The sequence below is a fragment of the Amblyomma americanum genome, chromosome 1 (assembly GCF_052857255.1).
Source record: "Amblyomma americanum isolate KBUSLIRL-KWMA chromosome 1, ASM5285725v1, whole genome shotgun sequence".
NCBI classification, from domain to species: domain Eukaryota; kingdom Metazoa; phylum Arthropoda; class Arachnida; order Ixodida; family Ixodidae; genus Amblyomma; species Amblyomma americanum.
In genome coordinates this window covers 143,664,180-143,776,438 of record NC_135497.1, presented here as the reverse complement: position 1 = coordinate 143,776,438, position 112,259 = coordinate 143,664,180, and the positions used below count along the sequence as shown (strand labels likewise).

General features: G+C 45.9%; 2 protein-coding genes across 2 annotated transcripts; one reads left to right on the top strand and one right to left on the bottom strand.

The window, feature by feature from the left end:
- Nucleotides 1-52,041: 52,041 nt before the first annotated feature.
- On the bottom strand, nucleotides 52,042-56,121 carry Cyt-b5 (Cytochrome b5). The gene is made up of 6 exons (XM_077647132.1): nucleotides 55,863-56,121; nucleotides 54,763-54,799; nucleotides 54,562-54,653; nucleotides 54,453-54,482; nucleotides 54,322-54,359; nucleotides 52,042-52,329 (listed from the first exon to the last, which is right to left on the bottom strand). The coding sequence occupies exons 1-6, from the start codon at nucleotides 55,977-55,979 to the stop codon at nucleotides 52,239-52,241; spliced, it is 405 nt and encodes a 134-aa protein (XP_077503258.1). The 5' UTR covers nucleotides 55,980-56,121; the 3' UTR covers nucleotides 52,042-52,238.
- Nucleotides 56,122-56,372: 251 nt separating this feature from the next.
- On the top strand, nucleotides 56,373-104,885 carry LOC144113796 (uncharacterized). The gene is made up of 11 exons (XM_077647131.1): nucleotides 56,373-56,974; nucleotides 65,264-65,417; nucleotides 74,586-74,719; nucleotides 74,828-74,888; nucleotides 76,599-76,656; nucleotides 80,787-81,044; nucleotides 85,320-85,572; nucleotides 87,231-87,319; nucleotides 92,069-92,268; nucleotides 97,555-98,157; nucleotides 98,220-104,885. Exons 1-11 carry the CDS (start codon nucleotides 56,501-56,503, stop codon nucleotides 98,273-98,275), a joined length of 2,340 nt encoding a protein of 779 aa, XP_077503257.1. The 5' UTR covers nucleotides 56,373-56,500; the 3' UTR covers nucleotides 98,276-104,885.
- The last annotated feature ends 7,374 nt before the right edge of the window (nucleotides 104,886-112,259 follow it).

The window sequence follows — 112,259 nt, the reverse complement described above, 5'->3', positions numbered from 1 at the left end:
AAGCGAGGGTCAGACGTACCGACCGACCCGACAGGGAAACGCGTACAGCGGAAAAAAAAGCAACTGTAGTCGAGCTGCACGCGCTGCGCTAAGCTTTTAAAGCGAGCCTGGAGACATTCGTCCTGTCGAAACGGAACGCGACGGTCTTTTTGTTTTACCCAACCTTCGTCGGTTGCGGAACGAAAGCAGACTCCCCGGTTTCAGAAAAAGACAGAAAAAAAAATGCGCCGCAGCTCTTCGTATTCGCAGCATTTTCCCGTGGCCGTGCGCACAAAGTCGAAAGTGCGGCGCTTACCTGTCGGCATCGCGGTTTCCTCGTTCCGTCACTTCTCCTTTGGAGCAAAAGCAGCAATCGCAGTGACCGAGGCTACGATTTCCCCGCCACGTTAGAACGGTACCGAGCTCGCCCCCGTCGGCGCTCCCTACCCCCGTTGGTGCTATACTACGCAGGCAGCTATAAGAACAGATATATATATACATTATTGGCATCTCTTTTGAATCAGCGTGGTGGCGATGCCACCTTTCCTAGTAAAATAAAGTGGCTCTGTTATTTGTTTCGTAATTTTTGTTTGTTTTTATTTCGGACTTTTTTTTCTATATGACGCTCAGCTACGGCGCCCTATGGGGTCCCCCATGCGAGGCCACACCATCGCGCTCCAGGCCGCTGCGCCGTCCTGGACATGGAGGCAAACGCCCCTCTCTGTTAACTCAGCAACAAGGTAGCGGTACAAGAGGGAAAAGGCAAAACGCCGGGCATACGCATACGCGGGCATACGCGGTTGTTAGCAATTCGCTGAAACTGGCTACGCTGTTGGGAAACTTTCAAGCGAACGCCTAAACGAGCCGGTGGCCTCGCAATGAGGAAAACGCAGAGAGGAAGAATTCTCCTTGTCTCATGGCGAAAAAAAAATTAAATTCGCGACTTACGCGATTTTCCTACCGTGACAGCAGCGCGTAAAGGCGAGAGACGTTGATCTCTAATGTTTCGGTAATGAAGCATCAAGTAAATCACCTGCGTCATCGTGCTGGTTAGGCCTCCCCTGAACTTTTTTTCTCCTGCCCAGTTAAAGCGTGCTTCTAGAAGCTCCGTTACAGACATATCAGCGAGGATAATGCACGTACCCTGGAGGCCACGTGAACGGAACGCAGGCCGCGTTAATGAAACGCTGTGGAGGGACAATAATAAAAGAATGGCACATCAGCAAAACGCACCATAAATATCGCAGCATTTCTTCCTCTGTGCCCCTCCTACTTATCATTTCCTTTTTTTTCATAGCTTTCAGCAACGCGGGATGTTTCGCACGAGTGGCATCTAAGCTCCTCCGCATCCCTGAACATCCATTTTTCGATGGATCCAAGTAGTCCGAAGGACTTCGATGACAGCGAGATGAGTAAAAAAAAAAGCGCAAAAAACTGCTGAGCCCGGCGGCAGGTGTTCGCTCCCAAAATATCAGGTGCTAAGCTGGCCCGCGCGGGCGTCATTTCTGCACAAATCGAGACGGCTGGCTATCACGCAGAGCAGGACGGCAAGCTGCTGCACCAGCATACCCCCTTGCCGGTCACAACCCAAGTACAAATCTGCACAGTACAAACGAGAACTTATTTTTTTAGCTTTTGGGTACTGTTTGTTTTCTTCACGCCACGCAAGAAGCCTGCCGAGTGCGCGAACCAGCCTCCGCCGCAGGCGCAGTGCCCCTACGTATGAGCATATACGGGAACACTACTCGGGCGGGGACACGGGCGCTGCCACGCGGATGCATGAGCAATGCCCGCCGCAGACCACGAACGCAACACTCCGCGTAGCTTCAGCCAAACGACAGAGAAGGCGGCAGCACACATGCTAGGATAAATCGAGGGCGTTCCCTTGCGGTCATTCGGCAGGCTGAGCAAGGAAATCATTTCTAACGCACTGTTTAAACCGTCAACGAGTTAAGTCTTTGAGCATTTAGCCATAAGAGAGGAGCGCAAATTCACTTCTAAATTATTACGAAGGCAAAAGCAACCCAAATTCTGAAGACGTATATTATAGCTCGGAAGGCTTTTTCGCACGTTCTTAGCAATCCCTGCGCAATACTACATAGGGACTGCAGACGCACTAAAAAGCCCAGCCGACCACGATTTAATAACCTTGCTACTTCCAGAGAAAAAAAAATGCGTAAAAAAATAAAGGTGCGGTCAAGCACGTATATGGGAGTGAACGCGGCCAAAGTTGGCTCTTGGTTGATGACGGCGATATCACCTGTTTGAATGTCGCTATCTCTCACCCCTCAGAGAAAACTCGCGCATACTTCGAGCTCCGCGGCGCGTAGAGCAACCGCCTCGCGATCTTTTCTGTGTCCTGGCCGCTGTCGTGTTTTATCCCGGTACATGCTGCCACGAAGAAACCCTTCGAGACTTCCATGCAGAGAGGAGGAACAGGACGTGCAGACGCCTCATTAGGAATTGAGTTGTCGAGACACACGGTACCGGAAGCCCCTTTCCGGCAGAGGCACGGGGCAGCCTGAATGAGCCAAGCGCGAAACAACCCTGGTCAAAACGGATAATGCAAATGTTCTATTTCAACCTTACTCCCTTCTCATGTTGCTCGCCCTTCGACAATGGCTGAAGTGCGACGCCAAGCGCCCGCTTTAGCTAGAACCGTGCACTGCCTTGAATCGCGGCGCGTGCAGGAATTGCGATTCGGTTTCGCGCATATCTTCGTCAAGCACTCGTCATATCAATGCTGCAGGGATCGTGAGGGGCTCACTGCGACTAACCCGTGGCGGTGCCTCTCCACTATCGCGCGTCGGACGGTGTTACGCTTCTCAGCTGCATCGCGTTCTGCAACTCACCGAGGCATGCGGCGGCCAAGCCCTCAGAAAAGCCTAGTACACTTTTACAGTGCTAGAAGGTCGCGAACGACAGTGTCATTCTGGCGGGCCCTTGGGGCGGCGAAAGCGGCGCGGCCATTGATCACGGGGGAGTTGACTAGAGTCACTCTGGAGTTGACGCCCTTCTGTTTGCCCGACTTTTGTACGACGAAAACCTTGCGCACAACGGGTTTTTGCAAGGTAACGGGTTTATGAGTGCGCTAGCGGGGAGAGGGAGTGAAATGTGTAGCCTCTACTAGCCTGCTCGATGGGGGCACAGACAAGCTCAGAGCACGCCGCAGTGTGTGCAAGGTTATGTGTGCGCAGGGGAATTGTATCGGAAAGTATACGGCAAAGCGTCAAGACGCAGAGTGCGTCTTCGACAGTGAGCATCCATGAAACCCCCTCGAGACAGGAGCGCGCAGACACGAGGCATAAATGGCGTCGGAGGAGGAAGAACCATGCCGTAGGGTAAGAACTAACTTGCGGTGCTAACCTGGGTTGCTCATGTAACAACTGTGTCGATTAGTTGGCAACGTGGCGCCGACCATACCAGGACGGCTTGGAGCGTTGGAGCTGGTAAGCTCGCGGAAATCATCAGTATCCCCACATTTTTACGAGCCTTGAGCACAGACTGTTGAAAATGTTGATCGATATCTCTCGCCGCTCGCACAGCGTTAAATCGGTGGCGCGCGGGCCGCACGTTCGTCGTCGCCCCGCTCTCGGCTCCTGGAATCCACGGCCGCACGGCGACGAGAGCAGCGAAGGGAGATGTGCTATGCTTCTGAACGCGCTCAATTCCTTCCATCCTGCAAGCATTCCCTTTCGTTGCGAATACGGCGAGACTGCGCGGATGAGAGGACGGTCGAGCCCGCATATAAAGAAAGAAGCGTGAATACTCGTTTGATGAATCCAGTAGGTCGACGCAAGTACCATGGAGGGACAAAAAAAAAACGATCATAAAAGTCCCAGCCAGTCGAACCCGCGCATGACAAACTGCCGCCGACAGTTCATTACAGACATGTTCTCCTTTACCATGAGCGCGAACGGAACCAGTCTGCCGGTCAGAATAACACGAAGCCATGCTGTATGCTACGAAAGGAAGAAACGCGTGCACTCGCGAATCGGCCCTCAGATGACGGCAAACGTAGACGGCGTAGTGAAGTATTTTTTTACATAATGTTATGTGAGGAATTACTTGCATGAAGAGTAATGAAGATAAAAATATTTCAGGGTGGTCAGAGTCTGGCATAGTCCAAAATAAATGCTACGAACTTATCGCAGCCTCCAGCGATGAGGTCCCTCCGTCATTGCCGGGTGGTGGGCGTGTGCATGCCTCAGGCCCTGCTATGCTAGGCGCGGTGTTGGTGCAGACAGAAGTGCGCGCGCATGCTGTCAACGACGTGTCCATAAAGATGCACCGGGCTCAAGAAACCAGGTCAACACTCCCCGAATGAACTCCGACTCCGCAAAGCACTCCGACACGATTCGGGGGATTCCCCCTTTACCGCCTATTAATGAACGCATCAACAGAGGCATTGAGATGCGTGCATTAATGTCGTTTCAAACCATATCAAACCACTTTGTATGCATTGCGTGGCAGCCAAACGCGGGGTGGAACGAAAGAAGCCGCGTTTTGGGGGTAACAATGTGCGCTCAATGTTCTATCTACGCAATGTCCAGTTCGGCGCAGACGTGTTTTAGATTGTTGACGCTCGTACAGTGGGAAACGTTCGATACAGGGCATGATTTGTTGCAAGCAAAGTTTTTATTGCCAGGTTACGCTGTCGCACGATGGCGGACAAATGTGGCGACTTTTGCTCGCAGGGCGGCGGGAAACTCCGCTGTTCGCGCTGTCACGAGCCAACTCGTTCGCCTTGGTGCTGCGTGCGCAAGCACGCGGAATGAGGCGATGACGGCATCTCGCTCGGACCTTATTTTAGCAAGCTCTCTGTTTTTGTTTTTTTGTTCTCATATCAGTGGCTTATGAGCGTGGCCTTCTGGCGCCGCCACCATACGTGTTTTTTTTTTTAACTGCCCCTTTCCTCGACCGCCCCACGTATGTGCCATATTTCATTCCTCTCGCAACAGCCCTTAACTCCGTCGCATACTTTTCCAATCACTGCACGTTACTGCCCCCTGCGCACATTTGCATGCTGGCAAGAAAGCCACGCAGCTCTGGATGCTGTTACGCACTATGCCGGCTCTCACCGCACTTTGTATAAAAACGTGCGGCGTGTGGCCCGAAACCTGTCTCAAGATGCCCGACAAAATAAAAAGTGCCCGTCTATGGCTGCGAGTCAATCTATTCTTCTCTGCCAACGTATTCTCGATCATAATTCTGGCGTTGATCTGTATTGTTTCTTTCTTCGTCTGTCTCTACTTTGCCTCCGGGACTGCCCATAATATAGCGCGGTCCCTAAACGCGGTAACGCCACGTACACCCACACCAGTGCCGACTCATGTCATTGCTGTGCCCTGGACATTGTTCGCGTCACTGCACAGACTCGCTTTGTTTTCAGTGCGCTCACGTCTTGCTCTTTGTGATGTTGTACTAGAGCGAAGCCTATGGCGCCATTTCAGCCTGATGAGAATAAAATCTTTTCCGCTAATGAAAGAGGCTCTGTCTTCCTTGAGCGCGTTTCGGCGCTGGCTTGTGCGCGCAGCCCCGAAGGAGAAGTGACGGTAAGTGTACTCGCAGTAGAGGATTTACGGACAGCGCCAGTAGGGGGGTCATCCTCTGCTGCGCGCAATGGCGGTGGCTCAATGGTTACGCGCACAGCTGCTGAGGACGGGGACGCCGGGTTGTGCCCCGGTCGGGGCGGTAAATTTGAAAAAAAAATGGTTTCTGAGGAATGGAAATGACGCGGTGTCTGACTCACATTACGGTGGACTCACATTACGGTGGACACCCTAACCGCGCCGTAAGGGAAGAGATAAAGGAGGGATAATTCCGACCACCTGGGGATCTTTAACGTGCGCTGACATCGCACAGCACACGGGCGCCTTTTGCGGCGGACGTATTTCGTTTTCGGCGAAGTGCAGAAAATGTCCACGTGTTTTGCGATGTCAGTGCACGTTCATGAACTCCATTTGGTCGAAACTGATCCAGAGACCTCCGCTGCGGCAACTCTCTCCCTTCCCTTCTTCACCCTTACTCACACGGCACGGTTCAGGCGTCCACCTTGAGTTAGTCATTGTGCCGTTCCTTTTGTTACACCAGTTACGGCGTTAACAGGTGCTACCGCTTGCACTGCCCCCCCCCCCCCCCCCCCCTTATTGGTATGTGTGTTGGAGCGGGCAGCCCAACGTCACTGGGCCCGCGTTCTTCCACATCGGGAACCGTGTGCGACGTCAGCGGGCCGGAGTTCGCCTTGTGCGCCATATCCTTAAGCTGATAAGTTAGTTCAACGGGAAACCATTCATGGCAGGACAAGGGACGAAAACAGTAAACCCTGCGGGGTTCCCCTGAAATGGTGAAAAGAGGAGGGGACAATACATGCTTCGACGACGTAACATGCCTCAGTAAGCTGGCTCCCAAAAACAAGCGCTTATTTTTCTCTGCCGTACACGTCTATCTACGTCGGTGGAGCCAGCCGTTACAAGCCATGCGTGATGGCGCACCATGAAAGGTGCGCCATCAAAAAGCACCCTCGTCCAACGGTGCAGGCGTGTTGCGTCGGAACTGCAACAGATAACGCGAGGTATAGACGCGCGTAAGCGTTGCTGAGACATTGAATGCGTCAGAAGCGCGTTCGAACGAAGGGCTCGCAGTGCTGCGTATACTATCGTGCCAAATTCAAACGCGAACATGCATATGCCGTATTTTTACGCACCAGCATAAGATCCCCGATCTGCAGAAAATCCGGCGTCGTAGTCGTAGTCGGCAGCGGCGTGAGCGAAAACTTCGGATTGGTTGAAAAGGTAGCTACGCCACCCTTGGAGCGGCTGATCTGAAAAGTGCTTAAAACATCACAAGACTGGAGCTTGCAAGGTCGCAACAAGACTCAAACATCATTAAGTCACGCAAGTATATAAAATAAACGAATTGCGCTGAAAAAAAAAAAGGGGGGGGGATGATTGGGTAGAGAGCCAGGCACACCGCTAGGCCACGCAGGCATTTTTTTTTTCTCCTTTATTGCATAGAAACATTACCGAAAAGGAAAACCTGAGTATATGCTCATGCCACAAAACAACAGGCTGCGTAATACGAGCCCCCATACAACCGCACGTCCCCACCTTCTCAAACATCAAAAGTCTGAGAGGCACAGACATGCATCTAGATAGGGGTGCCAGCTAGGCGGCTCTTCCAGGGCAGCATATACTTCCAACACCAAAACGCACTGCTCACGGAACAATGACTTCGATGACCGTGGTGATTCGGCGTGGCGGTCGATCATAAGGCTCTTCCAGAGACTAAATAGTCCCATTAACATAAATAAATCACATCGCACAACCAAGTTTTTCTCAACAGGCAAAAAGCGGACACTGTAGGGTGTGATTTCGGTATAATATGTCTCAGAATAACATACATGTTCTTGTGGGACATATTTTAACATCATTGCACAGAATAAAACAATGGTCATTGGTTTCTGGCCTATTGCACAGGCGGCAATTCACCGCCCATAGCACAAACATCTCCTTAGCGTAAAGCCATGCCTTGACAGACAGCGTCGATGTGCGCAGTTTAAAGAAGAACGTTATTGCAGCAAATGAAAGGCACATTCGCTTGACACGTTTTAATATACTGGTGTCAAGATACTCCAGAAAGGTTTGGTTTGGTTTATGAGGGTTTAACGTCCCAAAGCGACTCAGGCTATGAGGGACGCCGTAGTGAAGGGCTCCGGAAATTTCGATCACCTGGGGTTCTTTAACGTGCACTGACATCGCACAGTACACGGGCCTCTAGAATTTCGCCTCCATCGAAATTCGACCAACGCGGCCGGGATCGAACCCGCGTCTTTCGGGCCAGCAGCCGAGCGCCATTACCACTCAGCCACCGCGGCGGCAGATACTCCAGAAAGGGTTTGCGATACAACGGCATAGACCTTTTCTGAAAGAGGTCAATGGGCGCCGCTATATTGGGCCCTGGGCTATGCTCGTAGTACAGGAAAGAGTTGAGCATTGAGCCCCCCCTCCCCCCCGTTCTCTCCACAGCCCAGAAAACCGGTTTTCCCGAGGGTCGTGAAAAAGTCTATAGAAATCAAACACTCAGTTACTACCTGAGCCATCTGCCTTCTGGAGAGGCTATACAGGTAATCTAAAGAAAAAACGCAAAGTGAGGAAATTGAAGTTGTCAGCAACTTCCTTAACGAATCCCCATAAGGGCCCATTCCAGTCGGTGCGAATAGGAAAGGCAAATGAGCACTGAGACGCCTGATAAGCACCGCTACAAAAAAAAAGTGGTTTGCTGATTTGAAAAAGAAAAAAACGCGAAACAAGCTGATGCACGAACAAGTCAACAATACCTATTCCACCAGACTCTAGGGAAAGAAATAGGTTGTAACGACGCATGAATTCCCATTGGGAGCGGCATACGAATGTAGCGAATATTCTGTGCATCACCTGCACTTTCTTCCTCGCACAGTGGAGAACCTGCAGCACATAGGCAAGTTTCGCAAATAAAAAAAAATGTTGCAGACTTTAGCCCGAGCAAACACTGACAGGTCCCTATCCATCCAAGCCTGTGTTTGTCGCCTCATGGAGATTATATGTGAATTCCAGTAGGCTGCACTGTTGCGAATTTGGTGAAGAGGAACTCCTAGGTAATGAAAGGCGCTGTAGTCCCGGCTTACGCTGCCAAAATGATTTAGCCTTGCACCCCAATGACCCAACCAAAATCTCTTGGTTTTATCTAAATTAAGAGCCGTACCTGATACCACACAAAATTGTTTAGTCAAATGTAATGCCTCAAATACTCTTTTTCCCAGAACAAAAGATGGCGACATCATCAGCATAGGCTAAAATCTTAATTTCACACTGCGCCAGGGAAAGACCACAGATAGTTGAGCTGTTAATAATACTGAGGCAAACGGATTCAACATCAAGATATAGGGCAAACAACAAAGGCGATAATGGACAGCCTTGTCGAACAGATGATTTCAGTGGTATAGGTTTGGTTAGCTCTTGGTTTACAGTTAGCCTTGTATAGGACTCCTTATAGCACAGACTTATGCCCTTGAGCGAAACGTCTCCAATGTTTGCATGCTCCAAGACCGCAAACAAGAAATCGTGACGAGCTTTGTGAAATGCCTTTGCAAGGTCAATCTGAATGAGAGCTGCTTGGCCAGTCTCATCTGATAGTGTCTGCAATACAGAACGTACAATATGAATATAGGCAAACAAGAAATCGTGACGAGCTTTGTGAAATGCCTTTGCAAGGTCAATCTGACTGAGAGCTGCTTGGCCAGTCTCATCTGACACTGTCTACAATACCGAACGTACAATATCAATATAGGCCAACCCGCCGTGGTGGCTCAGTGGTTAAGGCGCACGTCTACTGAGCCGGAGTACCCGGGTTCGAACCCGACCGCGGTGGCCGCGTTTCTATGGAGGCGAAACGCAAAAGGCGCCCGTGTGCTGTGCGATGTCAATGCACATTAAAGATCCCCAGGTGGTCGACATTATTCCGGACACCTCCACTACGGCACCTCTTCCTTACTTTCTTCTTTCGCTCCCTCTTTCCTCCCTTGCCTTACGGCGCGTTTTGGGTGTCCGCCGAAATGTGAGACAGTTACTGCGCCATTTCCTTTAGGCAAAAACTAATTTTAAATTTTCAAGATGGGCCACGCAGGCGCATTCGTACGGCTCGGTTAAAGCTGGTCTTTGTACGTATGCCGTGTGGTCTTGCATATAATGGTAGTGATTGTGAAAGAGGAAACAGTGTTCGTGTGGGCAAAAGGAACTGCTGACGGGACCAATTAACGCTGTACCTTTATAAGTGTTCCCCGAATTTTCTATTGTGAAATGAAATTTTTTGGGACCGGCTTATAAAAATTGTAAATATGTTTATTCGGAGAGCAGGTTGGTAGTCGATCGAAGAGCGTCACAGCCGCCGCGGCGGCAGCTGAGTAGTTATGGCACCCGGCTGCTCGCCCGAAAGACGCGGGTCCGATCCTGGCCGCGGCGGTCGAATTTCGATGGAGGGGAAATTCTAGAGGCCCGTGTACTGTGCAATGTCAGTGCACGTTAAGGAACCCCAGGTGGTCGAAATTTCCGGAGCCCTTCACTACGGCGTCCCTCATAGCCTGAGTCGCTTTGGGACGTTAAACCCCCATAAACCAAACCAAGAGCGTCACGGTGGGCACACTTCCAGGAGTCACTCAGGGTCCTCAACTACACTTAGTCGACCTCTTCGTCCCACTGCTTGAACTGCTGCCGGTCGGTCCCACTACAATATACACTTCGCTTGACGCTTTACAAAGGAATATCAATAACGATATTTGTATACTGCGGCTGAAAATAGAAAGGAAAAACATTCGTTTTGTACGTACTGTTCGCGTTTCGTTCCGGTCTGACAGTACGTTCATCCCCCTTATCTTCGCGGCCGTTTCTGCCGCCTCAACATTCAGCCCATTCATGGTGTGGTCACCTGCACGACCGGCTGAACCATCACGTAAGCGATGTTTGTTGCTGACTCATGAGCCCCAAGGATAGCCACTGTGAGCCTGGAATCACTGTGAACAAGTGCGTATGAAGCGCAGTCATCGCCAAATGCACCAAGGTCGCTGCGTGCGCGAACTGAAGCAGTCGTCGGCCCATGCGGTGGAGCTCGTTGTGTTACGCTGGCGCCCCAGAGTTATCGAGCGCGAGCCCCAACGCATCTGCAGACAGCCTTGCCTTGGGATCACTTCCTTGCGAACACTGGAAAGAGCGCTTTGCAATGTTCGCAAAGCAGTCAGTATTATCCCCGAAAGAAGAGGCGCACTTCAGATAACCTACCACCAGCGCCTGGTACAAGCGAAGTAAAGCTCGCTCAGACGGACGGCGGGATTTTCCACCTATAAACCATATAATTCTTGCAAAAATGTAGTTTTTTTAAGCAAAAAGACGTGCTTCGTCCAGGACAGGTCGCGGTCTATAGAGACACCTAAGAATTTGTAGTGTGTCACGTATGGAATGGCTTGACCCTAGTTGTGACAGGGTACCACGCCATCACGTTTCGTGTAAATGCTAACATGACGCTTTTAGTTGGCGATAGCTCAAGCCCCTGACGACGCAAGTACGCAGACACATGGACACTGAACGTTGCAATCTCGCCTGCACTTGGAGACGCATCACACTTGATGCCCATATGCAGATGTCGTCTGCGTACGCGGGTACCGAAACAGTGTTTGCTAGTTCTCTGAATAGGTCGATCAGTACGAGATTGAATAATGTTGGACTTAGCACTCCTCCCTAAGGGACACCACGCGTCACAGGATGATCATCTGTCGTGTCACGTTCATCGGTCACCCTGTAGACTGCGCTCTTTCTCAGGGCACGGCGGACGAAACATAGGCATGTGGCCTAACATGCGCTTCTTCTGCCTCACGCAGGTTGTTTTGGTTAGCCTTGCCGGAGCGACATCGCTGCAAGATGGATCAAGGATTGACACATGCTTGGCGGCTTCATCTGTATCAGCTGCGCCTTGTTGTTCCTATCCCGTGCATCGCGACATCAGTTTAGCGCTGTCTACCAGCGACGTTACGTCATAAAACGTTTCTATAAAAGAGCCCCTGCAAACCTTCGAGTTCAGTGGGCACGGTGGACCAAGCATAGGCATGTGGCCTAACATGCGTTTTTTGTGCCTCACGCAAGTCAGTGATTATTACAGCCCAATTAAGAGTGATTCCCGCTGCCTCTTGATTCTGCCGTGCCCACGGCAATACATTTGTATTGCTTACGAAGTGCTTAGCGTGTGTAAGCTCATGATCTGCGGGGATGTTGAGACAAATCCCGGTCCGGGGGACCCCAGTACAAAAGAGCTACTAAAACAATTACTAGCTGGTCAGAATAAACTTACCGAAGAAGTTGCAGCTCTTCGAGTACAACAGACAAACATGGAAAAAATATTGTCTGGCCTCGCCTCCAAGTTTGCTGACTTGAAAAACCGCGTAGCGAAAATTGAGGGCATTGAAGAAACGCTAAGCAAACTTCAGGCGAAAATCACCGATTTGGAGGACCGAAGTAGGCGTTCGAACTTGATGGTTTTGGGGTAGCTGAAAAGCCCGATGAAACTGTCAGAACTAAAACAAAAAAATTGTCGGTACATTTATCGAAAAGCTTGGCATCAACTGCCAGTCGACTGGGAGAGTTCATTAGATCGGCAGACCTGGAACGCAAAGACCGGTGAAAATACTCTTCCGGGACTACAAAGAAAAAGAGAAAATTATGAAAAGTGCTCACAAGCATGAAGGAACAAACATGTTCAAAACGACTATTCGCGCAAAACGCTCCGCAAGAGAAAGCTTCTCTGGGCGAGCGCTAAACAGGAAAAAAAAAAGAAGGAAGGAAAGTAACACTGATAAACGATAAATTGAAAGTGGACAGTGCAATTTACGTTTGGGACGACGTCGCATGTGCAAGGGTCGAACTGCCCAGTAGTGAGTCCAGACGTCAGTCCAGCTCAGACAGTGAGTGACGTCAGCCTTCCAACAATAGAGAGCTACGACTACTAAACCTTAATGCCCGTAGCATAGTAAATAAAAGTGATCAACTTGAAGCTTTAATATTAGATTATAATCCGCATATTGTAGCAATAGCCGAAACGTGGCTCAAAGAAGAAATAGATGATGAAGACGTTTTTCCTCCGCCGTATAACGTGTTCCGCTGCGACAGGCAATCAAAAGGTGGTGGTGTTGCTGTCTTGGTGAAGTAGGGTATCCAAGCTTTTGTTCTACCTTGTCTTAATGATGATGAGAGCGTCCCTTTAAAACTGTGCTGCTGGGGCCGGTCTTTACGGTTGTTTGCGGTTTACCGACCACCTGATTCGCCAAAAATCTTTTTTTTTCAAACTTGGCTGATCACATGAGTAAGTTCATTCACGATAAAATGATTCTTGTTGGCGATTTCAACCTGCCTGGGATAGATTGGAAGTGTCCTCTTTCTGGTTCTGACCCTGGCACGCATCACATTTTTGATATTATGTTGCAACATAACCTTCAACAGGTGGTTACAAAACCAACGCGTGTCCAGGGCACTTGTTCTTCAATACTTGACATGGTGTTTATCAGCCGATCGATTGAAAATTTTTGCGCCTCGGTGGAAAACGGCATCTCCGATCGCAAGATGGTGTATTTTTCAGCATTGAAAAACCCAACACCTCTCACCTGTGAAGTCTGTCTGTGTAAAAGATCTTGCGCGTGCCAGGGAAGAAAGCGTGTTTAATTGCCTAGACCTATGCCTAAACGATTTTAAAGGAAATGATGTGTCCCTACTCTGGGATAAATTTAAAGAAATCTGCTCCTGCTGTCTAAAAAATTTCTTCCTAATCGAATAAAGAAAATGAACAAAATAAACCCCTGGATCACGCGCAAGGTCTTGCATTTAAAGCGAAAACTAAAGCGATTAAAACCAGCACGTGTCTGCCGAAACGCTATATCAGTTGCACAACTTGCACTGCGTCAGGCTGTGAGCCATTCAAAACGGCATTACTTTGAGCACACGCTGCCGAGCTGTATTCGAAATGCTCCGCAGAAGTTTTGGAAACATTTGTCCAAGAAAAACAAACCTGTCGACCATGTTCTGCACAATGGCGTTCGTCTCACCGATAAAGCAACCATTTCCGAACATTTTAATACACATTTCTACAGTGTATTTTCGAAATCAAACTCCCCACTACGTCACCCTGCTGTATCATGTTCTCCAGAATTAAGCATTGTATCTTCTGCTAGCGTGTTTTCAATCTTGTTAAATCTGAAAACAAAAGTGTGTCCTGATCCTGACGGGATTCCAAATATGTTCTTGCACCGTTATAGTGAAATGGTATCCACATTCCTGGCTATAATTTTTCGTACAAGCCTATCAACTAGCAGTGTTCCTTTGGATTGGAGAGTTGCGCGGATTGTGCCAATACTTAAAAAAGGTACCGCATTATCTGTTAAAAAATTTTCGCCCCATATCACTGACATCTTGTTCTTGTAAACTTATTGAGCCTATTGTAGCCACTTATATAACTGCCTTTCTAAACGACAGAGATATTCTCTCTACCTTTCAACATGGATTTAGAAAAGGACTTTCAACCGTCACTCAACTGACATCTTAAATTCATAGTTTTGCTGATACTTTAAACAGGTCAGGGCAAATTGACGTTATTTTCCTGGATTTTAAGAAACAGTTTGACCTTGTTCAACATGAAAAACTAATATGCAAGCTTGCGTTTACTGAGCTTCCTTCTTTCATAATTAACTGAGTGTCTGCTTACCTTTCTAACTGCGCACAGTCTGTCAGATTGCGTCTGGGTATAGGCTGCATTTTTCCAGAAAGCATTCGAGGTGTGTTAGTATCACGCGTTCCATTGTTTTGCTAATGCAACTTGCGAGAGCTACAGATCTGTAGGATGTCATGTCACGTGGCGATTTTCCTTGTTAGAGCAGAGACACAATGCGGCTTCTTTTCAATTGATGTGGAACACTGGCAGTGACCCGAGCGCGGTTAAACCAGTTTAAAAGGGCTTCTTCTGCTTTTGGCCCCAGGTGACGAAGCGCACTATAGGTAACTCCATCGGGTCCTGGGGAAGAATGTTTACATGCAGAAAGCGCTGCTTTGAGTTCGTGCAGAGTGAATGGAAGGCCTAGACGATGATCCACCGTAGGAGGATCACACCGGTGCTGCCGGACCACAGATGTGCATCCAGCAACTCGCACACAGAAATCCTCCGCAACTTCAAGAGCTTCCCGGCGCTGGGAAAGTGCCAATGCGCGGAAAGGGTGCTGCTGCTGGGGAAGGGACGGCAATGCTCGGATGACGTGCCAGATTCTTGAGAGTGGTTTTCGGGGATCAAGTGTACGTGCTGCAAAATGACCGCCACCGCTGCCTACCCAGTTTTTCCAAATAAGGCTGGACTTGCCTTTGTGCACGCCGAGAAGCCCGGAGATCCGAGACATCTTTCGTCCTGCGGTATTTTATTTCCGCACGTCGCCAAATCGTCGCACGTAGCTGTGCATCGAGCACATCTACTGGTGTAATGAGATTTAGTGCCAAGATGCTACGCGATGACTCTTGCGTAGCCGTAATCATGCACTGTTCCCCATCTGCTGGGGTAGTGAGGCACCCACAGCTAGTTTCTAAAACGCTTCGGAAAGAATTCAGTCATGGCAGCGAGCCATGGCACGTGGAAGACGGTCAAACCAGCTAAGCTGTACACATGTTGGTTTGTGGTCACTGCCGTAAGTTTCGACATGAGCACACCAAGTTGCGGATGTTGAGAGAGGCGTTGATACCAATGCCAGGACCAGGCAGCTGCTGAGGCAGTTCCGCGGAAAAAGTTCGGCGTCCCGTTATTGAGAACACGGCCTGCATTATCCAAGAATGTCAAGAATAAGTCCGTCACTTCACCGCAGAAGGCGCAAGTACGGATCGTACAAATTTGGAAACATATAGCTGTATTTGACAGGATTTATATAAGTATTCGATTGCTCCCTGTACAAATTATTGTGCGGTTCGGAGTATACTTTCCTCGTTAATCTCAAATGTTGGAGTAAATCCCTGTAGCTTAATAGTGGTTCAGAATAGTTATGTTCCTGCGAATGTTGGGGGACCCGGGGTAATAGCGCGCGGGCAGCGGCATGAGCGCCTTCGTTACCAACATCCCCAGACTGTCCTGGAATCCCTATGACTATGGGTTTAAAGTATGTGTCTCCTTTAGTTCTGAGTATTCTGTTTGTATGTTTGCCAATCTTTCTTCTTGTATAGTTACGACATGCAGTCTGTGAGTCCGTAATTACACACGAGACCTTTCTGGAAACCATCGGCAAAGCTGTAGCCGCTTCCTCAGCCTGGGCTATTCTCTTCCGTCACGCCCCACGCTCTCCTGATGGCATTCGCCCTATAGCCGTCCTTCTTTTCTTATGATGATTCGGGATGCATATTTCTCGGAATGAGCTGCACCTCTATCGTTTATTTATTTATTTATTTATTTATTTATTTATTTATTTATTTATTTATTTATTTATTTATTTATTTATTTATTTATTTATTTATTTATTTATTTATTTATTTATTTATTTCCACAATGCTGCAGACCGTCATTTGAGTCCAGGCAGGGAGGGCAGAAAAATACATTCGCTTGCAATACAAGAGTAGCTGCATCGTAAAACACAGAATAATAAAATTGTGAAATGTAGTACATATATCTGAAATAGCTCACAGAGTGCCTTGTCAAAATCAACACCTGATATCAACCGTAAAGGCAGGGCGTTCCATTCGCCAATCGTTCGCGGGAAAAAAAAAGAAAATTTAAAAGCGGTAGTATGCGCAAAGTATGGTGCTAAAGTGTGATTATGATGACGACGAGTTCTACGCGTTTTTGAAAACTGCACATAGGGGGCTGGAGAAATGCCTAGTTTTCCATGAATTAGTTGGTGAAGGAAGGATAGGCGGGCTATCTTGCGTCTGACGTGGAGTAGTTTAATATCACTTGCTGCCATTAACGAAGATGGCGAATCTGTTCGATTGTACTCATCAAATATAAAACGTATTGCGCGTCTCTGTATTTTTTCTAATTCTCTTAGGTCTTTTTTTGCATGGGGATCCCAAACGATGGCAGAATATTCGAGTTTTTGTCTTATAAGCGTATTGTAGGCTAATAGCTTGCAGCTGCTAGGTGGGCCCCTAAGTTTATGGCGAAGAAAACCAAGTTTACGTAAAGCTGAGGATTTAATGTGGTGTATATGGTCATTCCATTTTAGTTGCGAGTTTATTACAATACCAAGATACTTATACCTTGGCACTTCTTTAACTGAAACGCCATTAATGCAATAGTTAAAAGAATACAGATTTTTCTTGTTATCCGCAAGAGCACAGTCTTCTGAGTATTTATTGCCATGCCCTATTTTTCACTCCAGGAAACGACACTAAGCAGAGCATTATCTAAATGTTCCTGGTCAGAAACGGAAGATACCGGAGCATATATCATGCAATCATCGGCAAACAAAGCAATCTTAACAGCTGGTTTGATACCGGAAACTAAATCCTTTGCATAAATTAAAAAAGGTAGGGGACTAAGCACACTTCCCTGAGGGACCCCAGAGGTCACAGGGAGTGGGGAAGAACAACTACCGCCAATCTCCACAAACTGCGTTCTATGTTGTAGATAAGCTGCAATCCAAGCAATGAGCGGAGGCAGTACACCATTGGGTTTCAATTTTAAAAGAAGCTTATTATGTGGCACCTTGTCAAAGGCTTTGGCGAAATCTAGAAATAAAACATCAATATGGCCTGACTTGTCTAAAGCTGCACTGAAATTATGAGTGGCTTTTATCAGTTAGGTAGTGGTAGAGGATTCCTTCCTAAAGCCGTGCTGAGCAGGGTTTAAGGCACCATTACTGCTTACTATTGCAAGTATAAGTTTGGCAATAATATGTTCCATAAGCTTACAACAGGATGTCGTTAGAGAGATCGGGCGGTAGTTGTTTACACAGAGTCGATCATCATTTTTATAAACAGGAAAAACCTCCCCTGTGAGCCAATCAGCCGGCAAGGAGCAAGAAGATAAGCGAGCACGAAATATTTTGGACAAAAAAATGAGACAATGATTCAGCATCGCGCCGCAAAAAAAAAGCATTAGCGATGCCATCTGGGCCGGGAGAACGCTTCGTATCTAATCGGAGTAGCATTTCAATGACACCTTCATCAGATACAATGTCTAAATGTTCGAAGGAATCACAAACAAAGCCCTCAATATTTTCATCTCCATCAGCTGAGAATACGGAGTGGAAATAATTATTAAAAGCTGTGGCAATGCCCATTTGGCACGTAACAACGCGTCCATTCGTGACAATTTGTTCGATCGGCTTATGAGACTCTCTGATATGATTCCAAAACTTAGCAGGATTACTTTTTCTGAATTCCGGGAGACATTCTGTGAAGTACGGTTTCGTGGCAAATCTAATATTCAAGGAAGTTCAGCTGCAAGTTCTGCTAAAAGATCTATGTTTGCCCGTTTAGAGCGCTTCAGGGGTTTGTCTTTACGTTTTAGCTTAATAATGTGTCTATTAATCCACAGATTCTTTCTCTTTACGGCTATCTTTTTGTCTGGAATAAAATTCAGCAGACAATATTCGCAGTGCTTCCTGAAAGTATCCCACAAAACCGAGACATCTTCACCCAAAAATCTGTCAAAAGCAATGTCTAAATAATCAAGTACTGATTCATCATTTGCACGTGAAAATTATTTTATATCTTTAAGAAAATTTATCCCTCCAATACAGATGACATGTGCACAGAAAACAAGCGGCTGACAAATACTAAGTCTAAAACGGAACTGCGCATTCCTCGCACCCTTGTTGGCTCAGTTACAACTGTACAAGGTCATGTACAATCATTAGGTCCGAAATTATGTCTGCATTCTCAGAACGTTCAAAAGATCCAGTACACCAATTCATATTTGGAATATTAAACTCTCCAGAAATGATGATTTTACTGTTCCTAAATGAATAGATGTGATCCTGCAATTTGTTCATATAGTCAGGACCAGAATCTGCAGGCATATACAGCGCGCCCAGAATGAAGGTGTCGCCAACGTAATTAGGAATAAACTTTCATGGTTGCCTATTTGCTGTAAAATCTCACTTTTAATATCATGTTTTATTAGGATAGCGATGCCGCCGCCGCGGAAACCCCTATCACGCCTGAAGACATGGTAAGAGGGAGGGAAAACGCAGTCGTCACTAACGCCAGAGTGAACCCAAGTTTCAGTTATCACAACTATGTGGGCACTATGAGTGATCAGTAAGACTTCAAGCGATTCTGCTTTATTAATTAAGCTCTGAGCATTGAGGTTAAGAATAGTAAGGTGTCGATAGCTCGAAGGAGTGGGAGCGGGTAGTCAGTAGGAGTTCCGTGCAGGGTCCCAGGCGATTTTAGTACGGCTATTCGATGTGTCGTTCCAGAAAAACGTTTCATTGCCAACAATCAGTCTATCGTGTACCAATCTCACTTTATGGCCGTCATCATTTTCTTTTCGAGCTGACTGCCAGAGTAACTTGCGCTTTCGTAATGTTTCCTGAGAGTAGTCGTTCTGAATGTAAATGTCAGTGTCTTTTAGTTTCCCTAAGTTTTTAAACACGGCGTTCTTTTCATCAAGATCTTGCAAATGAACTATTATTGGCATCTTTTTATTGGTTGATTTCACAAGTCCATAGAAACGGTATATTGATGAAGCAGAGACATCAAGCTGCTTGTGAAATAATTCGTTAAGAACGGTTTGCTTTAAATCTTCAGTTTCTTCCTCTTTCTCTGATACTCTAAAAAAGACTGTTTGCGCGCCTGTTACGATCTTCCAAACCAACCAATTTTCGGTTTTGCATGTGAAGAGACTGACGAACAGAATTTAAGTGCTGCTGGACAGCTTTATCTACTTGAATTATTCGGTCAGACAGGGAAATGATAGCCGTATTCATCTTCTCATGCAGAATTTTCACATCAAACACGTACTGCTGTATGCACTTCTAAGCTGCTTGCTGCTTGCTTACTGCTAAGCTGATCTCCCAAGCCCTCTCTGTCCTCCGTAGACCAAATACAAGGGAGCCCTAGCTTATCGAGTACGTCCCTTCCTGTCCTGCTTCATGACAGCCGTATCCTCTGCGATATCGAGAGGCCGTCAGTAATTTCGTCTGCAGTATTGTGAATGCCCGTCTGTAGTTATCTTTCTGTTCCTGCGTTGACCGCGAGACCTGGTGCTCTTCTATATACTTTGCGCATTATAACGTCCAGCTGGTTCTTCTCTCTTTTCTTCCATTTCAGTTAAGGTGCTGTGTAAGCTATCCTGTTCGCAATAAAAGCCTATATTAACTTTATAGTCTCTTTTTCATTAAACCCATGCTTGTAGTTTTATATCCTACAGATCATCCCTGCCACTTACTCGGTTGTTGCCTGCAATCGCCTAATCACTTCCGCGCTGTGGCCCTTGGCGTCTATTAACAAACCTAAGATTTTCGCAAGTGCCATCACTTGAATTTGCGCACCCCAACCCCGCCCCCCATATACTAAAAATGGGTCAGAGTCTACTTTCTTCCTAAATATTAGTCACTCTGATTTGTTGGGTGTGCATTAGAGTCGGCAGCTATTAGCGTTTTCTAGCACTGTATCCGCCGCACGTTGTACTCTTTCCTGCATGCTCCCAATTGACCTTCCGGAGGTCCAAATCGTAATGCCGTCAGCATACAGCGCGTGCCTGACACCATGAGCTGTGCTGTGCTGTGGTGAAGAAAAAACGGTGATGGCGCAGTGCTCTACTTAAAGTGGTCGGCGAAGCTGATCTGTTCGCGCCGCGCGAATGGCAGCTGATGAAGACGGCGATACTCAAACCCAGGGCTCGAGACTCGCAGTTTAGCGCGCGGGGTGCTGTGCTGTGGTGATGAAGAAAAAAAACGGTGATGGCACAGCGCTCTAATTAAAGTGGTAGGTGAAGCTGATCTGTTTGCGCCGCGCGAGTGGCAGCTGAGGAAGACGGCGATGAAACCCAGGGCTCGAGACTGGCAGTTTAGCGCGCGGGATGCTGTGCTCTGGTGATGAAGAAAAAAAACGGTGATGGCGCAGCGCTCTAATTAAAGTGGTCGGTGAAGCTGATCTGTTCGCGCCGCGCGAGTGGCAGCTGATGAAGACGGCGATGCCCAAACCCAGGGCTCGAGACTGGCAATTTAGCGACCGGGGTGCTATACTGCGGTGATGAAGAAAAAAGCGGTGGTGGAGCAGAGCTTTAAGTGGTCGGCGATGCTGATCTGTTCGCGCCGCGCGAATGGCAGGTCATGAAGACGGCGATACCTAAACCCAGGACTCGAGACTGGCAGTTTAGCGCGCAGGGTGCTGTGCTGTGGTGATGAAGAAAACGGTGATGGCGCAGTGCTCAAATTTAAGTTGCCGGCTAAGCTGATCTATTCGCGCCGCGCGAATGGCAGGTGAAGAAGACGGCGATGCCCAAACCCAGGGCTCGAGACTGGCAGTTTAGCGCGCGGGGTGCTGTGCTGTGGTGATGAAGAAAAAAAACGGTGATGGCGCAGTGCTCTAATTAAAGTGGTAGGTGAAGCTGATCTGTTCGCGCCGCGCGAGTGGCAGGTCATGAAGACGGCGATACCTAATCCCAGGGCTCGAGACTGGCAGTTTAGCGCGCAGGGTGCTGTGCTGTGGTGACGAAAAGAACAGTGATGGCGCAGTGCTCTAATTGAAGTTGCCAGCGAAGCTGATCTGTTCGCGCCGCGCGAATGGCAGCTGATGAAGACGGCGATACCCAAACCCAGGGCTCGAGACTGGCAGTTTAGCGCGCGGGGTGCTGTGCTGTTGTGACGAAGAGAACGGTGATGGCGCAGTGCTCTAATTTAAGCGGACGGCAAAGCTGATCTGTTCGCGCCGCGCGAATGGCAGCTGATGAAGACGGCGATACGCAAACCCAGGGCTCGAGACTGGCAGTTTAGCGCGCGGGGTGCTGTGCTGTGGTGACGAAGAGAACGGTGATGGCGCAGTGCTCTAATTTAAGCGGACGGCAAAGCTGATCTGTTCGCGCCGCGCGAATGGCAGCTGATGAAGACGGCGATACGCAAACCCAGGGCTCGAGACTGGCAGTTTAGCGCGCGGGGTGCTGTGCTGTGGTGACGAAGAGAACGGTGATGGCGCAGTGCTCTAATTTAAGCGGACGGCAAAGCTGATCTGTTCGCGCCGCGCGAATGGCAGCTGATGAAGACGGCGATACCCAAATCCAGGGCTCGAGAATGGCAGTTTAGCGCGCGGGGTGCAGTGCTGTGGTGATGAAAAAAAAACGGTGATGGCACAGTGCTCTAATTTAAGCGGACGGCAAAGCTGATCTGTTCGCGCCACGCGAATGGTAGCTGATGAAGACGGCGATACCCGAACCCAGGGATCGAGACTGGCAGTTTAGCGCGCGGGGTGCTGTGCTGTGGTGATGAAGAAAAAAATGGTGATGGCGCAGTGCTCTAATTTAAGTGGTCGGCGAAGCTGATCTGTTCGCGCCGCGCAAATGGCAGCTGATGAAGACGGCGATACCCGAACCCAGGGATCGAGACTGGCAGTTTAGCGCGCGGGGTGCTGTGCTGTGGTGATGAAGAAAAAAACGGTGATGGCGCAGTGCTCTAATTTAAGTGGTCGGCGAAGCTGATCTGTTCACGCCGCGCAAATGGCAGCTGACGAAGACGGCGATACCCGAACCCAGGGCTCGAGACTGGCAGTTTAGCGCGCGGGGTGCTGTGCTGTGGTGATGAAGAAAAAAACGGTGATGGCACAGTGCTCTAATTTAAGTGGTCGGCGAAGCTGATCTGTTCGCGCCGCGCGAATGGCAGCTGATGAAGATGGCGATACCCAAACCCAGGGCTCGAGACTGGCAGTTTAGCGCGCGGGGTGCTGTGCTGTGGTGATGAAGAAAACGGTGATGGCGCAGTGCTCTAATTTAAGTTGCCGGCTAAGCTGATCTATTCGCGCCGCGCGAATGGCAGCTGATGAAGACGGCGATACCTAAACCCAGGGCTCGAGACTGGCAGTTTAGCGCGCAGGGTGCTGTGCTGTGGTGATGAAGAAAACGGTGATGGCGCAGTGCTCTAATTTAAGTTGCCGGCTAAGCTGATCTATTCGCGCCGCGGGAATGGCAGGTGAAGAAGACGGCGATGCCCAAACCCAGGGCTCGAGACTGGCAGTTTTATCGCGCGGGGTGCTGTGCTGTGGTGATGAAAAAAACGGTGATGGCGCAGTGCTCTAATTTAAGTGGTCGGCGAAGCTGATCTGTTCGCGCCGCGCGAGTGGCAGCTGATGAAGACGGCGATGCCCAAACCCAGGGCTCGAGACTGGCAGTTTAGCGCGCGGGGTGCTGTGCTGTGGTGATGAAGAAAACGGTGATGGCGCAGTGCTCTAATTTAAGTGGTCGGCGATGCTGATCTGTTCGCGCCGCGCGAATGGCAGGTGATGAAGACGGCGATACCTAAACCCAGGGCTCGAGACTGGCAGTTTAGCGCGCGGGGTGCTGTGCTGTGGTGATGAAGAAAACGGTGATGGCGCAGTGCTCTAATTCAAGTGGTCGGCGATGCTGATCTGTTCGCGCCGCGCGAATGGCAGGTGATGAAGACGGTGAAACCTAAACCCAGGGCTCGAGACTGGCAGTTTAGCGCGCGGGGTACTGTGCTGTGATGATGAAGAAAAAAACGGTGATGGCGCAGTGCTCTAATTTAAGTGATCGGCGAAGCTGATCTGTTCGCGCCGCGCGAATGGCAGGTGATGAAGACGGCGATACCTAAACCCAGGGCTCGAGACTGGCAGTTTAGCGCGCGGGGTGATGTGCTGTGGTGATGAAGAAAAAAACGGTGATGGCGCAGTGCTCTAATTAAAGTGGCCACTCCCCCGTAGTGGGTATGTGCCAGCAACGTCTGAGGCCTTCCTTCCTTCCTGATCTGTTCGCGCCACTCGAGTGGCAGCTGATGAAGACGGCGATACCTAAACCCAGGGCTCGAGACTGGCAGTTTAGCGCGCAGGGTGCTGTGCTGTGGTGATGAAGAAAACGGTGATGGCGCAGTGCTCTAATTTAAGTTGCCGGCTAAGCTCATCTATTCGCGCCGCTCGAATGGCAGGTGAAGAAGACGGCGATGCCCAAACCCAGGGCTCGGACTGGCAGTTTAGCGCGCGGGGTGCTGTGCTGTGGTGATGAAGAAAACGGTGATGGCGCAGTGCTCTAATTTAAGTTGCCGGCTAAGCTGATCTATTCGCGCCGCGCGAATGGCAGGTGAAGAAGACGGCGATGCCCAAACCCAGGGCTCGAGACTGGCAGTTTAGCGCGCGGGGTCCTGCTCTGTGGTGAAGAAAAAAACGGTGATGGCGCAGTGCTCTAATTTAAGTGGTCGGCGAAGCTGATCTGTTCGCGCCGCGCGAGTGGCAGTTGATGAGGACGGCGATGCCCAAACCCAAGGCTCGAGACTGGCAGTTTAGCGCGCGGGGTGCTGTGCTGATGAAGAAAACGGTGATGGCGCAGTGCTCTAATTTAAGTGGTCGGCGATGCTGATCTGTTCGCGCCGCGCGAATGGCAGGTGATGAAGACGGCGAAACCTAAACCCAGGGCTCGAGACTGGCAGTTTAGCGCGCGGGGTGCTGTGCTGTGGTGATGAAGAAAACGGTGATGGCGCAGTGCTCTAATTTAAGTGGTCGGCGATGCTGATCTGTTCGCGCCGCGCGAATGGCAGGTGATGAAGACGGCGATGCCCAAACCCAGGGCTCGAGACTGGCAGTTTAGCGCGCGGGTTGTTGTGCTGTGGTGATGAAGAAAACGGTGATGGCGCAGTGCTCTAATTTAAGTGGTCGGCGATGCTGATCTGTTCGCGCCGCGCGAATGGCAGCTGATGAAGACGGCGATGCCCATACCCAGGGCTCGAGACTGGCAGTTTAGCGCGCGGGGTGCTGTGCTGTGGTGACGAAGAAAACGGTGATGGCGCAGTGCTCTAATTTAAGTGCTCGGCGATGCTCATCTGTTCGCGCCGCGCGAATGGCAGGTGATGAAGACGGCGATACCTAAACCCAGGGCTCGAGACTGGCAGTTTAGCGCGCGGGGTGCTGTGCTGTGGTGATGAAGAAAACGGTGATGGCGCAGTGCTCTAATTTAAGTTGCCAGCTAAGCTGATCTATTCGCGCCGCGCGAATGGCAGGTGATGAAGACGGCGAAACCTAAACCCAGGGCTCGAGACTGGCAGTTTAGCGCGCGGGGTACTGTGCTGTGATGATGAAGAAAAAAACGGTGATGGCGCAGTGCTCTAATTTAAGTGATCGGCGAAGCTGATCTGTTCGCGCCGCGCGAATGGCAGGTGATGAAGACAGCGAAACCTAAACCCAGGGCTCGAGACTGGCAGTTTAGCGCGCGGGGTGCTGTGCTGTGGTGATGAACAAAAAACAACGGTGATTGCGCAGTGCTCTAATTGAAGTTGCCAGCGAAGCTGATCTGTTCGCTCCGCGCGAATGGCAGCTGATGAAGACGGCGATACCCAAACCCAGGGCTCGAGACTGGCAGTTTAGCACGCGGGGTGCTGTCGTGATGAAGAATGAATGAAAAACTTTATTGGTTCCTTTAGGAAGTAGTAGCGGTAGAGGACGATGTCTTGGTCTTGAAGCTTGGGTCCGCCTTGGCCGTGGGTGTGCCCCTAATCCAGGGCTAAACTGAGTCGGGCCACCTCGCTTGCGTGTGCTATGAGGGCCCTTTGGACCCCTAGCTCGCAGCTGGAGCCGGCTCTCCCATTGCTCCCCACTTGGTGTTTTGTGTTTGTGGAATGCTTGATTTCTTCCGCACTCCCATGTGACATGATATAGTGTTGGTTTTGCTCCGCACCACGGACAGTTGGCGCTATACTGTGTGGGGAACATCTTGTTTAATATTTATAAGTTTGGGAAGGAGCCTGTTTCCAGTCTTCGCCATCCTGTGGCTTCCTCCTTGGATAATGATTTATGTGGTGGTGGGTATTGGAATCTTAGCCCCTTATATAGGTTTAATAATTCTGAATAGCTGTCCCCGCAATTAATCTGGGGCCCCTCCGGGGTCAATGACCTTCCTGCTCGGCTGGTCATTCCTCGAGCTAGGTTGTCCGCCCCTTCGTTTCCCGTGATCCCTGCGTGACTCGGTATCCAGATTATGTTGTGTATTGGTCGTCCCTCAGGGAGCAGAGCTCAACTGAGGATCTTGAGTGCCGTGCTGCTAATTCTGCCTCTAGTATAGTTCCGGCACGCCTCTTGTGAATCCGTTAAGATGTTAAAGGATCTCCCTGTCCTATATCCTTCATTCGCTGCCAAGGCGACAGCAATCTCCTCTGCCTCCGTTATGTTAGATACTTCGGCTGTGAGGCTTGTGATGTGTTCTCCGTGGTAATTTACAACTACTGCTACCGCGCTATTTTTGTGTGTTTGGGGGTATAGGGAGGCATCAGTGTAGATTGTGTTGTCCCGATGCCCCATGTTCCTCTCATAAAATTCTGCCCTAACCTGTCTCCTGTTAGCATGGAGGTTTGGATCCATGTTTCGGGGGATAGGTTGTATGCATAGCTTCTTTCTTAGCGGGTCTGGTATTGCGGCCCTGCTATTTTGAGGAAGAAACAGGTGATGGCGCAGTGCTCTAATTTAAGTGGACGACAAAGCTGATCTGTTCGCGCCGCGCGAATGGCAGCTGATGAAGACGGCGATACTCAAAACCAGGGCTCGAGACCGGCAGTTTAGCGCGCGCGGTGCTGTGCTGATGATGATGATGAAATAACTTTATTTGCACCCGTCAAGGAATCAGAGGGCGAAAAAGAGTCTTGACCGCCGTCATCTTCCTCCCCTTTCAGCAGGCTGGGATCCCTTGGGATTCAGCGGTGTCCAGGGCCAGACGGATGACTTCTTTTTGTTCTACTTCTTTCTGGCTGGCCATTAAAGCCTCCCAGGACTCTATATTCCTGTCTGGTTCGTTGTGGCTAGGGCATGTCCACACCATGTGGATCATGTCTGCTATTTCATTACACTGTTTACACCTGGGGTCTTGGATCGCCGGATGCCATCTGCTTAGTGCGAGTGGGTTCGGAAAAACTCCCGCCTGTAACTTTCTCCATATGACCTCTTCCTTTTTGCTGAGGCCCTTGCATGCTCCAGGTAATGTCCGTCTTCCTAATCTGTAATGGTTAAGAATATCTTGGTACGTGTTCAGCTCCTCGCTCGTCTGAAGGGACTCTCTACTCGACGAGACCGCATTGGGGTCCCGGTGTGTGAGTCCTCGGGCCAATGCGTGCGCTGTCTCGTTTCCCCGGAGGCCCTCGTGGGCCGGAGTCCAAACAAGGTTAATTAGTTCTGCCGGTGTCGGGCCGGCTGTGAGAATTTTGACTGCTTCGACAGATACCCTGCCTGCGTTGTAGTTGCGGATAGCCGATTTGGAATCTGTTATAATCACCCTAACATTCCGTTGAGTTAAAGCCAGCGCAATGGCTACCTCCTCAGCCGCTGTTGCATCACTCTGTTGGGTGCTGCAGCACGAGACTCGGTCTCCGCCCTCCCTGGTCGCCAGGGCTACGAAACCCGTTCTGCCTTCATATTCCGCCGCGTCCGTGTAAACCACGTCCTGTCTATTGGCTAATTTTTTCTGCAGAGCTTTCGCTCTGTCCTTTCGCCTATCCTCATGGTGTACCGGATGCATATTCCTTGGGAGTGGTGGGATTCTGATTTTGTTCCTTATGTCTGTTGGGATATTCTCCGTGTGTTTGAGCCGCGCTCGAGGTTCGAAGCCTAGCTTTTCTAGTATTTTTAGCCCCGAATGGCTGCGTAGAAGTCGTTGTTGTTGCGCTACTCTGGTAGCCTCAATGAGCTCGTCTAGGGTGTTTGAAATCCCCATGTTCAGAATTTTCTGGGTGGATGTGTACGGGGGGAGGCCCAGAGCGGTTTTGACGCCTTTCCTAATTAGGATTTCAATCTTGTTTTTTTCTGCTTTGGCTAGCCGTAGGTATGGTGCCACGTATGTGATTCTGCTGATTACAAATGACTGAACTAGTCTTAAGAGGTTCGTCTCCTTCATTCCCGCGTGTTTATTTGCTATTCTTTTGAGTAGCCTACACGTCTGGCTTACACTCGATTCGAGTTTTCGTATCGTTTCGGTGTTCTTACCGTTTGTCTGTATCCTAAGACCCAGTACTCTAATCATCTCCACAGATGGTATTTTGTCCCCGTTTACCGTTAGCGTTATCCCATGTTCATGGGGCTTTGTTCGCCTCTTTTGTGGGCCGAGGAAGAGCGCTTCAGATTTCTCGGCAGAACATTTGAGTCCTACTTGTTTTAGGTACGACTCAATTTCCTCGATCGCTCTTTGGAGGGTACCTTCGATGTGCGCGTCACTGCCTCTGGTAACCCAGAGGGTGAGGTCGTCCGCGTATATTGTGTGGTTGAGCCCTTCTATACGCGTCATTTGCTGTGGTAAGCCAATCATTGCAATATTGAAGAGTGTCGGTGATAGGACCGAGCCTTGGGGAGTACCTTTGTTGCCCAGCCTTATGCCTTTCTCTTCCTTCCCTCCTAGGCTGATAGTAACTGTTCTGTTTGAAAGAAAGTCCTTCACGTAGTTGTATACCTTTCCCCCTACATTTAGAGTTTCTAAGCGTTCTAGTATGGCTGCGTGGTCAACGTTGTCAAAAGCTTTGGCCACGTCAAGGCCGACTATTACTCTGGTATCAGCTGTTTCGTTGTCTAGCACTTGTTCTTTAAGTTGAAGCATAACATCGCATGCAGAAAGATGTGTCCTGAATCCGATCATTGTGTCGGGGTAAAGCTTTTGTTCTTCTAGGAATCTGTTTAGCCTCGTTTGAATAACGTGCTCCATTAGCTTACCTACACATGAGGTAAGCGAAATGGGCCTCAGGTTTTCGAGACTTAGTTTCTTACCTTGTTTTGGAATAAGGACTAGGTTGGCCTCTTTCCACGAAAGTGGTATTCGGCCCTTGTCCCAACATTCCTGCATGTACGCTGTTAGGTTTCTAATTGATGCATCATCCAAATTCCTCAGCATGCGATTGCTGATTCTGTCTGGACCTGCCGCAGTTTTAGTTCTGAGTCTGTTCAACTCCGCCCTAACCTCTCCGATGGTGATGGGCCCATCTAGAAGAGGATTCTCTGCGCCCTTGTACTCGGGGAGGGGTGTGGGTGGTGTGCACCTCAAGTACCTGTCCCTCACTTCAGAGATTAGTTGATCGCTAGTGCCTTCGTATTTATATACGAGTTTCTATAGTTGTTGTCGTGCCTCATACTTTGTCTTGTCCGGGTCTAAGAGATGTCTGAGCATTTTCCACGTGTTGACTTTGCTGATTCTGCGGTCCATCTGCTCGCAGATACTACCCCAGTTTTGTCTGGTTAAGTTCAGCGCGTGCTCCTCGATATCTCTATTCTGTTTGGCTAGGAGCTTACGTATGTTTCTGCTCCCCTTGTTTTGAGCAGGCTCGAGACTGGCAGTTTAGCGCGCGGGGTGCTGTGCTGTGGTGACGAAGAGAACGGTGATGGCGCAGTGCTCTAATTTAAGCGGACGGCAAAGCTGATCTGTTCGCGCCGCGCGAATGGCAGCTGATGAAGACGGCGATACGCAAACCCAGGGCTCGAGACTGGCAGTTGAGCGCGCGGGGTGCTGTGCTGTGGAGACGAAGAGAACGGTGATGGCGCAGTGCTCTAATTGAAGTTGCCAGTGAAGCTGATCTGTTCGCGCCGCGCGAATGGCAGCTGATGAAGACGGCGATACCCAAATCTAGGGCTCGAGAATGGCAGTTTAGCGCGCGGGGTGCAGTGCTGTGGTGATGAAAAAAAAACGGTGATGGCACAGTGCTCTAATTTAAGCGGACGGCAAAGCTGATCTGTTCGCGCCGCGCGAATGGTAGCTGATGAAGACGGCGATACCCGAACCCAGGGATCGAGACTGGCAGTTTAGCGCGCGGGGTGCTGTGCTGTGGTGATGAAGAAAAAAATGGTGATGGCGCAGTGCTCTAATTTAAGTGGTCGGCGAAGCTGATCTGTTCGCGCCGCGCAAATGGCAGCTGATGAAGACGGCGATACCCGAACCCAGGGCTCGAGACTGGCAGTTTAGCGCGCGGGGTGCTGTGCTGTGGTGATGAAGAAAAAAACGGTGATAGCGCAGTGCTCTAATTTAAGTGGTCGGCGAAGCTGATCTGTTCGCGCCGCGCGAATGGCAGCTGATGAAGATGGCGATACCCAAACCCAGGGCTCGAGACTGGCAGTTTAGCGCGCGGGGTGCTGTGATGTGGTGATGAAGAAAAAAACGGTGATGGCGCAGTGCTCTAATTTAAGTGGTCGGCGAAACTGATCTGTTCGCGCCGCGCAAATGGCAGCTGATGAAGACGGCGATACCCGAACCCAGGGATCGAGACTGGCAGTTTAGCGCGCGGGGTGCTGTGCTGTGGTGATGAAGAAAAAACGGTGATGGCGCAGTGCTCTAATTTAAGTGGTCGGCGAAGCTGATCTGTTCGCGCCGCGCGAATGGCAGCTGATGAAGATGGCGATACCCAAACCCAGGGCTCGAGACTGGCAGTTTAGCGCGCGGGGTGCTGTGCTGTGGTGACGAAGAGAACGGTGATGGCGCAGTGCTCTAATTTAAGCGGACGGCAAAGCTGATCTGTTCGCGCCGCGCGAATGGCAGCTGATTAAGAGGGCGATACGCAAACCCAGGGCTCGAGACTGGCAGTTTAGCGCGCGGGGTGCTGTGCTGTGGTGACGAAGAGAACGGTGATGGCGCAGTGCTCTAATTTAAGCGGACGGCAAAGCTGATCTGTTCGCGCCGCGCGAATGGTAGCTGATGAAGACGGCGATACCCGAACCCAGGGATCGAGACTGGCAGTTTAGCGTGCGGGGTGCTGTGCTGTGGTGATGAAGAAAAAAACGGTGATGGCGCAGTGCTCTAATTTAAGTGGTCGGCGAAGCTGATCTGTTCGCGCCGCGCAAATGGCAGCTGATGAAGACGGCGATACCCGAACCCAGGGATCGAGACTGGCAGTTTAGCGCGCGGGGTGCTGTGCTGTGGTGATGAAGAAAAAAACGGTGATGGCGCAGTGCTCTAATTTAAGTGGTCGGCGAAGCTGATCTGTTCGCGCCGCGCGAATGGCAGCTGATGAAGACGGCGATACCCGAACCCAGGGCTCGAGACTGGCAGTTTAGCGCGCGGGGTGCAGTGCTGTGGTGATGAAAAAAAACGGTGATGGCGCAGTGCTCTAATTTAAGCGGACGGCAAAGCTGATCTGTTCGCGCCGCGCGAATGGTAGCTGATGAAGACGGCGATACGCAAACCCAGGGCTCGAGACTGGCAGTTTAGCGCGCCGGGTGCTGTGCTGTGGTGACGAAGAGAACGGTGATGGCGCAGTGCTCTAATTTAAGTGGTCGGCGAAGCTGACCTGTTCGCGCCGCGCAAATGGCAGCTGATGAAGACGGCGATACCCGAACCCAGGGATCGAGACTGGCAGTTTAGCGCGCGGGGTGCTGTGCTGTGGTGATGAAGAAAAAAACGGTGATGGCGCAGTGCTCTAATTTAAGTGGTCGGTGATGCTGATCTGTTCGCGCCGCGCAAATGGCAGCTGATGAAGACGGCGATACCCGAACCCAGGGCTCGAGACTGGCAGTTTAGCGCGCGGGGTGCTGTGCTGTGGTGATGAAGAAAAAAACGGTGATGGCGCAGTGCTCTAATTTAAGTGGTCGGCGAAGCTGATCTGTTCGCGCCGCGCGAATGGCAGCTGATGAAGATGGCGATACCCAAACCCAGGGCTCGAGACTGGCAGTTTAGCGCGCGGGGTGCTGTGCTGTGGTGATGAAGAAAAAAACGGTGATGGCGCAGTGCTCTAATTTAAGTGGTCGGCGAAGCTGATCTGTTCGCGCCGCGCGAATGGCAGCTGATGAAGACGGCGATACCCGAACCCAGGGATCGAGACTGGCAGTTTAGCGCGCGGGGTGCTGTGCTGTGGTGATGAAGAAAAAAACGGTGATGGCGCAGTGCTCTAATTTAAGTGGTCGGCGAAGCTTATCTGTTCGCGCCGCGCGAATGGCAGCTGATGAAGACGGCGATACCCGAACCCAGGGCTCGAGACTGGCAGTTTAGCGCGCGGGGTGCTGTGCTGTGGTGATGAAGAAAAAAACGGTGATGGCGCAGTGCTCTAATTTAAGTGGTCGGCGAAGCTGATCTGTTCGCGCCGCGCAAATGGCAGCTGATGAAGACGGCGATACCCGAACCCAGGGATCGAGACTGGCAGTTTAGCGCGCGGGGTGCTGTGCTGTGGTGATGAAGAAAAAAACGGTGATGGCGCAGTGCTCTAATTGCCATATTACTTGAGGAGAAGAAGAAGAAGAAGAAGAAGTGCTCTAATTTAAGTGGTCGGCGAAGCTGATCTGTTCGCGCCGCGCAAATGGCAGCTGATGAAGACGGCGATACCCGAACCCAGGGCTCGAGACTGGCAGTTTAGCGCGCGGGGTGCTGTGCTGTGGTGATGAAGAAAAAAACGGTGATGGCGCAGTGCTCTAATTGCCATATTACTTGAGGAGAAGAAGAAGAAGAAGAAGAAGTGCTCTAATTTAAGTGGTCGGCGAAGCTGATCTGTTCGCGCCGCGCAAATGGCAGCTGATGAAGACGGCGATACCCGAACCCAGGGCTCGAGACTGGCAGTTTAGCGCGCGGGGTGCTGTGCTGTGGTGATGAAGAAAAAAACGGTGATGGCGCAGTGCTCTAATTGCCATATTACTTGAGGAGAAGAAGAAGAAGAAGAAGAAGTGCTCTAATTTAAGTGGTCGGCGAAGCTGATCTGTTCGCGCCGCGCAAATGGCAGCTGATGAAGACGGCGATACCCGAACCCAGGGCTCGAGACTGGCAGTTTAGCGCGCGGGGTGCTGTGCTGTGGTGATGAAGAAAAAAACGGTGATGGCGCAGTGCTCTAATTTAAGTGGTCGGCGAAGCTTATCTGTTCGCGCCGCGCGAATGGCAGCTGATGAAGACGGCGATACCCGAACCCAGGGCTCGAGACTGGCAGTTTAGCGCGCGGGGTGCTGTGCTGTGGTGATGAAGAAAAAAACGGTGATGGCGCAGTGCTCTAATTTAAGTGGTCGGCGAAGCTGATCTGTTCGCGCCGCGCGAATGGCAGCTGATGAAGACGGCGATACCCGAACCCAGGGATCGAGACTGGCAGTTTAGCGCGCGGGGTGCTGTGCTGTGGTGATGAAGAAAAAAACGGTGATGGCGCAGTGCTCTAATTTAAGTGGTCGGCGAAGCTTATCTGTTCGCGCCGCGCGAATGGCAGCTGATGAAGACGGCGATACCCGAACCCAGGGCTCGAGACTGGCAGTTTAGCGCGCGGGGTGCTGTGCTGTGGTGATGAAGAAAAAAACGGTGATGGCGCAGTGCTCTAATTTAAGTGGTCGGCGAAGCTGATCTGTTCGCGCCGCGCAAATGGCAGCTGATGAAGACGGCGATACCCGAACCCAGGGATCGAGACTGGCAGTTTAGCGCGCGGGGTGCTGTGCTGTGGTGATGAAGAAAAAAACGGTGATGGCGCAGTGCTCTAATTGCCATATTACTTGAGGAGAAGAAGAAGAAGAAGAAGAAGTGCTCTAATTTAAGTGGTCGGCGAAGCTGATCTGTTCGCGCCGCGCAAATGGCAGCTGATGAAGACGGCGATACCCGAACCCAGGGCTCGAGACTGGCAGTTTAGCGCGCGGGGTGCTGTGCTGTGGTGATGAAGAAAAAAATGGTGATGGCGCAGTGCTCTAATTTAAGTGGTCGGCAAAGCTGATCTGTTCGCGCCGCGCGAATGGCAGCTGATGAAGATGGCGATACCCAAACCCAGGGCTCGAGACTGGCAGTTTAGCGCGCGGGGTGCTGTGCTGTGGTGATGAAGAAAAAAACGGTGATGGCGCAGTCCTAATTTAAGTGGTCGGCGAAGCTGATCTGTTCGCGCCGCGCAAATGGCAGCTGATGAAGACGGCGATACCCGAACCCAGGGATCGAGACTGGCAGTTTAGCGCGCGGGGTGCTGTGCTGTGGTGATGAAGAAAAAAACGGTGATGGCGCAGTGCTCTAATTTAAGTGGTCGGCGAAGCTGATCTGTTCGCGCCGCGCGAATGGCAGCTGATGAAGACGGCGATACCCGAACCCAGGGCTCGAGACTGGCAGTTTAGCGCGCGGGGTGCTGTGCTGTGGTGAAGAAAAAAACGGTGATGGCGCAATGCTCTAATTTAAGTGGTCGGCGAAGCTGATCTGTTCGCTCCGCGCGAATGGCAGCTGATGAAGACGGCGATACCCGAACCCAGGGCTCGAGACTGGCAGTTTAGCGCGCGGGGTGCTGTGCTGTGGTGATGAAGAAAAAAACGGTGATGGCGCAGTGCTCTAATTTAAGTGGTCGGCGAAGCTGATCTGTTCGCGCCGCGCGAATGGCAGCTGATGAAGATGGCGATACCCAAGCCCAGGGCTCGAGACTGGCAGTTTAGCGCGCGGTGTGCTGTGCTGTGGTGATGAAGAAAAAAACGGTGATGGCGCAGTGCTCTAATTTAATTGGTCGGCGAAGCTGATCTGTTCGCGCCGCGCGAATGGCAGCTGATGAAGATGGCGATACCCAAACCCAGGGATCGAGACTGCCAGTTTAGCCCGCGGGGTGCTGTGCTGTGGTGATGAAGAAAACGGTGATGGCGCAGTGCTTTAATTTAAGTTGCCAGCGAAGCTGATCTGTTCGCTCCGCGCGAATGGCAGCTGATGAAGACGGCGATACCCGAACCCAGGGCTCGAGACTGGCAGTTTAGCGCGCGGGGTGCTGTGCTGTGGTGATGAAGAAAAAAACGGTGATGGCGCAGTGCTCTAATTTAAGTGGTCGGCGAAGCTGATCTGTTCGCGCCGCGCGAATGGCAGCTGATGAAGACGGCGATACCCGAACTCAGGGCTCGAGACTGGCAGTTTAGCGCGCGGGGTGCTGTGCTGTGGTGACGAAGAGAACGGTGATGGCGCAGTACTAGTGCTCTAATTTAAGTGGTACATTTTTCGCATTTCGCCTCCACCAAAACGCACTCAGAATTCGATGCACAGTTTGGAATATACAAAAAGAGGTTATAAAGTTAAATAAACAAGCATCATATTTCAAAATTTTACTGAAATGGATAAGGTCATGAATAATCGCTTGATTAAAAACATGTTGCATAACTTTGTTGCTCTAGTATTTAAGGCCCTTCCAATGCATGTCCAACATTCTTGGACAAAAATTTTGAATACTGGAGAATTGTAAGGGACTGTTATAGAAATATTGAACATTCTTCCATTTTTCCAATGTGCAGCATACTACCTTTCGTGAAAATTTTTTCCACCACTCGCATTGAGCAGTTACAACTGCCATAGAAAAACAACGGGGAATGCTTTTTATGATAGCAAAAACTTTAACATCAAAAAAATGCAACCCTGTCGATGAGGCATCTGAGGATATATTGATTGTTACAGTGAAATCTTAAAATATATGAAAAAATTGCATTCATAAACTCCTTCCCATTTAAAAATGCTTATGTCTAAAATTGTTGGGTAAGTAAAATCCTTGCAGAAGGCATGGCAAATGATGTAGATCTGACTTCTTGTCTGGTACGTGTAGAGAATGCAGGCAGGATTGGATCTGTTTCTCGGAGAAAGCCAGGAGTAGCGAAAAGATGGATGGACGGACGAACAGATGGGTGGCTGGGTGGGTAAGGCTGAATTCTTTAAATCAGGCAGCGTCGCACACCACCTAGCAGCGACTTGTAAAATTTCACCCTTGTCTTGATTTTAGCCACCAATCAGGTAACCTTCGCTTGGTTATTTCTACACATTTAAAATTTATTTTTCTTCACTGCCCTTAAACCCCCAATACTTTGAATAAATCAGCCCCTTTGCTTTCACCTGTAGGATGAAGCTCTTTCAAGTGTTCAGCCATCCCCTCCTCCTATCCACACGCACCGCATAACTCGTCTATCTCGTGGTACTCCACTAGGTACATCTAAATCCACAATACTCCCGTCCTCGCCTCGAACAACAAAGAGTTTCCCCTAGAATTATCGTAGATATTTTCTGTGGCCATTTCCTGCCCAAACGTTCAGCATGGTCCCAGTGCTGACTTCGTCTGCATCCCTGTTTTCCACAGACCCCTCTCTGTTTTAACCTTTTTCTGAACTGATATTTCCTGTCTCTCCCCCAACTGCTGTCCAGATATTTACTTGTCAGTTTTCTAGTTCGTTTTCTCCATTTTGTGCCGACATTCACATTCCTCATGTATTACAAGCATATAAAAACTTTCTTAGCTCACTGCTTTTATAATTATGTTGAGCTAGGCGAGCTGGAGAGGATGCATCTTGGGAAAAAAGGGACGAGTACAAAGGAAGAAGACTCGTCTGCTCATCTGTTTCTTCTTCCTTTGTACTCGTCCCTTTGTTGCGCTGAAATTTCCACGATGCATCTTTGCTGCTTTTCCCCCATTTCTCTCAACTGTTCTTCAAATTCTATCTTACTGCTGGGTTCTCTGCACTCGAATGATGCCCATCCCATGTCACCTCGTACCCCCTGATTGGTGCATTGCCATGTGCTCCCAAAGCAAGCCTACCTACTCCGCGCTACTTGATTTTTAACCTTGCATGAACCTCTGGTCTTATGCACGGAACCACATTGCTGTAAGTCAAACCAGGAACCGTCACCCCTTTCCAGGTCTCTCTTACCATTTCGTACCTATTATAACTCCACAATGCCTTTCTCTTCATGACAGCTGCATTCCTGCTACCTATAGTCGTTGCATATTTTTCATGCTCCATTATATACTCAACACCATTATTTATCCACACCCCAAGACACTTGTACTTATCCATTACCTCTAGTATGACCTCCTGTACCCTACGCTCGCCTCCCTCATCAATAAAAGTCAAGACTGCCGATTTTTCCTTACTAAACTTGAAACCTAATCTATCTCCCTCTGTACCACAAATGTCTATCAAATGCCAATCTTACATGTTGTCAGCCATTAGCACTATATCATTAGTGTACCCAGTCCTGGTAATGACTGTTCAATCCATTCTCCTCTCTAGTTTTGTCTCCAATCCTTGTAGTGAGCAAAAAAGGAGACAGAGGATACCCTTGCTTAAGCCCCCGCTGTATTTCTATAGGCTCTGATGCATTTTTTCCCATTTCATAAACATTTTGTTACTTTTATAGATATCTTTTAAGATTAGTTACCCCATCTTCCACATCCAATATGCCCAGTATATCAACATTCCCAGTATATCAATATGGCCCGCAATAAAATTCCAATAAGGAAGGGCGTCAGGCAAGGAGACACGACCTCGCCAATGCTATTCACCGCCTGTTTACAGGAGGTATTCTGAGGCCTGAACTGGGAACTGTTGGAGCTAAGAGTTAATGGAGAATACCTAATAATCTGTGATTTGCTGATGACATTGCCTTGCTGAGTCACTCAGGAGATGAACTGCAAATCATGATCAATGAGTTAGACAGACAGAGCAGAACGGTGGGTCTAAAAATTAACATCCAGAAAAGCAAAGTAATGTTCAACAGTCTAGCAAGGGAACAGCAGTTCACAATTGGAAGCGAGGGCAGGAAGGGACAGCTGATCCGGATCATGAGAGGAAAATAAATAGAAGGATAAGAATGGGGTAGAGTGCATATGGCAGGTTCTCTCAGATCATGAATAACAGGTTACCAATATCCCTCAAGAGCAAAGTGTAAACAGCTGTATTTTACCAATACTCACCTACGGGGCAGAAACGTGGAGGCTTCGGCTTAAGTTAAGGACAACACAGTGAGCCATAGAAAGAAAAATTATAGGTGTAATGTTAAGAGACCAGAAGCAGGCAGAGTGGGTGAGGGAACAAACATGTGTTAATGACATCCTAGTCAAAATCAAGAGGAAGAAATGGGCTTGGGCAGGGCATGTACTGCGAACGCAAGTTAACCGCTGGTGCTGAAGGGTAATGGAATGGATTCCAAGAGAAGGCAAGCGTAGCAGGGGCTTTTTCCCATTTTCTGTGTCCCAGCGAAACCACTGCAGTAAACGGTCTACCCTCCTTCATTCAATTATGCACAATATTTCTTTGCTTTCTGTATTTGTCTGCCATCATTGCTCCTATACGTTGATCTGTAACTATAAACCTCTGCTTTAGCCTAGCCTTATTACTCATAGAGTTCAGATGTTTCCAAAATTTCTTAGCTACTTTTCTGTACTTTTTATTTACTTTTGACAACCATTGAGTCCTCTTTCTTCTAATTTTCTCATTGATAAAATCAGATGATTCCCTTCTAGTTTATGAAGGTATCCCATTTTTTATCTCCTTCAGCTTCTGGTCCCCCCTTTGCTTGTGATCCCTGGAGGTTTCCTGATGTTTCTCTATGGCCTTCTTAACCTTCTCATCCTATCAGCTCTTGGGTTAGAGTCTTTTTTCCCTTTTAGCCTGACTCCCACTTTATCAAGTACTAAATCAAACAATTGAGTTAAATTTGCACAAGTTCATTGTTTTATTAATCCTCAGAAATTACATCCTCAATTTGTTTGGATGCTGCTTCTAATTGCTTTTGGGAGTAAAAGATCCCATCAGGTTGTTCACCTTGCCTCATTCCTACATTGGTTTCTTTTCTGAAACTTAACTTTGATGTTTGTTGTCACTACCTAGACTTCTGCAGCCATGTTCATTTATGTTCATTACCACTAGACTATTATACATCCTATGTGACCTAAGTACATAATCTAACACCAAGTGCAGACACCCTTGTTCCCATGTTATGAGCCCTTCACACTTGAGCACTTCCATGTTATTTATGAGTACTTCACAGTACTGTTGCACTGTTGCATACCACTAAATCATGCCGTTCACACCTATACTGCAGCATGCTTTCCATTGAATCTGTGTACCAATCCAGGTCCTCTATGTGTGCATTCATATTGCCTAGCATAATCATATCATCTCACCCTCTCTAGCTCATAAATGTCGCTTGCGATACATTCTATCATTTTTTTGTTTTCCTCTTAGGTATTAACACTTGTCCTGCTCTTGTCCTCTCCTCGACGCCACCAGCGCCAACAAAACAGAGGCAGGACAGGGGGACAACCCAAGCACATGTATTGTCGTCTGTCTCATCCCTGTTCTCGTTGATGCTGCTCGAAACTGTAGATAATGCCAAGTATTTGGAGGAAAGATTCATCAGATTCAGATATCTAGATAAAGCTATAGTTCACTGCTACTCATAAAATTCACACCCTCTTTAGTAATGCCTCCTCTGCATGTGCTGAAATTTTATGAACTGAAAGAGGAAACGAACCCGCCGGAGTGGCTCAGTGGTTATGGCACTCAGCTATTGATCCGGAGTGCCCGGGTTTGAACCCGACCGCAGCTCGATGGAGGCAAAACGCAAAGGAGCTGGTGTGCTGTGCGATGTCAGCGCAGGTTAAGGATCCCCAGGTGGTCGAAATTATTCCGGAGCCCTCCACTAGGCACCTCTTTCTTCCTTTCTTCTTTCAGTCCCTCCTTTATCCCTTCCCTTATGCACATTTCAGGTGTCTGCCGAGATGTGAGACAGATACTGCGCCATTTCCTTTCCCCAAAAACCAATTTGCAAAGAGGAAATGAATGTGGTTTCTTTTCCATCATTTGCCAAGGTGTCACATGTGCCTTTTTTTTTTGAGTAGATGGTGTTGTGTGCTGTAACCGAACACTCCTACATTCAATGTTATCGTCGTGAGCCATGGTATGGCCACTCTTGCAGTCTGGGGATCATGGTAAAGGTATCCCCGTAACTGCTTCATCCCGGAGGAAGAGGGGAAAAAAGTGTGGGAGTTTTTTTCCTTGTAAGTCACAGACAATACCTAAAACAAACAAAATTCTGGCCATCAACTGCACAATATGAACAAATTTGAGATTCCACTAACTTATTACTGGCTCTTTGCTAAGAAGCAAACCTTAAGTGCAAAAAGGCTTTCCTTTTCTTTTTTCTTTTGGCCTTTGACCTATTAAGCTGCATGAATTTTTTTTTTTTACTCCACCTTGCGGCATATACATTTGGGACATTCAGCAGCTATAACCTGCTCAGCTTTCCAAAGTGTAGAGCAGAATTTTACAATATATTTTCTGTGAACAGTATTTTACATCTTACAGAATTTACTTAACCCTTTATAAGGCACAAGCACTGTGCATGTCTCACATGTGTATAAATGATAAAATTGCACTCAGGATGCCTCTAGCAATTGAATGACATCACTTTCAAGCCGTTTGATCACTAGTTTTGTAGAAAAAAAGGTACACAGTTGGACCAATGATTTTGTAAAAATACCTAAAATTTGGTACATATCTGTACCTCAGTCTTTGGATGCATAAGACCACTTGGACTATAATTGAAAATTGCTTCAAGAAGTATTATGAGGCAGACGACTGATGGAGAAAGGCTCGAAATCTCAACACTTTAAATTTTTTTTTTTTTTCCCACCAAGATGGATTTCTTCAAACTGTGCACCCGTGCTTGTAAAAACACAGAACAGTAAAGAAGCCGATCAGCGAAAGTAAAAACTACACTGAATGGTTTGTACGATAGTTAAATAGTAGTTAGCAGGTGAAAATATTGCATGTAGGAGCACCGTTTTCCGTTTGCCGGCACTTGGAATAGGACACATGTGCCACAGTTGTGTAAAGGGTTACAGAGACCCAGAAAATTTTTAACATGGTAAATAAACTGACCCAGTCATTAGATACTGATAAACATCTCGGCCAAAAGTACCTGCTCAACATACAGCAAAGGACCCACACTGCTTCTCCAAAACTTGCTTTCCATTTCCTGTACCTGGGGTCGAATTACAGGATGATGACAATCTGAAAACAGTCGCACAGCCCTGATGCTATTGGTTATGTTATGGACCAATATGTTATGGGTTTTGCGATGGTTTTGAAACTGCTTTGAGATAGTGAACGGCCTGTAATTCAGCCCCTGTACCTCACCCTCCGTCATACTTTCTAGAAGTCATGTTTACTAGTCGCATGTTATGGTGGATCAATAGAAGTCATTAACGCTGAAACTTCAGAAATTTGAAAAATTTTAATATTTTTATGCAAATTTATTTCACTTCAGAATAATCCTTTTCTTCGTGGAATTATTTTACTCAACATCTACTTTTTAGCTGTCCTAAAATGTAGAATATTAGTCAAATTCGCTACCTGTTACGTGTGGTAAAGCCTCAAACATTTGACATCTACTTTAAATTCACATTTTTCATCACGTGTGGAGATTTCCGTATGATAATGTGCAAAAATGATTTGTTTTGCTTGCAGAATTACATTGTAGTCGATGAAGCCGAACTTCAAAAACGGTGTCCACAGAAGACTGGTGGATCTTTCCGAGCACACACAACACAACCCCTGCACGGGAAGAGTTTAGACCCTCTTGAACCTATGCTAATGGGCAAAAGCTTTTACGCAATAAACTTTTAGAGTTACTGCACAAAAAAGTGGTGTCCTATATATAGGGCGCTCGGCATATATGGGTTAACCGATTCCTTCAATACCGCAAACAGGTGCCGATAGGAACACAGCAGGAGGAAACACGGACAAAATTCAGTGAGCTGCGCATCTAATTCGCCATTAATTGGTTTGCACGCATGAGAGAGAGAAAAAAAGGTAAATTATAGTGTAGTAACCTGGTTATGATGAACATCCCATCACGCTGGGACTGATGCAAAACTTGCAGTGCAGCAGGAATAGCAAGAAGCATTTCCCATGCACTTTATTTTCATAGTGGTCAGATTTGGCACCTTTGATAATCAAATTTGTTTCAGGTCCTCTTAAAAATGAGATTGTGATGAGTATTTGATTTTGAGTCAGAGGCTTAGAGCTTCTTTAGCATTGGTTTTCTTTATTTGCTTGCACTGATTGCTGTGGGAACTGCAGGGTGAGTAGAATCAGTATGTCAGCTAAAAGCAGTACCAAATTTGTTCTTTAGTGCAAATTGTGGTACAACCTCGCCAACACTCCTTTCCTCCCCGAACAGCCGAATGCAAAGTAACGTGCTACGCAATGAAGTAGTTACGAAGGCAGCTAGAAGCACAGCTCACAAAGTGAACTCATGAGAAAGTGTACAGGGGTCAATTTTGCAAGACAGACCAGTAAATACTTTCTATAAGCTTAACTGGAAACAGTGGTTGTGCTACTGAATTATTTTTCCACTAAATGCAGCCTGCAGTGGAAATAATGATGCGTTCATTGGTGCTACTCTCAGCACAGCCACAGCCCTTTGGCAAAGCTTTTGGATTCAGCTCATTCTGGCATGTACCAGAGACTCCGGAACTTTTTATTTAGTGTAGGAACAGGATTTCGAGTTTATTTAGTTATTTGTTTATTTATACAATTTATTAACATTTTGTGTTTATATTTTTTATATTTCACTGTTCAGAAGTGTATTTGTTAATGCATATAAAATTGAAATGGGCAGCTTTACAAAGATGTACCATCAGCAACAAATGAAATGCAAACAAAAAAACTGAGGTGGCAACACAAAAACACCAGTATATTAAGGCAAAAGCCTTTAATGGCTCATCGCTTTCCGTCTGTCCGTTCGTGAAATCTGTCACACTATAGCTGTCAATCAAATGACGTCAACTTGATAAGAAAAAAATCCATCCTTCGAACCACCATCCTTCCATTCCGCAGCCGAGCGTGGCAACGACTACGCTATTTCCTGCCAACGCATATGTATTTTCCTCGTTATGCTTAGTGGCACAGGCAAGGACACTTTATTTTTCATTCTTTTTTACAGTCCCACAATAAATCTTGTCTAGCGTAAGGACGCTGGAGAGAGCTTGCGGAAAGGCGTCGAATCAGACGGATGCCTCCCTAACACCGTCCAGTGTCTCCAAGATTCACAAATAATTGTGTAGTTCTTCAACATCTTAACCACACATAAGTGACATAGGCAGCAACACCGCGCTAAAGGCTTTCACCTCAATGCACTTTAGGTCAACACAGTACCCCACTGAATTTTTAGCTCCTGGAGAGAAAATATTGGCGAGGTTGATTAACATTTCTGGATAAGAGTCCTCGCACCTTCAAAGTTAAAATAATCTGAGCTAGTGTTGAGCTTCTCCTGGCTAAACGCTGCTTATTTTGCTGTTCGTGTATCAATTATCTTGTTCGCATTTCATTTCTTCCCGATAGTATATACGAGGAGTGATCGACTGCACTAAAATGTTTCCACATAGTCTGTTTTAATTCTGCTAAAATGCCCATTGAACAGAGGTCAGTCAATCAACTTTGGCCGGGACATGACTGCTTTAGGTTAGACAAATTAAATTACGAACGGCTACAAAGCAAACTACTTCTGTCCCGCTGCGCTTTACTTCAACAGTAATGGCCTAAAATTGAAGAGTACATCAGAAATCTGATCTGAATACAAGCAGTTGCAGACTAGGGGCTCTACCCCTTCTCAAGAATTTTGGCGGGGCAGCCACCCCCCTTGCCTCCCTGCACCGGAGTGTCTGCATGCACTACTTTGTATTCCACTAAAATGGCTTGCCCTTTATGGGGTTGAATGAACTTGCATGGAACGTGAACAGTTTGCTGCAACATGCACCAGCAGACTTCCAAGCTTGTATGAGATACACACACAATTTCTTTTGTTAGGCTATCTTAGTTCTGACCTCTCAAAGCACCATAATCAGCAACCATGATAAAGAGCACAGAGAGAGCAAGCACCCCTCCCAAGAGAGCCATTTCAGATAAGAGTTGCCAAGGTGTAGACAACAAAGTGCAGTTTAGCTTAGTGTGCACATTCAAGAAAATACTGAACTGGACAGTTATTAATGCATTGTAGCTATGCTATGCAAAGTGTCAAACACAGTAATTTAACAAGAATGAAGCTTGTTTTGTCAAAAATGTGTCAAAAAGTGCATTGCAGTGGTTTTGTGAATTTTCCCCATTCTCAATTGCCATCTTTCACATTCCCAAAATGCAATCTAGCCGAAGCCTCTCCTATACCATAGTGTCAATCTTGCATAAGTTAAGGACAGTGAGCGAAACAGCAAGAGGCTGTCAGAATGGCTGGAATGAAGTATTTAATGCATTTCTTAACACCAATGTCTATGCAATAAAACTTTGGACAAAATTTACCAATCATCTTTTTCTGGATGCTTAACGTCACCCATCATTTTAATCGCATACCGCAGGGCTAATGTGGAAAGCAAAATAGCTTGTGCACTTCAGTTTCTATGCTACTATTAAAGAGTGAAGCTAGTATTTCCTTGTATGCGCTATGTTCCATACTAGATTGTAACGAGCCTGAATACACAGGTGACTCATCTGGCAACAGTTAGTCTCTGCATGAAACGAGCACTTTGCCAGCTGTGCACATAATTACACAGCCTTTGTACCACTTGAAATCAACATCTGGAAATGGTGAATTGGAAATGCAGACTTCCATAAAACAGCACCTGAACTTGCATGGATCTAGTATGAATACGAAGCACCTTTTTAATCTGAGTCATTAATTAAAACTACCCTTGAGTATTGCTCAACATACAAGACACAATAAGTACATGCTGCATGTAACTTCAGAGGCACGGTCATTGCACTGGTATGCTGCAAGCTGGAAACGTAGCACACGAGAGGGAGCCAGCTCGGTATGCTATCAGCGTGCAGCAAGTGACATGACGCATAGTGGGCGGTAGTCGCCACAAAGATAAGACTACAAGCATTTAAGTGTCCAGCACAGTTGAGCCTTTCACATCCTGCAAGAGCTCGAGGCCAATACGGTTTCATCTACCTCGTACACGTGCACAGCACTGTTAAAAAGGTATGCATATTTTGACTTCTGGAATGAAGTTTCAGTTCACTGCAAAATCTGTGTTAACCAGAAATGCAGCTTGACGCAGTACCAAAGGTTTACCCTAGGGAGGACAGGAGGTAGGCCAAGTGTAGAATACATCTTGATTGCCTCTATTTTCGAGATGGTAGAGGGTAATGGAGGGGCAAGCGGAAATATTTTAAAGTGCCCTGACCCGCCTTTCGGAGACCTTTTCACTATGTTTAGACGAGTAGCGATCTGGGTCAGTTGGAACATGGTCTTGAACCCAAATGCGGGATTGGTCAAGGGACTCCCCTTACATGCCTAGCGTTCTACATTAACTCTAAATGTTTATTGGATAAAAGCTTGCACCCGCTAGCGTAGATTTAAAGGAGAATAGACATCTAGTTTTTGTCGCATGTTTTCTTCTCTACAACAATGCGGAAGACACTACTATGCACGAATCACCATGTGGTATTCGCCTACGACCGCTAAATAATTTATAATCCAATTTATCCGTCATGTTGTTTCGGTTTCAACAGCCAGATGATGGCTGTGATGTCAAAGTGTAGTTATGTGTCATGTGAGGCATGGAAAAACGTCTATATAATCGCTGCTTCATCGTTTTAATATACTATAGTACTGAAGTCAGCCTTCCTCAAGAGCCGAAATGAGAACTGTAGCGTAGCAGCCATGCTCGCTCACTGTGGTTAACTGTGGTGAATTGTGTGAAAGACAACGACAATCCAGAAGTGTGAAGCTCGCTCACAGCCTGAATGCTTGGCCTGAACATTTGGAAACTGCTGAGCCACAACCCCCTCTTACACAACGAATATAGAAGCAATGATTATATATCAGTTTTTTCATGCCTCACGTGACCTATAACCACACTTTGACGTCACAGTCATCGTTCGGCTTTTGAATCCGAAACCAAAACAGCACAAGAAATTAATTAGATTATAAATTATTGAGCGGTCGCATGAGAATACCACGTGGTAATCCATGTATAATAATGCCTTACGCATAATTGCAAACAAGAAAACACTTAACCAAAAGTTAGGTGTCTATACTCCTTTAAGAGAACTAAAGCGGCTGTTTGGGCTTGTTGGTCAGTGAACATGGTAAAAGAATGCAGCGCGAAAAAAACAAGGACGAACAGAAGTGGACAGGACAGCGCCCTGTCCTGCCCACTTCTGTTCGTGTCCTTGTTTTTTTCGCGCTGCATTCTTTTACCTTTAAGAGAGACTAAACTTTTTGTGTGCAAGTGTTGTGTTGGGTGTGCTGTGTGTGTTTGGAAAGAGCTGCCAGTCATCTCTCGACCAAATTGCAATTCGACAAGAAAAACTAAGATTTGCGCATTGTCTGACCACCACGCTGGCTCAGTGGTTAGGGCGCTCGGCTAATGAGGCAGAGTACCCGGGTTCGAACCCGGCCATGGTGGCCACATTTCGAAGGAGACGAAACGCACAAGGCGCCTGTGTGCTGTGCGATGTCAGCATACGAAAGATCCCCAGGTGGTCAAAATTATTCCAGAGCCCTTCACTACGGCACCTTTCTTCCTTTCACTCCCTCCTTTATCCCTTCCCTTATGGCACTGTTCAGATGTCCACCGAGATGTGGGACAGATACTCAGGCATTTCCTTTCCTCAAAAACCAATTTTCAATTATCATTGTCCCAAGAAAACCACCTTGCATTATGAGAAATGCGATTTTCAAGTTCATGTCAGATGTTTGCATGTAATTGGTCACACATTTGCCTAGTATCCTACATTGTACGATGGCTCAAAAGTCAGTGTTGAGAAAAATATTTCCATCAATAAAGGGATGATTCTGATGTTAAATGCACATTGAATATAAGAAAATAAATTTTTTTTTTACTTCCTAAAGTTCCGATATCGGCTAACATCAGCTGCCCACCACCATTCATTCCATTCAAAGCTGCCTGTCCTACACCTTCACGCAAGCTGCAAAAGCGGCACGCTTGCTGGTCCTTAAAAAATGATGGCTGTAACAATTCTGCACGACCATGCGAACTTTTGCCTAAGGCATTTCTGCCAAAATTATGATCAAGTAGCAAGTACAATGAACAGAAACGATTAAAATATTACTCAATGAGCCTGAGAGTTCCTTAGAATGCTCTGTTCTGGATAGACTCTTTTGTGAAAATGGATGCAGTCCATAAAAACAGGCATGGAGCAAAACAAAGCTAGACTCACAAGCCTTTCACCATACCTTGTGCCCTACTTTTAAAATTGAACATTTGCTTTCAGAGATTTCATATCACAGTATGAAATAAATGCTGCCATTTAAACTGCAAACATTGCGTACAAATGCCCATCTTGATCAAAATTTGAGCATACTACAAAACCAAATCATATTACACCATTAATTACAGCTGTAGCTGTGCACTGCAAAAATGTTTTCAAGGAAAGCATGATTTACAGTATGTACAAATGCTTAATGCAGGCAGCCATGGGAGCAGGAAGCGGAGGCAACTGCCTATGGTCCATATTCTGGCTCATAGTGCTGATCATTATTTCTGTTCCTGTAGCTGGGTTCTGCGCCTTCTTTTACATCATCGTGTCCATCTTCACACCATGCATCGCACCACTCAAGGCTCTGGAAGACTTGCTACATAAGGGTGTGAATTTCCCCCACACATGCTCCCAGAATATGGTACATGGAAGTTCACTGTGATGACACCTGCTCCAAAGCGAAGATGGCCCCTACAATAGTGTACAAGACTCAATGATACTCAGAATACCAAAATGCTCATTTGAAATGAACAGTGATTATTTTTTATTACATTGAGGGTACTAGGAAGGCTGTGGCCTCTGTGAAGAATGCAAAAGAATCCCCACCATTCAATGTGGCCTACAAGAATCATGCTGTATTCAGTGCTCTGCTACAGCTGCCATGGAATACACCACAGAACTGACCACTGCAGCCTAGACAACTATTCCACCCATTTCCCTGCAAGAAACTATGCTGTTTCAAGCGTGCCTGTTGCAAGAGATCAAGAGCAATTCACATGCAACATTATCAAGGCAGTTGCACAACAAAACATCTGTAGTGTTTGCTTCATACTGCAGATTACAAATCCATAAGCAACTTGGGGAAAATAAAATATGCATAACCTTACGTGTGTTCACACATTGCTGTTGCATGTCCTAACATTCTGGAAGTTGCATGTCATTCTGCCATTATGTTCACAATCTTCATGCGTCTCAATTGACTGGTACCAATTAAGCACTAACTCATTTATTAATCCCTTCAATGAGTGTAAAAGCATGAGCATTCATCATTTCACTTCACACACTGCCCTTTGGTGTTCAGTAACATTGAAAGGAATGACTATGGCAGAAGGAATGGGTAAATTAAGTCACTCAGGTTAAATCACCAGTCCTGAGAATTTCTCATCCTACTTGTGAAAAGTACTGGTGGCCCCCAGGTTGCATCAAAGTGCGTTTACTGTGTGTGTGTCAGATGCAACACTCGGCAAGAGCGCATTTTGCACTTCTGGAAGAGACTACCTCCTCCAAGCAACGCTTGGCACGCTCAGTCAAAAAGGTAGATGGCTTCACACGGAAGTTACCGCAACTCTCCTGTGCTCATAACCTCCTTGCAACACCAAGCATGACTGAGCTTGAGTGCCCGAGTGCGACCTCATCTTCCCTCACTCCTCCGCTAATCATTTCATATTCCAGGGCTTCACGGCCACCTTTTCTCCAGCCACGTCTCTATACCTGGTTGCTGCCAATAAAATTCTCACAGCATGTCATCTGGAATGCATAGCTGCCTTCATCAATGTAGCAATAAGTCTGCCACAAAATGTTTTTATTGGGCATGTGTGAATATTCGATAATTGTGAATATTTGGTCAAAAAGTAAAGTATTCGATTCAATCTGAATGCTTAGTATTCGAAATTTAGAAGTATTTGTCGAGAGCGAATAATGTTACTGGAGCTTATGCTGCATGAGGTTTCGGTTCAGCGTACCTCCTCTAGTATGGCACCGCGGCACGCGGCGCGCAAACAAAGCCCCAACTACACGCCATGTGCCTGCGCTCCCATGCATATTCCGGAGGAGGTCTGCGCATGCTCATGAGAACAGATGTGAGCAGGCGGAAGCGCGGCACTCATATTTGTACCTGCCAGGTGTCTGCGGCCACACTACCTGCAGTGCACACGCGCCTTAACCAGCACAGTGGTGTGCATCAATAGAGAGATATAGTATTGCGAGATCCGCAGAATTTCGATCAATTCTGGTCGTATAATATGCTCAACGACCAACTACACACATGTAAACATACACAAGCAGATCGAGTGTCGAGGCACGCAACAAGAGTCAAAATGAAACGGCAGTCATCTGCCATGGGGGTTTCTCTACAATGCCTGGGTGCTAGGAGATGAAGCGTCAAAAAAAAAAATGCGCCAGCAAACGCTAGTGTCCTTACCGGGCGGATGCAACATGAGCAACATTGTGGCTTCTTCAAATCAACTGATAACTAGGCAATTGTGCTTACATAAGAGCGGACCAAGTCTGGAGAACGCAGCATAAGAACAAGAATAATGCGACAGTCAGCCGTCGTGGTGGCTTCCCTACAGTTTATTTGTGGAAAGCGAGCAAACCATCTGTAAATAAGGAAATCGCTGCTACTTTCGTAATTACTGTCAATCAACCAGATGAGCTGCAAAATTCCTTCTGCACTAAAGACAACACAAATGCCAAATGAATTCCGCAAGCACTACAAAAGGAGCCATTCAGACCTTGTGCCAAGAATTGCCAATAGACATTTTTATAAAGTGAAATCTTCAAAAAATGCCTGAGCACTTCATTCAATAGTTTTTCAAAATTAGCTGGTTTGGAATTTATGCTCTTTTTTCCTTAAAATCATATGAGATTGTGTAATGCTATAGACATTATCTAATAAATTAGTGCTTCAGCAATGCTACTACCTCATTAAGTGCTTACAGGTGTATTTAGTCCACTTTATGAACCTATGCATTAGCACTACCTCATTTAAAAAATAACAGCACGAAAAATGAAGACGAAAGGGGAGACTTTCACGCAGTTATTTTTGAACATGTTGCACAAACTCGCCCGCCTAGCTACTGTGTTAAACTATCTCAATGCAGTGAGCAACACCTCCTCTTCAAAGCAATACAAGAGGTAACAGGAATAATCTGCTAGTAGTTATCCTCATCATCAAAGGCAAAAAGAGCACATTAAAAAATTTATCAGAACGCACTGGTAACCCCAATGAGAACTGAATGCAACAGCATGCGGTAGAACCACTCAAGCTGATGACGACTGCTTGTGGCTGTTCCCTTTGTATTAAGCAGATGTATGCATCCCTCATGGCCCGAGTCGCTTTGGACGTTAAACCTTATAAACCTAAACCATGTGCATCCTAGCTGTTTTGATGTGCGAGGATCTTGCACACCATCTCTTGGTGCTGCAGCATACTCCATCACGCTAGTAGTTCTGGCGCCACTACAACACAAACGGATTTCAATTGCTTGTATGCATAGGCCTTGTTGACTGGCGATGCTAACTGGTTACCTTTATTAACAAGATGTTGCTTGCTCTGTAGTGTACTCTCTGGTACGAGGCACTCACACAAGACCTCCTTTTACTGTCCTCAATGCAAGTTCCTCCATGGTCCAGGGGTAGTGGACCCGGCTCTCAACCCCGAGGGGCATGGTTTGAGTCACAGCTCAACCATTTTAATGCGAGAGAGCTAGTACCCCCATGTCGGAAAAATATTGCCCGGCATCCGTGTTGGTAACCATATGAAGCCTCACTGCCAGAACGGCTGGAGTAACCGGCCGCTCTGGTAACCTAGGTCACGTGACCTTGTGGCATAGTCACAACCTGCCCACCGGATTGTGAGCAAACTGACCACAATGACAGGTGGCAGTTAAATTAATGACTGGTCGCGAGAGGTTGCTCGGGAAGGGCAACCTGGGTCGCACAAGCCCCACTGGTGGCAGCATTTGCCATCGTAAGGTAGTGGTGCATCGCTCCAATGCTACACCACGGAACCAGGAGTGGTATGAGGACTCCCATGGATCTATGAATGGAAATTAGAGAAAGACCAATTACGCATATATGGGAATACCCATAAGGCGGAAATGTCCTTTCCAGATTTTGCTTTTTAGTGCAGCCTTTCTCTCTTCAGAGGCACTACGTAATGGTGGTGGAATAACATAATTGGTTTATGGTTTACGGGGGGTTTAACGTCCCAAAGCGGCTGAGGCTATGAGGGACGCCGTAGTGAAGGGCTCCGGAAATTTCGACCACCTGGAGTTCTTTTACGTGCACTGACATCGCACAGCACAGGGGCCTCTAGAATTTCGCCTCCATCGAAATTTGACCACCGTGGCCGGGATCAAACCCGCGTCTTTCGGGCCGGCAGCGGAGCGCCATAACCACTCAGCCACCGCAGCGGTGGTGGAATAACATCACGACACTGTAGACCAATGAGGAATAGTGTATGTAGTGATGTCATCACTGCTGTACTTTGAGATCATTGTGGTATGTGAATTACCCTTGCTAGGTATGTGCTTGTGACGTAATGTCGTCATCGACAAATGGGAATTTCATTTTCACGTAATAGGGGTTGCTGCCGAACGTGCTCGGAATTGTGCTAAAAAACTCCCGAACTTTACAACCTCCCCCATGACCAAGAGATATCTGCGATAGCTGTATGACCTCAAGATGCACACAGACCTGGTCAGCATAACCACACATGGCACAATCTTGCTGCCCACAAGGTGGTCACAGCAATGCTCCATTCTGTAGTCAAAAGGTGATCAAGCGACCATAGGGACGTTGTCAAGTTTAAGTGCAGTAGCAGTACTACGCACATTTTCTGATTTCAGGCATACGTATGTACGTCCCTGAAGCCAGCTTTGTGGTAGCCCACCTGCCCACCGGGTTGTGGGCAGGCCTTCACCTAGGTTAAGGGCTGCAAGGTAAAGATGTCTTCAGTTGGCGCATTTTCAAATTTTGAGCATACATATGTATGTCCCTGAAGCCTGCTTTATGGCAGGTGGCCCACCGGCCTTCGGGTTGTGAGCAATCTGCCAGGTGTGTCGGGTTGTGTACACCTGGCAGGCCTTTACCTGGGTGAAGGCCTGTGTAAAGGCTACACCTAGGTGAAGGCCTACCAAGGTAAGTGCATTCAGGGCAAAAGCCTCTAGGTCAAATGCCTTTAGCATGTAAGAACCTTAAATGCCTACTGTAACTAGTGCTACTACCCGATATTCTGCACTTCGCCATACCAAGCCATCTGCTAATTTTTTTGTGCCACAGGCTACTGCTACGTCAAACCCAGGAAAACCTCCCACATACAGAGAATGCTGTAAAATTTGCTACAAGTTTACCATACAGACAGACATGCCATAGCACTCCTATTGTGCATTCCATTGTTTTGGCTCACTTTGCTAATTCTGAAAAAAAAAAAAGCTGGAGCAAGGCTTAGCAAAAGCATGTGCCGATGTTTTTTTGCTTGTGGTGCAAACACAAAAATATTGCACTGTTTATGCAAACATTTGCTGTAATCATATGCATATCGCCACTGCCAAGCATTTCTACTACCCACTAGGCTGCCTCATGCCTGCTTCAGGGTTGCTATTAGCTCAATAAATCGCCATTAAAATTCAGCTTTTCAAAGCTGCTTGCAAGTAACTGAGCATGAAGCAGATGCTTGCAAAGGTGTATATTTTTCACCAAGGCTTACAACAATAAATTGTACAGTACCAAAAAAGTTAACATGATATCTTGATTACATGCTGGCCCCAATAATGAAGAAAGCAAATGCCACTGACAATAAGCTTTTGTTTTTGTTGGCTCCCAGCCACCTGGTCTGTTGCAAGTTGTCCCCACAGCCACCTGCAGGCTTCACTGGTGAGCGCCATAGGATAGGAAGAGTCGATACAAAATTGAAGCTGCAGCTGCCACACCCACCGGGATCAGCCAGCTCATCCAGGAGCTGCACAAAACCCACAAAAAAAAAGTGAGAGCCCCAAAATTCCTGACCACTTTTTGCTGCACACTCTTTGCAGAAGAGGTGTTTCTGAGTATGAACCATTAAAGTAAAAAAAAGTGCACTGGCCAGTTACAATACATGTACAAAAACAAAGCAAAAAAGCTGTCTTCAATGATTATCCATCCAAAAATTAGACATGCTGAGAATGCAAAGTCTGCACGTGACCAAAAGATTTCCATTTAGCAACATATTAGCCAAAGGCACAAGTCTACTTGGCACACACAAACACGTGCAGAAATGTTCACACTGAGAACCTGTGCATGTTCAGGCCAAAAATTATTCATGGATGAATTTTTATACAAGCCAGAGAAACACTGTAGGCTGAGACATACCACAGTAGCAAACTCAATTAATTTCAATCACCTTGGTTTATTAAGCACTGATATTGCAGCATGAGTGCTTCTGCACTCTGTCTCCATCGAACTCATTAACTCTCGCTCACCAACCAAACACCAGAATTACTTAGCCACTGCAGGTGTACAAACCCAAGCTAGCCACTGATATGCAACACCTACACTAATTAGCAGTACGTATTCAATTCAGTGCATGGAGCAAGAGAACAAAGTTGAGACATTTGTCTGCACATACTGCACACATCTGCAAATGCACCCAGTTTCCTGTTGACCATGCAGGATGCTGCACAGCTGTTCGAAACAGCACAGCCCTCTGTATAGGAAACTGGGCCACAAAAAGCAAGCTAATGATGAAAAAAATGTTTCATTTGTACACGCAGCACAGTGATGACTAAATCAAGAGTCCAGGATCCTTTAGGGGTCTTCAAAGTTTGCATTGTTTGATAAACCTCTGTTTTCAGCAGATGACATGCTGCTTCTCAAGTCTAGCACACAAACTGAAACACGCCTATTCAGGGCTTGTATATTTCAAAACAGTTCAGTATTTCCAATGTATTAGTGCAATGCATGAATTGACTAACAGAATGAAATGGCACAATCCCTTGCTTTTCATGTATATTTATAAAAAAAGTCCAAATCATGTTCCATAGTCTTAGGCTCTACTCACCTTCAGGTGTTGTGTCCAGATTTGTGGACACAGGCACTATAAAATCTTCTACACAATGTCGACACTATAAAAATGTGCTAAAATCTGAAAATCTTACTTTTTTTTATAAATCAATTTCAAGAGGTCACATGGTGATGTTTTATACATTAACATTTCCCAACAAATTTATGTACTGCTGCAATGGGCTATATAGTTGCATTCAATGGTGCTGAACTGGCCACAGAAAAACTGCAGAAGAGCACTGCAAATTCTTTGTGCACAAACAGGCAAGGGCAGCATCAGAATGCAACTTACATAAACGGACAAAAGTATGAAACAGCACCTATGAGCGAGATCAATAGCCTTGCAGCCTCCAAAGACTGCACATCTTAGTTTCAAATATTTGTGCAAAGTGTGTCCTCAAACTTATCCTTAAACTTTACATGCTTCAATCATTCCTGAGCCAATTAGCGTGCCTAAAACAAACAAACAAAAGCATCCACTTGGACATTCCAAAAAACACAACTGGTGCAAAACAGCAACAAACTGGAACCAACTGCAATTTTGGACATTACAAATGGTCTTGCCTATACCAGAAATATTTAAATACTTTCAGAATATAGGCAGGCTATTTGAGATGCATGCATAACAAATTACAACCCCTCCCACAACTGAACACCCCCTTGCTGTTGACTGTACACAGTCAATAAAATGTCTGTCAATTTTAAACAAACCAAAACAGGCTGTGAAAATAAGCAAATTGAGTGAAACACTACAAATTAACACTTAGAAAAAAGATTTAAAAGATAAAGGTTGGGCACAATATTTAAAGACAGGTTTCACTTCTGCACAAGTTCAGCGCCTGTAGTGCCAATGTAAAATGCTTGTACCATAATCTACACGTAAGAAAGCATTTTTCCAGTGATTAATATGTACCTTTCATTGGAGGTTGTAGCTGCCCACTGAGTTTTCTTCTGCAAAAAGAAAAGGCAGGTTACAGCAACATTACACAATTGAGAAATATTAGTGACACATTCAAGGGATTTTAGTTCAAGAAATGAACTTACAGCAACTTGACCAATTTTCTTCTGGTCATCCTAAAGGAAAACACATACCGAAGTAATAATTCCAGTACAAACAGAAGGCAACACACATAAGTGAACGGAAAATAAGTACCTCACACAGATCACCAATCTTGTACTGTTTCATTAATTCTCTGGCATCTGTGGAATGTCCAACATCTTCGAATGCTTCAGTGGCATGCTTTCCTGCAGAAGAAGCAGCAGTGAATGGCATTTTTTCTACTCGGCCCGTGAAAATTAAGTGATGCAAGTCCCCCAGATATATGAGGACAAAGCTACAGAAGGACCTCTTTACCAGCCTGCTCCAGGAGAACCTCTTCACCACCTGGGTGCTGGAATAACAAAATGCTACAATCAGTGCTGATTGCATTCTTTGTTGTATCGAAACAGAAATTAAGTGGCCTGGCCTACAACTTCAATGGTGTTGTAAACGAACAATGGGCCTTACTAGTCCTTGGCCTCATTTCAAGATAAGCTGTGGGGCAAAGTTCGGTACACGTGCGTACAAACACGCCAGTCAGTAGCAAATTTCTATGCTAGAGGTTTTCTTATTTTTTTGCATACTAAGCATACGTGAGACACAAGATAGGAAGCTAATGCAAAATAAACCTGCGAGCACTTGAAATGGCAAGAGAGAATAAGCAATTTTTATGCCATGAATCTTGTATTCGGATAAGGTCAGCACCCTGATAAGTAATACCGCCGAAGAGGGGCTGCGCAGCCTTCTTCGACACGGAATAGCTCCTCGGGGGCACCACATTTTTACCGCGTGCTTCCCTGTGCAGGACTTTACGGGAACTTTACGTCTTTCTCGTCAAGGCCTCTGAATGCTATATTAGTACGAAGCGTTGAGCCGTTATCCTCAAGGAAAACCTTCAAGTTGAAAGCCTTCCCGCCGGCAAGGAGCCGTCCACGGTCAACACATTCAAGTCTACGCTTGATTTTAGCACTGATGCAGGCAATCAAAAGGGAAAAAAAGGCATCCTACACTTAGGTGCAGGTGACTGCTCACTATTAACGCAGCAGTTCGCATTAGAAGTGCTGCACTGCCATGCACCCAGGACCGGATGACTAACAAAGAGCACAAAACGACGAGTGACAAACCATGACGATCGCGCACCTGTGCCGACTGTGCTACATCTGACAGCTGGGAGCGAAGGACCTGAGCGCACAGCATACTGCACAGAACATTCTGGAAACTTTTCAACGAGCTATTCCGTGTCGAATAGCGGGGCTATAAATCGGGTACTCAGTGCCTTGTGAAGTCACACGAATAGTTCACAATAGGTGCATTGACACAATGAACACTGCTCTCGATGCAGATTAAAGAGTGCCAAGCAGGAACGGTCACTTTCCTTCTACGCCTCAAGGTCGAAATAATCGGAGATCACGTACCTCTTCCATGAATTTCGTCACGTCGTAGACTGCGTTGTGAATTAGTAACCACGCTGAAGTCTTTTCATTGTGCTTCTCGATTTCAGCTAGCGTGTACGTTTTCGTCGGCGTGGCCATGGCTGCGCTAAAGTGCTGATCGCGATACAAAACAGGTAAGCTGCTGCGCTACTGCCTCACCTTCGCTAGTTACTGAAGTATTCCCTGCCTCTTATCCTGCTATCGCCCGTCAGCTCCGCCTCACACGACACACGTCTCGATTGCTGCGCTCTCTCGTGGGGCTAGCTGCAAAATTAGATGCCATACCTACATGCACACCGACTGCAATTGTTTTTCAGCCCTGTTATGTATTTAAACAATCATAGGGTTATGTTGTAATGTTAAAACGATCAGTGTCATTTTCCAACGCACAATAATGACTTTATCTGCCTATTTTTTCTCATGACGGTGAACTGGGTCTTGGGGTAGAACCAGGGTGGCCTATGATTGGCTGCTTCGTTTAGTGCTTCCTTGCCCGGATGAAAAAGCCTTCTTGGCCTGCTGTCAGGCAGATGAGTAATGGCGTGGAAGTGGCTTTCGTCGGCGTGAGGTTTTCTAGTTATTTGCCGAGGAAATCATCTCTTGCCGATCAGTGATGCGCCATGGTGTGCAAAGAAGAAATATATTCATGGTTTAAAGACTTAAATGGTGCAGTCAGGATAGATACCATGTGCGGTTTGCTCAATTTGTGCTTACCCTTGGAGCTACGATTTTTGGGCACTTGCGTAGAAGATTTAGCCAGCAAGGATTACGCGTACTTTCGAGAAGCAGAACTGCGCGCAAATAGCTTTAGCGAGCTGTCTAAATGCACCAGTGTTCGAGACGCTGTAACAAGAAGTAAGCTGATCACTTCGTTGGCCTTGCTGCACCTCTGCAACCGCAGTTGCTCGCATGCCATCTTCCAAGCCCTCTCCGAAGAGATGAAGTGCACCAAACAAGAGACGTATGATACAAAGACGCTAGAAGAGATGCTACTTCTTTTCACCATGGCGACGCATCATCCTTCGTTCAGCTTTGACGAGCGCTCAGAGTTCGTCAAGTTCCGCGAAAAGCTGGAGAGCCTTTGGGCAGCTCAGGTGGGTGCGGACGCTGGTGTGGACGCTTTGCGGGCTTCCGAAGGTTCGCCCGATTGGCAGGGCTCTTTGGTGTGCCTGCTTCGAAAGTTTCTTTTTTATTATTATAACTGCATTGTAGTATGCTCTTAGTTTAATTACTCGTGCGGCGTCGTTGCCTTTGATGGAGGTCAGCTTGCTGTCGGCGAGTGGCAGTGCTCGTGACGGTAGCTGTGTGAAACTTGTCGCCGACGGGTTTCAGTTTCGATTAGCACGCGCGAGTTGTTTTACTACACAGCGCGTAGTATACTTACGTGTGCTATGCTCTCGGGCAAAACCGAGCCGGCAGCAACTGCTGTCAACAATGTAGAATCAGATGGAGTGCTTACGCACGTACTGGTGGTGTCCTGAAAAATGGTTTGTTGTCCGTGCATGTTTACTGTGGCGGTCATGTGGATGCCGTATGCAAAGGAATGTGCAGACTAATTTGCTTTTGGCTGCTTTGTCGAATGTGTAAAAGCATGCGCGTAGCGTGACCTGGTGATGTCAAGTTTTACATGTTTGTAAGCTACGTGCGGGGACTGTTGCAGCACGGAGCACCGGCTGCGTGCTGCAGCATGACTGCATAGTTAGTTGCTGTACTCTTCAGAGCCCAATCAATGAAAGAAAAAGGAATGCCGAGTTTGAGTAGTCACCTCCGGGCTGTCATTTATGTATATTTTGAAATGGCACTGCCTATTTGTTACATTCCCGACTTATGTTCCCTGAAAGTGGGGCTGGTTTAGTGTTCATCTGGTTACGTTATGTGTGATCATGTGTGTGATGAACTGGCGTTTGTACAGAGTAGTTTGACATAATCAAGATGTGTTGCCTCTCCAGTGCCCATTACAGCATGGCTTGTCCTTTTCTTCAGTGTTAAAATTGGTATATAAGGTATGAACCTGTTTGTGCATGTGGTTTGTTTGAATAACTGAAAGCTACCTCTCACTGTGCTGTGTATGTTTGTGCTCTTTTTCATGTACCACAGATAGATAGGAAACTTTCCTGTTACATTTAGTTGTAAGTACTTGGTCTTGTTGAAAACCGCTGGAAAATGGTGCGGCCTTCCATGACCTTCTGAGATCTGTTAAATAGCTGCCAGTTCTGGCTCACAACAATAAGAACTTTGCTGCAATTGCATTTGTAACCATATGCATGCTTGAAAGCAGTATTGTATTGCATCACTTTCAAGGCTGGAACGATGGCACCTGTTCACTTAAGTGTATCAAAGTGTATTTTCATTCATTGGATGCTGTGTCATGCAGAAACAATGGTACCCTCGGGAATAATTGTTTGACGGTGCAGGCTCAGATCCAATGCTCGAAACTGGGAGAAAAGAATTTATTGCAATCATTTTTAATGATTGCAATAAACACCAAAAGACAGTCTTTATACACGTTTCCAAATGCAAAACGAATCATGCGAGCCATGAGCAAATTGCTTTCCAGCACGCTTTAGCAGCAGAAGCACATGCAGACACTGAGGGTTCGGCAGACACATCCTGCAGTATTGATGCTTGCCTTATCGCCAGCTCGAACGAAGCCGTGCTGCTTCCATCAATGCTCGGCAGTTTTAATGCATTATACAGGGATTTATTGCTGGTGCGTATCATGCTGAATGACATGATCTTTGCTGGCCCGCGCTTTCTGCATCATCAAGGTTGCGACCACTCAGTGGTTTGCACTTTGCTTGGGGGCAATTTCATTGCGCGACAGCATTTTGTAGCATGTAGCCTTTTTTTTTTGGGGGGGGGGGGGCAAAAGGTCATTGAAGTTAAAAATAGTATGAAAATAGGACGTTTATTGGCTGCATTGGCTTGTTCATACAAATGGGTGCTTAACAAGATTAAGCAAATGAGATAAGTGCATGCCACTAATGATTCACATTTATGGAGACTTCAAGACAAATCGCCTTTATTTACATTGGCGAAACAAATTTGAATGAAATTGAAAATAAAAGGTTCGGCATTTTTGTTTGAATAGTCTCTGATTAATGGCTGCGTTTGGAAAACATGAAGGAGGAAATGGTTTACGGTACAGTAAGCTTTCGAAAAATACTGATTGCAATAGCCCTTTTCAAAGTAAAAACAAAAATAGTAGGGGGGGGGGGGTGAAGTTTCCACTAAAGCCTTCAATATCTGCCATGTGCCGAGGCAGATACAAGACATCCACATATTCATGTCTTTGGCAAAGGCTGTCCCGTTCATTTTTTATTGCCTCCCGAAGGTCATCTGCTTGCGTGCTTAGGTTCATACTAGCTAAATTTGGCTTCATAGTCCATCAAACATTCTGGATGATATTTAACTCTGCACCCTGGGGCGTCCATCCTAAAACTTGCACAGCTGGTGCCTCCTGCTAAGCTTTCACTACTCTTGATGCTTGAATGAGACTAATTTTGCTGCGAAAATAAAAAACATTCATCTTTGAATGGCTAGTCCAACACAATCAAGCACATCACAGTAGCTGGCAGTGTTAAAGGATGATGGCAACCCCACGAGTGGACAAGGGCCTTCTTCACTAAGCACACACCACACGTTGACTGAACAGCAAAAATTGGTGAGGACTTGCTACGTGATGTCAAGCAGGTGTCTGGTAAGCAAACCAAACATTTGAAAGGGATTGGCTGTCATGTAAAATATGGTTCAGAAGTATTGAACTCGTAACTTAGATTGACGGAGCACGAGGAAGAAATATGAACGCATTGCAGATTACATATCTAAAAATAAGTTTCAAGAGAATGAGCCAAAAGATCAAAATGAATATATTTTGTCTACATTTACTAGCACGTGGCTAGTGGCGCGTTAAAATGGCATAATGTTGCCCGACACTTCTCATAATTCAATTTTGTTCGCAAATATCTGCAATTGGAAAAGATGGCAAACATACTACTGCTGGTTCCATCTTGAAGAGAGTGTAAACTCGTCAGCGAAAAGAACTTGACGCCAATCATCGATAGTTTACTCCTCATGGGCTCGAGCAAGTCCAGGTGCTGTTGCTTCTGTCTTGCTGTTAGGTGTGGTTTTTTGCTCCACCACGCATCCGTTCAGGTCCGCTTCTTGCATACAATTCCTGATAGTGGCTAAACTGATGTTTAAACCAAGGGAATCCCTAATTTCCTTAGTGCTGTGTAACTGATTGGCTACAGCTGCTGCAGCAATGAAGAGGTCAGTTTCGGAATAAGTACGGCGCCCGCAACGTGGGTGTGAAGCGTCGCCGAGGCAGCTGTCTTCATCCTTGTAACCTTGTATTATCTTATTTACCGCACTCGGTGCTCTCCCGGTTCTCCATCATATTTCTTGTTGTAGCACACCTTTCATGCACAGATGAACTATCGTGCCTATACTCCATTTCACAAGTAATTCATAATGTAACGGAAGCTATGAGCATGAGGTGACGACCTTACTAAGTGTTGCATCCTCGCGCACACGAACAAAGCCAACAAGTATACAAGCAGTCACCTCCTGCTCGTAGCCTCCACTACACTGCGAATTAGTTCTGAGTTAGGGTATAATGTTTAGTGGCACTCTGGACTGCACCTTTCTTAAACTGGGAATTTCACCAATTTCCGCTGATATATGTATGCATGCAGGTGTGTGCTGTATTTGCTCACTGCACATGTCCAGCTTTTTACCATGGTTTAACAAGGTGACGATAAGGGCATGACGTCATGGTTCGGTGGTTAAAGAATTATTTCAACGCAAAGCGCGAACCATGGCAGGCATACAAGCGCGCACACACTAAAAGTGGTCACATTCTTGACAAAGCAGAAAGCCTGGGGTAAAGGCAAACTCTTCTGTCATGACACATGCCAGCGATAAATCCTTGCATGAAGCATTAAAAGAGCCCCTGACGAACACTGATAGAACTAGCGCGGCTTCTCCCAGGCCAGCGTTAAGGCAAGCATCAAAACTGCAGGGTGCGTCCTCGGGTCAGGTTTCAATGGCAGATGACATCGCTAGCAACATCTTTCCATTGTTATTTTTATTAATAAATAGCCATTAACAACAGCAACCCTTGCTGTCTGCATGCGCTTCCACTGTTAGAGCATGCTGGGAAGCAATTTATTCATTGTTCACATACTCAGTTTTACTTTTTGGACACCTGTACAGGAGCCGTGTGTATATAACACCAGTCCTTAGAGGTGCTTGTATTGAATGATAGCTGTCGTCATTTTGATAGTTGCCACATTCCTCCAAAAAAATGCGCTTCTACAACTTTGAGAATATACTACAAGTTCTGATGCTAAAGAATGCACAAGTTGGTTTTGATACATTGATACATATGCATGCAAACAAAGGGGTAAAATGTGCTACTATGGGACGTTGGGCAATCATGTGGCATGACATGTTACCATATTGCACAAGCTGGCAGCGCATCAGCATATTCAGTGAGACATTACGCTCACTCATCGTGCAGTAATTGTATGTAGAGTCATGTGCATTACTGTTTCGATTTATGAGAAAATGAAGTGAGCCACATTGTACCACGTTTAGATTATATGTAAGAGTTAGGACTTTTCGGTTTCAACCGAAAACAACCGATAAACGTACACTGTATACACTTTTTGAAATTCAGTTTTAACTGAAAAAGGTAGGCAGTCTTTAATATAGATGCCATGACTAGCTGGCTGTCGATGGGAGTTACACTTAGACAGTGCAGAAAATTAATGTATTAAGTAGGGCAGTTGGGCTTTTGCAGGTATTCCTCCGCTACTTTACTCGCTTCTGCAAACCAGGAGCTCCAGCAGTCAAGTTGGTAGGCCCTTGAGCAGAGGGTCATAAAGGAGCCATTACCCGAACGCCATTAGCTCAGTGTTTTCTTTAGTTATTTGGTTAGGGCTGGTTGTGCAGGCCCCTCCTATCCCTCATCCTCTTCCCACCCAGCACTGTTCGAATGGGTTTATTGGAAAACAAACTCTGTAAGCTGCGGGAACAGCACGGTTAGCTCAGGTTTGGTGAGAGGCATGAAATGTGGCAGTTCAGCGGTATGCCGCATTACGAGGACCACTTGTTCCAGAGAATGACGGCCAAGGAGCGCGCATGGACAGAGCGGAGCATGCAGACCCGACTACACGTTGGCTCCCATTCGTTTTCCGCCCTACTTTTGAGTGTGTAGTTTATGCCGTAGCTGTGCATGAATGGCTTTGTGGGATGCAGGCGGTGCTCACGAGTAAACAACCTTGTGATCACGGGCATGCTTCTGGTAAGGTGGCTTTTCTCACACCAAAATGGGAGGCTCAACTCTGCTCTTGATCGAATGACGGAAACAGCGGACAGGGCCAAGCTTGGTGCTGGTGCCTGTCCAAAGAACTAGGAACCGTTATACTTCGCACTAGTTAGGTCGGTCGGGTTGACAGGATTTCGTAAGGAGCGAGCTCTGACCTAACATTCCTGGTCGCTTTGTGTCATAGCGACCGCCTTGGTCATAAACTGTGCTGTACATTGACCTTGTGGACTGCAATCACCTACTTATACCCCTGTCACACGGGCACTTGTAAGGCCTTAGAAATTAAGGTCCTTTGCCCCAAAGGCGCGTGACGCGCATTTACACGGCAAAGCGTCGAGACCTTTGCGATAAAGTTCCGTAGCAATAAAGGCGGCCGTCAGCGGCCTTTAAGTTGCTTAAAGGAGCAACCCAGACGGCAGCGCCAGCTAGCGACCTCAAAGAATAAAAAATTGACGCAATTTTTAGTTTTGAAACCGTAAACAATATCTAATTTATCTTATTCAATGGTTAATTTTGCGTTACAGTGCAGTTAACCGTAGAGGAGGCTATGACTAAAGACATCCACACTGCTAAGAAAGGACTTGAACGCTTTTCAGCAGCCGCATCAACACACGTGCTTGCGCATCTCGCTTTGCTGTTTTTTCTTCGTTTGCTCTTTGTTGTGTGCGTGTTTTGAGTTTGCTTGTGTGCACAAAGTCACAAGCAACAAAGCACGCTTCTCGAACACAACGAGGAGCCGAACGGAAAAGTGCGCCTACCGTGGTCGGACCGAGAACGATGAAAAAAAAAAACTTTGTTTCAAAATATCCGTTTCTCACCGTCGGAACGCTCGTTTATTATCGTGTAGCTACTTTTTCCAACATAAACGAATGCACTCTTAGCTGAAGTGCTACCGTCTGCTTTAATTTAATAATGTTACTAGCGCCACTTCACACACGGCGGTGACTTTTGGCATTCACGGAGGCCGCGTTCTAGCTCCTTTGGATTTGCCGTGTAGCAGCGTCGCTGCTCCTTTTCGGTTTTCCTCCTTTAGTGCAATAAGACAACTTTACGGCAAAGGCCGAGAAGAAGTCCCGTGTGACAGGGGTATTAGTGTAGTTAGTTAAATAGGCTCCTCCACTGCTCGTAAATACACTGACACAAAGCTATGAACAAGCGCCGGGAAAGGAGTGTCATGTTCTGGCTACTTCGACATTCAAGGGGGGATGCGCCTTTCTGTGGTGAAATTTTAAAATTTTTTTTCTATTTTATTTTATTTTTGCATATAGCAATGAAATTTGACATGCTTATTGGAACGTCCATTGAATGCTTAAATACGAAATTTCGCTAAAAGTAGTTTTGACATAATAAATTTTTATCCTTCATCGTTGTACCAAACTTGCAGAAAACCTGGCATGACAATAAAACATGGTAGGATCCTAGAGTCTCTGTTAAATTTTAGCCAAAGGAATGGTTTGGTTTGTGGGGGTTTAACATCCCAAAGCGACTCAAACTATGAAGGACGCCCTAGTGAAGGGCTCCGGAAGTTTCAACCAAGACCTACTGAACTAGAGACCTGCACATTTGGCACTGCTCCAGTGCGCATTTGCCGCTAGGGAAGGGCAACTACGGGCGGCGTGGCGCTACAATTAACCGGTTGAGCAAGATGGCATTGCTTATTTTACTTCAAGAATGTAATATTTTTGTCATTTGTCTACGTTTTGAGTATTCATCATTCTTCCATTGCCTGGCAAAGATACCAGAAAGTGAGAAAGTCTCACGAATGCATGCGCACAAACAATATTCGCTGCTAGGATTTAAAGAAATGTCATATTTGCATCGTTCAGTACTAGGTTTCAAAATAATAAGACAGGACAAATGCACAGGGAGGCAGTGAGAGGAGAGAAATCATTTTTCGAAAGCAAACTGTGATGATCGTGACAGACGAACAGGTCAACTGAGCGCCCTCAACAGCCAAAAAGTTAACGAAAGTTGGTGCACGCAGTTGCATAGGACCCCGCCATGTGTGCAGGTCTCTAGTTCAGTAGGTCTTGGTTTCAACCACCTGTGGATCTTTAATGTGCACTGACATCGCACAGTACACGGGCCTCTGGAATTTCGCCTCCATTGAAATTTGACCGCCGCGGCCGGGATCGAACCCATGTCTGGTTCAGCAGATGAGTGCCATAACCACTGAGCCACCACGGCTCATGGTTTATGTGGGAATGGTTCATAGAGTGACATTCTCCAAATATTTTTATCCACCCGAGTTTTTTCTACACAGAACATTATATCCATGCTTGCATATTTCACTCAGTACCATCAGTGAAATTAGTGATAAAAGTGAAAGTAATTCAGAAGTATTATTTTGTCACTGAGTGGCACCATGGTGTTTTGCGTTTCTTAGATGAAGCGGCAACCAAGGTCCACTGAAACATTCGTCGACAAAGTGTACATCACTGTGCTGCAACAGCTTTGGGTTTGGAAGCTGAATAGATTCTACTGTGTATTAAAAATGTGCGAATTTTAATATTTGTGTGCACCTGTTTTTATGTAGGGCAATGCTGGAAACCATGTTCAGTGAAAGTGATGCTAATTGCACGTTGGCAGATGCAATGTACCAAAGACATAACATAAATCCCCCCCCCCCGGCAGTAATTAGACATTTTTAATATAGCGCAGCATCCATTTCAATTTCCACACACAAAGCTGTTGCGGCACAGTGATGTACATTTCATATTGTTGCGGACTTGGCATTTATATATTTGAAATTTTTTTTTTTGTATTCAAAGTTAATAAGACCTTATCACAACAAGCTGCCTCTTGAGGTGTGCAGTGATGACTGGAAATCAAAGAATTTCATGGTTATAGGCCAACAGAGAGCAGAGAAGAGGAAAAGAGAGGTTTTTCCATAACAAAAGCTGAAATCTTCAGGACCAGCAGGGCACACAGCAAGGCCCCATGGCGGCCACATATTTGGGACCTTGATCTAGTGCATTATTGCGTGTGACCCACCTGTCATTGCACAGGTGATGATGTATTAAATGTTTTGTTCTTTTATCCTTTTTAGGGTATGGCGGTGACAGCACCTGTGGAGAGCTATATGGTCCCTTGTGTCCAGTATGCGACAATGCCATTCATGCCTCCCTATCCTGTAGCAGCTGATGCTGTAACATCCCCACCTTACGTGCAGGGCTGCAGCCGCACACATAACATGCAAAAGGGTGAGGCTTTGTTTTCAGAGGTTTATGGCCTTATTTTTGTCAATCCACTACAGGGTGCCTTTAATATTACTTTCAAGGCTCCAAACTGCTGCTGCTCATTGCTGGTCATATTATTGTGTCAAAAGTATTTGAACTGACCAAATGCCAACTGTAAGCTGTGTCTTTTTTTTTTTTAATGGTGTCTTTTAGCCTGGTAGTTACAATTTTGAATGCAAGCAATGCCAAAATATCCCAATCACTTTCGGTTCCGAGTGCCAGGAGAGAGGAGTGATTTAGGTAATACAACAATGTCCTGATGCACTACACGTGGTGCTGTAGCCTACGGTGCAAACTAGATACAAAAATTTAACTACCGTATGCACTCAACTAAAGGCAGCATTTATGTATGAGCTGCTCCCCCAACTTGCATGCCAGTAATTTGAAGGACAAAAAAAATCTGCGAAGAGAAGTTGCGTTTAACTTGTGTATAAATTTTCTTGTTTGGGACATTCCCAGGGGAGCTTCTAGATGACACCTTCCTGTTGCCAATTCAGTTTTATTGCTACCATAATTATCATCTTCCAGTGTGCACTGCTGTGCAGCTATGAGCCGTTTAAAGCAAAATTCAGAATCCTGTACTCTTTGGGGATGGCAACAGCTGACCGCAAAGTGTGTCTGATAGGCATGTTAAGGAAACCATCACTTCAGCTCATCGATTTTGAATTTGTGGCATGTGGTGTCCCCGGACATAGTTGTTAAAAGTCTTAAAGCAATTTAGGAAGCAGTGGATAGAACTGAAGGTGACTTCATTTAGGAAGGTGATGAGGAGCCAGGCCTGAGCAGTGGCAGCAGTACTAGCAAAAAACAACAACCTGAAAGGTATTTGCAGCTAGGCACAATAGATTGCAGCAGACTGTATGACACAATAAAATGGTTCCTCCGTAATATAGTTGGAAAATTGAACTTTTGTGAAAACCGGATCATGAAAATGTCTCTGCTTTTTGAATTGCTGGTTTTTTGCTACTTTTACTTTTCGGTCTCCCTGTATATGTACTCATGAATGGGGCCCTTCATTTTCAGGCATTATAATTCCCTAAAATGTGAAGCAGTCAAGTCAGGTGGTATTCATCAGTTTAATATTTGGAAGAAAATTTTATTTTTCCCCTATGTTCCATGTGCATGGACAACTTTCAGTGGCCTTGCAACAAAAGCTGCAAGCATGAGGCAGTAGCTTCTACAGGTGTGGTGTTCTCTCACACTCATGATCTTACTACATAGATCTAGCAGCCATCTTCTTAAACTCAGCTTTTATTATACAGCCATAGAAGTTTATCCATCAGCATCTTGAGTAGCGAAATTGCTTGATTATTGATTGATTATTAAAATCAATATTGATTATCAATATTATTAAAATCAATATTGAATCAATTGATTATTAAAATCAATATAGCTTACAAGGGCAAGTTAGCATAACACAGAGTAGAATAGAAATTAAACATGATTTCAATGCTTTCCAGGTATTTTTATGTCTTAACTTTGTTTACTTATGTACCAGTTGTTAATATCTTTGCACATAATCTGAAATTATTTGGTTGTGTTTGGGAATCTGTCAAGTGCAATTTTATTGCAACTCAGTTTCTTGCATTTTCATTACAGAAGAATTATAGAACTGTGACATGTATATCTGGGCTGGGGTGCATTAATGTGAAGCGAGCAGAAACTAGGGTCAGTAAAATCAAAATTGTCAGCTGTAATTGATCGTGGTAGTAGGTGCAAAAGTGTCAATATTTTTTTCAGGAACTACTTTTGTCCCAGTGACCTAGCATCAAAAGCTGTTCTGAGGGCAGATGTGTGTTAGAGGTTGAGCAAGTTAGCATTTTTAGCCATCAAGCAGCGCAGGTGGCTGCAGATCTGAGGTTTTCAGCCATACTATGCAGATCATTATGGCAAGCTTTGTTTAACATTACAGTACTTTATAATGTTATGGCATGTGCCACAACGTTCTTTTGTAGGATGCAAACTTTTTAAAGGGAAACTCGATGGCACTAGATTTTGTACAGCTTGGTCTGTGTTGTACGTATTAACAGGTCCTGTCTACAGCCAGGTTTTACCTGGCTGTGAAGGTCCTTATACTGTATCTACTCATGTAATTTGCGCATTTTTTTTATTTATTTAAATAACCTTCAAGAACGGAGTAAGGGCCTTTACAGGAGTGGAAAAAAAATACAACAAAGGAGAGAGAATTCTTGCTCCAAGTCGCACGAGAAACGACAATGCGAAATAGTGGCAGTATCTATAAAAAGTGGCATGCAGTGAACAAAGGCAAAATGCACTTAGACGCATTCATATCAGAGAAGAGAGGCTCTAAACCAGTAGTAACAGCACTGACAGAAGAAGATAAGGCTACTGGATCTGGTAGTTCGTTCCATTCTGTAATCACCCTTGGAAAAAAGCTATATTTGAAGGTATCATTCCGTGTAACTGGTGACTGTATATATAAACTGTGCCTGTGTCTGGAGCATTGATCTGGTGAAATTACAAAAAATTCAGGTAAGTTAATTTTAATCGGTCAAACTTCGTTCTTAGTTCTAAAGCGGGAAACTTCGCACGCCTGCATAGTTCAGTAGGAGAGTGCACGCGCTGGTATTTATTAAATATGAATCTAGAAGCCAGTCATTGAATCCCGTCCAATTTATGTCGGTTAGCTGCAGTGTGTGGGTCCCATACTCTTTTAGTATATTCAATAATTGGCTTTATTAGCATCTTATAGGCTATGGCTTTCACTTCAGGAGCTGCATTATACAGTCTGCGCCTGAGTCCCCACATAACTGTATTTGCCTTGCTACATACATACTTCATTGATGTGCGGGTTCCACCTCAAGTCCGGAGTGGATATCAATCCTAAATATTTATATTCTGTAACCCTTTTTAGTTCGTGTGGATCAATGCTGTAATTATAGCTCAGAGGCACCTTCTTCCTAGTTTTAGTCATACAGACAGATTTTACTGGGTTCAGTGACATTTGCCATTCATTGCACCAATTTAGAATTTTTTGTAAATTGTTGTTAAGGTCTAGCTGGTCACTTAAAAAATCAACCCTATTATATATGATGCAGTCGTCTATGAACAATCTTAGTGGAATGGTTATATCAGAAGGCAAATCATTAATAAGGATAAAAAATAAGAGAGGCCCCAAAACACTGCCTTGAGGTACTCCAGACAAAACCAGTTTAGACCTGGATTTAATTTTATTTATTTCGACATACTGCTCACGAGACTGAAGGTAGGATGTAAACCACTTAGTAAAATTAGGATTTCTAAATATTGCATTCATTTTTAGCAAGAGTTTAGGATGTGATACTTTATCAAACGCTTTGGCGAAGTCTGAGAAAATTATGTCAATCTGTCCTCGGCTATTTATTGTTTGTGAAAGATCATGAACTGTCTGAACAAGCTGCGTTATTGTAGACAGCCCATTACGAAAAACATGTTGCACTTGTGATATTAAATTGTAAGTTTCCAGATAATTTGAGAGATGATTACAGACTATGTGCTCAAGCAGTTTGGAGCAGGTGCTTGTAAGAGAAATGGCCGTGTAGTTACCTGCGTCTGATGTGCTCCCACTTTTGTGAACCGGAATTATTTTGGCTTGTTTTCAGGCTGTAGGAAATGTTCCCTGGGTAAGCGAAGATTGAAAATTATAGCAAGATATTTAGCGACCCACTGAGCATACCTGTATAGAAACTTATTCGGGATGTTGTTGGAGCCGGTGGATTTCTTTGTGTTAATGCGCAGAAGAAGGTTCAGGACTCCTTCTTCGTTGATCAGAAGGTCAGACACTGGAGGGCGATCAGAGGAGTCATAAAAGTATGGAAGTATGCCATCATCATTGGTGAACATGGAGGAAAAAAGGAATTGAAATTTTCAACACGTACTTGAGTGCTTCGTTCGTCCTCAGCTTTATGTTGTTTCTTTGTGGGGTTTACATATCTCCAGAATTTGCTAGGTGATTCATGAAGAAAATTTTTCAGTGTTACATTAAAGAATCTCTCCTTGGATTCCTTCACAAGACTATTTAAATCTAACCTCATGTTATGAAGTAAAGTCTTGTTCTGGGCACTTGGGTCTCAAAAACAAGCTCTCCGTTTCTGTTTAATGCTCCGGTTGACATGAAGTATTTTCCTTGTAATCCATGGGTTTTTTCTATTGCACTTTTTGATGCCCTTAAAATTAAATTGTGTAATACAATGCATCGTAATCTTGGAAAAAAAGTCCCACAGATCATCAGTGCCACCATTTGATTCATAAATAGACAAAGCTATCAAACGACCTTTCCAGGTAATCCAAAACACTAACATCATCAGCATTCTGAAAGTCCAGATATTGGATGCTTGATTCCTGATGCATGTAGTGTGAGGACATGTTCAAGGACAAAATAACCATTTTATGGTCGGATGACCCTTCATCAACAAGGCATGCATTCACATACGTTGTCAAAGCACTGAAGGTTAAAATAAGATCAAATACTGATGACCTCGTTGCGCATACCCTTGTAGATTCTTTAACAAGCTGGGTTAAATTGTACAAAAATAATAAATCTAAAAACACCTCAGAAGAACAAACATCTGTTTCTTCGGCCACATACAAATCCCAGTCAATAGCTGGGAGATTAAAATCACCTAGTAACAGTGTGCTTTCTTGCTCTTTCATATACGTTTCCATGAATTGTCTCGGTTGCAAGATATGTTCTAAAGGAGAGTTCGAAGCCCTGTATACCCCACCAATGAATACAGTAAGGTTATTCAATTTTGTTTTAATCTATACAGCCTTAATATCACAAAGTACTTCTAAACTGGCAAAAACGATGTTACTCTTGACCAGAAGAGCCATGCCTCCACTTCTTCCATCTCAATCCCTTCTAACCAGCATGTAACCAAGTGGTGCGATTTCACTATATTTTACTATCGGGTATATTTTTATACAACTAAGTTTCCGTAATTACGGCAATGTCAAGTTTATTATCAATAACTGAAGCTTCAAGCAAGTGCACTTTGTTTAATACGCTTCTCACATTTACAATGATTATTTTGAAGCCAAATTGTTGACCCTGCACACGTCAATTATCACTTGTCCCTGAATCACTTCCCAGCTTGCAACTTTCCTCACGCTCTTCATCCCATCTGTACATCGTGGTTTTGACCTTCAATTTATCAAAAATAAGCTTTACCTTCTTTACTGCCTTCGTTTCCTTACTTGCAGAGTCCCATAGTTTTTTTCTTATTCCCTGTACTCTTTTAGAGAAATCCTCACTGATGCTGTAATCTGTATCCTTCAGTTTAGTGCAGTTCTGCATAACTTTCATTGTATCCCTATGGTCAACTAACCTCAGGATGACTGGTCGCGTTTTGCCAGAAAGTTTCTTGCCTTGTGTATTCTTTCAATAGAAGTTATATTCACATTTAGAGTAGCACTAAAAATTTCATCTCTTACTTTGCTTACAAGGGTTTCTTGCTTTTCATTTTCATCTTCTGCTATTTCTCTAATAATAAGGTTATTTCGTCGTGAACGATGATCCAAATCATCCAGATGTTTGACCAGACTAGATGTTTCAACAGTGCGTTCAGCTACAATTGTTTCAAGAGTCGCGAGCCTGTTCTGGGTCTCATCTAACCTTTGTACCTTAGTTTCAATAAGAAGAAGCCGGTTCGTATGTCTAAGATTCTTGTTTCAAACGAGTCTTGCTTTTCTTGAACCGCAGAAAGCTTAAACAAAATTCCTCTCTGATTGTGGAGCAATTCCTTGCACATATCGTCTGTTATTGGTCCTGGATTCTTCTCCACATCCCCAGAAAGACTCAACAAAAGGCCCGCAATGAAAAAACAGTCGCATATACAGCCAACGACAATTCGTGGACACGGCAGCACTATAATACCAAGAACATTGCTATGGAAGCCTTTTTTTGTCACTAACCTGCATGAACAGCTGAATGTCAGGCGATATTGTCACGGTGGTGCCGCCGTGTCCACTGAAGCTGGTAGGCGATATTCCCGCTTCTATAGCATGCAGCTGCTGGTCCATTCTGTGCATGCTTTCCGACGTCATCGTGCTCCCAGATGGAGAGCTGAAGATGCTGTCCACATGTCGTTGGTCCTGGGTACAGGTGCCCTCTGCAGACTAGCTGGAAACACCACCCACACAGAAGTGTCGCGGTAGGCACGCATCGTAGCGAAGCTTGGTGCGTCCGGCGTCGAATGATTCTGTTGCGTCTCCAGCAATGAAGCTTAGGCACGCGTAGAAAACCTGCATGAACAGCGGAACGTCAGGCGACATTGTCACGGCAGTGCCACCATGTCCACTCTACAGTGATCATAACTAGGGTTCTGTGTTTTCAGTATTTATTTTTCTTCACATTCAGAAATTATTTATCGGTCTTTATTTTTTCCATTTGATTCGGTGCTTTTCGGTGCCTAGTTTAAATGCCGGAGAGAATTCTGTGTTTACTGAGGCTTTTGCTGTAAATTGACTGTATAATTGCTGGAAAAAATATAATGTACCTGACATTACACAACTTTATTAAACACATACCAAACACTCTACGTAATGGATTTATGCACCAATGAGTGAAAATAACTGAAACATGACGCTTTCACGAACATGAAATTAGTACTTAAACTTCTTTTTAAAAAATTGGACATGTGCATTGTGAGACATTTCTCAGCCATCAGAGCACATTCCTTGCAGCTCGGGAAATGCAGGCCAGAAAACGCATGTTCTACTTTGCGCTTGACATTGGGATGGCAAGAAAATCAGGGGAAGCTTTTGACAAGTCTGGCCATTCTTTGCTGTGTATTCTGCAGGAACTGCCAAGGCAAACTTCAGCAGATGGAACTTTATATAATGAGTATTCTAAGAGTCCCTCTTTCAAAGATGATAGGTCTGCAGAGCTCAGTACAGGTGAAAGCAATCCATTGAAGTCTTTTTCTGCTGTCATTAGTTCCTGGCTAGGCCCACAGCCTGTACTTGATGCCAGTAGTCATTTCTCGCCAAATGAAAACTCGTTGGAATGTTCCTGTTTACAACAGCTTTCAACTTCCTTTGCATCTCAAGCGAGTGTACACAGAAGCTGCATGCATATTTCTCTGTTGATGTCAGAACTCATGGTGTCTAAGAATATGTCAGTCTTTACACCAAGCGCTTGCTGTTCAGGAAGGTATTGACTAGCGAGGGTGGACTCAAGACAAAGCATAATTGAGTACATCAAGCACCTCCTCAGACTCCAAGGACTTCAATGCTGTGATTACTGTCTGGGCATTCTCAGCCATGTAATTATACTTCGCAAAAAAGTACAGTCATAGCTTCGGGGGGAGTGAGTACTGCCTGCATTTCACCTTTAGCTGTGCTATCCTCGACCTGTTTGATTGCTCTCCAATAAGCAACAACATCAGTGAGCACTTCAAAATGAGTACCAGCATGTGAGAACCACAGTGAGAAGTTGCTGAGCTGGCAATCTGACAGACGTGCAGGCAACGTGAAATTCATGGCGTACCTCCCTGGAGCCTTTAAGCACTGCTGGTACACGAATGACGAAGTCTCTCACAGCACTGAAAAAAGGAACCTTCATAGGCTTCATCAAAACCACATTCAAAAGATGACAAATGTCTGTTATGTACACCACGACAAAATCAGTACAGGACACGTTTAGTTCGAGAGTCGTTTTCTGCATGCACGCTGTTATGCCCGGGCTTCCTTCCAGCCTAATTGGATTAGAACATGAGCTCTCTCGACCAGCATAGCTACGGCACAACAGTGGCGACAGCAAGGGTCCTCTAGAATCAGTCAGCACACCTTTCCCAGTGCACCCTCTGTCTTCTTGATGAAGATTGCTCCCAAAGCCTGCCATAATGGACATTCCGGAAAGGACCCAGGTGCATCACAGCACGGCAGTCTTCAGCTCCGAGGAACGTCGCACTGAACTTTGAACACCCAAGGCCTCGTTACTGGTGTCTGTTCAGTGCACCAAGCTCGGCAGTGGCAGGTGGCATGCATTATTCCTTCCCATCACGACCACGTCTGGAGATGAAGAAGCAGTTTCTGGCGGTTTGCTCTACTCTGCATGCCCACCTTGCGCATTGGGGCTTGCGAAGAACGGGTGCTGGCCACATGTGTTGACCACCTACTGACCTACCACTGTCTGCACAACCTAGATAGCGTCCTCCTCACCCTCCAACTCAACACATGACAGGGGCCTGTCCACAAGTGAGAGAGTGCGTGACCGTGCACCAAAATGAACTTTTCAGAACACTGCTTAAAAGGGAACAACGCAAACAGGACGAAGAGAGGAACTTACAACACAGCATTTCAGAACACTCCTTCCTCGGCAGGCCTGGCCTCCCTCTAGGGACTTCGGGAGTGAAAACCCTATAAAACCTAGCAACAAGTGCGGCCGGAAAAGACTCCCCATTTTCTCTTTACATGTATTACGTGTACAGAATCTAAATAGTTTGTATAAAGTTTTCAGTGCCTTCTTCGTAAGGCACTTCAGGTATGCCTTCTTCGTAACCACGTCTCCGCCCTTCTGCGGCCCAACCACACTACCCAAGTTCCAACAATGCCAAGTCTGAGACTATCATTGAAACATCGTTAAGAGACTTGTCATATTTGTCAGTTTATTTAACTTTGCAAACCTGTGAACATAGTACTATGGCAATTAAATTCAACAGACACCCTTTTTTTTTTCTTTCCATGTGTTTTTGAACTGCTGGAAATATGAATGTGTACTCCAGCCTTTGTTAATGTTGATGGGGGTCCACTTTGCAGAGGCAGTGGAAACTAAAGCAAGTTTGTGGCTTGATTAGCACTTGGTCTACTATTATTTAAAGCACTGTCGTGCACCAGAAGTTTACTCAACATGACGTCTGGCAGAAATCAATTTTCTCTGCAGCCTGGAATTGAGAGGTGCATTGTGTTGGGTGCTTATGCATGTGCCTTTCATTTGTGAGTTTTATGGGCAGTCAGTTTGTTTGTAGGCTCTGTGTTTGGCAAATTTTTGGTGCTGATGGTGAAACTTGGGTTGTGAGCTAAGACATTATTGCTCATTCAACTCGTATGGAAGGCATAAAGGAATGTGCAAAATGTTATCGTAATGTCGACAGTGCTGCTACAAGTGAAAATGTTTCTTCTGTTTTGCAGCACGCCTTTCTAGTATTGAGGTGAAGCCGGAGCCTCAGTGCAAGAGGTCAGTCAAACTGAGTCTCCAATGGTCAGACAGACACCAGACCGAGGTAGTGCGCTCGTTTCAGGAGATCTCTGGGCTTTCTCAAAAGGTATATTTAGTCACATCTTTTACAAATGCCGCATTGCAGCTTGGTAAGCAGTAATTGGAGCTCGTAATATTTAACATGCATTCATACATTTGTGGCTTGATTTTCTAGCTGTCTCGTCTGAGTGCATCTGATCCAACCTGCAGTGGCAAGGCAATTCCTCAGCTGCCAGGTATGTGTTGAAGCATTTGTTGAAACATGCTGCATTGTGGTAGCTAGAGCTGGTGTCAAGCATTCAGGAGGGGTAGCGTACACAACAGGCAACTTTTTATTATGGGATCTATAACCAGGACTGGACCGTTTGTTCAGTTGAATAAAGCAGACAATGCTGCATAGGCACCGTATGAGAAGAATGTGTTTTGTCTTAACAGAGGTTTTCATTACATGCAGTTTTTGCAAGACGACTCTAAAGGACAGTGCAGAACGGGAACCCAAATAAGAAGTAAATGGAGGTGAAATCACATTGATAATGTTTACAGAAAACCCCATTACTCGAAGTCATAAATGTCAAATCAGCAGTCACGCTGATAGCGCGAGCAGCCGCTATGAGTAGGGTGGGGAGATTGGGGGAGGTGGGGGCACCATGGCCAAACTAGAGGAGAGCGCACGCTGTCGCACCGCCGCCAGTTGACAGGCCCATAGGCACCTGCTTCTTCTCTCATGTTCTCTCTTTCGGTGTGCCCGCCACTGTTGCCCCAGGAAACGGACTCTTCGCCTTGTGTCACCAGCACTCTTCGTTGTCCCTGCTCCCAACACTGAAGGGCTACCAGCACCGGATACACACGAGCAACCAACCAAGTTTAACTGTATTGTGGGCTGCATATGACGGTCCTTTCATAATCAGATGGGTCGTTGCTCGGGTCACTTCAACACAACGGTTGTCGGTGGGAGCCACTTTGCCGATTAACTGCTTCTGTACTCACCCTCGCTTGGTTGGAAGCTGACAGCGCTCGCATCCTAGGATGGCATCACAGTGTGGAATGATGTGGTTGGGGCTGTTAAAAACTATTGTCACAACTCAAGAATGCAGGGGCTTTTGCTCTGCAAAGGACCCCTTCCAGCCAATTACGTCAGCCGATTCTCATGACCCTGCTAGCGTGACACTGAAGGGAGCAGCGCCACAATAGAGAGAGGGGACCATCCCCATCCATAGAGAGAAGGGATTATCCTCTTTCATCTACCACTGCCTGCTTTGTCACACCGGAAGGGTCATGAGAATCAACCAATGCCATTAGCTGGAAGGAGGGTTCTTTTGATGTTGAAAAACTGCTGCGTTTCCAAGTTCTATCCAACTGTAGACCTACACTAGTGCTTATGCGTGTACAGACATGAATGGGCTTGTCTAGAACTCTGGAGCTTTGTGCTAAGGAACAGACAAAATGAGATCATCCATCGCCTCTGGTCTTGTTTCGGGGTGGTGATTATGTCTTTACAGCTTGTCTATGTGGATGTGCTCTAGCATAAAAATCTTTGAAATTAAGTGGCTACTTTAGAATCTCACTTCCTTTGCGCTTCATAGGACCACTGTAGTGCACTAGACAAACTTGCTCATGGATCTACTTGCATTGTGTGCCTAATTTTTACAGCTTTGAAAGTAGTTGAATGAACAGATTCTGTGATCTCATTGCTTATCATACCTGCAGCACAGTTGGCTTGCTATAGATTATGGTCACTGCAGTGATTCTGCAAGATTTTTATTTGCCGATTGAGCAGGAATTCCTTGGTTTTTGAGCTGAATGAAGTATGGACATGTTCTTGGCCTCATTGCAAATAGTCGGCCTTTACAGTTTTCATCGGGTTAAGTTTTTGTGCAGCTGCTTCTAGAGTCGTGGTGTATTGATTGAAAGAACTTCTGTTTCCTTACTTTTCTTGTTTGTTGCAGCTTGCATAGAAAAGAATGAGGAGCTGGATGGAATGTTTGAACTCGTGGAGTATTTCAAGTAAGAAATGTTTTGCTCTGTGCTTTAAAAAAAAAGCTTTGATGTGTTGTCTGTGAAATCTGTTTGACATAAGTTATAGTGGGCCAGGATAAATGGAACTGGGATGGCAGCTTTCTCAGGTTTCCTTGTGCACAATAAAAAAGCAGACAGTGAAGACAAACTTTGTTGTGCTAATGATTGCAATCCTTTTGAACAGTCTCGTTGCATATGAAGAGAGTTGGAGGTGGATTTGAGAAAGATGTAATGGTATAGTTTGCTGGTAAAAAAAAAAAAGTCCCCATACTTTGTGGTCCTAATATCGCAAAGCGCTGCAGAAGCTTTATGTAGCATCACTTAGTTCGCAGCTGAATTCACAAAGCTTCCACATGTAAGAGTAGTTTATGACTGGCTATGGCTTTGTCTGCCACATTGGTGACAATCACGTGCTGCATTTTAGTAATGCAAAGAGGTTTTTGGATGTGGCCAGTGGTTAGCTGAAACTGGGCGTAGATTCCAAGTGCTGATCAGGCAGTGTACTATATCGATATCAGCGAATAGCTTATGCGAGTGATGCAAGTGCAATTAACAGGGGATTTGTAGCAAATAAAATGCAGTAAAAGCTCGTTAATTCAAACTTCAAGGGACCGAAAAAAATATTCTAATTATCCGGAACTTTGAATTATCGAATGACCCTGGAAAAGCTGTCAAGAGCTGCTTAAATTACTGTGTATTTATTTGGTGAAAGACTGGACAATTGACGCCTGCTTTTGAGATAAAAATGGTGCGGCAATGGTTATTTTTCACGTTTCCATCACTGCTTTACTGCGTGCATACTGTCAGAAGCGTCTAAGCAGAACTGTTCCAAAAGTTGGCCTCCCCATCATCTTTCATGGTGCAACACGGTGGAGCTCCACCGCTACTGTCACACCCCTTCATAAGCAGCACCGTCACATGTGAGGAGGTTTCACTGCATGAACCCAAAAAGCTCATGATGAGTGTGCAGTTTCAATGCAATGGAAGAACGGAAACACATGGATGGAAGCAAATGAAACTCTCAGCAGCTCCAAAGCAGAGAGAAGGAGGGAGGGACACACCAGCGATGCGCCAATCAGTGTCCGATACATTGGTTCACTGGCTGACATTGGCTAGTTTAGCCAACATCACTGTGAGCTGGCATGGAGCTCAGGAAAGTGAAACCGAAACTATGCGCTTGGACTGTTTTTCTGAGACAGGAGCCTGTTTGAATTAATGGGTACGAGAGCCGTAGCATCAGAATTAATATGCGTACGATGCCATACTTATATGGGCATTAGCCAGGACCAGGCCAGCAGTTTGAGTTAAACAAATTTATTCAGGAGGACACAGGGGCGCAACAAAAACACACGGACAAAGAAGTAGACAGGGACGAGCGCTCGTCCCTGTCTACTTCTTTGTCCGTGTGTTTTTGTTGCGCCCCTGTGTCCTCCTGAAAAGATATGAACCAACACGCCCAAATACAAGTACTTCTGAAACAAATTTATGAATTAACAGGGGTCGATTTAACGAGGTTTTACTGTTTAAATTTTGCACACATCATTTCATTTGAACTTCATATTTGAACCAATATTACATGTCCTAACTAGGTCACATTAATGAAAATCAGCTGCATTAAAATTATTTGGCGGGGAATGGCATAGTTTATAATTTTAGTATAGTTAGTATAATAGTTTTTGAGTTTAAGTACACTATACGCACACAAATGAGCATTCAATGCAAACATTGCCAATGTGATAAATAGGCGAAAATAGTGCCTGTCACATCAAACATGATTTAGGCATGTCTCATATGAATGAAAGTTATGGATAAATATCTTTCATGATGGGATGCTGTTTCTAAAGGAATAACTATATTGCTTATGGAGGTTATTCTTGTAAAATCGCTCACTGGGCGGTGGCTCAATGGTTATGCCGCTCGGCTGCTGGCCCGAAAGATGCGTATTCGATCCCGGCCACGGCGGTCGAATTTCAATGGAGGTGAAATTATCGAGGCCCGTGTGCTGTGCGATGTCAGTGCACAAAATTTCCGGAGCACTTCACTACAGCGACCCTCATAGCCTGAGTTGCTTTGGGACGTTAAAGGGACTATGCAATAAATTAATTGAGGTTACATAAAGCAAATGAGAGATAGGCATTTCATCACTCGTCACCCCAGTGCAAGAATTTTTGTTCTAGCATCAATAACAACGAAGATATAGACGATTAAAATTTACGCTCCTCCTCTCCCCCTCAACTCGTACACGTGGGCCACCAGACAAAAAGAAAACAGCTCTGGGACTGGGCCCCGCCCATGAATACGTCATCCGCTGACGTTCCTTTTCCAACTTCCGGTTGTCACTCCTAGCACCCCAGCAGCAGCGTCAGCGGCGTGATTGCGTCGCGCGTCGGGTTTCTTTGCTTGTCATCTGATGGACCCGGACCTCAAGGCGCGACTGCTCGCTCTTACGGCCGCGATGGGCATCGAGCCCTATGCGTCCACGCCGTACCGGCTGAACGTCAGCGACGACAGTAGCAACTCGGTGAGCGACTGCGAGTGGCTTCGGAACTCCCGGCAGAAGGAGGCGGTAGAGGAAAATTGAAACCATATGCGCGAAGGCAATGCCCTCGCTCGCGCGGCGGCACGAGCAGACGATTTTCACGGCTACCGGAAGTTTGCCCGTGACGTCGTGGCTGCCGTGGCTCCAGCGAATGAGAGCGTGTGGTGGCCTGGCGACGTCATGGGTACAGTGGCGTCTTTTTTCACGATTTTAGTTTCAAAATCGGTCACTACGAGCACACCAATCGGCCCGCGAATTTTAAAAAACACGGTTTTTAAAAATTCATAATAAATTGCCGGCTCAGTTCCGAAGACTCATACTTCGTGTGAATGCTTCTTAGCATCATTTCCAAGCATTGAAAACATTTACAAACGACTTTTTATTCATTGCATAGTCGCTTTAAACCCAATAAACCAGCCAACCATCTAAAGCCTGCGTGCCAGCTCTAACAGTCGCAGCTGGGACCTCCAGCACGCAGTGCGATATGTCGCCACCTTGGCGGTTTTTGGCCAGTGGGGACCAACACGAGCTTTCTACTCAAAAGAGCATTTATTGGTGTCAAGCAGGGACAAGCCAACAATGCACCAAACTACCGTAGCAAGAGGGCTTTGCGCACACTTATGGGGTGAAAAACTCGAGGGAAGCATATGCGAGAGAAAGGTTAAGTTCACCTCACGTGGCTCTGCACTCGTGGCTCGCAGTAGTCAGTCACACATGATGCTTAGGCAGACCGGTGACAGCAAGTCTCCTTGGCAGACGTGTGATCTGTGAGCATGCACGACTCCTTACCAAAATCATTCAGTGTTAAAGCATTAGAATAAGCTGCACTAACCACATAGTATCATTTAATACTCATTTAGCTTAGGTGTCAGATGAAAAAAAAAATGAAAATTGGTTTTGAGGAAAGGAAATGCTGCAGCAACTGTCCCACTTATCTCAGTGGACACCGTACCATAAGGGAAGGGTTTAAGGAGGGAGTGAAAGAAAGAAAATACCAGATGGGCACAGTCACAGCGTCACTCAAAGCCTACTTGAAGGATGCCATACCAGTGTAGTAACTTAACATTGCTAGATTGTAACTTTGAAATAAAAAATGGGTAATGCAGCACACTTAGCTTTGGAACTCAAAGGTATGTGGAGCCTTGGTGTGACCAGTTGCTGCTGACGATTGTATTAGCAAGGTAATGTTTGTGAAGCTGCCTGTATGCAAAAAAATCCACCGTTTGTTTGCCCTTGTGATAATGCAAATTTCAGAGACAGGTTTGCTGGTGCGAAATGCTGATGCCGATCTGAATGTTAAGTAATTATGAGTAGTGGGGTATAGTAGGTGTGTTTCCGAATGTAACCGTGCACCATTCGTGGTCGCTCATCCATGCATATAAGGCCGGTGTCTGATGTGACAGGCAAGCGGGAAAACCAGTCAGCGTTCTCCTCTTTCCTATTGCACTCCTCCCTGTTGTGACGCTCTGTGCAACTTTGAAATGTGGCCGTGAAAGCTGTAGCTGTGTTATGGCCACTGTTCTGTGCGCATCACTTAGCGCTAGATGTTGAAGGCCTCATCTGTGTTCCAATTGTGCAGCTGGGTGGCAAGTCTTCCATCAAGCTATCTGGAAAACGAATTGGTGGGCCCCTTTTTCGAGCCAGCACCTTGTGGCAAACCTGGATTTGTACCCCCGCCTGCTGTGGGCCCTGAGACTAGCTTACCATTGGCACCTGAAGATCCCCGTGTGGGACTGCTGGCCTTCTATGGGGCCAGTGCAGACGCCCCATTAGCTGCAGCGCCACCCCTCTTGGCTCCAACTGTCGGCTCCATGATGCCACCCATGGTGGCCCCCAGGTAGGTTCACAGGCAGTTAGGACCCTGTGTCTGGTCCTGCTTGTTCGTGATCAGCTCCTGCTTGGGTGATGCGTGTGGCTTGCTCTATCTTGGATACAAATTAATACAAATATTCCTCTATATTTGTTCCTTGGAGTTTGATGACCCAGGGTCGTAAATTTGTGACATACCAAATGCACGCTGTGTACTCCTACATAAGCACAGTGAACCCAACTTTGCACCAAATTCACCAAACTGGGCCACACCAGATAAGCTGTGTCATCCTGACAAAAATTGGGGAAATTGCACCAAACTGCTTCAAACTAGCTGCTTTCGCATTGGACAGCACCATGCGTCGTCGATCCAGGCAGACATACATAACCTTAGTAATCGCAAACAGCAGTTTCAAAATGTTGAGGTCTGTTGAAGCCTCCTTATAACAACCATGAGTGTCACGCAGCATTCATTTCTTATGTCCCATACAGTAAAACCTCGTTAATTCGAAATCGCTTAATTCGAACTTCCGGTTAATTCGAACTGACGGCCGGGTCCCGGCAAAGCCCTGTGTATTTCAATGGGTCAAAACTCCCGATAATTCGAATATGCCGGTATCCACGTCGGTTAATTCGAACTAGGCGCCGAAGGCTGGCATTACTCCTCGCATATAGAAGTCACCTCGTAGCAAATACCATGCGCTGAAAATTAAAAAAAATGCAGAATGATGAGAAAAAAAATAAGCCAGCACGCATGAGGTGAGACGTGAATTTCGTTGCCCGAACCAACCCTCCGGTGCATGCCGTAGCAGATTTTCGCTGCCGGAGCGTCGAAGCATTGGCTTGTCTATTTTTGCCTGACGCGCGGTCACGCGGGTAGCCACCCTACCGCGGGCGCTGCCTATGCTCCGGCCACGGTGGCTCCGGCGCAAGCCGTTGCAGCAGGTCAACTAAAGGACTACCTTGCCGATTACTCGCTCAGCGATGTGTTCAATGCAGATGAAACCGCGCTTTATTTTAAGTTGCTGCCGAACAAGACTGTCAGTTACAAAGGCGACACGTGTTCAGGCGGGAAGAGAAGCAAGGAAAGAGTGACGGTGTTGGTGTGCGCAAACGCGACTGGCACGGAACGGTGCCGCTTGCTAGTTATAGGCAAAGCAGCGAAGCCTCGCTGCTTTGCCTATAAAGAGACTAAAAACTCTCCCTGTTGATTATACTTTCAACAGAAAGTCGTGGATGACGCGAGCAATTTTCACGGATTGGCTGCGCACACTCGACAGGAAGTTCGCGGCACAGAACAGGAATGTTCTGTTGTTCGTCGACAACTGTTCAGCCCATTGCGACATCAGCGGACTGAAGGCGATCCGTCTGGCATTTCTGCCGAAAAACACTATGGCTGTGCTGCAGCCTATGGACCTTGGGGTTATTAAAAACCTCAAAACACTGTACAGGCGCCACCTCCTAGAGCGGATTCTTGTGTGTATGGACAGCGGCAAATCGTACGACGCCAATCTCCTCGGAGCCTGCCACATGCTGGCAACATCGTGGAGTGCTGTCAAGGCGGACACAGTCACGAACTGTTATTGAAAGTGCGGCTTCATTGAAGGCCCAGAAGCCTGCAGCACGGCAGAGCTGGATGCTCAGTGTGATGACTCCGTCGCGCTGCACCCTGCCTACGCTGCTTTATCGGAGGGTGTTGACTTCCAGAGCTTCGTAGACGTTGACAGCGGCGTGGAGACATCGGGGCCGTTAAGCGATGCCGAGATTATTGAAGCGGCCTGCGGTGACCAGATGCCGCACAACTCGGGCGCGGCGAGCACAGCTGACAGCGACGACGAGTCCGACGGAGGGGACGATCCATTGCCACCCCCGAGTGCATGTGAAACAGCGTCAGCACTCGATCTGGCTGCGCGCTACTTCTCCGCCGATGATAATTCGGACGCTGCGTTGGAGCTGTTGGGCAAGTTGCAGACGATGCTTGTCGAGTCACGGCAAAGGAAACGAAAACAAATGCGCATCACCGATTATTTTTCTCTTTGATATACTTTGCCAATCTGCTGTTAATAAACATGTTTTTGAAGCATAGTGTCATATTTAATCATAAAGCTTGCTGCTTACGCGAATGCATTTTGATGTTAGCTCCAACCGCATAAACAAATTAACTTTATTTCCTTCGACATTCGGGCTCTATGATTTTAATTTGCGCAATCGCCCGCCGCAAATGTGTAGTAGCGCGTAGTAAGAGATAACGATCTCAGATATGCCTGTTTTAGCTTCGGCCCGTGCTGCGGGGCGTGATGGCCGCTTTTTTTAGCGCCCGCTCGTTAATTCAAACTCCGCTTAATTCGAACAATTTTCCGGTCCCCCTCGAGTTCGAATTAACGAGGTTTTACTGTACTTCCATGGTGTACATTTTAGCATATGCTCGAACCATGTTCGGTCCTAAGAAGTCCTCGCATTCTGCCCATTTCTCTCAGCACATGCATAGAGTTGGCGTCCGATCGACTTTGCCAGACTTGAGTCATTAGAATCGATCTTTCATCAGCCTGATTCTGACTGGCCAGCCGATTAGACCTAGCGTGAGCCAAACGAATGAAGGTTGCATTTAATTAAGATGCAAATATTAATTTTTGGTACAATTCGCGCGTCCAGATATGGAGATTTCTTATACGGCACATCGCGTCTGCCAGAATATCTGTTTTGCCGAGCGCTGACAAGCGACAGGAAGCGACAGGTTGTGGAAAGAGCCCATGCCGACACTACACGCAGATATGATGGGGATACGTCACTGTGCAGTTTTTGGACAGAGTAAATAGGAGTTTCTGAAAATTTCACAAGCAGCGTGGCTGATGGCGAAAATCGCTATGAGGCACGATCCACCCGTACACTTCAAGCTTAAATCCATGCAGTTACGCAGGTTTGGTTACAACCTTTTTCAGCGATGTAACACTTCACCTGAATTTGAAGAAATTCGTTATTGGCGCGTACATCTTGGGCAATACCTACTGGTACTCTCGAACACGCTCCAATGCAGAGTGATATTGTATCACTTCTCACGGTTAAGTTGAAGTGGTTGAAAATGGCCCAAATGCAGGAATGTGGCACACAGCAATAATGACTGTTCATTTACATCTGACAGTTAATGGAGCTGTCATTTTAACTGTCATAGAATCTAATTTTCTAAGGTGTCAACATAGTGTACAGTTTATAAGACAAAGGTTTCATTTATTTGTTTGGGGTTTTTATAACCTGTTTCCAGCATATATTAAGTGCAAGGCTGCTCTCAGTGGCCTTTGAGGATCCAATGGTCATGCGCAAGCCTATTACATCAATCCCCACTAAATTCGGTAGTCATTGGGAATTGCCGTGTGGCCCCGGCCGATCTGCATTGAGCTGTTATTGACTCAGCCGAGGGTATTAGTCCAGTTTTTTATTTCACACCAATTTTTCAATGTTTTCATGCTGTAAATTTCATGTGGATTATCAAAATTCCTGCAAAATAGCATGGAAATTGTGTGCAGGTGATTTCAAGGCAGGTGTATAATTTAGAGCGAAAATGTTAACTTGCTTTGGGTACTCATCACATGATATACCACCTAATAAAACCGCAGTCTCATATGCTTGTCTAGAAAATAAGATTCGCTGCTATTTAGGCAGTGAAGTTGAAACTAAAGTAAGTTGTAATATGTAGTATAACTTGCTGTAGGAGCACAATATTTGTTAATAGGGCGCCTTCAGAAAAGACACATATTTGTGTATGTAAAGGTTGGGCTCTTAAAGCGAATGGCTTTCTTTGGCTGCCGTTTCAATTTTCTTTGTCTGACCGAATGAGTCACCAAGAGGCAATGGAGAGCACTGAGGGGTAAGGGTCTCTGTGGAGGGCAGAGTTGGAGGAGCGAGCGAGGTCACGTGGTTTAGCAGCAAGTGAGAAGGATCAATTGGTGTGACTTCTCGCATTGGGTGTGCAGCATGGTAGTGTTCGCTTCATGCCAGGAAGGAGTGTTGTGTTGGTGTCCGATGTAGTAAATGAAAAGGTCTCAAAAATGCCACCAAAGCATATCCTCACCCAAGAAGAATTGAAAGAACGCTGTCGTTCACTCGCCGAGAAAGCACGCCAGCGCTAATCATGCTAGTATGTGCGTTGCATTACAGTGATCCATGGACGCTCACAATAATTCAGAGGGATAAGGAAGTTATTACCTTACTTAGATAACCATCTTTTATGGTTTCTGCATGAATTTTTTTGGCTTTCTCTACCCAAGGGTGAGGTACGGAAGAGGCAACTTGGCCCTCTTGTGGGCAGTGTGAACTGTGCAGGTCAGGGCGCTGAACATGCTGGGCCATCACCATGCAACTCTCCTCTGTCTTCAGCACCAGCATCACCATATGAGTCACCACCAACATCAGGCTGCAACTCTCGTGCCACATCTCCCTGGACTGGCACTGCTGTGACCAGGATGCATTGGGATGGTGCACCATCCTCAGTTGAGGAGCTCCTGCACAGGGCACATCTTAAGAAGTATTCTCACGCGTTTAAAAACTGCTCCTTGGATGATGTAAGTTGTTTGCAAGGTTTGGCAGCATTTTTTATTTTTTTTAGCTGTCAAATGACATCTTGAAATGATGCCGTGTGAACAGGATGGTCCTGACTTATACTTAGTGGTGTGGGCAGGGACATTATATTAAATTTTTTTGTTGTCCCACCATAGTACTTGTCAGTTTTACACTTGCAAACTTGATAAAGTGAATCCAGCTGCCATGGGTGTGCTGGTAAGTTAGTGTTTGGTACAAATTTGTTGTTCACAACTAAATGTAAGTCGAATCGTAATAGTTCTTACTTTTTTTACGCAGGTTTTGGAGGTGCATTGAAGAGTGGGCCTGCACTTCTTGCATTTATACATGCGTCTATTCTGGCAGCCTACAAAAGTTGCCATTGTTGCATGAGATACGCTAAACGTGAGAGGAATGGGTTAAGCACAGCCACATTCTTGCATGCTTACTACTTCTCGGGGAGGCACCTATGATGTATGCAGGATGTGGTATGTAACATTTTGTAACGGTGAAACTTGGGAACTTTGTTGGCAGCATAGGTAAAGCATTACTTATGTAGTCATATAAATACTGAAATTAATTCGCTGTTAAATGTTTGTAGAAAGTTTGTTTAAAATCTATAGCGTGTTACGAAAATCCTCAGTACTGAAGCATTCATGACACTGCTTGATTGTAAGTTGTTTTTTTTTTTTCAAGCTGTAAGTAGAGAACATAAAATTCAAAATGTACACTTCTTGGGTGCCTGATTACATCATGTACTGTTGGGGTCAAAAGTAATTGCCCCTCCCCCTCCAAGTTCCAAACTGTGCCATGCTGAATATGAGTGCCACTTGGAGGGGGGGTTTCAGTTACTTTTGACCCCGTTAGTGCATGGCATGGCTTCCTTACAGCCTGTAGTGGCATGCCCAATTCTGCCCAGTTGCAATTGCTACCAGCGCATGTAAGCAGCTGTGATCTCTGCGCACATAGCAGAAAAACAATAAATCCTGTAAAGTTGCAAAATGTAGAAAATTTTTAAAGTAATTATGGTTTCAAGAGCGGAGTACTAAAATTTTTAGTGTACTGATCATGCATTGAAAAATTCATACCTTTTGTTTAGCTTTATTTTGTGCACACAATGTACTATGCAAACCGACCATCCGATTGTAATAAATGCAGTCTCGGGTGCCAACATGGGAACACAAGAAACACTGTTGACTGAGAAGGCCTCACAATTGTATTGATAATGCAACGGCAACAGTGACTGTGCCCATGACGCCACTCACAGGCAACTGCCGCTTCAAGGGTTTCCCCGCTCTTGGTCTTCCCACCTGTACTCTTTTTGAGTGTCTGATTACATCATGTACTGTTGGGGTGAAAAGTAATTGCCCCCCCACCCCACCGCCCAAGTTCCAAACTGTGCCCTGGAAAGTAAACTCTGTCCTCGCCTCACATCTGCCATGAACTGTCCATACTTCAGAGCCAGGGGGGACATGGCACGTCTCAGCTGTCAGAGTCGGAATTTCAGTGGGTAAAATTGATATGAGTCGCACGGAGGAGCACACTAGCGCAGACATGCTCGCCGGTTCACGGTGTCATAGCGTGACCTGTGGGCCACGGAAAGCAATGGCTGATGGTCTTTTTTTCATTGCTACTACATAAATATTTTTGAATTTTGTTTTAGGTCTTAGCCATGAATGAAGAGGCTATGAAGCACAAAGGACTTCCAGCCAGTTGTTCAAGACGACTGCTCAAAGAAATTGCTTTGCTGAAGTAAGCAACATTTGCATATTTGCAAAAAAAAAATTTAACCAGTAATGTTCTGCTGTATCTTGGGTAACTTTGTCATTTATTCCATGGCGGCTCAGTGGCTTTGGCATTCAGGTGCTGAGCTCAAGATAACAAGATCAAATCCTGGTCATGGCGACCACATTTTGAGGAAGGTGAAATGCAAAAACACCCTTGTGCTACGCAATGTCAACACATGTTAAAGTACCCCAGGTGGCCAAAATTTATCCAAAGCCCTCCCTTATGGCACACCACACAAAGAGCTTCATGATGTTGAACCCCACAAATCAATCATAAACCATTTGTACTTACCATGCCTGGTAGTGCTGGTACTTGCAGTATGCTCAGCACACACCCTTTGTGTACAAAAGGCAAGGAATCTTATTGCTGGGAGACATGGACAGCTTGCCAAGGCTCTACTAGCTACCATTCTAGCAACAGTAAATCTGAATTTGTCCTGCCACGGTGGCTCAGTGACTGTGGCGTTCAGCTGACGAGCCCAGGGTTGCGGGATCAAACCCCGGTGCAGCAGTTGCATTTTGATGGAGATTGAAAGCAAAAAAAAAATGGCGATCGATTTGCGTAGTTAGGCCAGATGTGAATTAGGTGCAATAGCATTTCGCGGTTCACGTCAGTTCAAGTGTTCAGATCTAGTGTTTACGGATGGCAGTTGTTCGGATAGCAATAATGAGCTGATGTCCATATTTGCGGAACTGGTCATTCTCCATTCATGGATAGATCCCTGGGAGTCTTCCTACCCCTCCTGGTGCAGTGGTGCAGTAGTCAAGCAATTCGCCACTGCCCATGGCAGGTGCTGCCATCAGTGGGACTTTGGTTGTTTGGGTTGGGTTGCAACCCAGGTCACTCTTCCCGAGCAGAGCCTCTCACGATTAATTGAGCTGCTGCCTTACACGATGGGCAGGTTAGGTGTGTGCGTGCATGCTTGTGTGTGTGTGTGTGTTTGTGTGTGTGTGCGTGTGTGTGTAAGACCAAGGAGCATAGGAGATTTTTGTTTTTAATTTGTGGTGTTGATTAATTGATATTAACAGTGACGACTTTATTGCTTAAAGATAATTGATTAGAAAAGCAGAAGAAAAAAACCACATGCCACCAGTGGGAACCAAACACACGGCCTTCCGAATTACGCTACCGGTGCTCTGCCAACTTAGCTACGGCAGCGGCTGTCAGATCTTTTTGCTTTTGGGGATATGCAACTTCACGTGTGACCTAACCTTGAGAATGTTCACCAGCGCCGCCCTCGTCCATCAGTGGCAGCCGTAGTACATCCTGTATTACTGCCGGTGTGACGTGGAACGTCATCGAACGGTGACGGCAGAAGCTGTGTTAGAACCTTCTTATGCTACCTATGGCATCAAGACTGCCAGAACTGAGGCCCTCGTTAAGCAATTAAGCAGTCAAGGGAAGGGAAATGAGGTGCTTGTTACAGTACATCTGGCAGAAGCCAACAACCACAGAAACCAAGGAGCACAGGGGATTTTTCTTTTTAATTTGTGGTGTTTATCAATGGAAGTTATTAGTGAATACTTTATCGCTTGAAGATTACTAGAAAAGCATGTCTGCACAATGTTCTGTATTTATCTGTCCATGTTGTAAAAATTTCTCTTTTGCAAACTACTGGCCCATTTGGTCTCAAGCACAGACCACGGAGTAGCTTATGGTAGTCTGCATTTACCGATAAATAATTTAACATCGGAACTTGCCTGGACTGTCTGGAATCGGCAGAAAACTGCAGTCATCTGCGCGCAGAATTTTTGCCGAGGCGAGCGGAATAGCCGATTTGAGGTACTGCACCATCTGGTGAACTGCGAGACAACCAGTGTGCCTGCTTGAAGCTGGGCTAAGTCTCACAGTACCCCAGATGGCACAGCCTGTCAAATCTGGTGCTGTGCTCGCCTGGACAAAATTCCTGCGCTGAGATGACTGCAGTTATTCGCTTATTGCGGACAATCCAGGCAAGTTCTAATGTTAAATCACTTTTAAATAAACACGGAGACTATCATATGCCACCTTGTGGTCTGTGGTTGAGCACAAATAGGCCAGTAGTTTGCGTAGGATAATTTTTTACAACCCGGACTGATAAATATGGAACACTCTATATGTGTATGTGTTTTTGTATATAGCCCATCACCCGGTGGGAAGGTGAGCAGCCTATAAGTGCTAGCACACTAAAACACCCACTTGCTGTGTAATGTCAGTGCATATAGAAAAACCCCAGTTGGTCAAATTTAATCCAGAGCCCTCCACTACGGCATCTCTCATATCCACACTGAACTGCACAAAAAATTGGAGCATAGTGCAGTCATGCCAAGAATTAGAGGCCTTCATCCGTGCAGATGGAATTCCTTATGATAGGTGATAACCACCTGCCATCCACAAGTGCAGCAAGTCATCATTGCACTGTGCTCCATTCCCTTTGCCCAATTTACTGAATTGAGGTTCATTTTAAACATCTTCATGTTTAAAACTAAGAAATCCAGATTTACTGTTATGCAGGATTTAATGAAGCTGCACATAGGATGTTCAGTCTGAGTGAGTTGGAGACCTTATGACACGGTATTTTTTGCAGCAGAGCTGTCATTGCTATGTCCTATTGCGCACGTTATTCAGCTTCATCAAAGGTTGTGATTCATCGGAACTTAAACATGGATCGTGATCCCTTCAAGGTAGCACTGTATGACGTATAAACTCTTTCGCTGCTGCAAAAAAAAAATGACTGATTTTGGGTGTTTCAAAATAAAAATTATTTCTTCAAGAAGTGATAAATGCACTGTGCATTGTAATTCATAAAACTGTAGCTTATTGGCTATACTTAAAAACAAAAAGAAATGCCAGAGTTGTGTGTGCAAAACTTTTCGAATATTTATTGGTTAAATATGCTGGTAACAGAAAATAATACAAGAAAAACAATACAAAAATAAGCCGCTGCATGGAGCCAGAAGTTGAGTGCAAAAAAAAATGAAATATACAAAACATTGCACGCATCCTTAGCTACCATTTTGCGATTTTCAGCTGTGTACAGCATGCAGTGCACTTTCCGTGGCCTTTGAAGTTAGGGAACATGCCTGCTGTGTCACTAGAGAAAGCATTCATGTGAGGACATTAAGTGGGGGTAGATATGAGATGTGCTGCTCATTACATTTGTACTGAGTTCTGTTCTTGTTTTTTTATTACAGAACTTGCAGTTCCTCCTTTTCTCCATTTTATTTTTTTTTTTTTTTTCCGGTGGGTAGTGAACGGGATCTATGGGTGAAAGCGGGCTTGGCCTTCCGTGACGTCATCATAATAAAAAATCTGCTCGCACATTTGGTAAAATGTCTTGGCACTATGTTGCGAAGACCCTAAAGCACCAACTAAAACCATCTTCGTCATTTACGAATCAAATGCACTACATAAATACAATGTGAAGGTAAAACTAAAAACGTGAGCACGCATTGATATCCCGGGCCTCAAAAACGAAGTCGCACAATTGGAACTGAAATCCGACCATTCCATATGGTTTTATTCAGCACTGCTGCTCTCAAACGCAAAAGACAGCATAAGAACTGACAAAAGTGCTCAGTGTAGCCTTTCGCCTTTGAGGAGGGTGCGGCGCAACAGATTCCATGTTCGCCAGCCAGCGCACTACATCCGGTCAGAGTTTCATTTTTCACTTCGCTTCTTCATTAAAAAATGCGGGGGAGGTCCGCCGGGCAGAGGGAGAGGATGTGGAGGGAAGAGGCGAAGGGTTCTGGGCACGGTGCAGGCAGTAGTGGGGAAGGAGGGATGATAGTGGGCTAGAGTCAGGGGTGAGGGGAGTATGTGTGTGTCTGTAGTTTGCACCAGAGTGTTGTGTGTTTATCTAGAGATGGGTGGGGCGGGGGTCAAGAAACAAAACGGAAAGCAATGAGATGGTGTTATAGAAGCAAACTAGATGGTGCAGCTTGCCCAGGAGCACCTGACGAATTTTTGGCGGCAGATCCAAAACGTCAGTCACACAGTCTGGTCACACAGTCTGGTCACACATAACCGATGGCCTATGGCACGGTAGCTAAAGAGTTCAAGCAATAGCTTTAATGTTCCCATTTGATGGAAAAGGTGGCAGTGGTGGCGGCTTTGTGTCGAGAAACCCACATCACACCGGTGTTGTGTCGAGAAAGCTACGTCATATCCTGTTTGCTTGACATGTCATAGTGGCTCCAGCATGTGGCAGCCTCCGGAAAAACCTCGCGATCTGATATACGTCGCTGCCTCGACAGATGGCACGTGAGCAGCATAAATTTCTCTCAGTGCGGAACCTGCGTCCAGGTGGAACACTCCTTTATGGCCAAGTGATTGTGTGTGTAGTGCAGTGAGTACTAATCAACGTATGTGTATGTCGAAGCAACATTATGTACATAAACTGTAGTGTGGAAGAATTCAAAGGCAAGTATGTGGAAACTGTGTAATGATAATTGTGATAAGTGTGTGAATGTGAACAAAGAATAGTGAATGTGTCTGTGAAGAGAAACCACTGAAGGAAAACATCGACGCTATGGCTTCATACCTGCAAGGTGGAGCTTAAGTGTCCTCCTAATTTTTCTTCATGCTACTAAAGCATTTAATTTCTACAGCTAGAATTACAGTGCTCGTGGCACTCATTTGGAATGAATTCTGCTTGCTGTTGCCTAATGATGAAGTTTTGCTGCTGAGATTTTCTGGCTTTGTAGAAGTGCCACTTGTGCATTCTGTGTGCAGGAGCCACACCAATGGGGTGCTAAGCAGCCGGACCATAGCCACAGGGGCAGCAGCTGCTTTCAGCCATGCAAGCGGAGAGAGCTCTACTACATCTTGCTCTTCAGAGTGTTCCAGCCCTTCTCCTCCTCCTGCACTTAAAGCCGTCCGCACCCACAGCCCAGCCAGTTCAGGCTCAGATGACAGCACACAGCCATCAACTGGTACTTGTGGCCTAGTTATAATTGCCCAAAAGCAGCTGTGGGCATGCTGCTGCATGTAGCTGCATAGCGGCACTAATAGCCAGTGCCGAGAAACACGGGATCTTACATTGGAAGCAATTTCTGCGATTGCATGTTTTGAAAGACTTGTTCTGCTTTATAAGGACTCTGCATTGCCCCTGGAATAGCGCAATTTTTATTTCCCCTTAAGATGTTGCATTCTGTGAAATGATTCAACTATTATAAAGTCTGGGCTAGTTTCCTTCACAATTGCTTTGCGTATATAATTGTGAGCAACTCCGTCTCATTATCAACATGCAAATCTTGACAGCTGAGCTGGCTTCATAATACAGTAAAAGCTCGTTAATTCGACCCCCATTAGTTGGAAATTTGGATAATTCAAACTGCCAGTTCGGTCTTATTTATTATTGGCTCAGTCCCGGCCAACAGCAGTGTAAGTCTATGGCACCATACACTCGTAAATTCGGATGCTACAGCCCTCACACCAGTTAATTCAAACAGGCTCCCAAAAGAGATCGTGGGAATAGCCCCACTCAAAAACCCAAATTTTGTGCTGCAGAGTCACTGGCAGCCTGCACACCTGTGACAGCAGCCTGCAGCAGCAGATATGATGACGAACAGGTGGCCCAAGTTCCAAGAGCAGTCCAAGCACATAGTTTTGGGTTTCACTTTTCTGAGCTTCGGGCCAGCTCACGGCAAAGGCGGCTCAGTATCAGCGAGCCAACCAAAGTTTCGGGCGCTGATTGATGCATCACTGGTGTTTTTTTCCTCCCCTCTCTTTTTTTATCTTCTCCCAACTTTCCCGCTGCTGAGCGTTTCCTTCTGTTCCGTCCGCAAGCTTCCATTCTTCCAGTACACCTTTACCTATGTACTCGTCATGTACCGTTCGCGGATTGTGTAGTGAAACCTCCTCACACGCGACCGTGCCACTTTTGAGGGGCATAACGCGGTAGAGCTCCCCGATGTCGCAGCGTGAAAAATGCCAGGGAGGCCCGATTTTGTAGCAGTTCTGCTTGGACGCTTCCAACAGTGTGCGTGCCATAAATTATTGATGGAAACAAATAGTCATTGCCGTGCTATCCTCATCTCAAAAGCAGGTACCTATTGCCCAGTCTTTCATCAAATAAGTTTACCGTGATGCAAGCAGTTATTGAGTTTTTTCATGGTCATTCGATAATTAGTAATTTCTTTTAGGTCCCCTCAGGTCCAAATTAATGAGCTTTTACTGTAACATAATAGTCATTAAAGCCTGGTTGTTAGAGATGGGCTTGAGTGTATTGGTGAAACCCACAAAGCTCAATTGTTTGAGACTTTGCTGCGATAAGCATTACCTTATGTTTTCTCGTTGTGCTGTGTTTGTAGTTCATATAATGCGGCATGGTGTGTGGTGAGGTTTCTTTGCAGAGCATTGAGGTGGCAAATATTTGCAGCACTGAAGCAGCAGCTTTTGTAGCATGCTGCGCATTGCAAACTAGAGCTTAATGTGAACATTTCCTGTTTTTATGGTGGACTACTTTTTGATGTGTTGCGGTTCTAGCAAGGTGGCTTACTTTGTAGAGTGTCTGTTGTATCAGCAGTGTTCTTAACATGCCCATTCGAGCAAGAAGAGGTGACAAGGTAACTGGTTAAGTTTAGGTACTAAGGAGACCCGTGGCTGTCTTCCACTCTAGAAAAAAAAAATTGAAGAAGCAAGATGAGCCCTTTTTTTTTGCTCAAGGAGCCCCAACAGCCTTCAGCATGTGTGCCAAGGAACCCCCCTCCCTTTCCTGGAGTGGCGGAGCAGCTGCCGGCAGCGCAGCGCCGTGGCTGATCACGTGGTTCATCACGTGGTTGGTCACGTGACCAAGCTCCACTTGGCCATCTGTAGCTATCGCGTCACTCCAGGTTTAACCAGAGCTAAAGCACCGCCAATTCTTTTTTTTTTTTATTCAGTGCCCATCTCTCACTCTTGCTCAAACCTCTAACCGCAAGACAAGAATGCAGAAAGCTAAAGTCACAAGATAAACATTTCTCTGCATTAGTGGATTCGACTGGCTGGGCTGTGCACAGCCATGTGTGTGGGTTGTGCATACCTTGTCCGGCTTTCATTGGCTATCTTCCGCTTCCCGCTCCGGCATCAGTGCAGCGTCAGAATTTTTTTTTTCTTCTTTTGACAGATACTTGCTTTCCAGCACAAAGTGCCTTGCCGGCGGCAAAACTTGCCTTGCCGGCGGCCACAATTTCAGTCACCAAACGCACATGATTGCACGTAACATTCATCGCATTGTGCGCCATGCCCCTTCCATACCATCTTGCTGGTGTTCTAAAAATACATGCACTGGTGCAGCTGGGCACAGCATTGTCTTGGCACGCTCCCAAGTTCACCGGGCGAGCCACTGCCATTGGCACTCTCGTCAAAATGCGATGTGCCGTTACTGGTGCGCGGCATCTTGGCGTGCTGCCAAGGTCTGTGCTGTGGGCAGCACCAACACCGACAGCTCAAAACTGAGGAACGAGCTAAAAAGAGCTAATGCTCTGAAGTGAGTTTTAGCTAACTAGGTACTGTGCCTGCTTTGCACACAACCACCAGAAGCAGGGCAGAATGGTGGGCCTGTTGGTATGGCATGTTAAAGAGGAAAATTCACTCCGATGGAGTGATCGAAGGTGCCCGCAACAAAGTTTTCGACGGGGAGAAGTTTCGACATGCCAAAGTGCTTGTGCCTCTGTGCAACAGGCTTAGTAAGCCAGAGCTTCCTGCGCGATGTTCAAGAATACAGACGCAGAATCCAAATGAGTCATTCAATGCGCTGGTATGGAAGAGGTACCAGAAGACTGAATTTGCATCCTTGAGAACAGTGGAGACTGCAGCAGCCTTGGCTGTGTTAGAATTCAATGAGGGTGCACGCGGCATCAGGAGGGTGCTCGACAAGCTGCAGCTAGAATATGGAGTCCACCAAAGACAGCATTTCACGAGTGCAGACAAGGGCACTGTACAGCTCTAAAGCTGAAAAAAAAAAAAAGACTACGACTTGGAGCAATTGCCACAGAAAAGCATCATGTTCATGTTGAAGAGGAAGGCCTAACCTATACAGCAGGGCACTTTAATTATTTTTGGCCATAAAATAAAATAGCATGTTCTGAAATCTTTGAACTTATTTTTCTCAGTTCGCACTCTTTGAGAATACGACACCGTGAAGAAAACTATAATTTCCAAACTGCTCCACCAGAAGTTACTTTCAATGTGGTGTCTAGTCTGAAATTTTATCAGGCACAAGATAAGGTAGTTTTTACATCTCTGTATTTTCTAGCACACAAATGTTTCAGATGTTTGGTATAGAATGACAACCAAAAAAATTTAACTGCATTTTTAAAATGGGGTTTTTACAGAAATGGCATAAAAATTGCGTGACTGGCTTTATCCTGTACTATAAACCACCTGCATCTAATTGTAGAGTTTATCTTCATTATTTTCAAAATGCTAGTTTTCCTAAGCTGACACACCAGCTCAATATGGCAGCTGTAAGTTTTTTTCTCTTTGTGCTAGGGTGATGAAATTAGCAATGCAGTCAAATGACAAGAAAATAAACCACCCCTGGAAATTTTATCAGAATTAGTGCAGCAGTTTAAAAGTTGACTTTTAGCCTAGCATCCAAGCAAGATGCTCTCAGTTTTTAGGCTGCAAGCTAGAAGTGCTAGCAACAGAGTTTTAACATGGGCACCTCAGCTCATAAAGCAGGTCAGACAACTACTGCAGCCTTGGTGATTTGTTTATTACCAAGTGCAAAGTATGCCTTTAGGTTGCTGGTGTGCTATTGCTTTCTGTAGAACAGAAAATTTTTTGGGGATGCCAAGAGGGGCCGCCAGCTCTCAAAACCAATTGTCAATGTTAGTTTCAGTTGGCAGGTAAACCAGATATATTTCTTTGAAAAATGACAAGTTGGCTTTGGGACATAGCATGACGTTGTGCTTGTCCAGAAATGTTGCTTTCTTTTTTTAATAATGCTTACTCTACTTTCTATCGTAGGGGGTACACTTTTCTAAAAAGAATCTGGAGCACGCATTCATTACACATGACAATATTTTAGAAAAAATTTGTATTTTGAGGAAAAATTATAGGTGTGTTCATAATGCAAACATATCTAAATATACAAGGAAATACAAGAGATCTATCGCATCATTTTGTGGTGCTTAAATTAGCATTTGCTAACTGGAATATGCATAGAGCATGTTGTCTGATCTTGAAAGTGCATAGTTCAAAGCTTAAGGTCGTGGGGGATCTCCTCAGACTCCCCCACCAGTACTGAGTACTGAGATCCACCAAGGGATCTGAGTCCCCCCCACCGCTAGAATGTAAAGACTGAATGAATCCAAGGCAGGCAACTTTTTTTTATGCTTCTTGTGAGTGGTGGTGAGAACATTTCTTCTATGTTAGAAGTGCCGATTCATTTCAATGCGAGCTGTTCATGTCTGTGTCATAAAGTGTCCAAAAAACCGCCTTTAAAACTTATTTCTCCTCTTTGTATAAAACTTCTGTGGAAAACAGGCTGCCAGCCACCTTCTCTTCCTCTTTATTTCCCTCTCTGCCTATGCTCGAATTGCTAGAGGACCCCTTCAATGGAGCCAGACTTTTAATTTACAGCAAGGACTCGTCTCTCACACGTCAGATTGCAAAGCATGTACATCTCGATGATGGGAATCTCGGAGAGCCGCAAAAACTTTTCGTGCCATCCAAAATGAACAAAATCCAAATTGAAGTGTGGGAAATGCATTCACACAGATCTGTTTGTGGTTTACAGGATTTATGTACGGCTGCGTGCTATAGCTCACTCATTACTTTAGCATTGTGCAGACTGCACGCTACCACTCATTGCTTGTGGTGGCAGCGTGCAACTAGAGATTGCAGGTCGGTGATGTGCAGGCAGCGCTTAGCGCTCAAGGCCGAACTCACAGTTCATGCGTTCATATCATCCATAGTTTCACGGGAAAGTGTTCGCAGCACCCAAAATTTTGCACATTTGTACAGAATGGCACCTCAAGCTGCCAATGGCAGCTTTTTTGCCTGATGACCCCCAACGAGTCGTTGGAAATAAAGTTTTGAATTTGAATTTGAATGCTCTCTGACCAAGCAATTTTACAAATTTGTATCAACTGTGGTCTTATCATTGAAGTTCTGCTGTATACACTCATTGCATGTTGTCAATGCCAGGGTGGGTATAACTGCAGCTTGTTATTGTAACCTATGGCTCTATTGGCAGGTCACCTGCAGGTTACTGATTGTGTTCTTTTCAGGTAGCTCCTATGGTCCGAATGCTGCAAAATGGCCAACTACCGGTGAAACTGTTGAAGGCACAGGCAGCATGGTTACCCCTGAGACTGCTCGTCTGGGCAGCCAAGCACCATCTGTGATGCCCCTTCGATATGCACCTCCCGGCTCTGTTCTGATGGAGCCCCAACCTCGGTTTGTGTTGCTTACTGATCGCCCGACATACGGCCCATCTCGTGCTCCTGTCCGTGCTTTGGCACCTGTTGTGAAGACTGCCGCCACGGATGGAGCCCCTCACAGCAACCCTGCGGTGACCACCACAGCAGCTTTTGCACCCATGTACAGTGTTGGAATCATGCCAGCAGGCATGTTTCCACAGCACTCATTTCCTCCGTTCCTGCATGCGGGCCACCAGAGCAACGGCTACCTGTCCTTTTTGTCTGGAGCGGGCTATGTGGCCCCACCAACGACAGCAGCAACGTACGTGCCCCTGGCCACGTTTGGTGCTCCCTCTGTGGTGGTGCCTCCTCCAAACAGTGCCAAGGTGGCTAGCTGCTACAACTGTGGCCTGGTAGGACATCGAGGTCACGAGTGCAAGGAGGCCACAGTGGAAGAGGCCACCAAGTCCGGTGGGTGCTTGGCTTCTGCCCTTCTGCGGGGCCCTATGCACTCATTGCGCTTTTCTTTGCAGCCCAGTTTCGGCTCCACTTTGCACCCACCGGAGCTGCTCCCGAGGCGCAGCCATGAGGGCAGCCACCGATACCCGTGTACATTTGCCGCCACTCCCTGCTTGATGCAGAAGGGACTGCTGTTACCAGCTGCACCTGGCTGGACAACTGCTGGGCAGTGGCAACCAGCCAGTCCCCCCGTCATGGTTTAGTTCATCCTGTGGGCTTGCTACTCCTCTGCTGCCTATTCACAGGATTCCATTCTGTGCTTTGCCAGGTTGCTGATGCTGGTACAGGGAGCTAGGATGCTTTGAGAAAACTGCTGTGTCCACTGAAGCCTTTGGCAGGGCTCGAGTAGTGTACCTCTTTTATGGCCTATGTTTTATCCTAGCAACCATTTTTTAGTTACTATTTATGAGCTCACACCTGATGTGTTTGAGTGCCCAACTTTGTGGGCTTTCCAGCATCAATGTTTGTCAACTGTATGTGCTTCGATTTTAATGTCCAAGTTTATTTGGGCCAGCCTGTCATAATTTTATTGTCACAAGTCTTGCCATTCCATGTTATACCGCAAATTGTGACCCATTTTAGTTGCAGAGTTTTTCCCTGTTCATCTTCTTTTCAGTTCTCTGCACACCAGTAAATGATTGGGGGTACTGTTGTCGTGTGGAGCATGTGATCAGATTTACTTAAAATTACCACTCTGCCAAAGAGATGTTTAATTGTCTTATCAAACTGTGCCCACAGGAGAAATACCGTATTGATGCTGCTGTGTCTGCATACATCTCCACCACATATAGGTTTTTAGTTTTTCTTTTTGCTTCCTGTTTTTTGCTCAGACGTATCGTGCTGAATTCCTTTTGTGCTTGTTGGTGTTTGTCTAGTCGGGTGTTTCCTTTGACAGCATCAAAAGCATTCCCGGTTTTGGATGCTAGCATTTTGCAGTCTGATCAAACATTTTGTTTCAGCACTTGAATTGTTACTCACTTGTGCGAGTGAGCATTGCTTTAGGACTGGTACTAAAAGAGTGCTAACCATTTCACTGTTAATTTTTTTACGACTTCTTATGGGCTCTCTATTCCAGAACTGATTCATTTTATTGTTTGCTTGAAGTGAAAAGCTAACAGCAGATACACACTTAAGCCCTTGTGCAAAATGCACTCTGGACAAATGCAAACCCATATCTTTTCATGTGCACCCTAGTCCTTTTGTGTTTGTACGTGCTCGTTTGGCCGTTGTTATTTTTCTGCCGTAATGCACAATTTCAGGGTTTGTGACACCCGTTATATGTGTCTGCTTGCGTGGCTCAAGCTGACTACATGATTTACCACATCTTGTGAACATTGTGGTGCTCTCTCGGCTTGGTTTTGGACATTTTCTGTGTAACACTCTAAGCACTGGACCTGTTGCACATGAAGCTCACCACATAAAGGTCACCACATTAGATGGTGAATGCCGCAGGTGGAGTCATGTTGCCTTCACAAATGGAGTTATTTTTGCACATTTTGGTGATTGATGGCACTGGGCTGTGCTTTCATGTTTTCTCAAGACTTCTTTAATTACAAATTGAGGCTAAGAGATCACATAGCCTTGTGTTTATTATCTGCTTAACATTTATTGGTGTGCTTGTGCAAAGCACAGCTTTTGTGAGCCACACAGTGGAAACAACCTTTACAGTGAATATATGTGTTAGTTGAGCATACATATCATTATTACCTTTTCATTTTTAAGTACTGCCTAATTCATAATGTTCCGAAGGTATGAGTTGTAGTGTACTGATGCACAGAAGCAGACAAGGAATGACACACAAACAAGACATCGACGGGTAGCATTGCATGCAAATGCCGAGACAGGTTTTGCATGTTACCTGCTTCATTTCTGTGTCATTCCTTGTCCACTTTTATGCATCAGTACAGGGCACCTTATACCTTGAGATTCTCATGTGCATCAACTAGCCTCCTTTGTAGCTCTGCTAACCCATAATGACTTTCTGTACTTCATTTGCTAAACAAAGGTGCAAAGCCAAATACTGTCTTCTGCTCATCATGAGATACGGTATGCCAGGGTGGGCAGAAGAGAGGTAGTCCATGTCTTTGTACATAGTTATTGGTACCACAAGACAACCCACTCTAGCCATGTTACATATGTTCTACCCGAAACATGCTGAGAAAAAAACACCTCACAATGCTACATGACTGCTAATTCCTTTAGGAGTAAAAGATGCGAAAGAAGCATTGTTCTGCTACCAATCCCCCCGACCCCCTCCTGTTTGACCATATTCTGTGTTTTGAAAGCCGGGGGTGTTTTTTTTTGAGTACTTTTCACTAGATCAAAATTTGTCTAAAACTCGAGTGTTCAGCTCTTTGAATGCATTTCCTGAGCATGATTTAGATTTTGGGAAAGCAGCTCATGCCTAAGGCCATGGACTTGCTTCTGTGGACTGCTTGTTGATGTGTTACACACAAAAATCACTTGGGCAGAGTGAACAAGCTGTTAGATGTGCATTTGTTGCTTGGCCTGTGCTTGGAACTGTGGAATTAAGTCATAGTTGTTTACTAGTTAGCAACCTTGGATGTCCAAGCTTAAGCTAACATGCAGGTTGTGCCTGTGAAATTTTGCAGTGTTCAGCTGCTACAGTATTATAAAAATGATTGGGTGATGCGGCCCATCTTTTTATATGAATTATCCTTACAAAACACTCGTGCAATCAGCTGAAGTACAGTTTTAGGTGAATATTCTTTTTAAACATTTTATGGATGTTTCCTGCTTATGCATTGCATTGATTGCAGAATCAAATTATTACTATTTCATGTCCTTGTTTTATAATGCCATCATCAGGTGTCTGCCGTAGTGATTAGTGATAGAAATTTGACAAATTGTCCACATGAGGGCTGCTTGTAACTCGTGCACTTAAAGATTTCCAGCAGGATAGCATAAGCTGAAGGTAGTTCGTCTTAGGAGGTGGCTTGGTTTGTTAATTTATAAGCTGAACCATCAGGGCTGGAGATTCCATTTGTGCGATGGAACCCTGAATTTTATGCGACATATTTATGACCTAGCTATTGTAGTGATCTGAAAACAGTTTTCAAATGTAGAGATCTTTTAGTGTGTGTGGTGTCTTGTAAACGGGGCACAAAAGGGGTTCTCAGTGCCTGTTCTTAAAATCAGATTATAGAATGTTAATTGCAAACTGTTAAAGTGAGTTTCATCTCATTGTCATAAGTCAGTGGTTCTCAGATTGAGGTTTGGGGACCCTGTGTGCCTCTTGAAGATGTTTCTTGGGCTCTTGAAATTGCCTCCTTTCTTTTCTTGCCTGGGTGACAAGATTTGTTGGACTTGTTTGAGCATGTTATGGTGGGGTTTAATGTCCCGAAGCTGCTCATGGGGCTATGGGAGACTCTATAACAGAGGGCTTCGGCTCAATTTAACATGCACTGACATCACACAACACACAGGCATTTTTGCATTTTGCCTCAATCAAAATGCAGCTGCCGTACATTAATTAAAGCATGCATTTTCAGTTACATGCATACTAAAAAGGACAAGGTGTAAAACTTTATTGTAGCAGTATAGCAGAACAATGGATAAAATGGACCGGTGAAATAAACTGGTGCAATTTCTTAGATTGCTCATTCATGTATAGACGCAAGACAAGCCCAACTCATGGTTGCACTAGTTTCATAATCCATCCCCTTATCGTCATAGTCTCCTACCCCCCCCCCCCCCCCCCCCCCCCCCCCCCCCCCCCCACTTCCTCACAATTCTTCCACCATCAGTGGTACTTAATGTGTCCCTGGCACATTCTTGACTCAGAAACACTGATGTAAGTAATTGGCAATTGCAATTTTGATGCTCATTCCAGCAGCCATGTTGGATTGAGAAAGACAGCCATAAAACATGTCCTAATGAATATTGCCAAAATAGTCTTGAGTATGATTTTTTTACTTGGATATAGCTGACACACTATAAGCGACAGACAACTGACCATAAAATGTCATAAGTTGTTGGTGGGAGTTAAAAGACCTGGTCTCATAAGAATGAACTCTGTAATATTGAAGGAACGAGGATTTATTATTTTAAATTGGCTTTGAAAATTGCATAAACCAAGCTGATGCGCTATCTTGTGGTGAAGCCTTGCCATTATTGGTGTATCCCACCACGTGACATCTCGGTAAGATGTATGTTAAGTGCGTGGTGTTTTTCAGAAGTGCTTGTCATGTTTTATTATAGTTGAGTGTGCCCTTCGATGAAGAGCAACACTCTATTTTAACCACTGGTGAAGTGTTTAGAGCTTTTGTCACTAGATGTCATCACACAGTGTTTTGTATTTCATGTTTGAAGCGCTAAACATGGTCCACTAACACTGTTATCAGCAAGGCGTATGTCCCCGAGTTGCAACAGCTTTTGGCGTGGAAACTTACATTGGTGCCACATTAAAGCCGTCTAATTATGGCCTGGCAACTGGGACTATATTAGCTTTCGGTTCATCACTTTTGCCAGTGTGCAATCACTATCGCGCTTGCTGATCATGATTTCCAGCAGCAGAGAACCCACAATCATGCGTGAAAGTTGGTGAGCCCTTCCCGGTGACTTTTTCATGCTCACACCCCTCCTCCATCGCTCACATCTATGTATACATGTTGAGAGATGGCTATTGGTGAGATTCTTTCAGACGTCAGGGAGCTGCCATGGCGGCGGCCAATAAGCTGCGTAGCTCCAGCAGGTCAGGAAGCTCTTTCCCCCCGGAGGTGGGGGCCAGCGAAGGAGAGCCGACCTTCCAGTGTGCAAAAAGTGACGAGAGGAAAGGCCGCGAAGACGCTGAAATTCAAGTTTTGATTACAGATAACTCTGTTTCTACAAAGCGCATTAAATAATTCTTCCTGTACAATATTCATGAACCAGCGTACTTTCACATCCCAAGCAAACCGCAACTTTATTAGAGCCCCTTCAAAGCCCCTTTAAGGGGTAAGAGGGTCCTGGACCGAAAATTTTATTTACTGAGTAAATTGTGAAATCTTCAGGGAATTTTTTTTTTTAATGCTGATTCCAAATATTCCATTAAATTGTATGTAAAACAAGTCCTCGCACACTTACGTGATGTCTTGTGTAAGGCTTTGTCATGAGCTTTTAAGACATTTTACGAGCTGCCATGGTGGCTCAGTGGTTATGTTGCTCGACTGCTGTCTCTAAAGATGCGGGTTCAGTCCTGGCCATGGCAGTCGCGTTTAGATAGAGGCGAAATACTAATGGGCCATGTACTGTGCGATATAAGTGCCCTTTAAGAAGACCAGGTGGTCGAAATTATCCGGAGCCCTCCTCTACGGCGTCCCACATAGCCTGAGTCGCTTTAGGGATGTTAAACCCCATAAACTAAAGCAAAGAACATCATTTTACTGCACGGAACTTGCTAAAATATATGCATTGGTTTTTCTTGGTGTCAAGGAATGCAGTGAACGTAAAATTAGCATCCTGCCTCTCATAGAACTTGAGCTATATGGCTTTGAAGTTGCCGCTTCAGAAATGAAAGAAATCTTTTGAATGCGTTTTATTTTAGTAAGTTTGCTGCAACAAAACTTCTTGAAAGCTAATGACAAAAACTTTACAAAATGCATTGCATTAATGTACAAGGTCTTGCTTTACATTAAATTAAATGCGATATTCAGAATCTGCACACAAAAATACATGTTCTCTAAAGATTTCATAATTGTCTTGGTAAGACCCTCTTCCCTCCTTAAACTTCATTTGACAAATTAACTGAAGGCTGTTTTAAATTGCAACATGATAGTGCTAGCAACTTTCACGCCTGTTTCAGTTGCAAATCTCTATTGTTTCTCATAATACAAGTGAGAAAAGATGCTTCACATTGCAGCATTGACCTCAGAGGAGTCATCCACTTTTTTTTTTCTTTGAAGTACTTATGAAAATTTTTGCATGACGGTAGGAACAACAGCACTCTGGTTGGGTGCTTCAGTGTTCACTTTTCAAATGGATAATTTCAGCTTGTCAGAACATTACGATTGCACCATAGGCATGTGGAGGTTCATTAAGGAAGATTTGCATACCAATCAGCCTTGCTTGTAATCTTTCCAGTAATATGCCATATTGAACAATGTGCATCTTGTTTCATCATAGAATTTTGCCTTTTGTATTTTCAGCCTTGGTAAAGCCCGCCCAGATTCAGCAATGTGGTGTGCTTAAATGTAAATTGTGTACCCTGTGCTGGTGTGCATAATAGACTACAGGTCACTTGATAGAATTTACAGGTTTAGAAGCAGTTTTGTTTCACTAAGTGTTATAGTGAAATAAACTGAATGTTCCGATCTGAGTAAGATGTGCTTAACTGAATTCTGATTCAGTGAGAGGCAAAGAGTGGTCCTAAGAAAAGTCATTCCCCATAAAAAAAAAAAGTACAACTGCACATGAAATCAAGGCAGTTAAGCTGTGCTCTCGATGCTGTGTGATTATAAACAAGTTAAAATTGCAAAGCCCTGTGGGAGCATTTTAGACCATATACTTGAATGATCTAGCTTATTCGTTGGCACTGTACTTTGCAAGCGGGTTAAATGCTCCATACTGCAAGGGCTCAGGTTTGCCTTGTTCTGTTCCTCTTGCTGCCTGCTTGTAAATGCACAAGGGCAGAAGAGCAGTGGTGGCCTATTTTCCACGGAAATAAAAATATGTTGATGTCAGTTTTGGCTGCTTGGTGTTATCTACATGCCAGGAACCAAATAATGAAATATCCGTTAAGCCAGACATGTCTCGAATCTCTTCAAACATTGAGCATAGGTTCTGGTATTGCACCCCCCTCCCCCATTACTTTTCTTTCATCACGAAATTTGAAAGCATGAAGGCCAACTGGACCCATTGTGCAGTTCATCACGGCATTAACATCTCTTCTGAATGCCATTTGCTAATCGTGTGCTTGCTATGAATAGCCAGTGCATCTTGCTAATATTTCAGCAAGCACGAGCATACTTGCAATGTAAGGCAAGATGAGCATTGCAGTGGCAACAGCATATATGGAAACGTGCTTTGCAGTGAATTTCCTTCGTAGACAACTGTTGCACTGCATGCTTGTCCTTGCGAAAACGGAATATTCAGTCTTGGTTGAGAGCTCTCTACTGCTCTACCAGCTCATGTTCCCAAAAATACATAGCACTTGCGCATTTTGCATGGTCCCTCATATGCGACCTCTTGTCCATCTGCAGTACACAGCATTGAAAATCGAGAAACCTTGCAAATACAGCAAAGTTTAAATAATACAAGTGTTTGGCAGGGACAAAATTCTAATCCGATTTAAAATATGTGTAACCATGTAGGAGGCACAACTTGGTCTGCAAATATCTTTGGGCTCTCTACACAGGAAACCACAAAAGGTAAGTTAAACACATGAGAGTGGTACTGCATGGCAGCAAACTTTTATTGTCACTTCCTCAGTCGGGCATTCTTAAAGGGTACAGATGAACTTTCGAATGCAAACAATATGATTTGTTTAATGGGCGTAAAAAGATTGCCTACCAGTAAGTGTCAGTCACAGGCATTGAGTGGAACATATGATTTTGAATGTTGTCTGAGGAGCTGCTTAGCATTTTCGCCTGCATCGAGTGACGTCTGGGTGCACTTGCCCAAATAATTGCGATGCCGCTGAGCCCAGTAGGAATAACCAGTGCTTACCAGCGATGCAGACATACATCAGGAATGTGTTGACGCCCAGGTTGGCCAGTCAACCATGATGTCAATGTATACTTCAGTAGTGCCGGCACCTACAGAGACCGAAACTGCCGGTACAAAATCTGGCGTTTTCAGCTAATTTTTGGTTTGGTTTATGGGGGTTAACGTCCCAAAGCGACTCTGGCTATGAGGGACGCCGTAGTGAAGGGCTCCGGAAATTTCGACCGCCTAGGGTTCTTTAACATGCACTGAAATCGCACAGTACACGGGCCTCTTGGAATTTCGCCTCCATCGAAATTCAACCGCCGTGGCAGGGATCGAACCCGCGTCTTTCGGGTCAGCAGCCGGCGCCATAACCACTGAGCCACCGTGGTGGCTGAGCTCATTTTTATAGTTGCTAGGTTCGTAGTCCTCTTTCAGAGTAAAAAAAAAAAAAACACCCAAAAACTGTGACTGTACCCCTTGAAGACAACCATCTTCTACCAGACACTATGTTCGGCTTCCACCCTCATTTAGCAGCCCCGGACATTATGCTTCTTCTCCATCATCAGGTAGTCATGAGACGTACACTAGACACGAAAGTCATCGTCGGCCTCGATGTTGCCAAGGCATTCGACAACGTCCTCCATGAAGCGATTCTTCAACAACTTCAAGCTCTCGGTGTCGGACATCGCATGTATGCGTACATCCGAAACTTTCTCACCGACCGCACAGTGCAACTTAAAGCCGGCACGGGAGATCCTTCCATCATCTCTCCGGGAAACCGTGGCACGCTGCAAGGCGCCGTACTTTCGCCGATGCTTTTTAACGTCGCACTGATAGGCCTGCCGAAGCTACTGGCCGACATCCCCCACCTGCATCACAGCATTTATGCTGACGACCTCACACTTTGGATCACGCGCGGCAGTGACGGCCAGATTGAAGAGACTTTACAGACCGCGATCGAACGGATCGGAGATTATCTAAGTACAGTTGGCCTCACGTGCTCGGCGACAAAGTCCGAGTATATCATCATTCCTTCCCCGGGACGACGCCCTTCAAAGATACTTCCGGACATCAACCTCCAGGTGCAAGGAAACCCGATTCCTCGAACAGACAACATCAGGATTCTGGGCTTGCATCTACAGGCCAACGGCAGCAACAACATCACGATCCAACGCATCGACCAGTCGGTTGTGCAGATCGGACGCCTCCTTAAGCGGATCTCCAACAAGAATCATGGCATGCGAGAGTCCAACCTCCTGCGCCTCGTTCAAGCTTTCGTCTGCTCCCGCATCACCTACTCTGGACCCTACTTACGTCTCACTCGTGCCGAAAGCGAACGGCTAGACGCGTCACTTCGAAAAGCATACAAGACGGCCCTAGGTCTTCCCATGTCCACAGCTACCCATAAGCTCATGGCTCTCGGAATCTCCAATACCGTGAGCGAACTGATCGAAGCAACCCTCACCGCCCAGTATGAGCGGCTCTCACTCACACACGCTGGCCGAGCGGTACTGCGGCAAGTTGGGATCTCCCCGCCGAGATTGGCCCCAAGTTACGCTGAACTTGCATCGGAATATCGCCTAAACCTCCGCATTCCTCCCATTCCCAAACGGATGCACCCGGAACACCACGCCGAGAGACGGGCCGACCGGGCTCGTCAGTTCGAGAAACGCTTCAGCGGACGTCCAAACGTCACGTATACGGACGCCTCTTACCATCCATCGAGGCCAGCGATGGTGGCGGTAGCTCTCGCCCCTCACCGCAGCTGGTACACAGCCTGCAGCATTCGCAATGCAGAAACAGTCACCGCAGCTGAGGAGGTTGCCATTGCGCTCGCGCTAGCCGACCCTAATACCAAAGTCGTCATCAGTGACTCTCAACAGGCTATTCGCAATTACGATGCTGGCCGTATCTCTTGCCAGGCGTTACACATTCTACTTTCTACAGCACCCTCTTTCACATCTCGCTTACTTCTTTGGGCTCCAGCCCACGAGTCGCTCAGCGGAAACGCCCAGGCACACACACTCGCTCGAGATCTCGGCTGCCGAGCCGAGAGTATGATCAGCCACCCTGCTTCCGCTGACACTAATATCCCACGCGCTTCTCTACTCACCACTTACACGGACATACTCCAGCACTACCGACTCCAAAGGTGCACATATCCTCCCGCACACCGCGATCTAACAAGACGCGAGGCCGTCCAATGGCGCAAACTACAAACTGGCAGCTTCCCACACCCCCTCTTATACAGCAGGATCTTTCCGGAACAGATAGCCCCCATGTGTAAACACTGCTCAACTCCGGCCACACTCATACACATGGTGTGGACTTGTACACATTACAACACAGACAACGCAAACACCCCAGAGACGTGGGAGTCTCTCCTGTGTACTTCCAAGCCAGCAGACCAACGCTGGCTTATCCAGCGCGCGGTGGAGGCCGCGGCATCCCAAAGGATCCCCGCCGACCTCCTCTAAGTCAGCGCAACCGGTCCTTTGACTGGTCCCCTGTTTTTGGGCGCAATAAAAGAGTTTACCTACCTACCTACCCCTTTAAAAATTTTTAATCCACAAAAATCCTATCAAGTTGCTCTCAGCATGTGTTAGTAGCATTTGCCAGGATGTCATTAAATTAAAGGGTAATGTTTTGATGAAAATTTGAGAAAAAAATGTCACATTCAGATCGATTTTAAGAAGTCAATAAGGGGCGATGTGGCTATGAAGGAAATAAAAATTTGCTGTGGTTTAGCTCTGGTTAACCCTAGTTGAATTGCGAAAGCTTCGTTTCCTTGGCACGTCTTCTACGCAGCGTCTCATTCCGACGCTCTTGAGAACTCGAACCGGTCTCTTCCGCAGTTGAGTCACTGCGGGACGTGGCACAACTCTATCTAGCCGCATCTTCGTTGCGACGCTTCTCGAGTCTTGCGGCGCGTTCTTCTGGCATCTCTTGAGCGCGTTGTCTCCTCCTTGCTTCGTTCTGTCGTTGCTGCGTCTCTTTCGCGCTCCCCATAACGACAATACAGTGAGCTGCTGTTGCTGATAGGAAGAAAGAAAAGTGCTAACTACTGGCTCAAGCCGAGCCACGCTGGCTGCCGCGTGCTGAAAGTAGGAGTTTTAAAGGATAGGAGAGCAAAGATAAAAGTGCGCGCTCATATGCCCCGGGCTGATTCCGGAGGCAGTGCAATGCCGGCCGACCCGTGCCGGAGTGCTTCAAGCCGAGCACTCCGCCATATTCCAAAAATAAGTTTAAAGGGGCCACGACATGGTCGTTCTTCATATTGCAGTTTTATGTTTCAGTAACTAATACAAGCGCTTATGATTCAGTTTCCGAAATTTGGCTGCCCTGGACGCGCTCTATATTCCAAAAAATGACATCGAAATTGAGAACGAGAAACTCTTCCCATCGGCAGCGACCGCCATATTGAATGCTATCGTGGCGTCACCAGAGCATACACGGAGCAACGTCGTCTGCTCTCGTTGCTGCAATGTGCGCACCGAGGTCTCTTGTCCCCTGTACTTCCGCGGGCGACCGAAGTAGCAGTCATTCCCCATATATGAGTGACTGGTGCCGCAACAGCGTTAATAATAGTAACACAGTTATTCTTCGGTATAGATACGTATAGGGTCCGGTTACCCTAGGCCGATGGGACGGCGGTCGATTGGCTGGTCGGCATGACATTCCATAAACTTAAGAACTTTAAAACTTATTGGACCTGATCATGCTAACCTGATACAGTGTATCAGATATCAATACACTGAGACGAAGCGCATATAATATATATATATATATATATATATATATATATATATATATATATATATATATATATATATATATATATATATATATATATATATATATATATAGACCCCCCGCAAGGCGACACCTCTCCCTGTTGCCCAGCGGAGCACATCTGGTGGAGCGACGGCGGCGGCGTTGCTAGGCAACGGCGGCTCAAGGTCGTTCGTCGGCCACGGCATACGGCTGAAGTGCGCGACGAGCCGAAATGGCTCGCTGGCTGGCGAAAAAAAAAGCATTTGCAGACTGGTGTTTGTTCAAAGGAACCAAGTGAGATGATGGGAGCAGCGGGAAAAACTCCCTCGGGTCTGCCAGGTCGAGCAACGCACGCGACGATAGCTATGCCATAGAAGCGAATGTTTATTGTAGATGGAATCATGTCGCTGTACTGCACAGAGCGAACTGAAGCATCTTTCAAGAACAATAATTCGCTCATTAGTTCCTACGCCGGGTGTAACCAAGTTTTAAAAAAAAAAAAAGGTGCCCCAGGCAAGTGAAACGAGTGCTGTTCAAGAGTCCTGCATTTCTTTTATGCAAATTTAGTTGATTAGTAAGAATAATTAGCTAGCTTTTTATATGCTTGCTTCTGAAAAAAAGGTGTCATTTCAGAAGCTCTCTTGAGAAACAAGAGACTGAAATGTTTACAACAAAGCACTGTTTATGTAGTTTTTTTTTTACTGGCCTAAGAAAGCTCATAAACAGGTCCCGGTGATGAGAATACTTCGGAGATGAGCAGCTTTTGTTCTCCGAGAGCACATCTTGGGGCACTGAAGTAACACCACCATTATATGCGGTAGTTTTTGTATATCTCAAGCTTTCTTTTCTTTAGGGCAGTAAAAAAAATCTACATAAATTGTACCTCATTGTAAGCATTTCAGCCTGCTGTTTTTCAATACAACTTTGAAATGACTTTTTCCAGTAGGCAGTTAAATAAATTTGGCTAATTAGTGTTTACTAATTGACTAAATTCACAGAACAAAAAAATTCTGCAAACTACTGCACATCACTCTTGAACATCACCTGGTTGGTTTCACCCACCTAGAATGTACACTCTTTGGTTACATTTAGCTGAGACACCTGGCATGTATGGTAGCGTTCTCCAACACAAAGCAATGACACAGAAGGCCTTGTCCCCTTCAAGGGCTTTTCAACAACACAAACATGTATAATTGCAAATGAAAACTCGCAATTTGCTTTCCCACTTCTTCAGAGGAGCAGTATTAGGACACCAATTTAAATGTGACAGTGCACAGTCAGCCTAGAAAGTGAAATTTGACGATCACCGATGGGCCTCTAAAGCGGTCCACATTTTAAGTTGGAAATGTGCAGTTTGGAAGGAGTCACTCCTGTGGAATAATAGAAAAATTTTTCAAAGGCAACCTCCACTGCGAGTATCAACATTGGAAAATAGCCCCTCGGCCCTTTAAATTCACGGCTTCTTATAGTTTACTGAAGGCTACAAACCAGTGCTAGCACTTCGAAGTGCTCTTGATTTCTGCCAGGTTATTGCACTTAGTTTTTTCTTCTCACATGCAGTCTGATTACAGCAACATATTACTTAGGCTCTGCTTTCATTGGCATCTGCTGTCTATAACTATGGAGGAATCCACCGAACCAACTGCTGTCATCTCTTCTGCGACATGAAAGCAGCAGGTATGGCATCTTTACAGGGAGAAAAGGGGTGGGGGGCAGGGATTTGAAAAAGCATGACTGCAGGTCTTTCTGCTGAGCAGGGACCAGGAAAGGCACGGCCCTAATGGATTTTATCCAGCAAAGAGGGCTAACCCAATACACGGACCACATGCAACCTACCAGGATAGGCAACAGCGTGAAGACATGTGCCCAGACCTCACGATAGGCAAAAATCTCCCAGACTTAAGCTGGAGCAACACCAGACAAAATCTAGGAAGTGACCATTATACCATAACGTCGAAAATCGCCATTGGCAATCTCAAACCCAAACCCAGAAAAAACGGAATCACCGACTGGGACAAACTTAGCACGATCCACGACCAAAATCAGGAAGTGATTACCGACATAGAACAGTGGACACAAACCCTCCTATCAGATGTGGGAAAGGACACTAAAGAACTAGTACACGACCTAGGCGTAAATACGACTGACAGCCGACTTACACACATGTGGGAGGCAAGGCAAAGCCTAGAAAAAAGATGGCTTTAGCAAAAATACAACAAAAAGATTAGAAACAAGGTAGTCACACTCACAGAAGAAATTCACAACCACTCCGCAGAACTCGCGAGACAGCGGTGGAACCATATCTGCGAAAATGTAAATGGCAATCTAGACACGAGAGAGACGTGGAATATTCTGCGGCATCTCCTTGATCCGGAATCGAACAAAGCTACGGCTCAAAAGGAAATCACCAAAATTTTAAACATAGACCCAGGCACATATCAAGATATTATAAACACACTACAGCAGAAGTACTTCTGCCCAACCCAAAAGACGAAGTCCCTACCCGATTAAAAAGGACAACCTAACCCCATCCTGGATGCTGACATAACAATGGCAGAAATCAGAGCAGCCCTGCTTAAGATACGCACGACATCCGCTCCGGGAGAGGACGGCATTAACAATAAAACACTCAG

Bases quoted from the DNA above. Each gene is read 5' to 3' on its own strand.
- Cyt-b5 (XM_077647132.1), bottom strand. From the start codon at position 55,979: ATGGCCACGCCGACGAAAACGTACACGCTAGCTGAAATCGAGAAGCAC. The intron at 54,654-54,762 runs GTAAAGAGGTCC...CTTCTTCTGCAG, and splicing joins GGTTCTCCTGGAGCAGGCTG to GAAAGCATGCCACTGAAGCA. The intron at 52,330-54,321 runs GTACATATTAAT...GGTTTTGTGCAG, and splicing joins GCTACAACCTCCAATGAAAG to CTCCTGGATGAGCTGGCTGA.
- LOC144113796 (XM_077647131.1), top strand. From the start codon at position 56,501: ATGGTGTGCAAAGAAGAAATATATTCATGGTTTAAAGACTTAAATGGT. The intron at 92,269-97,554 runs GTACTTGTGGCC...TGTTCTTTTCAG, and splicing joins CAGCACACAGCCATCAACTG to GTAGCTCCTATGGTCCGAAT. The intron at 98,158-98,219 runs GTGGGTGCTTGG...TTTTCTTTGCAG, and splicing joins GGAAGAGGCCACCAAGTCCG to CCCAGTTTCGGCTCCACTTT.